The 142,638-nt window shown below is 29.2% G+C and overlaps 13 protein-coding genes across 26 annotated transcripts; 9 read left to right on the forward strand and 4 right to left on the reverse strand.

The window, feature by feature from the left end:
- Positions 1-501: 501 nt before the first annotated feature.
- Positions 502-12,364, forward strand: LOC145180541 (synapse-associated protein 1-like). 2 transcript variants are annotated; one of them, XM_090082568.1, is made up of 11 exons: positions 502-630; positions 2,338-2,526; positions 4,196-4,275; positions 4,390-4,456; positions 5,857-5,930; positions 6,233-6,372; positions 10,029-10,117; positions 10,307-10,357; positions 10,443-10,553; positions 11,143-11,264; positions 11,639-12,364. In XM_090082568.1, exons 2-11 carry the CDS (start codon positions 2,373-2,375, stop codon positions 11,735-11,737), a joined length of 987 nt encoding a protein of 328 aa, XP_089938694.1. In that variant the 5' UTR covers positions 502-630; positions 2,338-2,372; the 3' UTR covers positions 11,738-12,364. The 2 variants fall into 2 exon arrangements, with proteins under 2 accessions (XP_089938694.1, XP_089938693.1); XM_090082567.1 differs by lacking the exon at positions 502-630 and having other exon boundaries at positions 687-2,526.
- A 4,493-nt stretch (positions 12,365-16,857) lies between these two features.
- On the forward strand, positions 16,858-35,517 carry LOC145180533 (myoferlin-like). Its single transcript, XM_090082537.1, has 31 exons — positions 16,858-17,049; positions 19,324-19,379; positions 19,684-19,881; positions 20,694-20,905; positions 21,354-21,414; positions 21,497-22,364; positions 23,070-23,694; positions 24,008-24,203; positions 26,153-26,305; positions 26,386-26,711; positions 26,941-27,158; positions 27,266-27,619; positions 27,881-28,140; positions 28,234-28,383; positions 29,039-29,137; positions 29,566-29,727; positions 29,872-30,025; positions 30,497-30,567; positions 30,665-30,772; positions 30,928-31,053; positions 31,200-31,615; positions 31,749-31,882; positions 32,026-32,180; positions 32,395-32,483; positions 32,762-32,856; positions 32,984-33,126; positions 33,205-33,304; positions 33,470-33,642; positions 33,883-33,992; positions 34,705-34,852; positions 35,002-35,517. Exons 1-31 carry the CDS (start codon positions 16,950-16,952, stop codon positions 35,032-35,034), a joined length of 6,093 nt encoding a protein of 2,030 aa, XP_089938663.1. The 5' UTR covers positions 16,858-16,949; the 3' UTR covers positions 35,035-35,517.
- LOC149891320 (uncharacterized) lies at positions 17,776-19,252 on the reverse strand. The gene has a single exon (XM_090082540.1). The coding sequence runs from the start codon at positions 18,549-18,551 to the stop codon at positions 17,826-17,828; it is 726 nt and encodes a 241-aa protein (XP_089938666.1). The 5' UTR covers positions 18,552-19,252; the 3' UTR covers positions 17,776-17,825.
- Positions 35,518-35,822: 305 nt separating the features above from the next.
- On the forward strand, positions 35,823-55,185 carry LOC145180534 (uncharacterized). 2 transcript variants are annotated; one of them, XM_090082539.1, is made up of 20 exons: positions 35,824-35,982; positions 38,088-38,162; positions 39,028-39,107; positions 39,313-39,399; positions 47,647-47,734; positions 47,835-47,932; positions 48,044-48,143; positions 48,328-48,451; positions 48,688-48,737; positions 48,888-49,450; positions 49,569-49,622; positions 49,785-49,870; positions 50,126-50,218; positions 50,310-50,424; positions 50,646-50,750; positions 50,832-50,883; positions 51,256-51,377; positions 51,478-52,447; positions 53,475-53,638; positions 54,370-55,185. In XM_090082539.1, exons 2-20 carry the CDS (start codon positions 38,153-38,155, stop codon positions 54,796-54,798), a joined length of 3,390 nt encoding a protein of 1,129 aa, XP_089938665.1. In that variant the 5' UTR covers positions 35,824-35,982; positions 38,088-38,152; the 3' UTR covers positions 54,799-55,185. The 2 variants fall into 2 exon arrangements, with proteins under 2 accessions (XP_089938664.1, XP_089938665.1); XM_090082538.1 differs by lacking the exon at positions 38,088-38,162 and having other exon boundaries at positions 35,823-35,982.
- A 6,647-nt stretch (positions 55,186-61,832) lies between these two features.
- On the forward strand, positions 61,833-68,402 carry LOC145201772 (serine protease HTRA2, mitochondrial-like). Its single transcript, XM_080074788.2, has 6 exons — positions 61,833-63,106; positions 65,191-65,379; positions 65,971-66,003; positions 66,878-67,022; positions 67,197-67,320; positions 68,191-68,402. The coding sequence occupies exons 1-6, from the start codon at positions 62,594-62,596 to the stop codon at positions 68,360-68,362; spliced, it is 1,176 nt and encodes a 391-aa protein (XP_079930914.2). The 5' UTR covers positions 61,833-62,593; the 3' UTR covers positions 68,363-68,402.
- Positions 68,403-68,669: 267 nt separating this feature from the next.
- Positions 68,670-81,471, forward strand: LOC145201727 (UBX domain-containing protein 11-like). 6 transcript variants are annotated; one of them, XM_090082269.1, is made up of 16 exons: positions 68,670-68,845; positions 69,564-69,598; positions 70,041-70,088; positions 70,302-70,393; positions 75,015-75,069; positions 76,626-76,687; positions 76,771-76,876; positions 77,331-77,455; positions 78,414-78,503; positions 78,719-78,796; positions 79,415-79,562; positions 79,703-79,806; positions 79,930-79,994; positions 80,570-80,651; positions 80,828-80,895; positions 81,142-81,471. In XM_090082269.1, the coding sequence occupies exons 1-16, from the start codon at positions 68,790-68,792 to the stop codon at positions 81,284-81,286; spliced, it is 1,359 nt and encodes a 452-aa protein (XP_089938395.1). In that variant the 5' UTR covers positions 68,670-68,789; the 3' UTR covers positions 81,287-81,471. The 6 variants fall into 6 exon arrangements, with proteins under 6 accessions (XP_089938395.1, XP_089938396.1, XP_089938398.1 ...); XM_090082270.1 differs by having other exon boundaries at positions 70,044-70,088; XM_090082267.1 differs by lacking the exon at positions 68,670-68,845 and adding an exon at positions 69,043-69,235.
- Positions 81,472-85,467: 3,996 nt separating this feature from the next.
- On the reverse strand, positions 85,468-87,084 carry LOC145180298 (uncharacterized). The gene has a single exon (XM_080055166.2). It carries the CDS (start codon positions 86,548-86,550, stop codon positions 85,732-85,734), a length of 819 nt encoding a protein of 272 aa, XP_079911292.2. The 5' UTR covers positions 86,551-87,084; the 3' UTR covers positions 85,468-85,731.
- A 4,156-nt stretch (positions 87,085-91,240) lies between these two features.
- Positions 91,241-93,079, reverse strand: LOC145180539 (procathepsin L-like). The gene is made up of 5 exons (XM_080055446.2): positions 92,804-93,079; positions 92,378-92,578; positions 91,958-92,149; positions 91,565-91,845; positions 91,241-91,483 (listed from the first exon to the last, which is right to left on the reverse strand). Exons 1-5 carry the CDS (start codon positions 93,035-93,037, stop codon positions 91,384-91,386), a joined length of 1,008 nt encoding a protein of 335 aa, XP_079911572.2. The 5' UTR covers positions 93,038-93,079; the 3' UTR covers positions 91,241-91,383.
- Positions 93,080-95,615: 2,536 nt separating this feature from the next.
- On the forward strand, positions 95,616-106,053 carry LOC145180538 (nucleolysin TIAR-like). Of its 2 annotated transcripts, XM_090082649.1 has the most exons (13): positions 95,616-95,746; positions 97,206-97,240; positions 98,319-98,439; positions 98,654-98,752; positions 99,791-99,851; positions 103,253-103,340; positions 103,777-103,852; positions 103,956-104,052; positions 104,390-104,476; positions 104,627-104,714; positions 105,176-105,251; positions 105,429-105,578; positions 105,704-106,053. In XM_090082649.1, the coding sequence occupies exons 1-13, from the start codon at positions 95,741-95,743 to the stop codon at positions 105,893-105,895; spliced, it is 1,176 nt and encodes a 391-aa protein (XP_089938775.1). In that variant the 5' UTR covers positions 95,616-95,740; the 3' UTR covers positions 105,896-106,053. The 2 variants fall into 2 exon arrangements, with proteins under 2 accessions (XP_089938775.1, XP_089938776.1); XM_090082650.1 differs by lacking the exons at positions 95,616-95,746; positions 97,206-97,240; positions 98,319-98,439; positions 98,654-98,752; positions 99,791-99,851 and adding an exon at positions 103,592-103,624 and having other exon boundaries at positions 103,324-103,340.
- A 244-nt stretch (positions 106,054-106,297) lies between these two features.
- On the forward strand, positions 106,298-113,025 carry LOC145199439 (transcription elongation regulator 1-like). 6 transcript variants are annotated; one of them, XR_016451005.1, is made up of 18 exons: positions 106,298-106,465; positions 107,039-107,278; positions 107,363-107,535; positions 107,699-107,922; positions 108,232-108,348; positions 108,499-108,672; positions 109,093-109,141; positions 109,221-109,395; positions 109,583-109,791; positions 109,908-110,058; positions 110,634-110,674; positions 110,950-111,114; positions 111,413-111,676; positions 111,812-112,015; positions 112,089-112,172; positions 112,306-112,403; positions 112,609-112,666; positions 112,792-113,025. XR_016451005.1 is itself a non-coding variant. In XM_080074308.2 (17 exons), exons 1-17 carry the CDS (start codon positions 106,343-106,345, stop codon positions 112,933-112,935), a joined length of 2,625 nt encoding a protein of 874 aa, XP_079930434.2. In that variant the 5' UTR covers positions 106,298-106,342; the 3' UTR covers positions 112,936-113,025. The 6 variants fall into 6 exon arrangements, 1 of the variants encoding a protein (XP_079930434.2); XR_016451003.1 differs by having other exon boundaries at positions 111,812-111,988; XR_016451004.1 differs by having other exon boundaries at positions 110,634-111,114.
- A 1,857-nt stretch (positions 113,026-114,882) lies between these two features.
- On the reverse strand, positions 114,883-128,139 carry LOC145202291 (peptidyl-prolyl cis-trans isomerase-like 4). The gene is made up of 14 exons (XM_090081745.1): positions 127,261-128,139; positions 126,902-126,969; positions 125,800-125,864; positions 124,788-124,905; positions 123,474-123,616; positions 122,803-122,899; positions 122,606-122,716; positions 122,383-122,507; positions 121,839-121,905; positions 120,010-120,124; positions 118,240-118,315; positions 116,416-116,507; positions 115,445-116,109; positions 114,883-115,329 (listed from the first exon to the last, which is right to left on the reverse strand). Exons 1-14 carry the CDS (start codon positions 127,328-127,330, stop codon positions 115,168-115,170), a joined length of 1,974 nt encoding a protein of 657 aa, XP_089937871.1. The 5' UTR covers positions 127,331-128,139; the 3' UTR covers positions 114,883-115,167.
- Positions 128,140-131,956: 3,817 nt separating this feature from the next.
- Positions 131,957-133,677, forward strand: LOC145180682 (uncharacterized). The gene has a single exon (XM_080055615.2). It carries the CDS (start codon positions 132,201-132,203, stop codon positions 133,485-133,487), a length of 1,287 nt encoding a protein of 428 aa, XP_079911741.2. The 5' UTR covers positions 131,957-132,200; the 3' UTR covers positions 133,488-133,677.
- A 1,939-nt stretch (positions 133,678-135,616) lies between these two features.
- Positions 135,617-137,202, forward strand: LOC149891321 (lengsin-like). The gene has a single exon (XM_090083491.1). The coding sequence runs from the start codon at positions 135,653-135,655 to the stop codon at positions 136,967-136,969; it is 1,317 nt and encodes a 438-aa protein (XP_089939617.1). The 5' UTR covers positions 135,617-135,652; the 3' UTR covers positions 136,970-137,202.
- The last annotated feature ends 5,436 nt before the right edge of the window (positions 137,203-142,638 follow it).

Raw genomic sequence — 142,638 nt, forward strand, 5'->3', positions numbered from 1 at the left:
AAGGGGGGGGGGGGAGCAAATAATTTTTGAACTTACTGTATATATATATATATATATATATATATATATATATATATATATATATATATATATATATATATATATATATATATATATAATTAGTGTTATGTAAATATCCTAACTCAGGGTCGTTGAGGGGATCAACAATTTTTGACTTACTCTGGTGGGCCTCTGGAGCCTAAGGTCGTTATAAAGAGAGAGGGGGCTTCCAGTAACAACCCCTTGCCCAGAGGGAGGCCCAGTGCGAAATTCATGTCGGGTCAATCCTGAACTTTATAAAATAAAACTACAAGTTTCGGCATTTTATTTTACCGCCGAATTTTGTTCACATACCAGAGTGATTTGGAAAATAGATTATTTTGTAAGAATCGGCATTTAGTTTTTTCTATTTTTAACGATTAATAACGAAAATAACCATCTTCTATTTCAGTCTTTTAAAATAAATCCAATTTTCTGAAGTTTATTAAAATAGAACTCTTTATGCGTTTAAAGTAGCAAAGTTTTTAGTATGATAAATTTACATACCTCCATAGTAGGTTTATATTCATACATTTGTTTTAAAAATAGCAAATTTGCGAAATACTTTGAAGGCTTAAAAAAAAACAACAGGTATGCAGTTTTTTTTCTGGGATCTTATAGCATCGTATGTTTCTCTATATAAATTACTTTTAATTCGATTTATTTCAATAACTGGTATAGAAGTTTGAAGCTGCATTTTAAAATATAAGAAATTTAGGTTAAAGAAAATGTTTTATAACCAATTGAAAACTGGGAATTGACAGTGGATGAATTTTTAAGTCAGTCTAGATATTATTTCTGAAGAAATTACTTTTCATTCCCTTCCTTCAAAGCGGCCTTTTACAGATCTTGTTGCTAAAGATTCTGATGTAAAATGGCAATTGCTAGTTTTCATATCAGAAAATATTCAAAAGATAGTGATATAAAACAAGTAATTGATTTGATGAATTTTAAAATCTTTTATTTGTTGTAACTTGTAACAGAAAGCTTGTGAATATGTGTGGGCTTCAAGCACATTTAAGAACACATGCTTGCTCTTGCTCTCAGTATAGATTTTTAAGGACTATTTGTCAAAAGACACTTTCAAGATATGCAGCTGGAGTTGACATCAAAAAATTTATGAACTTTGTTCACTCTCCCATCTATGTTTTTGATGGAACCTTGATGGGAGAACTCTACTCTCTGTTGCTCACCTAACACTACATTTGACAGCAGGTACTTCATGGAGAACAGCTAGCTGGAAATAAATATAGAAAGCTACTGAAACAAGTTGATGCCCTTGAATTTTTAAAACTACTCCTTGGTTTCAGCAATTTCTTTTATTAAAACTTTAGAAAGTTTAACAACATAGTAAAAGCTTGTTTTAGTAAAGTTCTTGATATTTTCTACACTGAGAAAATTGTTCAATAGGTTGTCTTATCAAAAACTTCAAAATTCAAGTGTCATCCCAAAGTGCATGCAGTCATTTCTCATATTCAACACCTTATTCAATACTACAATAGCTCTCTTACATTTATTCTGAGCAAGTTACTGAAGCTTTGCGTCATATCTTTAAAGTCTGATAGCAGAGATACATAAGACCTAATGACCATCTAGAGTATGATAACAGTTTACAAAGATGTGTTACAGAATTCAACAGTAAAAAATAATCTCAAGTTTTATTACTGCTCACTTAAAGATAGAAATCTAACTTATTGTTTAAAATGTTCTTACAATATTTATCTTCTATGTTTTGTTAGATTTTTATCATATTTTTTTAAAGTTTAGAATTTAGATGAACTATAATAATTTATACAATAATCCTTGTTTATTTTCAAAACTTTTTATTTTGTTCAAAATTCAGAATCATATTACATCTCAAAATTTGGAAATTAGTAAAATTAGAAAACTTATTATAGTATCATATGTTCATTACTTTTATTTATTACTTTTTTTTCACCTTATGATTTTTTTTTTTTTTTTTTTGATTTATTGGTGAAAAATTAAAATTGCATTTTCTTCTGCAAATCTTGTAATCAGATTTTAGGTCTTGTACCCAAGTGACATATAGGTATAGACCTATCATCCCTCAAAAGGGTTTTCTTGGGTCACAGCATAAAGCTCATATTCAAGTTTTGACAATTTGTGGTTTGTAAGAAAAATGTTTTTGCTGCAACTTGTACAGGGCAGTCCGCACTTTAATTGTAGGAGAATAATTTATTGAACAGTTAATCATGAGGAAGTATGAGATACATGTTATAGTATACATCTGTGCAATTGTGCATTTATTCTATTTATAGCTAATTAATTTATATATAGTTATGTACAGTGTTTGTAAAGATATGTCATAATTGATGATGTGGAAGTGGTTAGGAGTTAATGATGTTAGTAAAAATGTTCAACAAGGCAACGATGAATCTGAGGAGACTAAAGAATCAGAGAAGCCTGAAAATGAAGCTGAAAAAAAGAAGGAAGGCTCCATAAAAGATGTTGCATCAAACATTGGAAGTAAAAAAAATATATATTTATTCTTAAAAATGTAATCTTTTAATAGAGGTTATCATTAAATAAGTAGGTTAGCAATTTACATTATCAGTAATTTAGATGAGGGTTTTAGAGTGGACACTTAGCAAAAGTTTTAATACAAAGTACTACATTTTGTTCAAACTCACCATGCCTATGGTGACTATAAAGACAACTTGTTTTAATGGGAATGCATAAGTTATTGGACAAAATAAAGAATTTGATATCTTATTTGTAAAGAAAAAAAATATTATGATTTTTTTTCTAAGATAAATTATTTAACTCTGATTAAAAATCAGTTATTTCTTATATGAAAAAACTCCATCATATCCAATAGGTCTCAATTTTTCTTAGACACCTTTCATAAGTGACTGTAAAAAATTCAAATCAACTATTGTACACAAAATGTTCTAACTTTTTCTGAAAAAAAAAAAATAATAATAATAAAGAATCAATGATGGCAAGATTATAGTGAGTAAATGATTAAATGCAGTTTTTTCTAGATGTTTTTGTATGTTATAACTTTAATTTATGTAATAATGTAACGAATGAAAAATGTCAATTTCAATAATCCTTATGTCTGCTTGCATGAACAACTTCAATTGTAATAAGGGGAAAGTGGGTTTCATTTTGTATTGCTAATATTCCAAAGTTTTCCAAAAGGAAAATTTTCTCTTTTTGAGTCTGGTAAGACAACTGAGAATCATATTTTCTGTTACACTTAGAGATAGCTCCAGATACCTTCTCATTAAAGCATTAAGATAGTTACAAGAAATTTTATCAAAAAAAGACTAACCAGTTTCATGTCTTTTTAAGTTATCATAGATTGTATTTCGAGACATTCTTTTTCAAAATTACTTATGGTTTTGCTATTTTTATAGTAGGGTTTTTTTATTTAAAAAAATTAAGGTATTTTTGAAAAGATTCTCATTCTGCTGCATTTAACCTCATTTTAAAAAATTGAAGACCACACTGGAAAAATGATCAAGCTACATTTTTATTGTTTTGAGTAAATTAAATTTTAAACTTCAAAAAAGCATAGCTCACTTATTTGTTAAGCTAAATATCTGTGTAATTTAATCGGTTTTCTAGTTATATAGTCAATTATTATATAGTTAAACTGCAGCCAAATATAAAAGGGGTAAAAAACCTAAAAAAAAGCAAAAATGTAGCTTGATCGTTTTTCCAGTGTGGTCTTCAAATGTATTTTAAATAACAAAATAACAAGATTTCATAGATTTTACATATGCATCAAATCACATGATTGCTTAACTAGCTAGAAAAGTTAAATTAAAATTTGTCTGATAACCTATGCATCACCTTTTAACTAAAAATATTTTCTTTTTGATGTTAATAGACATTTTAATTTTGAAAGCTTGTTAAACCATTTAGAATGGACTTTGATCTTCTCTTTGAGCAGGTTCTCTTAACTTTTAACAGTTTTTTGATTTTATTTATAAACTTACATTAAAGATTTACTGAGAGCTTATGAATTTTACATTTTAATTTTGACTTTTGTTTTCAATCAAAAACTTTTATAACTTAAAAACAATTAAAAATTCTTTGGTTGCACCTTGCTAAAAATCTCATTAAATTTTTGACCTAAAAATTATCTATGTAAAATTAAGATAATATTTTTAACTATCTTTCTCAGGTTATCTTTACACATTTGCAGATGTTGCTACAAAAACAGCTGTTAAGTTAAAGGAATCAGTAGATAACAAATTAGATGAGGTGCAAGTCTATACTGTTTTTTCTTTTCTTTCTGAAGCTATATGGTGTATTAGTTAAATGCCATATTAACTTCATTATTACAAAATTTATCATAGATATATATAATCCTTTTAGACAATAGTTGGAGATTTCAAAAGAGAAAATGAAAAGTTTATTCAGCAGAATGAAGAACGCAGAATAGGTTAATTATTTCTTCTTTCTTTTATATTTTGCTTTTTAATGTTTTTTTTTTTTTTTTTGCTTTGGTTAGGGATCTTTGTTGAGATCTTTAAAACTTTCTAAATACTTAATAAATTCTTGACTCAGGTTTTATAAATTTTCCTACATTTTTTTTTTATACAAATTTTGTAAGACTAGCTATAAAGATTTACATCCCAAAATAGAAATAATGCCTTAAAAGTATCCTTATCTTGTGCATCTTTGTGAGTTCTTTTAAAATGTTTAATTTTGGTCTATAATTTACTAAAAATTGATAAAAAAAGCAAAACATTTTGATTCAAGTATCGTATCTTTATTAACACATAAAAGGCTGCATACCAATTGGCTTGTCACTCTGCAACAACATTAATGGCCCGCGTGCTCATGGGTGGGCACAGTTAACATACATAATTAACAATAAAAAAATGCCAGTCCACATGTGAGAAATACAATTTTGCAATGCAGTCTTCAATGTATTAACTGAAATATCAACAGTTAAAAAAAAGATCTCATATAGGAATACAACTTTCAAGCTTTAAAAGATTAAATCAGGGGACTAAACATGGGATTCTATCAGCATAATCAGCTACCTAGAAGCTCATAACTCTTTTACAAGCTGTCACTTTTGTGTTTTGTGCTCAGATGATTGTGTAAAAAGTCTGTAATTAAGTATTTGAGAGTTTTATTTGTATTTGCATCAACAATTTTAGTACTATTAAACATGACTGATTAAAAAAAAAAGCTTCACTAACTGATTGACTGAAGCATCATAAGTAGTGAGAAAAACTACTGCAGCAGTTGTGTCAGTCTTGTTATTTTGTCTCATAAAGTTGTTCCAGAAACTGTATTCTAATGAGCTAAGATTGGAGACTGGCATGTGTGTCATATTTTAATACATTTGTATTCAATTTTAAAATATCAATATATATTAACTTTTCTGTCAATCATTCTCTTTTAAACAGTTCCAAAATTTATGTGTTATATCAGGAGTGAATAAATCCTAGATGCTAACTCTTTGTTCAATTACTGATTGCAATTATTGATAAATAATACCTCTTACTATTTCTCTCAAAATTATATTTCTCTGGAAGAAAAATTATTTAGAGAGAAATTATTGATTCTTAACCATAGTGAACTGCAACCAGATGGCCTGGGATTCACTGAGGCATTTTCCCAAATATCAACATGTCTGTAAAGAATGGATCGCTAAGTTTAATGGATGAATAATACTAAAAACATTACTTCTAAAATTGTTGCAACCACTTTGTAGGAAATGCAGAATCCATGTCTTTTGGAATGATTAGAAACATGTGCCTCTCATTTTCCTTAGATTCTGATCATACCTAGCTAGCCTTCTGTTATCTTATCTAGTAATGTTTTTAGGCGATGCTGTGCCACCATGGTGCGGGTATCATGAAGAAGAATTACTGAAACGTCAAATTATGGCTTTATCATCAGTATGAAAATTCACTTTTTTTGAGACTTATTGTTTAATCTTTTTTATGAGTTTATTTAAAATTAAAACTAATGTTTTAAAACAACCTAAAACTTAGTAAGTTTAACTTATAAAATCAATTTAGAGTCACAAACTCAAAAACATTTAATACAAATTTAATACTTTGTAGAAAACAAGTAGAAAAACAAGTATGAAATCCTAAAATAATTTTTTGTACAATAGCACTAACTTGTAAGTAAGTGCTCTTCTATTTAATAAATGTAAATACAGTTAGCATAATTTTATAATTTTTTTTAATCAAAGGATGAGCGTAACTTTTTGCGTGATCCCCCATCAGGTGTTGAGTATTTATTTGAGATAAACCACATGATGCCTACTGCTATGGCTACTCTAAAAGAAGATAAAGAACTTGAAGTGATGCGATTTAAGCTTGTGCCTAAAAGGTTGGTTTATTTGGTTTTTTAAATGAGTGTATTAGACATTACTTCATGTTTTAACCCTTAACTTAATTGTATTCATCTTATTGTCAATTTATTGTATCAAAAATGTCTATCAGTGCAAAACTTTTTTATACAGTGTCCAACAAAAAAAAAGCTTAGATAGACATGCAAGAGAATTCAATTAAATTTCTACAACTGATATAGAAAAAAATAAACAAAAAATTTTTATTTGGTGCATTGATTCTTAGATAGAAAAAAAACAAGAAAAAAATGACAAAAATTTGAGAATTTTTATTGAAATAACGAAATAGACCAAACTAATACTTTGTGGTGAAGCCACGACTTTTGATCACTGCCCTGCACCGACGAGGCATACTCTCAACAAGTGATTGTAAGAGTTCCCCAGAAATGTTCTTCCATTGATTTTGAAGAATTTGAAACAACTATTCATTTTTTGGAGCTCTTGTCTTGATTCCATGATCCAATATACTCCAGAGATTCTCGATAGGATTCAGATCAGGACTTTGAGCTGGCCAAGAAAGAACCACTAATTTTTTGTTCTTCAAATAATTTTTCACATTCTTTGCCATATGTTTCGGGTCATTATCTTGCTGAAAGACCCAACTTTTATCTTTAAAGAGCTCATTTGCACTAGGTATCAGTTGATGAATTAAGATTTGTTTGTACATTTTACTGTCCATAATACCAGGAATTTTATACAAACGACCAACACCCGATTAAGTAAAACATCCCCATACATTCACTTTTTTATCGTGCTTTACTGTTGGGTGTGTTACTAATGGATCGTAATGTTCATTATGTAACTGCCAAACACATGACCATCCACTGAAGCGCAAACAAAATGGTGACTCATCACTCCATAAAACATTTTTCCATTGTTCGATTGTCCAATTCTGATATTGCTTTGCCCATTGAAGTCTTTTTTCCGGTTACTTTCAGAAATAAATGGTTTTTTAACGCTCCAGTAAGATTTAAATTTCCCAATAGAATGGATCCTTTGAAGAACCGTCCGTTCGTCAACATCCAGTTTAAAATTTCTCTTTATTTCAGCCGCTGTTATCTTTCTATTCTTTCGAACCTTTCTTATAATTAATCTGTCCTCTCTGGCAGTTGTTTTACGCCTTTTTCCACTCCCTTCTTTGCATTTAAAACTTCCCGTCAAATAATACTTGAACAAAAATCTTCAAATTGTAGTGCACCATCGATTCAATTTTTTTCCAATTTCATGGTCAGTGTATCCACTTTCATGCCATGCCACAATTTGGCCCTTTTCAAACTCAGTGAGTTGTTTTCTTATCTTTTTTTGAGTTGTCTGGCGCATTGTTCGACAAGGGTGCTTTGATAGAAAAAGCGACAATTGAAGCAAGAAAAATAATTTAGGATTACGTTTTCGCTCACAATAATTTTTTTTTTTCACAACTCGCCAAAAATTTGTCCGGAATTCGACATTTCAAGCTCTAATTGACAAATAATAAAATGACGTAAACATGTGGTTGTAGTTTGCCCAAAGATATTTCTAGAATATTAAAGATACACTATTGAAATGAATTATTTCTTCCTGAAATAGTATTAAAAAAATATATGTATTGTAAAGAATATTTGATTGTCATTCTTTTTTGTTGTAATTTTTGAGAGTTTACCTAAGCTTTTTTTTTGTCGGACAGTGTAAATTCTATGTGTATATTGTGTGTGTATATTTATTATTTTTAGGAATTCTTATGAATCCATTAAGCCAATGCCTAGAATGGGATTTTTTTCAAAATCATTTACAGTAACCCTGGAATTTGTTTATTATAGCCTTAAGTCTATGTTAAAATTTTAGCACTATTTTGAATTATATTCATTTTAGCAAGTTGTTTGAATATTTGTATTTTATTTATTTTTTATGTTGTTTTTAAGGAATATTTATTTTTCAAAGGTCTAAACAGTTGAGAATTTTACTAAAAGCAGATTTAAACTTTAAGAAGTGAACCATATCCCATAATGCTATTTCAGCATGAGATTAAAGAAAAAAAAAAAAAAAAAAAATTAAATCTGATTTATTATACAAAATCATTACACTTTTTTATAATTATTTTATTTTCATTTTGATTTTTTACCAGGATGATTTTGCACCACTTTTCTCTTCCTTAAACCTGTTTAGCAGCCTTAAACCTGTTTAAGCAGCCTTAGAGGTAAATTTAACTGTTCTCTCAATAGATTGACAATTATCAGGCATATCAATAAGGCAGAATTTTTTTCTTAGATTTATGTGCCTTTTTGATCATTGTTGAAGTTATGCAAAAATTTATCAGGGGTTGGCTAAAATCTCATCAACAGAAACATGATAATTTCAAGATTTTGTATCAAAGTTGATTTTCATCAAAGATTTTGGCTTAAACTTTGCCTTGAACTCAATGTCAACATTTAACATTCTTGTTTTAAGGTTCTGGTTGTGGGCTGGTCTCTTTTAGAGCTATTTTTTTTGTCCTGCAGCGCCCAATACAGAAAGTTGTCCTGCAAACAACAGTATGAATTTACCTGGAGATTATTAAAAACAATGTTTTGAAACCTGCTATCTTGATTATTAACCAATTTAACTATATTTTGCAGGAATTTAGGCGCATCTTTATATTGTTCAGAGTGATTGGTTCCAAACCACATTAGACAATAAACTTAGTTATTACCAACAACTCAACAGATGGTCCCTGAGTTCTAACATATACCATTATTATTCTAAGGGTAAAAATTAGCTATGACATTGATCCTAGTTTCTTTGAAATAAAATTTTCAGAAACATAACCCTTAAAGATACCAAAACAGTACTCATAAAGGTATGCTGACCAGTGCAAACTATGAATACTGCACTTTAAAAGTTTGCACTGGTTTCTATTAAGATCACTTATAACGTTACTGTTTACAAAAATCTCTGATTCTATGGGTGCAAATTGAACCAATGGTTGTTCAGGAAAAGTTTATTCAAATGTAGTTTCTCCAAAAGCCCCTTTGTAACATTTAGGACCATTTGTTTTTTCATCTAATTCTGATATGTTGCAGTGGTAGGTCAACCTAATGCAGCAGACAGCCCAAAAGTTGAAATTTTTTTTTTAAAGTTTTTTTTTCCGATGTGATAACCAAACCATTATCTGCACCTGTGTTAGAGCTAGTATTATCTAGAATAACTGCTAATAAGTTTTAAGCGTGTTATATTTTGATAAAACATTTAAAGTAGCATTTCCCATGGTTATATATTATACTTATTAGTTGTATAAGGGAATGATTCTTTAAAAAGACAAACACTTGTAATACTGCAAAATGGAAATGCTATAAAATTATACTATATATATTGTAAAAAGAAAAACCTCCACTACAAAGTATTTCATACTGCAGTTCCAATATTTAAACTAACAAACATTTTGCCAAAGATCCAGTAATCAAAACAAATGGCCCCTCTCCTCAGACGTTTGATGTAGGAGCAGTCAAAAAGATGAAATCCCTAAATAATTATCTTTTTTTTTATTTTTTAATAGATTTTTGTAGCATTTGAGCATATTCCAGGGTGACTCTTATTAAATCTCACTGGCATTGGTTTGGTGCATTTGTTTATTAGTTTTATGAATTCAATTTGTATGTGTGTGCATATGCGAATTTTCTTTTAGAATAAAAGAGGATAAGTTTTGGCGGAATTATTTTTATCGTGTTTCTTTAATTAAACAGTCAACACAATTATCAACATTAGCAGACATAGGTTTGTTAAAAGAAAATTACTTGTTTAGTTTGCTTTTATTAAATTATTTTTAAAAATTTGGTATTAGCTGCAGCTAAATTGTTGTTTAAAATAACAATTAAGCTGCAACGATATGAAATTTTTGATGTAGCTGCAGCGTAATTATCAGTTGTGTTCATAAGAAAAAATTGTTGCGTTTTTATACATTAGAGTTTAAAAGGTCCCCTCATGACTCTTCTTCAGAAAGTCTAAGTAATAAAGGTATGTCATATCTTAACTTTTTTAAAATAAATGTTAAGCAGAGCATACTTGTAGTTTTAATTTGGAATTTTAAATGTTATCATAGCTCTATCTGTAAAAAGCTTAGAAGAAGATCACCATGTGGAGGATGATTCTGCAAATAGTCCAACTACTCATGAGTTTGTCAGTGATACTTATGATGAGCATGACGGACAGAGTATGATTTTTTTAAATTTTTTTTTAAAGTAAATCCTCACCATAAAAAAAATTTCAAGTAAATAGATTTTTAGTCGACAACTTTCAACAAATTATATTATGTTAACATTTTAAAATTTATATAAATTTCAAATTGAAATAAATTGAATTTTTGTTTAAAAAAAAAAAAAAAAAAAAATGAATAAGTAAAACTTAATTTGTTACAAATTGTGTTTTGATAATTTTGTTATCTCTTAAAAATTGCAAGATTTTTGAGAAGTATGAATTATTCTTTGACTACATTAACATTAATCATTGTTTTGTAAATTTAACTTTATAAAAATCATAGATCTGTATGATTTTTTGTATGATCATAGATCTGTATGATTTTTATCAAGTTAAGTTTACACTCAGTTTTTAGAAAAGTAAAATAAAAGTAAAAACAAATAAAAACTTCTTTTTTTCCTTACAAATGTCTTTTATTTATTTTTATTTTTTATCTAAATATTAATTTTTTAGAAAATTTTTAGTTTGTAATCTTTAGAATAAAATTATTTTCATTTTTTTTCTTTTTTTTTTTTTCTTTTTCTTTTTTTTTTTTTTTTGTACAGGTTTAAGTGAAGAAGAGAAAAATCAGATGTTTGGAGTAATAAAAGAAGATCAAAATTTGGTAGACCTAAAAAATGCTGACGTGGATTGGGATGTTGAGAAAGAGCTACAAGAAGAGCTAGAAGTAAAAAATTTTTTTTTGTTTTCTTCCTCCACATAAAAAAAGTTTTTCAATAAAAGTAGATGCATATTTTACTGGTACTCTTCTTCTATGCGCATTTTTCCATCTTGTATATTGAAATTTTTAAGTTTGAACTTATCTTCATTATGTGAAGCATTCAATAAAAGTTTGTTAAATCTATTTAACTGGCGCATGAACAATTAACAAGTTCGGTAATTCACCTATATATTTTTATATTTAATCGAAAAGTTTTAATTGCAACTAACATTTTTACTGCATTCAATCTTGCATCAATTGTTAAATAAATTTTGATAAGTTGCGCAACGCATTGATTAATAAATTATTAAAAAAATCAAGAATTGTTTTTGACAACTTAGAGTTTTGAACTGGTGAACGAAAAAAGCGACGTTGCTGATGAGGACAATCAACAATGGGAGAAAGAGATCGAGGATATGTTGCAGCTTGGAGGACAGTGATCAGTCGCTGATGGTTTGATTAGCAAGAAAGTGATCAAGTTAGAGCTTAGTGGACAGCATTTTTTTAGTTTGGCAAGTGAAATCTTGTTTTTTTTTATTAAGTAATGTTTTTTTTTCTTCAAAAATTAGTTTAACTCTTGTTGTTTGGTAAATGGGTTTTATTGGTAGATCGCGTGAAGTACTGTCGCGTGTAGTACTATCGCGTGAAGATGTTTGTAAAATACAATTGTTAAAAATATTCTAAGAACATAAAGAAAGGAAAATAAAAAATTACTGATACAAATCGTTGGTTTTTACGCACATTTTATATGTACTATATGTAAATGAGAAGTATGAACACATATTCGAACAAATGATAGGGCACGTAATATTTTTTTATCATTTGTTCAAATATCATGTGCTTTTAAAATTTTTCATTTGGGAATTTAATTTGTGCTGTTCTTTTTTTTTTTTTTTTTTTTTTTTATATAAAAAAGTGGTTTATTTAATTGTTAATCATAACTTATACCCGGCTTGTAAATTGTAAGGTATCTTGCAAATGTATTTAGTTTTTTTTTTTTTAAATATGTAAGTGTATTGGGGTGTTTTCATATAAAGATTTATTAAAAAAAACAATTCAGTTTTTAAGTTGTCTTTTTAGATTCCATTGCGTTGTTGTTTATCGTCTCATTTAATAATGCTTTTGAAAGTCACTTCTGGATCGATATGTGAATAATTCTATAAATTTAAGTAATTGTAGCAAAAAAGATTTAACTTGTATTTTTGCTATTTGAATAATATATCACTTTAAAAGCGATTCACTTTAAAGTGATATATCATCCAACAAACAAAAAGCCTTTCTTGCTTTTATTCTGACAAAGTCATCTGCGAAGCATTGCATATCTGCACTCATCAGCATCAAAGTTTTTAGAGGTATGGTTAAGTGTTGTGACCATAGACGCCGACTTTTGATTTTGACCGAGAAGACGAACGGAAATGCCAGGAGGCAAAAATTTCCTCCTCCCCCCAACCCCCAACCCCCTTCCCCCACTTCCCTTAATCTACTGACATCATTTATGGATTACTCCTAACTTCAATAAGAAAACAAAAGGTTATCGATTTGAAATGCAATAAAAAGTTGAAAATAAATGAGAAAGGTACTTGGTAAGATACACATAAATCTTTTCAAAAGTATAAGTGATAACAAATTGAGATTTTGAAGAACTTAAGAAAAGACGTTCCTACATGAATAATTAAATATATAGTTTTTTTTTTATTAACTTATAAACTAACAATTTTTATAGCAAAAGTATTGTTTCGAATGGTCTTTTTTACAAATTCATTACTAATTTTCGCCATATCCAGAATATACAATTCTTCGATGTGACAATTGATAATGGTCAAGTGATTTAATCTCTTCTGGTTCATTGTACTGCTTAAATATGTCTATATTTGTTTATAAATATGCTTAAATATACTTCTAAGCATAGAAAATGATCGCTCTGTAGTACATGTTGCTTTTGAAACTGTCATAATTAAGTGCACGAATTTTTTTAGCTCTGTTAGATGGATCATACTATTTTCATGACGATTCAAAACATTTAAAACGTCCGAAAGATGCTACTTTTAAATGTTTTAAATTTTTCTCTCATGTTGTAAATTGCGTCTTTCAATTTATCAATAATATCAGTGAATGTTTTGAATATAGATTTTTACTCTGGTCAAATGATCTCAAGGACAAATAGTCACTTTCTTGCTGAAATATTTTGAACTAAGCGAGCCTCTTCGGTGATTCGCGAATAAATGCAATTAACTCCCCAGTAAGCTGAAGAATATCTCTTACCTCGATAGCATTCTTCATAAAGTCTAGGGTTACGAGATTTAAGTGAACGCGTTTGACTATGTACAAATAATACTCTAGATTCGATGGCTCTTATCTTTATGCTCTAGATTCAATATTATTCTATATTCAATATTCGATATTATTCTATACTCGATATTGTTATATCTATGCTCTAGATTCGATGGCTTTTATTATTAAATTCCCGAAACATTACTCGCACCATCAAAGCATTGCCCTCTTAACTCATTTATGGGTAAATCTAATGTCATTAACATATCACAAACCACTTTGAAAAGGGTTTGTGATATGTACAATCAGCTTTGTCTGTTCCGTAAAAACCTAAAAAGTATTCTTCAAATTGAAATGTGTCACGGTCGACCGATCGAACAGACTATGAAATCTGTTCCACTACTGATATGTCTGAAGTCTCGTCAAGTATTATTGAAAAATATTTATTCTTACTTAATTTTGGCAGTTATAACTTTTTATTATTTTGGATGCTATCATTTGGATTATTTTGGATGCTATCATTTGAAGCAATTCGTTTATTATTTCATGCAAAACTCATTTATGTTTCGTTCTCTGTAACCAAGAACTCAATTGCGAAACATCTGTAGCTCTAACTTTTAAAAACTGACTCAAATTTTGAAGCTTCATCTGTATGACCTCGAATGGCGAGTCCTTGTCTTGCGAGTAAAGGCAACAGTGGAAATAATATATCGAGAACTTTTCTTAATTCCTTCATAAATTTTTGGTGCGAGGATGAAATTTGTGAAGATATATTTACACCTTTACATCTCATTTATTCTTTGGTAATATTTTATCGGTGATTTGCTGATTTTTCAGCCATCTTTCAATGGCTTTTTTCCAATTATTAAATCCTTCTGTGGTAAACTTTGAATAAACATTTGTTTCGTTTCTTTGACATATTGAACAGAACGTTTTAATTTTGACTTTGTCATAATTTAGCAATTTGTACGTGTCAAATTAGGAATTTTAAAATTCCTGGCTTGACAGGTACAAATGAACCTTGAAATTCCAGTATTCTTCTAAAATCGAGTTTTCGAAAATTTTTTTTATTAGGTTCGTCAAGAAATTACGCAATGCTTATTTTAAATAATAAACAAAACAATTCGTTCATAAATTTCTGGGGGGATGGGGGGGGGGGGGCACTGCCATTATTGCCTCCGTGGAACCGGCGTCTACGGTTATGCCGAAGGGAGAATAACTGAAAATACCAATAAGTACAAATTCTTTCGTGCGTGTTTCGTGCATTCAATCAGCTTTCGTGTGTGTAAGCATTCAATCAACTATTGACTAAAATGACTGTAGTGAACTTGTTAGATTCTTCAAGATCATTCTTGTTTTCTTGTGTTTTTCCGGGCATCGTTGATGAATTTGATTTTTGCGCTCTTTGTTCAAAAAGCGATCACATCCCTCACTTGTTTTCACTATCGTTGCAAAGAGAGTGTTGCTGTTTTGAAAAACTGATTTCACCAATTGCATAAACCCAAAACGCACGTATAAAAACGATTTTGAACCCCACCATTTCTTTTAAACAACGCCCTTTGATACATTACTTGTTAGTTGCTCTTCAGTTTCATCATCTTTAACATAACCTAATATTATAGACAATGAAACTGAAATATAAAACGAATCCACAATTAGTCTGAAGTACTTTGTTGGATGTGCCTATGCTACCGGTGACGTTTTATTCAGACGTCTATAGAGAGAAGTGTTTAAGGAGATTAGGAAAATTTTGAACAGACTTCAGGCTACGCCCCGGCGGTAATCCGTTGACTACCACGGTACCACCAAGTAAAATTGAATATCAATGAGAGTAAAGTATTGCTTAATACACTAAGCAGTGTACCTACACTTAAACTCAAACTTCAAAAAGTTGCATGACGGCAGTAGTATCAGCATTCTGTGATTATAACTTTTGTTTTGTTATTAACAAATGCCATTGTACAAAAATATCAGAAAAAAGTTTTGTTTTTAGGAGCTAATTGTAATTGTCAGTTTTCTTTAATAAATGTCGTTACGCTGAAATGCTAAAGACTTATCTGCAAAAGTCCATACAAATTTTGCTGAAGTCCGTATACCGAGAACATCAAAGCACGGTATTTTTTTCTGAAGTATCAGAATATTACCTTTTTAATAATTTCTCATGAGAATATTACATATTTAATAATTTCTTGCGCAAATATTTTTATAACATTTCTTGTAATGACGGAGTTGGAATACCGCCGGGGCCTATTTAAGGCAATGGGTTGTGCATGTGTTGATGTAGAGCAGAAGTTTATAATGTCTGGACACTAATTGAAAAAGCATTAGCAGATCTGCAACTATCAGCGTAGTTAATACCAATAAAGTTTAAAGATGGCAACACATGGAACATAGTCCATATGTTTATTTAATTGTTTTAGATTGGCTTGAAGCGAATTTAATTTGCGAATATATTGGCTGTAATATTGTAACATTGACAATATGCATTAGCAGCTTTTTTTTGAACATTTCTTGGATACCTGACCTGCGTTGATATCTTTGTGCAATCATGAAGCTCCTAATATTTAACTAACTGATTTGTACGTTGTTATAGAAAGCTAATAACTGTATCCACTTCCTGTTCACCATGAAGTTCCTGAAGCTTTTTGTGAAAGAAATCAAGTTACCATTATCAGGCTCTACAAAATTTTTGCTGTTATCTCTAAAAGCTAATACACGATAGTACATAAACTCTGAACTTATCTAAAACAGCAAATTTGTTCTAAGGATACAAGAAATAGACGGCCCTCACCGGCCCTATTACAAATTAGATCACATTTTGGCACGTTAATTCCATTCTCAGCCAAAATACTCGAGAAGATAGTTTAAAAGAGGGTGGCAATTCCTTGCCCTTGTCTTTACTGTCAGGCTGGGGTCAAACCCCATCAATATATACTTTTTAACAATCATAAAAAAAAGTTCAAAATTAATAAATTTTGTTTCTGCAGGTCTTATCTATGTAAATGACAATTATTTACCCTTTAGCTGCATTAGTTACATAATGCATTAAAGTTATAGCATACCGCCAAAAATCAGCGATGAAAAAGATAAAGCATCTCATGCAACAGAAAAAAATAGCAAAAAAATGTAAATTTTTCTATTGTTTAGTAAATGCACAGAAAAGTTTGATAAAAGATAGGTGTAAAAATATTTTTATTACTTTTTCATTCAATTTTTTAAGTTTTAGTACCGAACGCACCCATTTCTGTTTTTCCGTGAAATACACAAAATGATCCAATAAATGACACTGTTGTTGTCAAAAAGTAATACTGAAATCGAGGCATAATGGATTTGACTGAACTGTAACCTATCTAAAAAGGGCGAGAAGTCCTAACTATCAGAATGACTTCTAATTTTAAAATTGCCGATATAAAATGCACAACTCTCCTTAATTTGGAAAAAAAAGGATCAATCGATCCATATGTTTCTTTCACATATCTTGGTGAGATTAATATCGTGTAGTTTTTTTTTGTTTGCTTTTTTTATCTACCAGCATATTTACTTTATAGAACTTTTTCTTATATTTATTTTTTATTGTCTTGAAATTAATTAGAAAACTTTTATATATCAATCATTGTTTTTGTAATTTTTTTAAAATTTTTCAAAAACCCCTGAAATGGGATGGTATTTTGGGTGTTGGTGTTTTGTATGTTCATACAAAAGATAAGTATAAGTTCTGATGAGTTTATATTAGGTAGTTGCACCAAAAAAGTTAATTTAATCCAATACCAATAAAAATGTGTAATAAAATGAAAGAGGATGAAAAATGCTTTCCAACAACACCAAATTTATGATGCTGGCATTATTGGCTCAAAAGTTATTGAGATTTTTAGTTTGTCCGAAGTGCCTTGACATCCATGGACTTTATATAAAGAAATAAAAAAAAGTGAAGCAATTTTCTTTCAAATGTAAATATTTTAGAAAGTATTATGAATGCATTAACAAAAGTATATACCAAAATGACCAGTTTCAAAAGAGGAATTTATTTGTACTAGTTGCAATGAAAAATGAAATGAAATAAAGAAATTATTATCCATAAATTATGCAAATTACAAAAAAATGTTTGATGATTTTTTTAAAATAAATATGAATATTTCATAAGTTTTTAAGATTACATATAGGGAAAAACACATCAAAATGAACAGTTTCAAGAGATGAATTTGAACTTATAAGTAGCAAAGGAACATGAAAATTTTTTTTTTACATAAACAATAACAGTTAACTAAACTTCAAAAATAGATCCCCAAGTATCATGTCAGCAATAATTGACTCAATAAACATGTCAAAATCCTCTGATGAGTCCTCCTCGAAACCCCAGTAAGATGTAACATACACAGTTCTCTTGTCTTTTTGCCTTTCTGTTAGTATTCGTCCATAAAAAATTTTGTCCTGTCCATTGTCTAGTTCCCGTTTATGATTAAACAAATGATTAGTCATACTTTGATTGCTTAACATTTTTTCAAGAAAAGGTTTCTGGTTTGGGGCAACTTTTGTAAACATTTCATTACCAACAGAAGCATTATTTAGCAAGACTTTTTTAATGTCTTGTTCCAGTTTCTTCCTGGATGTATTGTTAGCCTTTTGAGATGCTTCAATCCGTCTTGTTTTAATGTTATCGTCTATCCCTTTACTTTCAAGCACTCCTGCTTTTTGGATCTGTGATCCCCTAGTGATAGAAAATTGTATTAGGTTTCTTTGAATATCTTCTGGTTTGGATTCAATCCACTGAAGAGTGTGATTCAGTTTTGCTCTAACTTTTGAATCTAGATATCCAATAGTGGCATTGGGGGCTTTTCTAAGTAGACAGTCTGTCATGCCAAGAGCACGTTCTGCATGCATATTGTTGGCAGGTGCTGATAGTGTGTCCTTCAATATTTTCTCAGTAGAGTTAGATAGAGGCCCAGATATATAATTGTGCAATTGTCTATGAATAACACACTCCATTGAACTCAGAAGAGTTGATGTTATTTTGTTGAGGAGCGTTATATCAGTTGTTTTCAGCAATGACTTGTGCACCTCGTCAAACACTCATTATCAATAATTGGTAGTCGGCCGACAATGGTAACATGTAGATTTGTGCTTAAAAATTTTATATTGTTGACTAAACTGATTGCAATACAATTTTAAACTAACATAGAAAAACGAATTTGCTAGGTGTATGGTTAAAAATGAGATATATACGGTCAATAGATAAATTTTAATTAAAAAAACAAAACTTACCCTATTTCAAAGGAAAAAAACTCCAAAATGGCTACAGATACACAAAAATAAAATTTTACTGATGCTTAGAGATCCTCTTGTTGGTAAAATGAAACAAACCATTTGACTGAAAGTGGCTGATTTATCAAACAATGCTTGAAGCACTGACGTGCCAAAAAAGCATTTTGTAAAAACGAAACAGAAAATGGACGCGGATGTCGATGGTACTTCAGGATCTAATATGGCGGACTATGCGAGTCACTAGTTTATATTAAAGAAAGCAACAAGTTTTTTTTTTTTTTTAGAAATAACAGTTTCTTAAAATAAAAGTAATAAAGTTGAATATTAAAGTACTTTGTTTGTGTTTGTAAGTTTTGTGTGTGTGGGGGTGAGTTTTGTTTCAAATGTTCAATTATGTTGCCTAATGGATATTCATTTTATTACTAAAAAAAGGAATTTTATTGTAGGTTAAATTACTCTAGATTGAATTAATTACTAGGTTAGTGTTTTCTTACAGGTGTATCGAAAAAAACAGAAAAAAAAGATCAAGAGCTTAATCCGACATATGGAGAGGTTTGAAATTTAACTTATGTGTATTCTATGAACTTTTGTTATTTCAAAAGTATGATAAAAACAAATGCATTTTAAAGTATCCTTATATTTTCATTTCAAAACAACAGTTTAATAAAAGTACACTTTGTATCTTTCTGATCACTAGCATAATATTTTTTGTTAATTATTATAAGTTTTAAGTATAAAGTTAGATGAACTAAGATTTAATTTAGCCAGATTTTTTTCTTTTTTATTGAAGTAAATATTTTAATTCTTGATCTAAAGATTTTAAAATTTGAGTTTTCTTTTTTTATTATTATTTCAGGTATTTGAATTTGATTTATCTGGCAAATCTATTGGTCCTTCTGATAGTATAGAGGTTGTTGTTAAAGATCATGAAAAAATTGGTCGTAATCGTTTAGTTGGTCAAGCAACCATATCCTTGCAACAACTTTGTAAACCTGGAACCACAAGTGTAAATTTATCTGCTGTATTAAATGACTCCAATGGCAGACCAACCACAGTAAGGAATTAAAACTAAAAATTTGCATTTTTATTTTTACTATCATTTGTGGTGAAATGTTAGTCATTTAGTATGTGATACTTAATTGGTATGAAGTAAATTTCCCCCTTTTTTATTTAAGTTATTTCCAATATAAAAAAAAGTATCATGGTTAAAGCATGCAAAAAGTATAGGCTTTTAAAAAACCTTCCTTTGATGATAAAAAAAAACATTCTTTGCTCTCAAATATTTTGTTTTTTAGTTATGCAAATTTAAAAAGTTTGTCATATGTATGGATTCTTATGCACACTTTTTCAAATTCAAACTTAAAAAAAATGTCTATTTTCAAATGTGTGCCTTCCAGATCCTTATTTTAACCAAAGCCAATGCATTTCTTATAATAAATATGCATGCTGATGTTTGTGCAACCCAATGACATTCCACATTCTTTACTTTTTTTTCTATATCAATGTTGTTTAAAGTATTTCTTCTTCTGTTCATACTTTTAAATATTCGTTATTTTGATTTGAAATTTTAATCTTAAATTTACACACACACATACACACACACACAATGTATGTTACATTACATTGTATTATATATAAGAATAAGTTAAGTGTTGACATAACAAGTAGTAAGATAATTCCACAGAGAAACACTATCTGTGTGTTCACACAGATAGTGTTTCTCTGTACAGTTATCTTACTACTGCCTCTTCCACCCACATTTATGCAACGCAGTTTAACTAGAAAAAATTTATTAAATTTTTTTTATGATATTGAATATCCAGGCTATTCAATTTTTTTAAAATACTTTTATAATTTTTTTTTAAGGGTAAAGTCTCATTTCGTGTTGATTATACTCCACCAGCTGGACCAGCTGGTGGACCTGCAGATGCAAAAGGAAGTGGAGCAGATGACCGTCAAGTTGCAGAGGGAAACCTTGATGCAGAAGAAGATGAACCTGATCCAGTCCAAACAGAAGATGGAACACCAATTCCTCCTGGACCTGAGGGTGATGCCATTAGAGCAGCTGTTAAGTCAAGGTAATAATATAGAAATCTAAAATTCCTTAAAAACTTTTGAATGACATTTTGTATGCAACTTGTTTTTTGAATGATTTTTAATGTGTAATTTCTTTTTTAAATAATGTTCTACATGCAACTTATTTTCATTTAAATCCTTTTCATTAACATATTTAAAGCATTGATATTCTTTAGTGTTTTTCTGGCTAGTGCTTACATTATGCAACTTAACAAAGTATTATGTATAAACTCACTCAGTATTTAAAATGTAGTTTTCTGATTACTATTTACTGACCTGTTCACAATATGAAAACTAGTTAAAAACTATACTGTATACAACAGCATACTATAACAGTATAGCTATAAAAAGCAGTAACAGTATAACTACAAAACATACTCTACTCTGTACGACTTAATGTGTAATATATATTTGCAAATTCTTAAGCTAATTTACGGAGATTTTGTTTAGAAGAAAAAAAACTTCTCGTCGAAAACCACATAATCTTCCAGATAAGCCCACTGACTTTCAGGCAAGAATGTGTTTTTATTTAATTTAAAGTTTTTTTTACTTTAATAAACAATAGATTTTCCATTATTTCAAATGAACTTTAGGTTCGAATAAAAATCATAGAAGCTCGCCAGTTGCCTGGAGGGAACATTAATCCTACTGTTCGCATAACCCTTGGTGATGAAACAAAACAAACAAGAGTCAAGCATTCTACTAACAAGCCATACTTTGATGAAACATTTTTCTTTAACTTTAATGAAAGACCAAATGACATGTTTGACAAAATTGTGACATTTGAAGTTTTTAATTCAAAAACCTTGATGTCTAATGCACTTTTAGGATCATTTGGATGTGATGTTGGGCTTATTTATGATGGGGATGAACATGCCATAGTTCGAAAATGGTTATTAATGACTGCCCCAGAGGATGCTGATGCAAAGGATAATGAAGAAGAACCAAAAGGATCAGTTCCAAAACCAGGCGGGCCACCTGCTGGGTATGTTAAAATTACTGCTATAGTCTTAGGACCTGGGGATGAGATTCCTACTAGTGCTCGGGGTGGTAAGGAAGGAGGTGCAGAAGATGAAGATATTGAGTCCAATTTACTAAGACCAGCAGGTGTCACGCTTAGACCAGCCACTTTTCTAGTCAAAATATATCGAGCAGAAGATATACCACAGATGGACTCTTCAGCTATTGAGAATATAAAGAAAGTGTTTTCATCTGGTCCTCCCAAAGAATTAGTTGATCCTTATGTTTTGTTTTCATTTGCAGGAAAGACTGCAAGGACTGACATCAAATACAATAATGATCATCCTGAATTCAATCAAGAGTTGCGTGTTTCATTTAAATTTCCTTCTATGTGTGAGAGGCTTAAGTTACAAATGTTTGATTGGGATCGAGTCGGTAATGATGATTGTATCGGCACAAGTTTCATATCTTTAACAGCAATATCAGGATCAGGAGATGATGGTATGCAATTATAAAAATATTTTGAAACTGTGAAAAAGTGTACTTGTACAAAATATTTTCTCTTTTTTCTTTCCTTTTTCTAATTTTAGTAAACAAATCAGCATTTGTGGGATTTAAAAAGTAATTCAAAAATTGTTTGACATTATACTACATGAATTATTATTTTATTCTATTTCAATAATTAAAAATTGCAAATCAAACATTTCAACACCTTATGCATTTGTTAGAACAATCATACATTGTCATTTTTCTAAGTTATTGCATGCATACTAAATTTTAAATTCAGAGTTCAAATCCAAGCTACTTTTAACTTTATTGTTTTTATCTATAACCTCATTTCTTACTTAACATTTCTTTTCTAAAAGATATCGGTGATGATATTAAAAATTAAACAGAAGAGTTTCTGAGAGATCTATGTATAAAATAAAATTCTAAAAGTTATCTGAAATAAAAATTTGAAAGTAGCCATAAAATCATCAACCAGTCATTAAATGTGGAATAAATCATTACTTAAGTTATTAAATATTTTTATTTGAAGAAATTTCTTTTGAGTTTAAATGCTCAGTTCAGAGTTTTTTTTTTGCTTTTTTTGTATGCTTTTACATATATATATATATATATATATATATATATATATATATATATATATATATATATATTACAAAGTGCTTTAATTTTTTTGTATATAATTTATGTGTATTGCAGGATTCTTACCTGCATTTGGTCCAGCGTTTGTCAATTTTTATGGTTCACTGCGAGAGTTTTCAAATATGCCAGATGAGTATGATGAATTAAATAAGGGTCGTGGAGAGGGTGTCGCTTATCGTGGAAGAGCCTTAGTTGAGATTGATACTCGTTTTGGTGAGCATGCTGATAAACCTGTGCAAGATATAATGGCTCAAGAACTGATACGTGTAATGCCTTACTTAAGGCGCAGAAAATACAAGTTGTTTGCAAGTTTTATGAGTGCAAACATGATATCTGAATCTGATGGCCCTATTGAATTTGAAGTTAGTATTGGTAACTATGGAAACAAGTTGGATAGTTCAGTAGCTCCTCAATCATCAAGTACACCTCCAGTAAATCCTGTCTTCGATGGTGCTGCATACTACTATCTTCCATGGAATGAAACAAAGCCTTGTTGTGTTATTGAAAGCCATTGGGAAGATATTGCATTTCGCTTAGAGCCAATAAATGTTCTTAGTAAAGTTATTAACAAACTTGAGAAGAATATGAAGGCAGTAGATGTTAGCATAAAAGCAAAAGCACAACCGGCTGAAACTGCTGCTTTACTTATTGCTCTTTTAGATCAATTGATTTCTGACTGCAAGTAAGTTTGCATATATTAAGTATAGATATGTTAAACAGAACACATATTAAGTATATCCCTTATTGAAAGCAAGTAGCGTAATGTGTGTACTGGTTGAATAAAAATGATTTGTTCAAAGTATTTTTTATTAGCTTATCCTTTTTAGATAAATAACGTCTTAAAGAATGTTCAAGTTTTTGTCTTGTAATTCTAAATTTCCTAAAAATATTTGCTTTTAAAATACTTAGACTTTTCTATAAAACTTAAGTTTTTGGTGTGAAAATTAAAAAGAAACAAGAGCAAGTTGAAAAATTTAGCTTTTTTTTTTATTCAGAACTCCTTTACCAGTGTTTGATGCTACATTGAATGGTGTTAATGAGCTGGATTTGAAGATACAAGAAATTCGTCAAGAGGAACTTTTGGGTTTAGTTAATGAAGCAAGCACTTTACGTGAACAGGCAACTGATATAAATGAAGCAATGGATACTATTAATGGTTATCTACGTAGGTTACGGGATTTATGTGATGAGGTAAGCAGGTGTCACGCTTATTTTTTCTAATCTTTTATTTTATTTTTTATTTTTTGATTATTTATACATTTGTTTTATAGTTATATTTCTTTTATCTTTACAATTACTTTTATGTTTACAGATATTTTTATTAGGTTGTTTCATTTTGTAAGATAAAAGATAAAATGTCACAATTTTGCAGACTTTGCTTATGCCCCGAGTCTCAGTGATGTAAAAGATATAAAGATTTAAAGGTTACACATTCCCATCAATTTTTTAAAAGTAGGCAAAAAAAAAATTTTTTCAATGTTAATTACTTTTATTGGGAAAACTAGAAATCACAAACTTAAAAGGTCTGAGGACAATTATAAGTGCATACAATACCTTTACCATCCACCTTGCTAGATGCAGAGCCCCTGAGATCCTGAAACTGAAGTTGTTTTTAGACCTAACTCCTATGTATAGGAGTGAGAGTTATAATAACTCTTTGTAGCCTTTTCTTGGGTGATTTCTGTCTTTTAGGAGATTCTGGATGCACTTAACTATTTTCACTTGTTGTTCTTCTAGAAAGCCTTGAATAGGTCTCTTTTATCCAGTTGTATAACATGTGTCCAACATGATGAGGCAAAAATAAAATCTCTTTTTTTTTTGTTTCCATAGAAACTTATTTTCAGGAAAAAAGAATGGAAACATTTAATCATATGAAAAGTTAAGGAAAGCTTTATTCAAAAAGTTATCTGACATTTTTAATTGGGTCTTTGGTGAGCTTTTGTACAACCTTGATGTCGATATTTTAGATATACTTATATATAATTTTATTTTTTAGCTCATCTAAATTTTTTATTTGCCAAGCATCTTTGTTCATATTGTGTTTGAGAGATGCCCTAAAATCTTCAATTGTATGTATTTCTAGCATGTTTGCAACTTTCATGGTTTTTAGTATGTACAAGATCTTGTTCTAAAGCCATGTTTGTACTAAATTTGCATAATGTGAAGAGCCCATGTCTGGCCAAAGTTCATACTGATCATTAGTATGATGTTTTTTAACAAAAAGGAGTAACTGTTTTATCAAACATTCTTCAAAGTACACCTTTTGATATGATCTCCTAAAAAATTCTTTGTCTTCTTGTAATATGCTAGTCATCTGCTCTACATTTTGCCATGATTTATCAAATAACTCAGTAAGATCACTTTTCCAAATCTGCTGTTTCAGATTTGCTTTTTCCTAGTTTCCTGACTTCTCTTTACCCAGATTTTGGTATTCTTTGTACAATTTCTGTTTAGCAGTACAGATATTCTCCTCCATCTTAACAAGGATATTTGCTTTCCTCTGTACTATATGTAGTTTAACAAATCTAGCAACATCTGAAAGTGTTCTTTTATTTCCTTGTAATGGTAAATAAAGTACTTGTGGCTTTAAAGAGAGAACTTGTTCCTTTAAAGAGAGAACTTGTGCCTTTAAAGGGAGCAGAGCTCCTAAATCACCACTAGGTGACTTTTCTAGCAGTTAAATTCCTCTTCTGGTTCCCATTCCTTCCCCAAAGGGTTTCAAGTTACAAATTGATCAGTTTTCTTTCAAATTTCACTAGTTTTCTTTCAAATTTCACTTTTATCTCAATAAAAGTAATCAATGTGTGCAACCCCTAAATATTATCCAGTTTTTTGAAATTTGTTGTATACAACTTTTGCATCACTAAGATTCAGAGTGTATACAAAGTCATATAAAAATCATAACTTTGGAAAAATGAAACACCCTAATTTTTGTATTTATAATTGTTTTTTGTTTATACTTACTTTTAGTCATTTTTTAAATATAATACTCATTTATTAATGCACTTTCATGAACTTTAGTGTTAATTATTTTAAATAGTGAAATGCTGCTATAATATGTAATATTTTTACCTATATCTAGAATTTGGTATTTTTGATATTTTTTGCATTTTATCTTTTTGATATTATGATTTCTACAGCCACAAAATTCTATGCCAGATGTCATTATATGGATGTTATCAGGAAGTAAGCGTATTGCTTATCACAGAATACCTGCATATGAAATCTTGTATTCTAAAAATCCCGCAGCAAAAGGTTCTAAATGTGCCTCCCTCCAAAACATTGTGCTTAAGGTTTGATATTTTTTAAATTTTAAAATATTATGCTTTTAAAGTGTGTTTTAATCGTGTTTTAACAGTGAACTTAAATTTAGTACCCAGGTAAAAAAAAATTTGATATTGAGAATCATCATGAAGTACCTGCATGTTTAAGTATGATTCTATGGCTTGGTTTGGAAACTGACCAATCAGCATGGACAGATACAGAACAATCAGAAGGGGAATATTCTGTTTATGCAGAGACATATGAGAATCAGATTAATCTTCCTGTAGTGAAATGGACTGCTAAAGGTTGTCCAAGACCTGGATTCTCTGATTCTCAGGGTGATGTAAGACTAAATAAAGAATTCTTCACACCTCCACTTGGTTGGAAATGGGATAGCCCACCAGATGGTGATTGGTTTGTTGACCCAGAATTGAGGTATTTCTGTTTCCTGTTTTAAAAGTAACATGATTTCTTTTATGTTCTTGATAGGCAGCAGTAATTTAGAGTTTGATTTCTGTTTCACAATATTTATTTTAATTATTAGTTAAATAAAGTAAATAGTTAAAGCATCTAAAAATAAAAACAAATATAATTTTTTTTAGACGATCAAGTGTTGAGATAATTTTGAGAATATAAATTTTAATTTGCTTTAAAATTTTTTCAGTGCAACAAATGAAGCAGATGCAGGTCATAAAACATTTTTACAGGATGCCTATGAAAATGAATCTCGTGTACCTTCTGGAAATTGGGGTACTTCTACTATTCCTTACACAAATATTCAAGGAGATGAAATTGAGCATCGTGATAAAACAGTTTTACCAGAAGGTTGGAAATGGGTAGATGACTGGCAAGTAGATGTCAATCGAGCTTGTGATGAGGAAGGTTACAAAAAACAATTTTTTGATTTATTTTGGAAATTTATTTTTTACTTTTTATTGTATTTGTATACTTTATTTTTTTATATACTTTTTTTTTTTTTTTTTTTATAGGTTGGGAGTACTGTATAGAAGCAACACTTGGCGGTTGGAGTGCTGTTGAAAAAATGTATCATTTATGTCGTCGCCGCAGATTTGTAAGAAATAGAGTATTAGAAGTCAGTCAAGATAAATTGCGAAAGAACTTGGAACACCAAGCAAAAGCTAGTGAAGGGTGGGAGTATGCACCTGTATTTGGCTTGAAATATCATACTAAAGAACGCAAATTTGACATGGTTCGAAGGAGGAGATGGCACCGGAAAATGGTAAATGTTACTCCTGGTGCACCTCCTATGTTTTTGATTCAAAATGATGACAAAAACAAGCCTCCTATTCAATATATGCCTCGAATATTTTTAGCATTTGACAGTAAGTTTTTTTGTATCATGTTAACTTTTAAAAACTTTAAATCAAAACACAAGTTTTTAACTGAGAACAATTTTCTCCTGCAAGTTTTTGTAAAAGTTTAAATTTTAAGTTGTTAATTGAATAATGGGTTATCTTGTGCAAGTTTTGATAAAAAACCTGTTACGGATTAAAAATAAAACAACTGAAGTTTTGTAAAAAAAAATCAAAATATTTCTCTTTGTTGTACTGCATATTTTTATTATTGACTTTTTTCTGTTGCAGAGCCTCATAAATGGCAATTCCGTGCCTATATATACCAAGCACGAGATATTCTCGGTCTTGACTCAGAAGGCACTTCTGATCCATATGCTAAAGTTTGCATATTAGACCAGAGCAAAATTACAAGGGTTGTTAAAGAAACCCTTTGTCCTGATTTTGATCAGACCTTAATTTTTGAAGATTTATTTGTGTATGGTTCACCTAAGATACTTGCTGAAAACCCTCCGCAAGTTGCTGTGGAGCTTTACGATGAAGACAGAGTGGTAAGGAATCCTTATAGTCTTTTGTACTTATCTTGCTGTTTTTGTTTTATCTTTTGAAAATATCTTATAAAAAACAAAACTTTTTTATCTTAGGGAAAAGATGAATATTTAGGTAGGGTCTTTACTCAGCCATTAGTACGCTTAAATGGGTCAAAACCACCAGCACCACGTTTAATGTGGTACCCAATAGTTAGAGGAGAAAAAACATGTGGAGAATTGTTGGCTGCTTTTGAGTTATTCTTGGTTAGTGTTTTTTATTTAGTTTCATTGTTTTTGTTTAGGAATATAAATTAGTTGATGTTCAAGTTTTATTTATTATACAAATCTTAAGATTTTATAGAAATCTTATTCATCTAAATTGCTTTTTTGGCTTTAATTGCTTTTAACATGTAGAAGAAGAAAAAAATCTTTTACTATTCAATTTATTATTAAATCTTTATTATTCAATTTAGTTAAATTTATCTAATAAAATTTAAATATCAAATTTAAAAGCATCTCTCATATTTTTGCAGTGTATTATTAGATTTTCTTTATTTCATGCTTTTAGGCTTTAAAGTATGAAGTTTTTTTTTTTTTAATTGTATATATAAAGTTAAAGCAATCTAATGTTAATCAACTAATTAAATAAAACACAAATATATTTTTAATAGTTATATTTTTAATTCTCTCTTCCTTTCCCCTTCTGAAAAAAACCTTCAAATTGCTTTAGTTTTTAAAACATTATAGATGTATTCTAGGTGAATTTTAAGAAACCTGTCACAGAAAATCCTATCATCCAAATTAACTCACCAACAAATCAACCAATTAAATGATTTTATTCTTTTTGTCAAGCAATTTACCTTGAGGACCAATTTAATGACAACCAAATGTGTGGTGATGTTGATTTTTTACTTTTTAGGATGAAGGTGCTGATCTTCCTTTTCCTCCTCCAATGAAAGATAATCGTTTTCTTGTTCCTAGTGGAATCCGTCCTGTCATGGTTCGCACTGGAATTGAGGTATGCAAAAGTTAAGATTGAAGTTTATTTTTGATAGTAAGCTTTTTAAAAACTGTTTAAATGTCATTAGCATATCTTCAGAATAATATTTGCAGAAGTAATGTGTAGTGTTTCGAAACAGTTATTTGGGTGTCACATTTCTTAACAGTATTTGTATAAGTAGCATACTGTTGTTGTAACTGTTATGTTTTATATAGAGTATTAAAACAAAGAATTCTTGGTTTATTTTCATTACTTAACATGGAAGTTAACAGAGAAATGGTCAAACATACAAACATAAAACTCTATTCACTATTTTGGAATTGCTGTTATGTTTATTAAAAAAAAGCATAAGCCGTGTTAGTAACAAAACAAGAGGGTTTCATAAACCAATCAGAAGTAGTATACTATTATAAATTAGTATACTTTTATTATAACTGTTATGTTAGATTTTATGCTGGGGTGTACGTAACATGAAAAAGTATCAGTTGGCAGCTGTAACATCTCCATCCGTAACCTTTGAAATTGGTGGTCAGATAATTGATTCAGATGTTATCAAGAATACCAAAAAAAACCCTAATTTCAAGAAGAATGTTTATTTTATTGATTGTGTAAGTTTTTTTTTCCCCAATGTTTTATTTGTTATTTATTTTAAATTTGATTTTTTTTTTTTTTTTAGTGTATTAGATTTTGTATAGTGTAATATTTAATAAGATGTTAGAGATAAAGTTTATTTAAAAAAATTTTTTTTTAAGTTTTTGCCAAAAGACCCTTTATATGTGCCTCCACTAAACATCAAAGTAAGAGATCACCGTACATTTGGAAGGAAACCAGTTGTTGGCCGTCATGTAATTAAGTCACTTGATATTGATCTACCACCTAAAGCTGATCTTCCTGCTGATTTCCCAGGTTTTTTACTTCATTCATTATTTTGTTTTTTATTTTTTGTTGTTCATTTTTTCTGTGTAATCTGTTGGTGTATTCTCTTGTAACAAAGAATTTTTCTGATGTTTCCTTTGATTCAGCCATAAATTCAATTATTATGTGCTAAATCTTCAGATGAAAAGTTAAGCATACCTATTTAGTGCCTTATAGTGACTTAACCATCCCTATTCAACATCTACATTTTAGGTGGTTTTGTTATCATATGCTGTATATACAGTTTATAGTTGAACAAGCCTTATTATTTTTTTATGAAAGTTTTCCCTAATGCTCTTCGCTATTTTTTAAGAGTTTTTACTTAACTAAGATGTCAAGGATTTAATTTTGAAATGTGGAAGTATAAAAAAATAGCGACTTCTTGCACACTTAGTAAACTTAAACCAAGTTTAATTTTCTTTTGTTGATGATGTTGAATGAATTTTTGTTTTATTTTTTAAGTTGACAAAGTTGAACCAGAAGAAAAGAAAGGTGACATTACAATAGACCTCGAAGAGAAGAATAAGAAGAAGGTTGTTTTTAATTCTAATTTTCGGTATTTTAATTCTCCATAAAGGTTTGTTTAAGGTGAATTTAAACTAATCTTTTTTTTAATCCTGGTTCTAACAGGATATTGAAGATGATGACAACTTAGATTGGTGGTCAAAATATTTTGCCTCTATTGGTGAACTGCATAAATGTGGGAAGTTCCTTGAAAAAGGGCACAAAACTATACAGGTCAAATTTACTTCTAAATAATTAGTTTTTTATGAATTTATTTTTCAAAGATTATGTTGTTATTTATACATTTACATACCTGAAAAAGTAGTATTAAATATATAAATATATAAATGTATGTTAAATGTATAAATAGTAGTAAATTTTGTGTGTAGGTCTATAGAAAAGAACTTGAAGAACTCAAAGAGTTTGGTGGCTTCAATGATTTCGTTAAGACATTTCCCTTGGAACGCGGAAAAGAAGATGACGATGAAGATGATAACTTTGTGGGAGAGTTTAAGGTTTTTAGATTTTCTTGCATTTTGATGTTAATTTTAAAATCTTTTATTGATTAAATTTAGTAACAGTTTTTTCAAAAATGTTTGTTTTATAAATTAATTTTAATCAGATTTTCAATTTGATTTTGATTGGGAAATTTTTTTTTCAGGGTTTGTTTAAATTGTATCCTCTACCACCCGATGTCAAAGAAGTTAAGAATAGATATTTTTCAAAAGTAAAGGATAGTGCACCAACTGATTGCATTGTTCGTGTTTACATCATCCGTGGTATTGAACTTCAACCTAAAGATCCTAATGGAAAATCTGATCCTTATATTACAATTGAGCTTGGCTCAAAGAAAATATCGGATAAAGACAATTACATCCCAAACGATATCAACCCATATTTTGGTGCCATGTTTGAGTTGAAAGCTAATATACCGTTGTGTAAGGACTTGAAGATTCGTATAATGGATTATGATTTTGTGGGTAGAGATGATTTAATTGGTGAGACTATTGTTGATTTGGAAAATCGTTACTTGTCAAAAGCACGTGCAACATGCGGTCTTCCACCAACTTATTATACGTAAGTTAAAGTAGTAATTTTGACCTTTGTTTTTATACTTACAAAAGTTTGTCCAGATCTATTTACTAAGAATATTTTAACATTTAAAACAATTTTTTTAGTATTAAAGTATTTTTGTTATTACTATCTTCAGTTCTGGTCCATATCAATGGCGGGATGCTCGAAGTCCTGTGGAAATACTGGAAAAATGTTGTCGATCAAAACCACAATGGTTGAGTGCTACACAAGTTGTGGTTCATGGAGAATTAATCAAGTTGGAAGATTTTGGTAACAAGCTAATATTCCTTGTTTATGTAGTGATATTTGTGTTTCTGGTACTTATTTAACTGTCAGTAAAAATAAATCTTAGATATATTAAATTAACTCTTGTATATCTCTTTTTTAAATTCTGCATTATTCTTGATTTACAGAAATTACTCCTGTCTCTGATCCACATGTTGGTCCTCCTAATCAACGCCTTGCTCTTTACATATTAAACAACAAAGATCTAAATGGTTTTAAACTTGTGCCAGAACACATTGAAACACGTTCACTTAAGAATCCACTTCAACCATCAATGGACCAAGTATGTGCTATTTATATTTAATGAAAAATTTCTTGTTGGCATTAGAAAGTGATAAAGTTTTATTTCTCTGTCACAATGTAAAGTATATTTATGCCAAAGTATAGAAAAATTGATGTTGAGCTTTGAAATATTATAATAGCTAATAATTTAGAATAAATTTTATAGTAAATTGTTTTGATGTTATTAGAAGGAATTATATAGAAATATTTTTCAGGGTCAATTAGAGATGTTTGTTGACATCTTTCCAATGAATGATGGACCACCAGGGCCACCAATCAACATTGCTACAAGAAAACCCAAGGGGTAAAATTAACTATCAGCTATATTTAAAAGGACTTCTTCAGTCAAATTGATTAAATAAATCAATTTTTGCAATAAATTCAGATATATTTATTACAAAAAATGTGATTTAAAAATCTTGGATAAATTTAACGTGTTTTTTTAATTTAATCCAAGTTTATTTATTTTGAGATTCTCTTGCTTATTGAAAATAAGATAAAAAATTGAATATTTTTTTTGTTATGTGTCATTTGGGATATTAAAATTGTAGTCATTTTACAAATTTGATAATAATTCTTAAGATTCGAATTACGTATCATTGTTTGGAATACAGCAGATGTGCCTCCTAATGAAACATCAATCACTGGTGAAGAAATGAGCGACCTTTATGTTAAAGGTAATAAACTCCTTTTAAAATATTTAGTAATCTTCAGAGAAAATCATAACTGAGAAATAAATATAAATTACTAATGGTTTTAAGTATTAAGTAATGTCTATCTACTGTTATTTTATATTTTTTAAAGGATGGATGGAAGGTAGAGATGATAAGAAATATAAGACAGATGTGCATCATCGCTCTTTGAATGGTGAAGGAATGTTTAATTGGAGAATGTGCTTTCCTTTTAAGTATATGGTGGAAGAGAAAGTCATGGTTGTTGAAAAAAAGGTGTGTTTTTTTTTTTTAATGTTCATCAATTTTATTATGATGGAGAAATTAGTTTCTGTAACTATTTAGTCATTTTAGGAACATTTTTGGAGCTTAGACATTACCAAGCAGTTTTTACCACCAAAGCTTAATCTTCAAGTTTGGGACAGTGACATGTTCTCACCCAATGACTTTATAGGTACCTTGATTATTTCATTTAATAGCTCAAAGTTTATCTTGTATTCAAATGCAATTTTGTGTTCAGATGTAAATTACTTTAAAAAGTTTCTAAAATTAAAAAAGTTAAGCTGATCAGTATTTCACTTTTATGATGTGTTAACTAAATATTTAGTTGTAATTTAAGGTAGTCTTGAGTTAGAGCTCAGCAAACTTCCAAGACCAATGAAAAAAGCAAAAGATTGTAAAGTTGATCAACTTAAACCTGGAGCTGATTTCATTGATCTGTTCGAAGCAAAACAGCAAAAAGGGTGGTGGATCATGATAGAAAATCAAGATGATGGTACTGTGGTTGAAAAGGTAAAATTATATCATATTTTGATATATCTTCTCATAAATGTATATAAACTATTTTATATCTTCTTTTTTTAATATAGAATTAGGTTATTATTTGATTACATCTCCTTGATAGAATAAAATTATTTAATTATTTCATGTCTGGTTTTCATTATTGTTGTAGTAATAGTATTTTTACTATAAGTTGTTGATTTGTTACTTTTATCTAGCTTATTGAATCTTATGCGCTTTCGTTTTTGCTAGGGTAAAATTGAAATGACTTTGGAAATTATTACTGAGGAAGAGGTAGAGTTAAAGCCAGCCGGTCAAGGTAGAGATGAACCCAATCTCAATCCGAAACTTGATCCGCCAAAGTATGTACTTATTAAAATCAACTTTAGATATTTTTTTTTTAAATGGAATTCATAATTAAAAAAGTCAAGGAGTAATATTTATGAAAACATATGGATCAAAATGTCCCGGGCCTAAAGTCGTAAAACAATTTTTCTCGGCAAAAGTTTCTTCCTTTTTCATTAACATAGTTTTTTTTGGCAAACACTCTAACGCTTTTCTAACTTTTTGATGCCACTCTTGTAGAACTATTTATATTTGGTTTCACCGATGACCTCGTCTGAGCCAAATCTATTGGTTTTACTTAGACGAGGAGGTTATCGCCGTCATTGCCACACACAGCATCTTTTTGAATTTGGAGTAGAGGTAATAATCACTGGGGGCCAGATCTGGGCTATACGGTGGGTGTGGAAGCAATTCAAAGCTTCTGAATCATTAATTCGTTGTTTTTGTTCTGGTATGAGCAAAGTGTCAATTAATCCATTGTAACTACTAAATAAATAGACGGAGTGTTATGAAGTCTTGACATATCTTTTGAAGGTTTGCACTATTGAAATATCGGATATTTCGTTAGAGGTGCCGTCTGGAGGCCAGGCCTTGGTTATTTTAACTGTGTTAAAAAATATTTGAAGTTTTAAATATTTTGATTGTAAAAAATTAAAGAATTTTCTAAGGAAATAATTTTATGGAATAAAATCTTTTTAAAATACTGATAATACTGATAATCTTTTTCAGCCGCCCTGAGACATCATTTCTGTGGATTACATCTCCCTGGAAAACACTTAAGTATATTCTTTGGAAAAATTACAAATGGCTTATTATTGGTATCCTTGTTTTCCTAATCCTCGCATTGTTCATTGGAATATTCTTATATAGCATGCCCGTGAGTTTACGTTCAGAGTTTTAGCTTTTTTAACTAATTTTAATTGTAATTATTTTTTTTAAAAACCACTGGTTGTTAAAGTGTTGCAAATAGTCCTACAAAACACGACCAACATTAAGTGGTTGATATTTTTTTTTTTTAACATTTAGGGTTACACAGTGAAGAAGATGTTTGGTGTTTAACATAAAGTTTCGTAAAAGTTTATAGTTTTTTATAACGTCTATGCATAGAAGTTCAGTTCGATTTGGAAATATTTTTTCACCCATTTGTACACGTAGATAGTTTTTTTAATGATTATTTTTACATGGAATTTTGTGGTGTATTTTTATATTGATATTTAGCGTTCATTTGTTGTTTTTTTTTATTAAAAATTGGGGTTTTTTTTGTCGGCTGTAGTAAATGTGACCTCGTTTTGTGTAGGAAAAGAAAACGTTTTAAATTATTATTTTTTGTATCGTTTTCTCATTTTGTAAAAAAAATTGTTTCAAAAATTTTTTTAAAAGCTTGTCTACCCAAAATAAACAAAGGTTTTTTGTAATTTCGCTTGTTGCAGGACTTTAGTACGTTTGTATAATGTGATGAGTTCTATATATATATATATATTTCTATTTGGTAACCTGGTGCGTTAATAAAATTATAGCGTTTGCAAACGTTTATTATCACAATTTATAGCAAAGTTTTTCTTAAAATAATTTTAAGTATTTATATCTATAAAAATCTAGAATTCGAACATCGTATTTCGGAGTCGTGTTATAAAAAATATACAAATGCAAAAACTTGTAGAACCGCTTAAGTATTCGTTTCCATAGTGATGTTGTGCAAAAGATGATGTACGATATTAGAATAATGCCGCACATTTTGAACAAATTGCTAATAGGAAATTTACTGACTAATATCACAATTTAAATTATTTATCATAGCATTAATTATGCAAATTCTTACCGTGAATGAGTTGAAATAAAAAAGTTTCTAACAAATTGAAACGTTTCAACTTCTTGATAAGTTGCTGATTTTGATACCGATTCCTAGGGAGATGCTTTATAAGACTTTTCTCGATAAACTTCATTGATACTCAATAGCCAAATCTTAAAGTCTGAAAATGGAAATGACAGACCTACACTTAAAAAAAGGTTAGAGCGTTTTTACTTTTGTTTTGAAAGAATCATTTTTCAAGAGGTCGAAAAAAGATAACGCATTATAATTGGCCTACTTACCGACTGTTGTTTGACTACTCAGTGCTAAGTATTTTGCTAAGCGTCATTGGCTGGTCTTAACTCGTTTGGAACTTTAAACAGTTAAGATTATGAGCGTAAACTATACAAAGTTTTTTGAGTCAAAATGCTTTGAAACTTATATACCTGATATCATATTGAATCTTAATTCGTCTAAAAATGATTTTTCTTTTTCTCCACTTTTGTTTATTTGAAATCTTTTTTTTTTTTTTTCTGACTGTCGAAATTGACGTCTGTAAAATTATCAATTCCGCTTACAAAAGTAATATAGAAATTTATGCAAGTAGAAAAATTTGACAAAAATCATTTTAAAATAGTTTACAACAAGGCTAACTCTAAAACTTACATAGAGTAGACGTTGAATCTTAAAATGATAGCGAAAAAAATATATTTTTTTGTGTTAATTTTATTTCTAAAAAATTTTAATGATAGCTTTCATTGTTTTATTTATATAAAAAAAAAAATAGAATCGAAAATTTCTAACATCGGTACTATTCAAAACTTTTAAATAACTTTTTTATTAATTTCAAGTTTTAAATTAGTATTGCAAATTACAAAATGTTATAAAACGTCAGGGTGAGGCAATTCTATTACACTCTCAGGTCCAGTAATCGAGGTCTGAGCTTAAATTTTTTTCAGTTTTGTTAAATAATGTGGTTGTATTACAGTGGAGGTACCTAATAATGAAGATTCCATGCAATCTAAGGAAACATCTATGTACCAGATAAATAGTATTATTACCGATAGTGTAGTGACCAAAACTAAAAATTGCAACTAATTTAACTAAAAAAACCGTTACTAAAATTAGTCGACTAACTTTTTAGTCTAACTAAATTTAGTCGACTAACTTTTTAATTTGCGAAAAATATATTGTTTTACCCAAAAAATATTTTTTTAAAATCTTGTTATGTGTAAGTTTTGAAGTGGTTTGAGCGCCATTTTATTAACAAATTGCTGTAAGTTACAATTTACATCTCCAGGGTATCTTTTTCAAGGTCGATTTTCAGAGTTTTTCAAGTTTTCGGAGAAAGGTTTGCGACATATACACCTGGAATTTTGTAATAAAACTTATCTAATTAGTCCCCCGTTATTATTAAGTACTTGTTTTAAATTTCAATGAGAAGCGGTTCATATGGATTTTTCAATTTATAATTAAAGTGAATTATAAATTATAAAACACGTGTGAAATCAATTTATATAAAAAAAATGGCATCATGTTTTTGAAAGATGTGTTATGTGCAGAAGCATTTTCGGGTTTCCTTTATATATAACCTGCAATGATTTTTTGAAGTAATAATACCTAATTTATTTCGTTCTATACTTATAAAAACGCAGATATTTACAATGACAACAATAAGATTGAAACAGTTAGGCAATTAATGTTTTTTATTATTTTTATATTGTGTAATTGAACATATATCTTGTTCAACTCTCAATTTTGTTTTTCTTTTAAAAATTATTATTAAAATGCTAATAACTAATTATGTATTCGGTATAAAATATCAGCTGTTTTTGACGGAGTTGTTCTGCTAACAAACCAATTTTTATTTAAATCAATAAAAGAAAATTTGGGGCAATGCTAGGTACAAACAAAACAATTTTATTACGTAAATGTCATAAATTATATTACGTACTAAACAATAAATTTTGATGAACATCACTAAATTGATTTATTTGTCATAATTCATATTATGTTCGTATAATTTCATGGTGTTGATTATTCAGCTTTTTTTTTAGCACTAAATCTTGTTTTAGTCGACTAAATTTAGTTAGACTAAAAACTTAGTCGACTAATTTTAGTTAGACTAAAAAGTTAGTCGACTAAATTTAGTTAGACTAAAACTAACCTTAACTCCCACCACTAATTACCGAGATTAGAACATTAGGATGAAATTTTAGTAGATGGAAAAAAATATCAAGGGTTGCACAGAAAATGTTTTTTTTTTTAATGTTTCTTTTTTTTTTCATTGTTTCACACTTTGATTCCAGTTCTTTTAATTTAGTTGTCTTCATTTAATAACCAAACAACCTTTCAAAAAGAAAATTGGAAATATTTTTTCTGCACACGATGATAATAGGTAATGTAGAAAAGTAAATGAACAAGTCGTAGTAGAAGAAGAGAAAAGAAGGGTGGTGTTGGTGTGATTGGCGTTGATGATAATTGATGTTGCAATAATGATGATAATAATGATGGTTTCGTGCATCATCATCCACCATCAGCAGATAATCTTTTTCATCACATCATCCAATTTCTTTCAAACTTTCTTCGTATTTTTTTATATCTAGTTATTTTCACAGCTCAAAATTTTTATGAAACAAAAAAAATCCCTGGAAGTGGTATGTTACGTTTGCATCAAATGTTCCTTTTTTAATTTAAATTTGACTACATTAGAATGGGGACTGATAGAGAATTGAGGTCAGCCTACCGGATAGGGTAGAGGGATTGTCGCGCTCACACACGAGCTTCTCGTCAGCGTCACGCGCGGAATAACGCTCGCGATCGGAGCAATTTTCTATAAGTCATCGCCATCACCATCCACCATCATTTCACCATCCACCATCATTCTTATTACAATATAATCACAACACTCATCACAAAAACACCACCCTTCTATCTCTTCTTCTACTTCGATTATATTGGCACTGATTATTCTTATCATCATTCAGTGTTGATAATATTTGCGAGATATTAATTCTTTATCACAAACATTTTTAGTTTTGTTGCGATTAACTATTTTCATGCTGACTGATATAATAACAATATGTTTTTATGCAGCTCTTAAAGTTAAACACTTATCCCATAAATCTTGAATATTCATTTTCAGATTTGCTAAGATTTTATTAGTACGCTAAATATACGAACGTGTAAAACCATATACTACAATATGCAAATGGTTTGGCAATATGGCTGCAAATGTAAAGTATTTAAAAATTTATCTTTAGAATCTCACATTAAAGTGTATATTCGTTTAAAACCCTCAACTTGGAATGAGCACAAAATATACAGCGTTACAGATCGCAAGGTTTTATTCACATTTTTTTTATCAAATTTGTTAAATGAAAGTTTCATCATAGAAGATATTTCTTTAAAATTGATTTTTTATAATATTTAAAAAGCGATAATCACTAAAAAATCATGTCAATAATTTCAAAAGTGAAATATTTCAAAATTGAAAAATATTAAAAATGAATTTTTCGGATAAATATTTCTCTTTAACATATTTTCAGCTTCATATAAATAAATCAGTTGCAAACACTAAAGCTAAAGGCTATGAATTCGACAAGATTTTACCTGTAGGTTCTTCAAACAAGGAGGTAACTTTTTTTTTGAAATACTTTTGTTTTTTATATCTATGTTAATCTTTATGACCCACACCTACATCCCCTAATATATTATGCTTTTGTTAACTTTTTTGACCAACGCCCACGTTTTCCCTAACATATTGTCTTTTAAAACTCTTCATTATGCGGATGCAAAGCGCAGGTTTTAGAATGTTTTCCATTAAAAGCTTCTAAAAATCTTTGTTTTCGAAAAAGGGAAGGGAGATTGTAAATTATTATTGCTTACTGTTTACTCTTTTTTTTATTTCCACAGTTACATATTTTGTTAAAAATAATTCATGATTTTTTTGAAGAATATTTATATGGGAAGCATCTGTTTCTTTCTGTGAATTGATCTGACATATAGCATGGCTTTATTGAAGTGGGGTTTAAGCCTTTAACGTTTCTTTTTTTGTTTTTTTTTTTCTTTTTAAAGAAACGCATATTATGATTAAGTGTTGAGAACTGTCGACAATTAATCATATTAAGCTTTACTTTATTTCTATTTTTTACTTTGTCACAAAATGTTTATCCTTAACAGGGCCGTCGAGAGGGGGGGGGGGGCCAAAGGGACAGTTTGTCCCGGGCGGCAGATGTCGATGGGGCGCCAGATGCCAAAGTAAAATAAAAATAGTTTTTTTAATCTTAAAATGCCATATTTAAATGTATATATTACTCGCGTTATATCATTATTTTTAATTCCTCGAAAAAATAACAAACTGTGAATACATTTTAGAAATAATTCTATTCAGAATTTAGAAAGTAATAGTAAATATTTTTCAACTCTTTACGATCAACTTATTTATGGTAATTCATGTTTAAGATTTATATTTAACTATTGAAATATTGATTCATGACATTAGCTTTTTGACATTGAGTTTATAATTTTTTTTGATGAGTTTGCGTAGTTGACAATGCTATTATTTTATTGATACGTACGGTTATTTACAGTAACTGTTTATAATGAATCGTAAAAAACTTTCTGGTGCCCAAAATAGGGCATTGGCTTCCAAAAGGGTAAAAGAATGTGAAAAAAATAAACAAATGCTCCGAGAATTACGTTGGTTTTACAAAGCTACTAATCAAAATACTGATTTGAAGGTGATTTAGTAGAAATATATATATATATATATATATATATATATATATATATATATATATATATATATATATATATATATATATATATATATATATATATATATATATATATTAGGGATATGACTTTTTTGCAACCTACTAGGCCTGTATCGTAATTCAATGAACTTTTATGTAAAAAGAACGAATAGATGTTTCATTTTGACATATTTTGAAAAAAGGTCACCCCAAAACCAAAAAACCGAATTTTCAATAGGTACACTTTTGTACAGTAAATGAATATTAAAGGCTGAAGATGTTGTAAGAGTCATACTCCTGTTGTTATTTTATTTATTTATGCAACATGTACAGTGATATAACAAAAAACATTATGTGATATATAATTATACATGTATTACAAAATTAACAGTATCAAAGCGTCTAGTACAACAATATACATAACTGTCTGTGTCTATAGGCCTACTGTGTTTAGTACAGGGGTCACATGATGCTCACGTCTCATAAAGAGTCTAGCGCTTATTACTTAGAATGAATCGAAGTTGCAGTTTGTCTTTCTTTCTGCAGGAAGCATACAGGTCTTGCATCACCTTGATTGCACGTTCAGCTATCTGATTACTTCGTGGTATGTCGATGACGGATGGCTCTTTCTTCCAGTGATTTTTGAATGACTGCAATGCCTTTTTGTAAGGCTTCAATACATCAGATAAATTCTTGAAGTCATTGTCATTGTACTTTTGACTACTAAACCAATGTTCTGCCCACTCATATGAAATGAACCTGCAAACCTTCTCCAAATTCTTTCTCGCTTCAGGCATAAGAATGAACGCCAGAATGGCGAGAATGGCTCTTGAGTTCCATCTGGCATTGCTCATATTAGGAATGTTCTGAAAGTGAATCAGAGGGAAGTTTCTTTGTTCTTCATAGAACCTAAACACTCTTGTTAAATGGTACAAAAACTTCATATCGTCTCTCCACCCTGATTTATCAAGAATTTCTACAGTTCCATTCACAAACTTATCCTTCAGTTCATCATACTTATTCAACAGTTCAGACACAAATGGGTATTCAATGTTTGGAGATTTGGAATCACCCCCAAGTTCTTCGTCCATCACCAGACGGAGAATCCTGTCTAGTACGTGATGCTGACAACCGATAAATTGTGGTATTGTGACACCCTTTAATTTAAACATACGTTGCAACTTCACAACAACTCCATTTCTCTTCCCAGTATTGACGTTTGTTGTATCAGTAATGATCATCTTAATTGAATTCCACAAATTGTATTCATCAATAAGTTTGGCAATTTTTTCAGCAACAGTTTCAGCTTTGCCATCTTTTAAACGCAGTGCATCAAGTTTCACGTCAGTTCTTTCATTCTGAAGTACAACTACCTGATATTCCTTATCATCTATTCGTTTGCCGTCAAAGTGTAAGGACCACTGTTCCATTTTAAGTTGTTGTATCATTTCTTTTTTTAATTTACCTGCCTCTTTGAATGTGGACTTGTAAATTGCTGATTGACTTGGAGTTGGAATATCAATACCTTGTTGTGATAATACATTGCATATTTTAGCAGCTTTCTTTGTGGAAACTCCACTTGATGTAACCATACTTACAGCAAATTTACTTTTGTAGTGCTTTCTAGTTTTTTTCTGAGTGTCCTCATCATCGTCTTTATCACCGTCGTCGTCTTCATCATCTTCACTCTTACTTTTGCAGTTTTCAGATTCAGTACCACTGTCTGTGGTAGACAGGACTTGTGATGTGGAAGGTATTGCTGTTCCAGACTGGACTTTCCTTCTCTTGGAAGGGTGAATGGTTTCTTTACTTGCCACTTGTCCTGTTGAGTACCCCACCTGTCCTTTACTTTCTTTTTGTAGGTGGTATAGACGTTTATCTTCCGAGGATAACCACTGGCCATTCACTTTCGTGATGTCAAATAATGCATTGAGAACATCATATTTTCCACGCTTGACACATTCATCATAGACCTTCAGCACCTTCATAAGCTTTGCTCTTATCACTTGATCAGACACATGTGGAAAATTCAGTTTATTGTCCCACAATTTTGTAATTTCCTTAGAAATTTGGTCTATTCGTTCTTTTCTTCCTTTAACATATGCTCCGAGAAACTGGTATCTTCCTACGATCTGCAATTGAAGTGGTATTCTGGATTTTTCATCGAGTGAATGTTCTTCTACAGCCACGCTTCCTCTTCTTCTGTGTGACTCTTGAAATCTCACCAAATTTTTAGTCCAAGTCTTCTTGTTCTTTGTTACTGTGGTATGACTTTTCTTGTGAGACATCATATAATATTGTTACGACTTTACGGATAGCTGAGCGTAAATATCCGTTTAATAAAGTCGTTTAATTAATAAAATACTTTAACTGTATAGTAATCCAATTATAGTTCGATAATCCAGTCAATGTTGATAACAGTTCGATAATCCAGTCCGTATCCTAACGATAATGCTACAACTACTTATACTTCGTACACTTACAGCGTCTTTAGTTCGCTACAGTAGTTCCTTATTAGCTCAGTTACACGCAGAGTACTTCATAGAACTATTCACATTATCAACACTGAGCTCACATTAGCAACACTGAGAATTAAGCTGAGAATTAAGCTTAAGATTAAAACATCGGTCAAAAATGAATGTATAAAAATGGTAAATCAAATTTTTATTTTGGGGGTGACTTTTTTTTGTTGCAGAAAGCTATTTGGGCCTTTTTTCATGATTTTAGGTAAAAGTTCATCGATTTATGATACAGGAAACATTTTATTTGAAAAAAAATTAAAAAGTCATATCCCTAATATATATATATATATATATATATATATATATATATATATATATATATATATATATATATATATATATATATATATATAATTTTCGAAGCAATTTACGAATATTTTCGAAATTAATCATTTTTCACACAATGCCAATATCTGTAGCAGAGGGTGAAAGATCTTTTAGTAAACTTAAGATTATAAAAAACCATTTCAGAGCCACCATGGGACAAGAGCGACTTTCAAATCTTATGATGTTGTCTATTGAAAATGATCTCGCGAAATCATTGTCATATGATGAAGTAATTTATAATTTTGCCTCGAAAAAAGCTCAAAAATTTTATTTAGGTTAGGAATTTTTTATGCTGCGGTTAGTTAGCAAAAAATGAAATAAAGTTAAAGTAGCTATAAAGGCATAATGTACTTTTTTGCTTCTATGCTAAGTATATATATGAAGCGAAATCTATAAGGGCGCCAAAAAAGGTTTTGTCCCGGGCGGCTTGAAGGCTCTCGGCGGCCCTGTCCTTACACAATACTTAACAGCAAAAAAAGAGCAATAACATCTAAATAACTAACATAAGCAACAAAATATAACAATAAGTTTAAACATTTATCACATGTAAACCAGACTAATCACTGCTCAAATATCTCTGAAGGATGGAGAGGAGGAAGGAGGGGGAGCACTTTTTTTTGATAAATCCCGGTCACAGAGAATATTAACAACATTTATCATTCGCTTTTTGTTTTGTTGCAAGTTTTGCTGAGTTAACTTCGTTGTGTGAGTTTTATTGTGTTTAATGTATTATGGTGTTAAATACTATTTATGGTGTTAATTACTATTTATGGTATTAATTACTACTTATGGTATTAATTACTATTTATGGTGTTAATTATTATTTATGTCGTTAATTACTATTTATGGTGTTAATTACTATTTATGGTGTTAATTACTATTTATGGTGTTAATTATTATTAACACAGCAAAATTTACAAAAATTATAGGAATTGTTTTATTTCTGTCAACAATGTGGGTATAAGTTTGGTTTGCATAATATAAAAAATGGACAATTTTCTACTACGAAGGCCAATCGCTTAAGGAGACTAACGAAGAGGCATCCATGCTTAAATGACAATAATCGTACCAACATTCCTAAAGAAAAAACGGAGTAGCACTTATTCTTCGTACATCCAACAACATTTTTTTTGCATTGCTGCATCGTTCTGTTAGAACCAACGACAGAAACTACACATCTTAAAAACATTAACAACCCTGACTATAAGCAGTTTTCTGACTAAAGTTTTTTAGCGGCAGTTAAAAGAAATAAAATTGTTGAGTTTTATTTAAATACTTAAAAAAATTTTGACATAATATTGAAAAAGATGGTTAAAACTGTTTATTACATAAATATAATTACATTAAAACTCTTATACATATGTATCAGCCTCGTCTATACATATATATCAGCCTTGTTTTTATGAGAGTTGAGAATTTATTTGTTTACAAATCCTCATAAATTTCTTTTTTGCGAAAGTTTAAGCGCAGCTCGGACGCAATCACTACTTTTACGCAAACGCTGCGAAAAGTTGGTGAATATCAAATAATCAAAAAAAAGGAACGATCAGTTTCCGCCATCTTAGCTGAGCTACGCAAGAGTTATGAAGAAAAAAAACCCACCTACGCAAGAGTTACGAAAAAAAAAAAAAAAATTAACCTACGTAAGAGTTACGAAAAACCAACTGGATGAGCTGGAAAAAAACCAGCTAGGAGCTTGAAAAGAAAAAACCAACCCATTGACGGTTGCCTGCTTCCTTGTTCATAAATGTTAACGGGTCTGTTTCATAAAAACTATTAATCTAATATTTATCAATGATAATTATTTGTGTGGGAAAATCACTTTGATAAAATGAATTTATATATAATTTTTATTATTAATTCAACTAGTAGTAATTTAACATATATTAGTCAGAATTAGTTAAATGCGATTTTTATAACTGATATAAAATAGCTGATAGTTATCAGTGATTACTTTTATGAAACATTACCCTCGTATTAAGTAATCGGAATACATTATTAAGTAATCGGAATACATCATCAAGTAATAAGAATACATTAAATTATTAATTTTGAAATTACTAATGCATAAAAAAAATAATTTCTTTTTAGTTAAAAAGATAAATTAAATAATGTCTATGGGCTTCACGACGAGCATTATTAATTAAGGGGTGTTGCATGAAAAAATGGCGCGTTTTTATTTTTTACGTAATCGCCGGTCGATTTTTTTAAAAAAACGATTCACGTTTTTTTTTCTCTCCAAAGGCTTTTCTTCAATTTAAACAAAACCTTGTTTTGTTTGGTTTTAGATAATGAAAAGTATCGGCTTACAAAATGTTGTACTTTCTAAGTACCAAAAAAAAGGTGACCCACCATCAAAAAATTATCAATGATTTAAATGCTTTAGTTGGTTTTGTACAGTCCGACGATTAGTGCAATTTTCAATTATCACATTTAAAAATGAACACTCGCAAAGTAAAAACCCGTTAAAATCGGATTTAATAGATATCCATCTGAAGTCAGAGAGATTTCAACTTTAAAAGATTTGATTCAATGAATGCTTATAAGTGATCTATATTGTTTGCAATACAAGAAAAGGACGGAACCGCTACTTACTGATAGTCAAAAGGACAGAGGAGTTTAGTTTGCAACTTGGTTTCCGAAAGTAAGAAACGTAACAAATTCTTTTTTTCCTGATAAGAAGACATTAAGGGCTTGTACAATGCAAACAATCTGGGTAGTAAATTGTGGAGAAGCCGATGAAAAAGGTGATGCAAAGAAAGAACAAAAATTTCTGCAAAAAGTTATAGTGTACTTAGAGGTGTTTTCGGAAGAATAAATGCCACTGGCTATTTTAGAGAAAAGAACCTTCAACCATAAAAGTTTATATCAAAAAGATTTTGCTAGTAGTTCGAAAATCCAACAACCGTGTGTTCGGCAACAATCAGATGATTCAGCAAGATGACGCAACGGCTCACACTTTGATTATCTTTGTCATAAATAGTGTACAGGAAACTTTCTAGCTATAATTGACAAAAACTATTGACCTCCAAACTTTTCAAACTTTAAATCGTTGTACCACATTGTTTGGGACGAATTACCAAAATAAAATGGGAAAAAGTACAATCAAACAAAAGGTTTATTGAGAAATCGAAGCGGTGAAATAAATTTGATAAGAAAAAGTGTTAGAAAGTTGTGTGTGTTGAATGAATAGATTTTTTTTTACGTCTAAGAATAACGAAAACTATTTGCATAAATAAAAGTGAAGTTTCTTGTAGAAAAAAAAAAAAGCAACAACTTAGATTTTATATCATTAAAGTTGAGGAAGACAGTGGAAAATTTTCTTTTTGCTACACCCATAGCAGCCGAGAGAAATTTCGGGCCCCGGGGAAGTTTTCTTAAGGGGCCCTCATTATGATCAATTATATACCCAGGGCCAAAAGAAGCGTGCTCTGGGCATTGAAAATTAAAAATAAAAGTTAGTTAAAACTTTTAAAAGTCAAAACTGATTAAATCTTTTGAAAATTATTTTTAAAAATTTGTTTGTACACACACGGGGCCCCGGGAATCTTCCCCGTCCACCAACCCCCCTCTCTCGGCGGCCATGGCTACACAGTAAATGTAATTAAGTAAATTCATAATTTGTACCTATGAAAATAACTCTTTTCAAAAGAAAATTGATTTCCGCTCAATGTTTAGAAAAAACCATTGAAGCATTTTCCATGTGTAAAAAAAAGTTTCTATATCTGCAAATGAAATTATCATTCTTACCAAACAACACTTTTCTCCCTTCATAAAAATTGTTTTGCTAATAATACAGATATGAAGTTAAACTTTGATCTGAAATTAAATATTGATGTCCTTATTTTCTTCACACTTTCACTGTAACAAAACTCTGATGAGTTTGTCTTTCCGTTTCTTTCTAAAGACACGTGCATTCGAATTTTTATGATATTTCATTCATTTTTTTATAGTTTGTTCCTCTAGGTAAGATTTAGTAACGTCATCTAGAACAAAAAAAAAAAAAAAGAAATAATAATTAAAGTGATAAATTATACTTTAATGTACACACTTGCCTTATTTATAACATATATTTAAAGCATATATATATATATATATATATATATATATATATATATATATATATATATATATATATATATATATATATATTACAGTACACACTTACGTCAGATATTATTACATTACTTGTCACTCAATATCAATAGTAGTAACTGCTGCAGTAAAAACTATATATATTTGTATAATTATATATATTTGTATAATAATTTCATAGGTTTATAAGTCAATCGGCCACCCTTTAGTGGAATGCGCTTTAAAAGGCTACAATTGTGCATTGTTTGCGTATGGTCAGACTGGGAGTGGTTAGAATTTTAATTGCATATTTAAAGAAAAAATAGTTTACAAATATTTGACGCATAAAAACAGTGATACATAACATTATTTATCCATTTTAAAATGTAGGTAAGACCTACACTTTGATGTCAAAAGATGGCTTTACTGCTCACTTGGTCTGTAGTTTATTTAACAAAATCAAAAATGATCTTTACAATGAATACAAAGCAAGTAACATTTTTTGTTGATTTAAATTTTTTTTATATCAATTGTTTTGATAGTCCATGTTTGTCAATAATAAAAATGGTGGCATTTTGTTATTTTTGTTGCTTTTTTAGGTGACATTCTCATATTTACAACTTTATCAAGAGCATCTGTACGATTTACTTAATCCGAATAAGAAGCTTACTCATTCAATCAGAGAAAGTCCTCGAGATGGTTTGTGTTTTCTTTTTTTTTTAGAATTCTATCACAGAAAGTCCTGGAGATGGTTATTTATTTTTCGTTTGAGTTACTAGGTTTATGTCATGTTTATAAGCAATCACAATTTGTATGAGATCTTATTGCTTTAAGAAAAGAAAACTTTTTTTATGAAATGTTTTTTTTTTCTAATTATGTAAAGGAACTTATGTCGAAAACGTTTCAAGATTTAAATGCGAAACCCCTTCAGATGTTTATGAGTTGTTGAATTCAGGTCATAAACAGTTAATTTTCGCTGCAACAAAGAAAAATAGACAATCAAGCAGGTGGTTATTTTCTTATCTGACAAACCGGTTAAGACAAAAAAAGATGTTGTGATTGCAGTTTGATAACATTGTTTAGAATCCATAGTGATTTATTATCTCTAAAAATTTCTTCTAAAATTGTCAATTTTCGTAATTGTTCTTTTTTTACCTTTAAAATACGAGATGTTTCTGTTCTTACAGTTTTACCACATTTCCCATTTTAAGAACAGCTGTGTTTTTTAATTGAACTTTTTTAGGTCTCACGTTTTGTGCCAATTTTTCATTGAGAGAACAAAAAGAGCATGTGGTACGGCCATCACTTCATTTTTATATTGTATTTCAAAACCAATTTTCCTGAGGTTTTTAATAATTTATGTATCACATTTATTTATGGTGATGTAATAGAATAATGGCAGCCAAATTTTAGAAGTAAATATTAGTTTTAAATTTATCTTAGTTGATCAAAAGAAGGAAAACTACCCTATTGAAAGCAGCTCTCCCCGGTTCACATCAACTTTTGAAGAAGAGGAATTGAACGATTTAGATATAGATGTTATTCCTTTCAAAAGCTCTTACTTGAAAAAACGTCATAGTATTGCTGTTTCAAAGCCGACGAAACCGTTTTCCGGTTTAACTTGTGCCAAATCATCGCGTCCAAAAAGTCAACAACTTTTTCTACAAAGCGAAACATCTTTCGATACTTTTCATGCTCCAAATAAAGTCAAATCTTCTTGCTCCTTAACCAGTGGAGCTTTTGAATCATCTAGTAAAAAGATGGATCCATCTTTTCCATCAATTCAAAATTTATCAAACCACGATTCGTTCAAAATTAAAGATTGCGATACAATGAATGGAAATGTTTTAAATATTAGACGATCCTCTCGAGCGAAGTCAGCAGACCTGACCGAGTTTGAAGATCTTATGCTGTCACGTGAATCATTTTCTTCATTACACAGTGAAGACAGCGTTATAGATGATCTGGAATGGCAATCTAAAACTAGTATCTCAGATCTATCTAAAGTAATAACCTTGATGAATAAAATTACTTCATTTTCAACGACCCTTTTTATTTTTTTAGTTATTATTATCTTATGATTTTAAGAAATAGTTGAAGAATTAAAAAAAAAATAATTTTCAGGCTTCCTTTCAATACGGCAGCTATGAAAATATTGAACAACACGAGGAGGAAGACGTAAGAAGATATTTCTAAATAATTTTAGTTTAAAAGCTTGAAAAAAAAGTTTATCAACAATTTGAATAATCTAGAAAAATTTGATTGGTCAACGTTAATGTAAAGAGACATCTATCATTTAACTTAATTTTTGTACATTCGCAATGCTATTTATGTTTTTAGCGCTGCAATCAATCGCAAAATAGCTTTTGGGAAGTCGATGGACAAGTTAACGAAGATGAAACTCTATTCAAGTCTAAATTGAGCATGTGAGCGAAGTGAAGCACTAAATACTTTTTTTTTAAAAAAAATACACATGATTATGGCGGATAAAATATTTATATTTTTAAAACTATATTTTCAAAAAATACATTTTGAATATATTCTTTTCTATTCCCCGCATTTTCATCAAACTTAAGCTTGATTTGAGGAAATGTTACGCATTCGATTCGAAACTTTAGGTATCTATTCATTAACAGTTTTATTTGATTTTAAACCAGAATAACATGTTTTGACTTTTTCAGAGTGGACTTAGCTGGTAGCGAACGTGTGAAAGAATCAGATGGTGAAAGATTAGCCGAAACTCAAAATATAAATTTATCGCTTCTTCAATTAGGGTAAATTTTTATCTTGGCTTCTATGAGGATGAAATTTCTTACATATGTATCAAACTGTTTATAATAAATTACTTTTATTTTTCATATTTAGCAACGTCATAGCAGCTCTTGCAAAAAACAACAGAACTCATGTTCCATACCGGAACTCTGTATTGACCAGGTTACTGCAGGACAGTTTGGGTGGTAATTGCAAAACCAGTTTTGTGGTGAGTGTTCCCAGCAAACATCGAGTCTAAAAAAGACATCTTTTAGATGTATAAAAACGTCTAATACGTCTAAAAAACATATTTAAGACGTCTTTTTTAGACTAAATGTTTGCTGGGTTATGACCTATTGAGCCACAACTTTACCCAAATATTTGCTATTTAGAGGTATATCAACCTTTAGACTATTTTTAGTTATTTTTTGAAACTTTTTTTTGTTTCAGTTATGTATATCTACTGCATTTGTAGACATGGTTGAATCAAAGCGCACATTGGAGTTTGGAAAAAGGCTACTCCAAGTTAAACTTCATCCCAAAATAAATGTGGAGGTGTGTTTTTTAAACTTGAAGCGCTGAATATAATTATTTAAACGATTTTCTTCTCACGACTTTGATTATTTATCATTTCAGCTTGATTATAAAAAACTTTGTCATGAATTACAAAGAGAAAAGATTAAAACGGGTAGGTTAATTGATACAAAATTACAAAATCCTACGCTTATATCTATGTCATGTAATTACACGCGATCTTCACATATTTTAAAAATGCAATACAGAAGTATCGAATTAAAAGAGGAAGAATTTCATAGCGCATGCCTAAAAGTAATATTAAGACAAGTAAAGGAAATTAAATTTCAACATTTTTCTTAAAACTACATTAAGCATAACAAGTATTGGCAATTACGCTCAATTCAGAAAAAATCTCTTTCGGAAGTTTTTCCATGTTTACTTTTACTTAAAGAGAAATGTTCTTGGTGTAATTATAGCCATAAATACTTAAATAGCTTCCTTAAGTGTTTAACATTAAAACATCATTAAAAAGTTTGTTTTACAGAAGAAGCTTTCAACGTAGAGAAGGAGAAAATGAACCTCCAAATTGAAGCGTTGCGTAATGAAAAATCTGCATTTGATGACCAGAAAGCTGATTTTCAGCGAACAAATATTCCGGAGATAAAAGTAAGGCAAAATCAATTACTTTGTACTTTTAAGGTAAACAAGGCTTAGTATATTATAACGTTTGGAATTACTCTAAATATCTTGTTCTTATTACTGTTAGGTTGAAGAAGTAAAAAACGAAAATTCACAAAATTATGAAAAAGTTAGAGAAAAATTGAAGAAGATAAAACTGGAAAATTCTGAACTTAAAATGAAACTTGATCAATCAGAAAAAAAACGCAAAGATTTATTTTGTTTAAACAACATTTCGAAGGATACCGGCGAGTCTCGTTTTACCAAACTCATACCAAACAATGAAGTTGGAACTTCAACCGATCCGGTTGAAATATGTCATGCATCAACCGATGCCACAAAAACTTGCGATGTGTCCTGTAACACTGATCCAGTCATTGTTCAACCTCTATACAGTACTGCAGAAATAGGTACAATTCCGTTGATTCCTTTTGAAAAAGTTGTGAACACATCTCATGCTGTCTTGCAAAAAGTTTTGAGCCATAAAACCTCTGTAACTCCAATTACTTCAGAAGATGGCACAAACATGTATATTAATCGCTTAAAAGATTTCCTACTGGCAGAGATAATGTCGTTACAACTACTCCATAGTATGTTTGACTTATCTTTACACAATGAACACACGCAAACTTGGTCTACCCGACACGAGGGAGATTATAAAGTGTGCGAGAGCGTAAACTCCATTACGCCTTCAGGGTACGAAACCAGCTCATTAGGAAATAACGAAGTTGCATCCTTGAATGATATACCTGGAATTGATTCTTCTGGTTCGAAGCATTTGAAGAAAGAGGAGAATTTAACTCGTGTTGTCAAAACTGAGGCTTTAATTGATCAAGATCCTCAGCCAGTGCTCGAAAAGCGAACTAGCCTGGTTAATTCTTTTTTTGAAGAGATGTTAGAATCCAAATGGCTACATAAATTAGATAATTGCCAAAAGAATGAGTGCGATAGGGTGGAAGAAATTAACGAAGAGATTATTTTGCAGAAAAAAAATGTTGACTCTGAGATCTTGAATCTTGTAACTGAAATGTTGCACGGCTGCAATCTTCAGAAGGAAGGTAAGGATGGTGTTTCAAATCTGTAATTAGCAATCTGATGAATTTTACTGCTTTATAACTGCAACAAAATTGTGAGCAAAATTTGAGAAAAAACTATTCTCAAATTGTTGAAATATTATTATTGAAAGAAAAAGTAATTATCGAAAAAAAAAATTAATACATATAAAGAAATTATTGAGAGAAGTGTTAAGCTGCATATGAAAATCATGAAAATCGTGAAAATTCATGAAAATCATGAAAATCGTGACAGACTAAAGAACGTTTTTCTTTTCAAGGATCAAAGTTAATGATCCATGACCTTTTCTAAATAAATTTGCTTTTAGATTTCAAAGTTTCAAAGTTTAAAAATTCGACCTTTTAATAAGTTGAGGTTTTTTTCACGTGACAACTTTGATGTTATTTTTTTTGAAATGCTGCAGTGAACAAATATTTACAGCAAGGCTAAAAATCAACAATAAACATTCACAGCAGGATTTTGATGCCTCGTTTAGTAGGAAAAACCTTAAGCTTCTTCTTTCTTATTTTGTTCCGTTTTCTTTTGTTTGATCCGCTGAAATTTTAAACGTTTAAAAAAAATCTAACACAGGATCAATTTTTTAAAGTGTTAGAATTAAAATTTAGTGTCGCCCCCCGTGCAAGTGCAAGCCTATGAAAATGCTTTAAATTTAAAAAAAATCTTTCACCATTTTTTCTCTTTCGGTTTGATTTGTGATAGAATAATAAAACAACGATGAAAAAAAGCGGATTAAGAATATTTTTAAAATGCTGAGAGAAAAAATATAATTCAAATATTCTAAAACTTCAATCGTAAGTATGTTTGTTCTGGATTTAAGAAAAATGTTTGTATTTTCGTGTAACTTTCTTAGCTAACAAACTTGGACGTGTCGAACAACGTAGCAGAGGTAGGGAGAAAAAAACCCAGAAATGTTTTATTGAAAGATGTATCTCTTATACAAAGTTTATTAAACTTTATATAATTTAGTTTTTTTTGTTGATAACTAAATAAGCCACAAAATTTTCTCTCAAGGTGTGGTTAGTAAACGCGAAGTTTACTCAGAGCTCGTTAAGATATTAACTCAAGGCTCATCGAACTCTTGCTGCAGCATAGAACAACTAGAACTCATTTTAAATCTTATACTGGTCGATCATTCCCTCACTGGTTGTTTACTTGCATTAGCTCAACATAAGGAGGTAGATTTTTATTTTTATATTATTTATTTATTTATTTTTTTTTTTGTGTATTTCTAATTTTGTTTCTATGTTTTTACATTCCCGGAATTAAAATTTTGACTCACAATAAAAGATGACTCTTTTTATTTTCAATTTTCAAACATTTTTCCGGGACTAAAAGGAAAACCTGATCGTCCAGCTGCTGCGTTAGTAATTTTTAAGTGGTTTCTGTTGCTTACAGAGCGTTGTTATTTTTACTCGTGTTTGTAAACAATTTCACTAAAAGCGAAAAAAGTCACGCTTTCCACTGGTTTCAATAAAATATTTCGCAACTTTAAAACAACTTTATGTGTTTTCACTATTTCAAAAGATGTGTCGTCACACGCTCTTTATCTCTCATATTGCGTCATTATTGTGAAACCAAAGTTGAAGAACCGGCTTTGCAGGGAAGTTGGTATAAAATGGGAATTAAAATAACTTCAGACTTATTTTTAAGATTTTTTGCGAAAACCTTTTGTTTGTTTTCAAGTGACCAATCAAACTCGTTGTCATACATTTTCAATTTTTGTTAAGACTCGCTTTGAAAAAAATTGTACAAGGTGTGAAAATATGAAGCACAGGAATCACGTCCTTTCTTTCAATTTTAAACTTTTTCTTGGAAAGTGATGAACTCGTCATCTATACGAAACTAAATCACTGTAATATACTCTCCTCTGCAATATTTGTTACCATTTTTTGCTATTTTTATTTAGAATAGAAAAATGCGACGATTATCAAGTACTAAAGCTAATCCGAAATCACTTTTAAATTCGATTAATGTAGAAAATGAATTTTGTGGTTATGAAAACGAGGCTGTCTTCTTTCCTAACGACGTCAATGGTGATTATAATGCGGATATTCTTAACGACGTAGTTGTTTGCGGAAGAACATCGACTCCGAGTTCACCAGACTCCTCACCATGTGTGGTAGAAAAAGTGCAAAAGAGAAATTCTGTATTTGAAAATGGGGTCAAAGATGAAAAAAGTGACGACTCAGGCGCTGAAAGTCCATCGCCGAAGAAAAAGGGCATTCGACGGTTTTTTTGCATGACTTCAAAATCGTCCCGATGGTCAACGCAGCATAAAAAGTCTCTAAAAAAAAATAAAGTTGAGAAGAACTTCCTTCTCGACGGTGACGAATAAAAAATAACCAGAAACCTTTGTCTTAACACTTGGCTGAAATGTCTAAAAACTTCATTCATCTTGGAATGTTTTTTTCCCTGATCATCTTTATTTTAAAAGATTTGCGCGCGCGCGTGAGTTACTAAAAGAGAGACGTTAAGTTTAGACTCCCTTCATTTTGCAGTAAAAACTTAATCCTTATGAGAAGTTTTTCATTCTAACGGCATCTTCCGTTCTAACGAATCATTTTCTGAGAAGTTAAAACTCTTGTTTCTATTTATACCTTTAGAAATTTTTTATCCAAATAATGTCAATAAATAAAGTGTAATAAGAATTTGAAAAAAACGTATTTTTTTGAGCGGATCTTATAGAAAAAGTGCATTCATTTGAAAACTGATGTTTGGTAAATTGACAAATACTTTGTTTATAATTCTACCGTTTATAACCGTTCATGGATTCTTTGTTTCTCCCAAATACTTCTCTGATACAAGATCACTTGTCCGCTTTCAGGCTCCGGCTACACGTGTATTGTTTATTTGATTGCTTTTAAAAAGTAATTAACATTTCGATGGTAGTATAGCCAAATTATCATTAGTGTTTGAATTGCTTTAAATTACTGAACCAGCCATAAATAAAAAAAACCAAGGACTCCTTGCTACGATGTGTTAAAAGATGTCAAATGACTAAAAAGTGAAATAGAATTGAGAAAGTTTTTTTCCAAAAAAAGATTTGGTACATTTGGTAAAAGCAAAAGGTACCGATTCTATTACACCTTTCTATTTCACACAACCCATAATCAAAAATTACCAATTTTTTAAGAAATAAAAGAAATGTTTGACATATTTTTGCTGTGAAAAGGAACAAAGTTTTTCAATGTGAGGTGAAGTTTCTTTTGCTTCATTCTACATCAAGTTGCACGTGGACTTGCACGCGGAAGTAAGTTCCTGGAAATGCAAACTGTTATCTCAAATTTTTTTTTCTTTTTATGCTTGGTATCTTTATGAAAACAGGTCTCTCAATCATAAGAATCAAACAAAAATTATATTCTAACAAAAGAAAACATTTTGATGGAAAACACAAAACTATTCAAGTAGTAGGAAAAAAAACAATTTTCATAAAAAATTTTTTTTTTTTATGAAATGAGACGATTCTTCATTGTTTTTTGTGATAACCTATCACCAAAAACAATGAAGAATCACAAAAGCGGCGAAACGTCTCAACTTACGTAACAACTTTTTTGATTGACGTTGGTTTTTTTAAATACCTTGTTTGCTTGTTTTGCCTCATCTAAAAGTGAATGCATTTATTTATATGGAAATGTATATATTCATACATTTATTCGGTTGGCAATTTCTCTAGAGCATTAAAGTAATTAAATCCGATAGGTCTGGAAAATTCTGAAATCTTTTAATTTTTTATACAAAAAAGTGACCACATTACAATTCATTAGAGCTCTTCAGATTAAAAATTTGTTCAATAACAGACACTGTATCCCTGCACCTTGATCGAACTTTAACAAAGTGAATCGTAACTCTCACCATGACTCTTTGAGATTATGATCTAGTAGTTGTGATTTTGATCTTGTATTTGTGATCAAGAAAAAAACAAGAAAACAACAGAAGCGAGATAATTGGTTTAACATCTTTAAATACCAAAATTTAAAAATAGGATTGTACCTTTGCTTGAAAAGTTTTGCTTGAAAAGTTTTGCTTGAAAAAGTTTTGCTTGAAAAAGTTTTGCTTGAAAAAGTTTTGCTTGAAAAAGTTTTGCTTGAAAAAGTTTTGCTTGAAAAAGTTTTGCTTGAAAAGTTTTGCTTGAAAAGTTTTGCTTGAAAAAGTTTTGCTTGAAAAAGTTTTGCTTGAAAAAGTTTTGCTTGAAAAAGTTTTGCTTGAAAAAGTTTTGCTTGAAAAAGTTTTGCTTGAAAAAGTTTTGCTTGAAAAAGTTTTGCTTGAAAAAGTTTTGCTTGAAAAAGTTTTGCTTGAAAAGTTTTGCTTGAAAAAGTTTTGCTTGAAAAAGTTTTGCTTGAAAAAGTTTTGCTTGAAAAAGTTTTGCTTGAAAAAGTTTTGCTTGAAAAAGTTTTGCTTGAAAAAGTTTTGCTTGAAAAGTTTTGCTTGAAAAAGTTTTGCTTGAAAAGTTTTGCTTGAAAAGTTTTGCTTGAAAAGTTTTGCTTGAAAAAGTTTTGCTTGAAAAAGTTTTGCTTGAAAAAGTTTTGCTTGAAAAAGTTTTGCTTGAAAAAGTTTTGCTTGAAAAAGTTTTGCTTGAAAAAGTTTTGCTTGAAAAAGTTTTGCTTGAAAAGTTTTGCTTGAAAAGTTTTGCTTGAAAAGTTTTGCTTGAAAAAGTTTTGCTTGAAAAGTTTTGCTTGAAAAAGTTTTGCTTGAAAAAGTTTTGCTTGAAAAAGTTTTGCTTGAAAAAGTTATAATTTAAAAAAACTTATAATTTAAATCAACAAAACTTTAAAAAATATAAAACTTAAAATTTAAAGAAAGAAAGTTCGAGTTTTATATTTAACTTTACATATTTATTCTTCACACGATCGTACACCACGTAATCGTACACCACGGGATGATCACAACATATAACTGATTGTATACCATGTGGCGTTTGTTCAATTACATATTATGAGGATTCAAGTGGTAAAAATTGGGTCAACGTACCTTAGATTGTAGAAATTTGTATCAAAAAGCCTGTCAGGCTTTAAAAGAGGACTCGAATGATATATTTTTGTATATTTCGTGTGAAAATGAGTAACGGTTCATTTATGGATATTTGTTGATTTTATAACATAAAATGATTGTTTTTCTTCTATAGTTTTTAAAAACTGGGATATTGCAGACATTTGTTATTACTAATTTATGTTTTAGTAAAATTGCTTTTGATTAAAGTAATTTAAAAATAAAATCAGTTCTAGCGTTTTATGGGATTTGAATAAAAAGTAAGTGTTAGCTGGTGTTAGCATTATTTGTTGATTTATATTCTTCATCTTCTTCTTATTCTTCTTTATCTTTCTCTCTTTTCTGTTTAAAATTTTTTTAAAATATTTCAAGGAAATTGCAGAATCCATAATGATGCGGCCATTACATTTTTATGACATTTTAAAATCATCTTACGAAACTTTTTCATTTTTTGTTTTTTCAAAAAAAAAACGAAAAACGAAAAAGTTACTTTTAAAAAAACGGGAACGAGTAATTTAGGCTATAAAAAATCCGGAAACCACCAACCTTTGTTCCTCTTACCTGTTTTAAAAGAATCAATTGTTCTCCTACGTCTATAAATAAATATTTTAATACAAAAGAATTCATATTTGGTTGTTAACAAAGAAAAAGAATTAATAAATAAACAATTTTAATAATTCCAAAAACACAAAATACAAAAAAATATACAGAAGATGATGTTGCAAATACATTGAAAGCTATTTCGGAAGGCAGTCTTTCTTGTCACTAAGAAAGACAGCATTTACATTTTCGATATCATAAGCAAAATTGGATGACAGGCAATCAAATGTTACTAATGGTTTTCATGGTAAAGGATGTACCTCAGTTTGTTTACTGAGTATGGTACTCAGTAAACAAACTGAGTTTTTAATCGTAGAATCGTTAAAAAATTAAGTGATTGGGGTATGAGTAAAACTGACGTATTGGAATTGGTGATAGAGTATTTTATCCAAACAAATCAATAGCAATTATTTTAGAATGGAATTCCAACTAAATACTGGTGGTATGGCTTCACAAAACAATGGAAAAATAGATAAGTTTACGTAAGGCTGATAACATATCATCATTTAGAGCTATGTCTTGCACTGTTTAAATAATTGATCAATATTTTAACAGTAGTAAAAAACAGTTTGATGAACTTAGTATCGATGCTTCAAAATCTACACATTTGTGGAATTGTGATTAAACTGGTTGTTGTGGTGATCAAGCAGATATTGTAATCGTTTGTAAAAAAAGCCCTAAAAGACCATTACGTGTCACAGGAAACAACGACAACATAAATTATACTGTTAATAATTGCTGCTTGTAATTTTTTATCGCCGTTTATCGTGTATAAATCGCAAAATAGATTGTATGATCGTTGGGGCAAAGATGGTCCAGTTTGAGCTCTTATACGACATAACCATCTGGTTGGATGGAAAAAGAACAATTTTTTTCAATGACTGGAGAAAGTTTTCTTGAAATCAAATAAATTGGTGGTGAACAATTTTATTGGATGGTCACACGTCACATGTCACATTTCTAGTTGTTGAATTGTGTAAAGAAAATAACATGACATTGATTTGTCCACCAGCTCATTCATCGCACATATTGCAACCATTAGATGTTGGTGTTTACTGTCACGTAAGGAAAGCATGGAAAACAGTCATAATGGATCATTATCAGGTAAAGAGAACTTTGCGCCACAACTTAAAAAATTGCATGAAAATGATAATTGTTTTACAAGATTGCATGCAATAACTGGGTTTGAAAAAAATGATTTCTTTCCATTAAATTTATTAAATTCATTCTGTATAAATTTAGTAAACTTTATCTATAAGGTTCATTCTTAAATATGTACTTCCTCACATAGTTTTCTTCTAATACGAAAATCCCAACTTTTACCACTTTTAATGATTTATGTTTAGATTTTTTTAAAGATTCAATATAGAAGCAATTTTCTATAAGCGTGATTGTATCTAGTGGATTGGTTACTTTTATTATCTTATATTTCTCTTTATTTTTTCTTATTGCACATTTAATTCTTTTCTACAAAAAAGTTTTTTTTGTGCTTTAAAAAACTATCTACAGTAATAAAAGTATTTAAAGAAATTCATTTTTCTTACATAAAGATTTTTGTTTTTTAATAAAGTTTAATAATTTGTAGCGTTCGTACTATATGAGTTAGTTCTGTGTTTGTACTGTATGGGTAAATGAGGACTGTATGGGTTAATAAGGGCTGCATTCAAAATAACATTTGGTCTTTATGTAAATACATACAGCATAAGTAGCATGGTAAGTTAGGATTTGTTTTCAATCTATCTTGATCTTATTCTGATCTTTACACATTGATTCAAAAAGCTAAAAGTGATTTTTAATCACGCCATGGCCTCATGACATGAAAATTATGTTTAGTAAAAAGGCTGCTAAACTCACAATTTGTCTTGTCTCAACTTGTCACAACTTATCAAAAGCTGCTGAGTCAACAAAAAAAGTAATAAAACGTGCAGTTACAAGAACATAAAAAACTTGAGCAACGTTTAAGATTTCAGTTTGAAACTTTTAAAACATAAAGGTAAATGGTTCATCGAGAATCGGGAATGGTTAATCAAGAACTTCATAGTAAAATTTTTCAAAAATACTTTGCCAAAGTAAGATGGCAGCTATTGACGTGTAGCCGTCATTAAAAATTGCTCCCAGAGGTAAGCAGCATGTTGTAATCTGACCAAAGTAAAAGATATTTTTGTTTATTTTACTAACAGCCCTTTCTACAATACAAATAAAAAAACTTTAACAACTTTACATAAAAAGATTAAAGAATTTCTAAGATGTTCACGTTTTAGTTTTAAACAATATAAACAAATCTCTCATTAAAAAATTGGCCAGAAAAATACGACTAACGACCTCAATCTCTTACATTTTGTTAAAAAAAAAAAACTACCTCAATCTCTTACACTTTGTTTTAAAAAGAACTACCTCAATCTCTTACACTTTTTAAAAAAAATAAAACCTTTCTTAAAATAGAGCTATAAATAAACAGACACGGTTGCTAAGGGCGTAGCTAGGCTTTGTAAAATTTTGTAATTCCCTTGTAGAAAACAAATTTAGAAACTTTCTACTAAATTTTTAAGGAAAAGTAAAATGGTATTCATAATCTAGTATGTTAAAACTGTTAGAATTTAAAAGTATATATTTTTATTGTTTTTATTTTTTTTAATCTTTTTTTAGTAGGGTACTATTTTGAACTATGCACAACGTTGTGAACATCGCCTAAAATTTACCCTTAAAAATTGCTTTTTTTTTCATTCCGCAACCCCATAACTCATTGACTTATGAGGTTGCTGAATGAAAAAAAGTCATTGAGATGTAATTGAAAATGAAAGTCATTGAATGATGGGGTTGCTGAAGAAAAAAAAGTTTGTTTTTCTCAAAAACTTGTTCTTTTCCTTATTTTTATGCCATTTATTTTGTTCACTTAAAACTTTTTTACTTAAAAGTTTTTGTGGTTGTCTCGGGTGACTATTAAAACGAGACGCACGCTATAGAAAAGATCCAAGTAAGTACGGTCTTAATTACAAAGTAATTTGTAAATTTAATGTAAATTTGTCATTCTGTTTAACTGTGGTGCAAAGTATCTTTGGAATTTCATTCAAATTTATAACTACAAAAAAAAATTACTTTAGTTTCTTCATTTAAAAAACATTTTTAAAAAACCAGAAGTAAATTAGCTTTTATATTTTCTAGCTTCGAAAGTTCGGCATTCCCTTTTCTTTTTCCACCCCTAAACGCAAAGTTTAGGCTTGCGAAATTGTGTTAAAATTGTGTTAAGCATCGGCGTATGGTTACTCCGTTAACAACGCATAAAGTAAAAAGTTTCACATCAGTGTAGTTTTAGAGAAGATTTTTTCAGAAAGCAAATCTTTTTTAAAAAGCTCCGATTGAATAATTAAAAATAAGTTCAAATACCAATTCCGTACAATCTCTCGAAAGGTTTGAAACAAAATAATGTAACGTACGTGAAGAATCGCAGATTTTTTTACTGGAATCTTAAAACTTTTTTTTGTCTAGTTAATTCAAATTCGATTTATTACAAACGACTCGTAAAAAAGTTTGTTGTTGGTTTTTTTGTTGTTGTTGTTGTTTTGTTATTATTCCGATAATAATGGATAGATTTATAACGCCGATGATGTTGCATCAAAAAAGATCTTATGAAGGAAGTAATCACTTCCAAGCGGGTGTAATGTGATACACTCTACAACCCTCTTTAATTGAGAGCTAACAATTTCTAACAACTTGTTGTAACCTTTTCATGAACTAACCCTAACCTTTTCATGCATCTAGTGCATGAAAAGATTAAAATACCCCGTTCATGAAAAGGCTACAGCAAGTTGTTAGAAATTGTTAGCTCTCAATTAAAGAGGGTTGTGGAGTTTGTGAAAAGGTTACAGCAAGTTGTTAAAATCGAAGAGACTTTCGAAAGAGATCAATCGAGGTTGCGTAAAAGAGATCGATCGAGGTTGCGTAAAATTCAGCGCGAACATCAGAGGTTTAATTTTTCGAAAACATATAAATTCTTCTTAATTGAATGTAGACAATTTATAAAAGGGGTTAAATTTAAATTTTTATTCAATTTTCGTCATGATTGAGTCATCAAAATAAAAGCATTCCTATGGAAATAGTAATATTAATAAGTGTGAAATATTTTTTCAGTTAAATCATATTTTAAGTACTCTTTCTGATGAACTAATATCGTTCTACAATTTGCATAACAAAAAGTTAAAAAGTTGATTTAAAATTTTCTCCAAATGATCAAATGGGCCTAAGTTTTAAAATTTCTAAAGTTAACGAGTTACTATAAAATTTAACGTTAAATTGTAAATGAAAATATTGCTGAAAATTATTTGCTTCACTTTACGATCTCTAAATGGCACTTGTGAGGTACTTTATCTCCTTTTAGTACTGAGCGATTGTAAAGTTACATTTTAATTGGCTTTAATTGATTTAAACTAAAAATGAAAAAAAAAAAAAAAAAAAAAAAAAAGAAGATGAAAAAAATTAATGGTCTTCACTTAATAGAAATGAAAATTTACAAAAATTGATTTATTTTTACGTTTGTCTTATTAGTCATGAAATGGTACAAGGTTGTTCAAAATCTGAATTTATTTACTGTTACTGGTAGATTTCTCTGTAATCATAAAAGCTCCTTGCCTGTGTTTGTTCCAAGCTTCTTAGGGGGTTTTTTTTTGGGAGCAAGTACAAATCTCAAGATGCCACAAATTTTTATGAAGTTTAAAGACAATTTAACTCCAGTTGCAGTTGCAATGGAAAAAGATAAAAATCCAAAGAAACATAGTTTCAATTTTATTGCAGATGCTGTTGATATTGCAGCTCCAAGTGTCGTTCGCATTGAAGCTGTGAGTAAACAATGGAATGGACAATTCAGTAGTGTTGGTTCTGGATTTATAGTTACAGAAGATGGGATTGTGTTATCAAATGCTCATGTTGTTAAAAATGCATCAACAAAAGTATCTTCAACAGTCAAAGTACAGCTTTCTACAGGTGAAACATTTAAAGGTGTGATCATTGATGTTGATCCAGTGTCTGATTTGGCTGCTATTAAATTAGTTAATGAAAAACAGGTTAGTCAACTGGTTTTAGTTTTTTTAATCGGAAATTTTACACCATTATTATTATTATTATTATTATTATTATTATTATTATTATTATTATTATTATTATTATTATTATTATTATTATTATTATTATTGTTATTATTATTGTTATTGCTGTTATTATTATTGTTATTATTATTGTTATTGCTGTTATTATTATTGTTATTGTTGTTATTATTATTATTGTTATTATCATTATTATTATTGTTATTATTGTTATTATTATTATTGTTGTTGTTATTGTTATTGTTATTATTATTATTATTGTTATTATTATTATTGTTATTATTATTATTTTTATTATTATTATTATTATTATTATTATTATTATTATTATTATTATTATTATTATTATTATTGTTATTGTTGTTATTATTATTGTTATTGTTGTTATTATTATTGTTATTGTTGTTATTATTATTGTTATTGTTGTTATTATTATTATTATTATTATTATTGTTATTATCATTATTATTATTATTTTTATTATTATTATTATTATTATTATCATTATTATTATTATTATTATTGTTATTGTTGTTATTATTATTGTTATTGTTGTTATTATTATTATTATTGTTGTTATTATCATTATTATTATTGTTATTATTATTATTTTTATTATTACTATTATTATTATTATTATTATTATTATTATTATTATTATTATTATTATTATTATTATTATTATTATTATTATTATTATTATTATTATTATTATTATTTTTATCGTAATGATTTACAGGTATGGCTGATTGATTAATTAGTATAGTTATTTGTTAATTTTTTACATTTTTTCATGACTACTTAATACCCTCTCCATTTAAAGTTTTTTTTATTTAAAAACAAATCCATAAATATTTTTATCATTAAATCACTGGCTGATGATTTTAAGTCCTGCAACTCTAAGATATCATTCTTTTTTTTCTCATTTTTATTCTCATATTCTCTTATTTTTTTAAAAAAACTTCAGTTTCAGTGGATTTTTAAAATCTGGGTTTGTAAATGCTGTTGTTGTTGTTGTTTTTTTTTTTTTTTTTTTTTTTTCGCTAAATCTGATTCCAGGTCAAATTCTTTAACAATATAATAATCATTCATATTGTTTTATTCTAAAGCATTCATATTCTTATATTATTTTATTCCTCATCTATGCTTTCATTATCCTCTTTTTGATTACATAAGAATCATTCTTCATATCACCTTACTGTAATCATTTATCATATTACTAATCTAACTATTAAACAGTCAGTTTTGAGTTTATTTAATTTTTCTTGACTAATTTAATAACTTCAGATGATGTTAATCTAATTATTCCAAGTATTTTGTTTGCTCAACAATTTTATTTCCACTTTGATATTTTTTTAGAAACGCAAAAGCTTTATCTGATCTTTAGTTTTTCGAATTATTAAATCTTGAGCTTTTATTAATGTCAATAATCTTTTCTATTTAAATATTGGAATCAAACCCTGAGCAAATAAACTAATTTTTTTTGAACTAATTAATTAATTTGAACTAATTTTTTTTTTCAAGCTGGACAAAATCAATATTTGAAAATAAATTATTCAACTAATTTAAGTTTGCTTGTTTTTTCCCTTTTCCATTTATACCTGGTGTATGAGAAAATTAACCACATATAATATTTATAACATAAATAACTTTTCACTTTTAGCTTTGGTTTTAAAAGAATTTTTAAAAATAATAAAACTTAAATCATTTAGTAACTGCTCTTGGTAGATTAATGTCTTTTTTTTAATACCTTTTAAACAGCTTAAAGTTTAAATTTATACACTAAATATATACAGTATAACTTCTGACAAAAATATTGGTTTTGTCAGAAATTATGACAAAACCAATATTTTTGTCAGAAATTATACTGTATATATATTAGTGTATAAACTATAGTTTCTCATCATATTTAACATCCTTACTCATTATCAGAAAATTTTCAACAAAATGTTCAATAAAAACTGTTTGATTTGTTTGGAAGTTTTTTTAAAAAAAGTTTATGTTGCCTTAAAAAGTTTCTCTCTATATAAGTCTCTTTTGTTCAGATAAAATTTCCTTACCTCAAATTTGGAGATTTTGTGAGGGCAGGAGAATGGGTAGCAGCTCTGGGAAGTCCTCTTCAGCTTAGTAACACTGTAACTGCTGGTATTGTTAGTTCATTGCATCGACAAAGTGGTGAACTGGGACTTTTTAATCAAGATATAGGCTACATACAGACTGATGCAGCTATTAATGTAACTAATTTTGATTTAAGTCCACAATTTTTATGCATAAATCTGTTTCATACCTGTTTTAATAAGAGGCTCTCTTATTTAGCAGTAAAGTTTTTATTGAGTTTTTTGGTATTTTGTACAAACAATATACAACAAGTTGAAAATATGTATTATGAGCCAAAATAAAATGTTTTAAAATAAAATTGAATTAAAGTTATTAGATTTTTAAAAGGGTTGTATTTTGTAGCAAAGGTAAACTGTGCTGCTGCCTAAGTAAGCATAATTTTGTTTTTTGTTGTTTTTTTTATAAATCTTCCTGCCAGGTGCTAAAACTCTTTGCACAGAATGTGACAAAATGTTTGATTAAAGTCATGATTTTCCTGCTGGTTGTGCTTTTAAATACTGCTTAAAAACAACTTTTTTTGTGGAGTTTGTTGTCTTTTAGAAATTTCAAATAAGTATCTTTTTTTTTTCCTGTTAAAATGATTGCATTAAAGTTAGTTGGTGTATAATTCACAGAAAAAGATTTCATTATAACTGAGGATACCTTTTTATACTACTTTTCTATCATTTTTTAATATATATCTTTTTCTATTATATTATTATTTTTAGGTTGGGAACTCTGGTGGACCACTTATTAATTTGGTGAGTTGTTTGTAGCACTAAAAGTTACTTTAAATATTTAATAATTTACAATCAGAATGTGAAATGTATTTTCATTTTTTAAATTAAGCTTTGAAATGAAGTTACTTGTAATATTTTCAGTGTAAAATAATTAAAAATACAAATTAAAAAAAAAAAAAAAGGTTGATGAAAAAAATTATTGATGATTCTCAAGTTTTACAGAAAGACCTTTTTTTTTTCAAAAAATAAGTTTGATGCAGTTTTTTAGAAAGACTATTTAAACAGATAAAGTAAAAAATTGTTGTATAAACAAAAAAAATATTTTAAAACACAAAATTTAAATGAGTTTTTTTCTTCTTTTGTGTTAATTATTCATTTCATTATGATTCCCATTCTCATCGGGAAAAAACCTTGAAGGTTTTTTTAGTGTCTATAATTTTATAATTTCTCTTGTTTTCTTAACATTTGATTTATTTGCTGGTTTAAAAATCAAGTGATTTATTTCAAAGTATAAATATGACAACAAACTACCCTAGTATTGAAAATTAATGTCTCAGTTTATATATATATTTTTAAAAATTTATAAACCAGAAAAAAAAAGTCATCTTTTTTTAAAAAGACAATCAGGGCTGATATCGAATAAAATCTTTTTATGTTGCAAGAAAAATAATTTTTTTTTCAGAATGTTTAATAGAGCAAATAAACAAACGTTTCCTTTCTTGCCAAAAACAAATTTTAAATTTCCAGCAGAGCATCACCAATAACAAATATCAAGTAATTCATAAAAGAAAAGTAGAATGATGAACGAAGAGTAAAATGATGCTCAAAGTATGATGATGGTTTTTAGTTTTAGAATGTCTTGATATTTTTTTATATTTTAAATAAATATTTTTAGGAAGGAGAGGTTATTGGTATTAATTGTTTTACAGTACAACAAGCAGCCGGTATCTCATTTGCAATACCAGCAAACATTGCAAAAGAGTTTCTTGAAGAAGCATTAAATAAAGATACATCAAACAACTCTAAGAAGTTTTATATTGGTATTCTGATTTTAAATAAGGATTTTTAGTTTTTTATGTTTTTACTGTATTTTTTACTTCGCTTTGAATTTTTTCATTGCAATGGTGAAAATTTCTCTCTTTTTTTTTTACTCTCTTTTATTTCTGGCAAATAAAAATATAAACTGTAAAACTCAAACTTTTATTAACTTTAAGGGATTGCCATGTTGAGTCTTTCTCCTGGTATACTATTAACATTGCAACAAAGAAATCCAGAGTTTAACTCTATCAAAGGAGGAGTCCTTGTTGCTCGAGTCAATTCTGGATCTCCTTCAGAAAGGTTAGCATTATTTAATTAATTTTAATAAAAAATGATCCCTTTAATTTACTTACTCTATCACTGGATTAAAAGCTAAAAATAGTTTATTATCTCCATTATTATCTACATGCAATCATAAAAATTATCTACATGCAATCATTATTATCTACATAGAAAACAAATGATAGAAAATCAATCAATAAAAATAATCAATAGATGATAAAAAGGTTCAGATTTAAACAGTTTTAATTAAGTACCTGATTTTGATACTTTGTTTAACTTAAAATCAAATAAATTTTACATTTTTCATCCCAAACTCCAAAAATTCTGCTGTTTTAGATGGATAACTCATTATTAAATACTTGTCACTAATGTTTTTATATTAAATACTTGTCACTTAAAAGTTTTAAAAAGGGCTTAAGTGCACTAAAAGTCATAAGATAACATTTAAAAATATGATTTTAAATGATAAATGAACAATATTTTTAAGTTTTAGGATAACTCCTAATAAACTCAGATTTTTCCATTCAAGCTCTAATAAAACTCCAGATAAATTCAGATAAAAAAACTTTTAAAAATTGTATATCAGAAATTACAGAAAGTGGGCCTAATTTTTCGAACAAAGTCATACAACTCTTTTGGATAAAATTTAAAATAACATCACAATTATATGAGAATTTTGAATAAATTTGAGGACAAAGTTTTGTGTGAAAATTTAGATAAAACTTTTTTCAAATAATTCTGATAAATCCAACACAAACACAGATTCTAAGTTTTAAAAGTAAAATTTCAGCCATAAGCACAAAAAAAAATCTAAATTTTATTTAAACATGTCTTTCAGTAAAAGTCTCTTTGAAATTGTTTAGCAATTTTGTACTATTTTTGTTTTAGGAGTGGGTTATTGGTAGGTGATGTAATTTTATCAATTAATGGAAAATCTGTAAAATCTTCAAGAGATGTTTACAATGAAGTGTGCAAAGGGGAGAAACTTAGTGTAAAAGTTCAGAGAAAGTTGCAGAATTTAACCATTGAAATTTCCCCAGAAATATCAAGTAGTCTATAGAATATTTTTGAAAAAAAAAGCCTTCTTTTGAAATAGAAAACCTTTTTTTGTTAATTTCTTTTTAAAGATTTTTTTAAAAACATTTTCTAAGAATGAGCAAGGATATGTTTATTTTTTAAATATTCATAAAACATGATTTTTGTGTTTAATTTATGATATTTTTATTTCTTTTTTAACATAAAGGTTTCATTTTCTTATTTTTAAAGTTTGCTAAAACACTTTACTACAAATGGTACTAATTTTTGTTATTTGTTTTCTTGTTTTGGCTTCTTGTTTTTGGTTCTTATAGATTTGAAAAAATGTTCTTTGTCCGACAAACAAGTTGCTCTTTAAAATTGTTTTAGATATTAAGTAGAAATGATATAAATTGGTTGATAAAGTCTTAAAGACTTACAATTTCTAATGGTCTAAAGAAATTTAATTGGTTATGAGTTCTCCACTGAGCAGTCTCAAAAAAGGAAAGAGGATTCCTCTAAGATCTGGGCAAGTAAATATTTTGTTGTGTTAGTAAATATTTTGTTGAGTTTAGTAGTTCATGGCTTATATTAAAAAAATTTATTGCATATTAAGTTAAATGGTATAAATAAATGAAACATATAAAGTTATTCACTTTTAGTTTTGATTTTAAAAGTTTAATTAAAAAAAACAAAAAAACAACAACCAACAAAACAAGCAAAACAAGAAACCAGGTGTGTAAGTTGTGTAAGTTGAGATCATTTTAAACCCTGTTTAATCTCAAAACTTAAAGTCTCACTTATACACTGGTATATGCTGTACTATTTTAATGATTTCAAAGTTTGTTGTATTTTTTCTGATTTATGGTTTAAGTAGTTTTCCACCATGTAGTGAAACTCAACATCATGTGATAAAAAGGTAGGTAAATCAACATCGTATGATAAGAAGGTAAAGAAGTCAAAGTGTCTGACTTTGAGTTCCCTCCTAATCACATTATGTTGACATTCAAACGAGATCTGTAGACTTTTCAATTTTATTTGCTTTTTGTACAACATGTTTTTTTTTTCAATTTTGTTTTAAACTTTCCAGATGTTAGTTAGGACTAAAAATTATAAAGTTTCAAATAATTTTAATTATTCTTTACTCTTTATTATGTTTCCATGTTAATTTTAAATACTCTTCGCTGTTAATCATGTTTATAACTTTGTATGTTTAAGTTAACAGTTATTTCTACTTTTGGATGTAGATTTGGCAACACTCCATTTCAATTTGATGCAAAAGGTTAAGAAAATCTCTGTCTTTGTTATACAAGTTTGTTTTAAAATTTAAGCAGAAACATTTAAAGAAGCAGAACTATCTTTAAGATGCTGAGATTTTCATTATCCTATTAAAGGGATACTGTACCATTGTCAACCTGTTTTATAAATCAACTTTATACTTTTAACTGAAAAGAATATTTTAATGTTTTATAGGTTAAGTCAAGGTATTTTTTAGGCATATGAGTATGTATAAATCAAGATATACTTTCCGCAAGTTGATACTTTTATCTTCTTAAATTCTTAAGAAACGTTTTAAATTTATTCTAAACAGCTTAAAGTTTTGATTTATATATCAGTAAATTCAGTAGTAAAAAAAAAAAAAAACATTTAAAAATATTTTCTTTACTTATATAGAGAAAATCGTTACTTTAATTTATTTTTTGACTTTGTTTTCTCTTTTTCAGCAGTTGATTTAGAAACTGAATTAAATAGCACATCTCTTAAACCAAAAGGTATTAAATAAGTTCTAGTGACTTAGTAAGGAAACATTTCTATATAGAAGTATATACATGTATATACAAGTATATACAAGTGTGTACATGTATATACTTGTATATACATGTACAAACTTGTATAAAATACTTCTGAAAAAGTATTAAAAAAAAACAAAACAATATTTTTCCCAATTTTATGCAATTTATTGTTTTTACATTTTATGTGTTTAGTGTCAGAAAATGAACTGATGGTGCTGATGATATCAAGGTTAACAACTGTTGAAAAAAAACTTGTTGAAGCAGAGAAGATTATTAAGGAAAAAGTACTTATCTTCCAATTTTATTTGTTTTTGAATTTATTGTGTTAACTGTTAAGTTTTACAGAAATTTCTATAAATTTTGTTTCACAGCTTTTCCTTTATTTTTTCCTATAAATTTACCACAAAGCATCAATCTCAACTAAAAAGCTGAATAGCCAGAATTGTTCAAAGCAGCTCATAGTATAATAATAAATTAGTATAATATGTACCAGTTGAAAATTGGCTCATTCAGTAACACCTCATCAGTAAATCAAGAAATGCTAAGATTTGGACATGAGATTATCAATTTGTATCATCTCATCTAAATTATTTATCTAATTGTATTATGGTATATTCTTATATCAGTATCCCCCCCCCTGACTCCTGTCCTCCTCCTCTTAAGAGATGTTTCCCTTTTCTATGAAAACCAAAAAAAAAATTTTGTTTTATTGACATTTTTAAAAAGACATTAAAAGTTGGTGTCTTTTTAAAAATGTTGTCAAAACAAAAACATCTTGTTTTTGGTTGATTTTTTTTTTTTTTTTTTTCACAACAGGAAAAGTTTTTGTACAACAAAAAAGTAAAAGTTTATTTTTTTAATTAATTCAGTTTTATCAAGAAAATGTTGCAGAAAAAATTGCATCAAAAACACTATCAAAATATTTAAAATGATAGCAGCATCCAACATTATCCAAGATCTGAAAGGCCAAGAAAAAATATCTGACCACAAGAACAGTCCTATATTTCATTCAGTACATGCAAAATATATTTCATTATATTTCATTCAGTAACATGCAAAAATTTATAAAATAAACAGCTAAATTTTTCAAGTTTTTTTGTCATAACTTTTTGCCTTTTCACTAAGAATGAATGAGATTTGTTCCTCCAATGAGACTACATAGTACAATTAATTCAAAAAAAGTAAAAACTTGTAATGGAAGGAAGAAAATTAACTTTTATTAAAAACATAAAAAAATGTAAAAGTTTATAAACAGTTCCATGCCCCATAAAAAAATCAAAATTTTATAAAGAAAAACATTTAACTTAAATTGAATTTAAAAAATAATACTTTTATGAGTCTAAAGGAATTAAGTCTAAGGAATTGTTGTGAGAAAATAAAAATTTAATATGTGCTGCAGAGAAGAAGATTTCTTATAAGCAAATTTCTAAGCTTTATGGTGTGGCTAAAACAACAATTAGCATACTATTTAAGAGATATAGAGACAGAAGTCACTTAAAAACAAACATCATACAGGCAGGCAAAATGTAACCACAGAACATCAAGACAGAATTTTATACTGCTATACCTTGAACTAATGTAGGCAGCTTTTTATAATACTTAAAGTTTGTAGTTTTTGTAGTGTTTACATGAAGATTTAGAAAGAGGCATAAAGTTTTAAAAATATAGTCTGACCTTAGATCGTCATGCTTAAAAAATAGCCCTTTTTTTAAAAACCTTTTGTTTTGTCATATAAAATTTAATTCAATAGATATTTTAGCTTGCAAATTAATTTGCATAATTTTGAAAAATCTTATACTGTGAGGATAGGCTTATAAGATTAAGGTGAAGTAAATTAAGAATTGCTTAGTCTATGAAAAATTTGAAGCAAATAATTTTTAGTAATCAAAGTAATTTTGATTTAACAAACAGGAAAAGCAAAGCTCTCTTTAAAAGATTGAAATCTGAAAAGTATTTTTTTAAATTTTATGTTAAATGTTTTTCTTTTTTATGGGGCATGGAACTGTTTATAAACTTTTACATGATTATGTTTTCACCAATTTTTTTTGCAATTTTTTTTCACCAAGTTTTGTACCAAGGTTGTAAGGTAGTGGTGGGAGTGTTGGCATTAGTGGGTTTTTTTTAATTGAGTAGGTTTGTGTAATATCTATAGAGGTTGAATCAGCTGAAACACCTACAGTTCTATAGAAATGCTAGAGAACTTTATGGTTCCATCAGCAGACACAAGACACAAAGATTTGTGCTTATGGATCAAAAAGAGTGGTGGAAGTTTTTACAAGATACTCACACAACCCACACAGCTCACACAGTCAAAGTTTGGGTGAAAGAAATTAAAATATATTAAATATTCTGGGCAGCTCAATCACCAGATTTGAATCCAATTGAATTGATTTGGGTTTGAATAGACAAAGGATTAGTCAAGGTCAAAAAAACTTACTTAAATAGCCAAAAACAAGAACTAGATACCATTTAGAGAAGAGTTCAAACCAAACTTTATAACAATCAAAAACAAAGTTTAATAAATGAAAAAAAGATGCATATCTTGCAATAAAACATGTATTTCAAATACCCCCTGTACTTAAAATACATAATTTTGATGTTTATCATTGTTGTGCTAATTTTGATCTATTGAAGTTAATTTATTACTTTTTTTTCTTACTATGCTTGATTAATTTTTAAATAAAATTATGTTTTAGAATGACATTCTGATGAATGGCTTTTTTCAGAAGAATTTATATTTAATATTTGGTTTACTTTTTGTTTTATGCTAATATAACAAAAATCTAAAAAATTAATTCTTTTTGAAACAAATCAAATTTTGAGACTTTGAAAATAAAAATCAAGAAACAAAAACATTGTTGCTACCTCCTTAAGTTCTAAAAGAAAGTAAAATATTTTTTGACTATATGCCTAACATTTATGCTGGCTAACTCCCTTTGAAGACACCCATCCCTGCCCCTCTTCATATAAAGAGGAATTTTATTCCCTACATAAGACATTAAGTCTGAAGGCATTCCCACATCCTTCACAGTTAATAGAAGGAGGAAGAGGAACCATATATATGATGTAGAATATTGATTCAGTTTTTTAACTCAGACAAAACTATCAAACAAAACATGATAAAACAACAAACTGCTGAAAAGGCTTAAAAAAGAGGCAATAAAGCAGTAATAAAACTGGGATTATATTCTGTAATTTTACATTCATCATATAAAATGCTAAATCATACACTATGTTTGGTAAGCTTGCTAATGCCACCATATAAAATGCTTGCTAAATAAAATAGTATGGGATAACTGTTTAATGAGAAATTAATAAAAACCAATGTAAAATAATGTTGCATTTAAAAGGTGGCTAGCTGATATCAATTACTATAAGCAAAACTAACCAATACTTACCTTCAACAAGTTAATCTATACATTCAACAGCACAATTTATAGCTACATCTTATAACTGTTATAGCCATAATATCCTTCTGCAAGTTTAATATATTACATTTTGACATTTTATGACTGCATTCATTTTAGTTATAAATTTGCTCATAATTCTTCTTTATTCTCTTTTAAATTTTTTTTTTGATAACAAAGTTATGTAAATATGAAGACTGACCATTACCCTTGCCTTTTTGTTTTTCAAAATGGTTGTTGTAAAGTACAACACTCTTCTACCACTCCTGACATTTTAGTCCTCACTGTCATTATAAAGTTCAAACCACGCAACTGACAAAAAAAAGAACAAGAAAGCTACAAACAATAACAATTGTTGCCAACAGCAACAATTGCACAGTTATGAAGAAAACAGTGCAGTTATTTTTGCATTGGTAAAAAAAAAAATATTTTTGAAATTGATCTTTTATGAAGTCTTTTTTTGCACATAACTCAGATAAAAAAAATTTATTGGATAACCTTTACTTTTGCAGATTTCTCCTGAAAGTTTGACATTTCAAAATCATGCTCTTAAAAATAGATTGGACTGTTAATCCTGCTTTTAGGTCCCTAGTTTTTAATGTTTTTTTTTTTCTTTGTTTTTTTTTTTTTTTTAGCATTTTATTTTTATTTTTTTGCTTTTTTTTGTTTTTTCTATATGAATGTTTTATTTTTTGTATATGCTTTGTTTTTGTATATGTTTTGTTTTTGTTTTTTGAATCTTCTAACTTTGAGGGAGGAAAGTTGCATAATGAGGAAAAAAAATATAAAAGTTTTCTCTCAAAATATAAAAATATAAAAGTTTTTTACTCAAAATTTTTATGTTTTAATTTTCTAAAAGTTTAAGGTAAATTTTTAATGTGATGCTGTATGATAAGATATGAGGGTGTATGACAATCTATGATGATATATATCTTCAATGATGTATGACAATCTTTGATGATATATATCTTCGATGATGTACAACAATCTTTGATGATATATATCTTCGATGATGTATGACAGTCTTTGATAATATATAACAATTCATGATAGTTTATGATGATAAAGTTGATTTGTTATTGTAATTTATTTAAATGTAAATTGTGGAGCTAAACTTTAGTATAATATGCTAAAACATTATCTTAGTGCACATTACATATATTTTATATTATATTATATAAAATGTGAACTAATATAAGAAATAGTTGTATGAGGAGATATCACGTTTCTTGTGGATAATTTTATTGCTTCACTGAAGTTTAGTGAATGCAATTTTTCCTGCCACATACACTAACAAACATCTACATGCTTTAGTTGGATAATTTTGTTGTTCTACTAAACTTTTTTATGGATAGATGAACTATTTGATTAATTAGATAGTAGATTCTATCTTAAAAAGATTAAACAAGTTTAAATATGCTGTAAAATCATTTATCATCCTTTGTCATGCATCATCTTGTGTCATCGTCTTATGTTTTATATTTTTTCATTATAATAGAACAAGCAAATCTTTGAACTTGAACAAAAGTGTAAACTTTTTGAAAAAAGTGAAGGTAATTATTTATTATTTATCATTTATTTCTTTTTCAACACAAAAACTTGGGATAAGTTTTAGGATCAAATAAAGGTGTAAACAAAATTTTTATCTGTGCTACAAATTTTCAAAAGAAAATGTGACCCTAAAGAAAGACATTTCACTGAAAATGCCATCATAGTTATCAAAATTTTTTCAATGAAATTACAACTTTTCTACTTTTGGGTGTAACATTTTTTTCATATTACTGGAACTAGCTGAATAGAATTTATTTGATAAAATATTACGTATAGAGACATACAATTAAGTACAATCAATGCAAAAATATTTTTGTAACCTGATAAAATCTGAATATTTAATGCCAGATCTTAAAACAAGATATTTCCAAAGTTATGAGAAGATCTTTAGTGAATGTCATGTTTATAACCTGTCTTTCAAGAGCTTGCAATTTGCTTGGAACAGCATGAATATTGAGAGGGGAGGAGATTCCTAGATTCCTTTCAAAGGAAGAAATTCCTTGAGTCTAGCTCTTTCAAAGTAAGGTATTTTACTTTTGGTAGATTGGTCAAGAAATTCATCAAAGGATGCTTTTCTGAAGAGTGTATTTAGTTTTGATCCAATTTTTAGCATGTCAATGTTTTTTAAGAGATGTCTAGATTGGTTGCTAATGAAGTCTCACTCATGGATTGGTGCCTTCTGGGGGCAAAGTCTCTTTAACCAATCAATAACTTTTAGAGAAGCAGATGTTTGACTCAGGATATATTGACCAAATGGATACATTGCAGTTGTCAAATATCATCTTGACTTTGAAATTAGGCAAGACTACTGGTTTTGTGAAGTAACAGGACAAGAGAAGATTAAAATCAACTAGGTTCCTCTACAGAGGTAATAGTTCTCCTTACATCTGTGAAAATGTTTGGTGAGAATCAGATCCTTATTTGATAACTCATCTGCCATCACTGTTAGATTTTTCCTTGCATCTTAAGTGGTTGATGTTTGAATATAAAATTCCGGTGCTAATTGACAGCTAACAATGCTGGGGCATTTTGAATGGTTTACATAGTGTTAAGTATCTTTGTCAATAACTTGAGAAGTTAAAAATATGAAAAGATCTACCATATAAGGTCCATAATCTTTTCTAATATAATTTTTTTAAACAAGCAACTTACATGTTACACATGAATTTGTAGCATACAACTTTGAAAAGTCAAGAAAATGTCAAAACAACTTTGGAAAATTCAAGACTTAAATCTTCTTGTGCACTTTTAACTTTAATCACTGATTTTCTAGATTTTAGAATAATATAGCTTTGCCAGAGTTGTGTTTTTTAATTATTTTGTAAATGGCTAATAATGTTTTTTAAGTGATTACTAAATGTAATTTTTATACAAATTCATACATACATTACGCATAGAGACATACATACATGCATACACTACATCGCATTACATTTAATTACATTATATTACATTACATTACATCACATACATACATGTCAAGATTATAGTTGCATGTATATGCGACTCACATTAGTATATATATATTTGGATATAACTGTATATTTACAAATTATAGCATCAGACAAAGAACTTGAAACAAAATGTTATAAACTACAGAAACAAGTTCAAGATATGGAGGTTGTTTAAGTACTTATATTAGTACATTTTTGAAACTTTTCTGCTGATGGGTAATAGAATCTTATGTATATGTTACTATATAGGAATTTTTGGAGGACTATGGGATGATTTGGTGTGGAGATAGTGGCAGCAATAATAAAATTCAAAATCAGATTGGTAATGCGAATGATCAAGCAAATTGGAAGCCAGGTAAATTTTTTTTAGTTAATAAAATTCCTCATAAAAATATACAACAAACTTAAAAGTCCTTAAAAAAAAAATTAATTTTTAGTAAAATTTAAAGTTATTTGAAAATGTACTAAACAATTTTTAAATTTTAAATAAGCTACAAATATCTTTATTTACTGATATTGTATATATATATGTTGTATACAACATATTACTTATTACATATGTATATACTACCTGATGTATGTATGTAATGTAATGTAATGTTATGTAATGTAATGTAATGTAATGTATGTAATGTAATGTAATGTAATGTAATGTAATGTATGTAATGTAATGTATGTAATGTAATGTAATGTAATGTAATGTAATGTAATGTAATGTAATGTAATGTATGTTAAATATATCAAAATCAAATTCTTAGTTCAAGCATGTTGTTTTTTTTTTTTTTATGGTTTTCTAAAAAATCACTTAGACCAGTCCATTGGTGAATTCAAAATGGATTTTGATCTTGTGATAGAAAACATACTGAAATTAAACTACTTTGCTGGTGAAGGAGAACATTATATCAAGCAAACCAAAGATGGAGCGAGATTTCAGGTTTGCTTGTTCACATTTTGTCTCTTTTTGATTTAGGAGTTCTTTACAAGTGTAACAAGAAGCTCTGAGTGGCTAATGGTGTCAAAATTAAATACCATATACTTAATGTTGACTCGATGAGAAAATATAACCAAAAAGGTGTTTGTCCAATTACTTTTGGACGCTACTGTAGTATGTCCCTGTGAATCAAAAAATTCTATATAGAATTAAATCTTGAATTGAGTTGTGTACAGGTTTGAAAATCAAATTTTGTATTGGTATTTAACATTAGGAAAACTTCTTCTCTCCCTTAACTATGAGTTTTCCAATGGGTACCATTTATGACCTATTAATAAGCTTTCTAATGTCATTATCATTTTCAACATATCACACAGCTTTTTTCATTTCATTTTAGAAAGTGTTATTTAAGGTCTTAATTTTTTAAAGATGGTTATTGGAGACTTAATTATAGTTACTACGGTTGCTGTTGTTTATTAAACTAATTTTTAAACAGTTGCTCTTACATTGAAATGTTGCTCTTACAGTGATATGATTACATTTTTTTTTTCTTAAAGTTATGGGTACAAACATGATTATTGTTTATATTATTTCAGTCTTCTGCAAATGTTAAACAATTTTGTTACTTTTTTACTTCAGTAACTTAGTAGCAAAGTAAATAATGAGTAATATATACACATAGAATCCTTCTAAAATCTGTAATTTAGCTAACAAAATAGGCTCAGGGTCAAATCAAATCTAAAAACACATTTTAAATCAGTTCCAATTTCAAAGCTTTGCAGAGGTCTACTACATACATAATACAATTCCAGTAACAAGTAACATTTGCTGAGCTTAAATTTATTGTTTTAAAAAACATTACTTAAGTATTTAGTAAAATGTTGACTCAAAATGTAAAATGTTAATATTTCTTATATAAAAATATTTATCAAATATTTCTTTGTATAAATTTTTTTTTTAGATGAAGGAACCAGTTCCCTTAACACTGTATAGTAATGGGATTTTCATGTTTGCTGGGCCGTTCCGACCATATTCTGACTCAACAACACAGGTTTGTAACTTTAATACATGCCAAGCATATTTATAAACTAAAATATTTATGAACATAGAATATTTCTAAACTAGAGTAAACTTTAACAAATAAATAAACTTTAACAAATAAATAAACTTTTACATATAAATAAACTTTAAGAAATGTAAATTAATTTTACCGTTTATTCCTCTTAATCTTCAAAATAAAAATTTTTTGAACTTTGATTGTTTTAGATGTGCATGAATGACATTATGGGTGGATATTTCCCCAATGAGTTGAAATCCTTGTATCCCATTGGTGTACCATTTAAGGTTATTTGTACAGGAATATATACAAATATATATTGATGAGTTTTCTTTTTTAAAAAACTCTGGTTATTCAACTATTTTTTTAGGTAAGAGTCAGACAAACTTTAATATTGGATCCACATTTCAGTATTTATTCCTAATTAAATATAAAAAAAGAGTTATTCACTAAATCATGACATATCTTTGAGATTTTTTTGTAGTTTTTTGAAGGTCATATAAAATATTCCTGAATAAAAGAAAAAAAAAGGAAAGAATATAAACTGCTTATTGTCATCACAGAGCACTCTGGGTCTCGTTTGATGGTTTTTGGGCATTAAAAAATATATCCATCAGTAACCTAAAATCTCAAATTTTTTAAATAAAATTTTCACCAACTGATTTATTGAAGTTTTTTGTTGATGTTGTTGATTTAAAATCTGATAAAAAAATATCTTTTGTGAACAACTTATTTTATAAATTACCAGCCAATCAAAAGTATGCATTTATAAAATACCAGCCAATCAAAAGCATGCATTTTGTTTTATTGATGAACATCTTTTTTTTTTTTTTAATTAAGTTTATATATTTGAATTTTCATATTATATTATAAGCAATTTGCACAAATTACAAATGTTTTCTCAGGTTGTTGATAAGCGTGATACCTTTTACAAAAATAAAACCCTTGAAAAAGCCTTTCCAGGAACTGGACAGACCTTATCTCCTGATAAATCTATCAAAAGCGCTAAAGAGATTGAAAGAGGCTTAAAAGTAGGAGCTGATCACAAGAGTGGTGAGTGATTAAGGATCATAAAGTAATGTTTTAACATAATTTAGAAACTAAAACATTTTCTAAATTTTGTTGAAAACCGAATAAAAATTAATATCATTGCTAATGTTGGCGGTTCTGATGATTTTTTATTATTAATTTAGGTGACCCAGAAAGTGTTGAGAGGTTTCTTTCTAAACTACCTTTATGCACAGTGAAAAACGGGAAAATAGTTGATGTGAGGGAGGGATTAAAAACACATTTGAAGGTAAAAAAAATTAAAAATTGGTAGAAAATTAAGTAGATTCTCTTAAAAAACACAAAAAGAGAGTTTTTATAGTTTATTAATACAGAAGAATAATTTTTTGTTGTTGTTTGTCTTTTTTTTTAGCCACTTCTCTCAAAAAATGAAGTTATAATTGTGGAGACAGATGTCTCGAAAGAAATTAAATCCAGGTAAATGAAGACATCAGGGGAAGAGCTACAGTTGTCCACTTTTCCAACTTTTGAGAAAAATGGAGTTTTGTATTTAAAGAATTCATTAATTTTTAATGCTAAACATTTTTAAGCACCTCGATAGTGCTTGATAACGGCTGTTTTTTGCTTTCATATTGCCAGAAGTAAGAGGCAAGTAGCAGCACATGATGAAAAAAATGCAAATGCGAAAATTTCCAAATTGAGCATCTGTGGTTTTTCTCGTGTAGTCTTCATTTGTATTTTTACTGTAGAGAACTCGTTTTACTTCGCATCAGATTTAAAAACACTAATATTATTTCTTTTAAATAATTTTAAAAGGGGAAATTCAATATAAATAATTGTTAGGCTAATTTCTAACAATATTTTATTTAACCGTCTTTTTTTTTGAATTCGTGTTTTTGTGGTTTTAATAAAAGTATTTACCTCGTTTGTCCTTGTCGTTTGTTTTTTTTATTTTTTTTCAAATTTTTACCCTTAAAGTAAAACAAGAAGTTAAATAGAAAACTGTCTAAGAAAAGTTTCATTAATAAATGGTTTGATACCATTTTTTTCAGGTGTGGTTCTGGCGGAAAACGTCGTCCGAAAACTCCATGTAATGTTACTACATTGAGAATTAAATCTGAAACTGGTGACAAGGTAGATTAAATTAATATTTTGCAAGAAACTCAGAAGCTTAACTGGAACTTTTGAGTTTTCGAGAGTTCATTAAGTTTATGACGATAAAACAATAAGTTGAAAATTGTTTTTGATTGTTTTATTGTGCACCATTCTTAAGTTTTGACATACTTTAGTCAAGTGAAAACCATTTCTAGACATTCTTACTGAAAATGCGTTACTCTCAAACTGTCGGAGAAGTGTATTGTTATCTAAATTTAATTAGGTATGAATGACCATTATTATTGTTATTATCATTACTATTGTTGATGTTGTTATTATTATTACTATCATTATTATTATTATTATTATTATTATTATTATTATTATTATTATTATTATTATTATTATTATTATTATTATTATTATTATTATTATTATTATTATTATTATTATTATTATTATTATTATTATTATTATTATTGTTATTATTATTATTATTAATTATTTATCAAATTTATTTCTTATGAAGGGAACAGCAAGGTGCGTATGAGCTGAAATCCTCTTTCCCGAATCAAACTTTTACAGAGTTCGAGCGTACTTTAAAAGATTGCGGACTGATTCCGAACGCAACATTACATATTAGTTCAATAACAAAGTCGATTTCTCAAACTTAAAATTGTTTTTTTAAAAACTGTTTTATTTTTGATATTCGTTGGCTTTTAATGTAAAAATCCACGAAAAATTAAAGTTCACAGAAATTTTTTGTTAAATTTCTCAATATGCTTTCATGAGTTTAAATTATTTATTTCTGATTTTTAATCACGTTTTTCATGTGGGAAATGGTTTTCTTAAAAGTGAACATCGTTATTTTCTTTTATAAATATAACACCAAAGTATAAATTAGTCTCTATTTTTAAAAAGTTCGGTACAAATAAAACGGGAATTCGAATAAAGATGATAAAGTAAATAAAGAGGGCATCGTTTTTACCAATAAAATTTTTTATTGTTGTTTTTTCCTTTCAAAATCGTTTTAGATCAAGTTTGTTTATATCAATGAAGTTCTTTATCAACGCTATGTTACAGATTTTGCTATTTCAAAATTTTGAAATAAATTTTATTATCAAAGTTTCAAATTGAATCGATTAAAATCACCAGTTAATGTAAATAGAAGGTCGGAAAATTTAGAAAATACTATCAACTCTACAATCCGATTTTTTTGCGTTGTTTCGTTGGCATTAATTTGGAGTAGATTTCAACTAATTTTATTTAGATAGATGCTAATACAAAGATGCTGAAAAATACTAACATGATTTTAAAATAGTAGGTAATACAAATCTAAAAGTGGTAAAAATAAAAATATTTAAATAAACTTATATAATATTATTTAACAATAACAATAGTAATTATGCAAGGAATATAATGATAATAATAATATAAACAATATTTAATGAAAATTCACTTTCAAAAATCCGATTTCTGAGGAATTTGTATCAGACCAATGATATGATTTAAATAAATGATGTATAATTGTTGAGGGAAAATTACAATTGCTAAAGTACGTAAGACTAAAGTAAACAAACAACTAAGAGTATGTGGACTTTAAATGAAGCTTAAAATATGTTACAAAATTTAATTTCGATTTTTATAACATATTCTAGGCTTCAAACGTCTGCTTCTAAGTTTGTCACCGTGTCAGGTTTTTAAGAGAGATACGGAATTTATTAATTTAAACTGACATTAGAAATTAGCATTAAATTTTGCTTAACAATTAAAATTAGCAATTAAGTTTCCAATAAATAATGAAAATGTCAATTTTTATTATTTACTTGAGTTTAAGTTTTTATTTGCTCTGCTTTCCCAAACGATCAGCAAGTAGAAGTTGTTTTTTTTTTATATATTAAACTTGCAATTGACACACAAATTGTTGGAAGTGCAATGTTTTGAATATTACATACCAAACTTCATATTATTAGCAGCACCTGTGACAGCAATCTTCTAGCAATAATCAGAGAGGTAGAACTGCATTTTTAAAGCCTTGTGTCAACAAGGGACCAATCCATTTTCCAATAGCGTATTGGCAGCTCAGAACCTGTAAAGCTTCTTGTTTATGTAGTTTAGAGTTAAGTGAATGTATGGGTTGCACACCTGAAAAAAAATCATTAAAAGTGAAAAAAAAATATTTAAAAGTGTTAAATGGGAACAAATATTTTATTAATAAAACTCATTTGTTTTGATAGGGACTATAAGTGTTTATAATTTAAAATTTATTTTATGAAGTTTAAATCGTTTAGAAAATATCAGTAAAATTCATTTGAGTGTCTCGATTGCCCGCACTTACCCTAAGTAAATAAATGTTAATAGGCTTTATATAATTATATAGAGAAATAAGCTTGCTTAAAAAAAGCTAAAGCGACCTTCTCTCGCTAATTGTTAAATTGAAAACTTCTTAAACAATCTTTAAATTTGTGAAAGAAAAAAACTACTTCTCCACGTTTTTGTGATAAGAACATAAAAACGTGAGAATTCAGCTTCAAGAACTTTTTTAAAGGCAGCATATCAACTAAATTGAATGGCAGACTCCCTCGAACGTTTTTCGATTCCCTCGAAGAGTTTTCTAATCTCAAAGTCTTGTTGAAGTTACCTCTGGTCTTGGATTCCCCATTTGTGACGACTACTTGGCTTTTCTTTGCCAGTTTAAACCTGTATATAACCAGTAAATACCAGTTATACCAATATCTTCTTTTAAGGTAATGCTGTTGAAACAAGTTCTGATTTACTCACTGGGCACTGAGACGAAAAAAAAGGTTTAAAATATGACTGCTTACTACAATAGTGAGGTTACCTGGTATCAGCAGAATTTGTAGCTCTTTGCTTTCCAAAACATTTCTAAGGCAAACCTAACGATACTGCAAGTGCTTTGAAATTTGATAGATTTGATCTTGGCTAGTGTAGTACTGGCCATGTGTTTCGAAATGACTGCCGGAAAGTTACAGAGGAACATAGAATTCAGTTTTTAGAGCAAACCAAAGATGTAATGAGGGACAAGCTTCTGCATTTTCAATAGTTATGACGGTATTCGTTATAAAACACTTAAAATGAAATACCTTTTGGATGGTTTGGAAATACAGCTGTTGTAACTAATTCATCTAAACAAAAAACGTCTGGTTGCAACATCGAATATTTTGTCTGACTGATATTTTTAACTTGAGATCAGTCTAACGTCTAATTACTAAACGAACAGAATTCATAAGTGGTTATTTAACATAAGTGGTTACATAAACTTTAAGTAAACTCCTTGAATATTAATTTAAGTTAAAAAAGTTAAGAAGCCATAGTGGGTTTTTAATCTCATGATTTTGGAAAATTCTAAATTCCCTGTCATTTTAACTGATTTTGGTATTTTTAAAAATGTTAAGAAAACTCTAAATTAAACTCTAATTAAAAACTTATAAGTTCATAAAATTCATCAGCAAAATGGACCTCTAATAAATCTTGAAATTTGGGCCTCGAGAGTTCTCTGATTGCCCCTGGCTAGGCTAATCATAGAACTAGCGTTAGATAGTAGAGTTTTAAGCTTTGCTTTAAAGATAGTACAAGAAGCACTCTTTCCTGAACCTTCCTCTGGTGTGGTAAAAAGACTGCATCAGCTGATATTGTGAAATTCAACAACGTTTATGGGCTCCTGAAACCCCGAGAGACTAAAGATTAGTTTAAATACTCCCATTAAATTTGCCGCTCTATTTTAACAACCATTCCTAAAACATTTAGTAAGTACTAAATTCTTTGAAACAGCTGTAAATGATTTACAGCTGTTTCAAAGAATTTAGTATTTGCACACCTCGTAAAACCATTTTAATCGTTATTTTTCCGTAAAATTCAAAACTTCGCAAGTTATGCTTTTTTTGATGATTATTTGAACTTAACGAATTTATCATAGTACGATAAAAAAGATGAATCGAATAATAAAGGTTATTATTCTATATGATTAATCAATTCGTTAAGTTCAAATTTCAAAAGTTTCAAAAGGTGATTAAACAAACTTTAAGATTAATCATTCATATAAAAACGCTAATATTGTTCATATCGAAACACTAACTTCTGAAATTGCAAAACAAGACTGTTTTGCACCAAATTTTCGTATTATCTTTCAAGAATTCTACTAACTAATAAAAGGTTGTGTTCTTCGGCCTATTCTTCAACTTTGTTGTCATTTACAGTAATAAATTTTTGTACATGCTTTATTTTCACAAAATTGTTCTTCGTTCGACTGTCCATTTAGTTAGATAGGATAAATACTTTTAAAGTTGATTATGGAAGTCTATGGTTGCTAGAAAGAGTAGTAATAGCTAAGTGACAAAAATCTAAGGTCACGCTTTTGTACTAAAGAAGCAAATATTTTGAATATGGATAGGATTTTTGTCCATGAGAACAAACCCTTCTTCTCAAGAAAGATATATTTTTGTCCCTTGAATCTTGTCAAAAAAACCCTGACATCCAGAAGGGATGGGATTTTCTTTTGGAGGGGGTTGTCTCAAGATAAAATAAATGCTATGATTTCTTCTCTAACAGCATATAAGCTATGATTGTGCTATCAGCATGCTTTAATTTCTACTCTAGCAATATGTAAGCTATTGTGTCAGTTTCTGATAAATCAAAACTTAAACAGTTTTTAAGAATTTACAGTAAACTAGTGCATCGTTATTTCCTCAAATTTTCAAAAAGTTTAGATTTTGGACCTCATGCTCAATATTATCCAAGTGTTATATTTTATTTAGAAGTTTTTTCAACTATATGGAACATATTGATAGTGACAGTTTTAACAAGGTGAAAGTTTTTTAAAATAAAAGAAATACTGTTTTCGTGCATTTTCAATTTTTATTTGCTTTAAAAACTTTTGTAAATTAAAAAATAAATAAAACCTATGTATAAAAATCTTTCTATATAAACAATAAAATGATCTCATAAGGAAAAAAATGCCTAAAACTGAAGTACTATAAGAGAAAGAATAAAATGTGCAATAAATAAAAGGAAGGACACTATACACAAAATCACAAACTAAAATCATTGTGTATATATAAAATCATACTTATATATATAAATGTTCCCTATGACATTGTAATTAAATATTAGTTTCTGTCTCTTTTTGTGGAAAAGTCTTATTAATTGGATAATTTTCATCTTTCTTTGGTTCACCTTTGCAAAAAAATTGTAAAGTACAATACAAGCATCCACTTTTTTTGCTGTATAAAATGCAATCCATTAGTAAAATCAATAAACAAAATATGCAAATCACAATCACAACGACAATCCATTTAGTTGGCAAAGTATCACAAGCATCTTTACGAGCATAAGATTTCGGCAAATAACAGCGACAATCGCTTTCTCGTAAGAGCTTTTCTTGGCGGTTACACCTTTCATAATACTTTTTTTCACAATTACAAGTGCAATTCAATTCATTTAATACTTTTCTATTTTCACAAAAAGGATTGCATTCACATTGGCACAAGTTTGGGTTCCAAATATAATTTTCTGAACATCTTTTTTGCTCAGGGGAAGGATTGCAAACACACTTGCAATTGTCAGCATCCCATACTTGGTATTTTGAACAGACAGAGCTATCATATGCACATTTACATTGACAAGAAGTATGATTTTTTAAAGTCAAAGTTTCGTTATGCCCTAAAAGTTCATTGAATACAAGAAGTTCAATGTCTGTAGATTCTGCTTCCAAACATTTTCGGAAAGATGGTTTGTCCCTGTTACAAATACCATCACAACGGTTAAGTGATACTGCTAGGGGATAAAATCTATATTCTGGAGAATCAATATTGATAAGTGTTGGTCTTAACCTACATTCTTCGTTTGGAAGAGAAATAACATTTTCAGCAGAGGAGTTTGACGAAATTATGATAAAAAGTAGAAGTATTACAGCGTTCATCGTTTCTTGAATTGACGAGAACTATATCTTGATATATCTAGAAGCCATTCTTTACATATTTTTAACGATATACAAAAAGTAACTTCAGCCAAACTTCAAGTTTCGTCTTATCGCAGATACGAACGACGCAAAATATTCCCGGATTTGCGCGATAAAATTTGCACCTTGTATATTATTTAAGTTCTTCGATTACATCACTGAATTTATAGTCGACGTTTTTAAATATGGCGTATGATGTCAGAATCTGAAAATATGAATTTGAAACTTCGTTCTTGACTGCCTTGACATTCTTTAAACTAGATGTAAATAAAAGTTACTAAATTAAATGAACCTTGAAATTCTTTTTCATCAAATAATAGTTATACAAAAAATGAGCTTGTTAAAGAGTTCAAAGATTCTTTAACAGCACAACCCACAAGGTTATATTTTGCACGCGAAAGACACTTAAACTTTTGTTCACAGCATTTTAATGATCATATCATGTGACAGCAAAAAATGCTTGCTATTGATACCAACGCTAAAATTATTTGTTTGTTTTTAAAAAGGAATATTCTAGAATTAAATTTCAAAACAAGTTGAATTTTTTTTCTTCGAATGTAAAAACTTCTGCGTCATAGCTCTGCTTTTGACAACTATGAGAAATTTTTACATTTTTTGAAATGGTGAATTTTTTATAAATTTTCTTAACATATCAGTTCACTTTATCAGTACATATGCATAGATATATACCATTTGTAATAAAGTTATTAACTCAAATTCAAATAAATTCTATTACATCACAAAAATTAGTCTATTTATATTATAATTGATTTAAAACTAACAATTAAAAAAAACAATTTTGCCTCAAATATTCAACTTTTGTCTTGTTTTAGGGAGTTTCTTTGGGAGAAAAAATCTCTGGAAATGATTAAGTTTTTTAATGTTCTTTTGTATTTCAGCTAATAATATGTTAACTTAGGTACCCTAGTAGACTTGCTAATTTAAGTAGTATGGTTCAAAAAAGATTTGCATCGAAATACTAACTTTTAGTTTTACTGGGTAGATTTTGCCCACTAAGTAAAACTAAAAGTTAGAATAGCAATGCAAAAAAAAAATCAAAAATATACGTTTTGGATTGACTACCTTAAAATCTAAGAAAAGATGAAAATACAGTTTAAAAGACATGCAACCGAAGCATAAAACCAAGTTGAACTATCAAAGATAAAATTAAATTGTTATTAATGTTAAAAATATTAAAACATTTTTACAACAATTTCTAGGATAAATAATTTTGAATCAACGTGGTTATTTTTAAATTACTTTTTTAAATAAATAAAAACCTGCTGCGAGATTTATATGATATTTAAATGTTAAATAGAGGCGGAATATTATAAATGATTAAAGATAATTCTTCAATACACGGTGTGGAGAGGTGAATTTCTATTCAAAAGTTGCTGCAACTCCGATCATATTGTACAAGTATTTTTAACATATGAGTGGCATTGATATATATCAGAGTTCTAGATTCCTCTCTTTACATCTACGCTTATCTTCTATTTGTGGTCATACATTAGGTCATTTCCTAATGTAGGACCACCGACCATTTTGTTCTTACTTAATTACAGCCGACCACTGTCGGATGGAATAAAATGAGAACAAAATTGTCGGTGAGAAAAAAGATAACTTTAGTTGCCAGTACCATTCTGTTATCATTAGTAGTTTACAGTATCAATATCGCGTCTATACACAGACTGCTGTGTAAGAGAACCACCAAACACCGTATTTACAACATCCAAGTCGAGTTCGATGGAAGAGAAGTAATTTATTCAATTCCTCACTAAAGTATTTATACTAGCAATTAACATAATTCCAGGTAATTAGTAAGTTCAAATTCTTAAATTGAGTAGTTTAGTCTCATTTAATCAACTTATATTGTGAGGAGGGAGAATCAAATTAAAAACAACGATCGGAAAAGACGTACACAAGATGACTTCGTCATATAAACATGACAAATAAATAAAATAAAAATGATAAAGCGGAAAGAAGAAAAGTCAAAAGTAACTGGGAAAAGACGTAAACACAGAGAGTCATAAACGATAAAACGGAAAGAAGAAAAAGTTGAAAAAAACTGAGAAAAGACGTACTTACGGAGACTTATTCAACCTGCCATCAATAAATGATCAATAGGTATCGCAAGCAGAAAACAAAGAAAAAACTTTAAAAGCTCAACATATATATATATATATATATATATATATATATATATATATATATATATATATATATATATATATATATATATATATATATATATATATATATATATATATATATATATATATATATATAAACGGGGAGTAGGAATAGGATTAGGAGAAGGACAGAACGAGGAGGAAAACGGAGTTTTAAAGAGAAGTAAAAGAGAATTTGGGATAAACAGTTTATAAGTGATCATAAGAGAAAAAAAAGATCAAGTTTTCGATAATTAAAAGAAGTTAGAAAATATATTAGTCGAAGAAGAATAAGAAGACGTTTCAAATAAAGAAGAAGAAGAGATATTCGTATAAAAAAGACAAATAAAAAAAGAGGAGTAATATAATAAGAGTGCCAACTATTACACATTAATAGAACGTTTATTAAGTTATATTAAATAACAACATATGCTGAGGACGGCAATACAACCTTAGCCTTTTAACGATTAAACCTTGCCCTTTCGTAACCAAACTATCCCCACACCATCAACCTCAATCCTAAACTTTCACAAGACCCCTTCCGCATAACCCTTGACCCATACCTCCCTAAATTCTAGCCTTACTACAAACTAAAACAACTAACAAACAAACAAATCATTTAATCATTAAAAACGCCGCCCAAATTACACTTCGCCCACTTCATATACGCCCTTTTCATTACAGGTATTCATACTTTTGTCTTTGACGGACGCATCACATGTTACTTACGATGTTGCACTTATTTTCATTTAAAATAACATCAGGAAGTTTTATCAACAACAAAAGTAAATTCCATTGAACCTCAACTGTGTTCGTGTAAATACGGAGCAAAAATCTTTAGCTTCGTTGACGCATTTTCACGAACACAAACATTCGCTAGATGTCAAATTACTGGTTGGTTTCCATTTGAAATTAGCAAAAAATTGATCAATCAAAATTAAAAGTAGCTTAAAAATTTCAAGTACCATCCCAGCCTGTTTCCTCATCTTTATTCGAGTCTCCTTCATTATCTAAGATCAGTCAACATCAAACTCTGACAATTCGCTAACTTCAAAATTTAACAACAACCCCATTGACTTCTGTTCAAACGTATCAAATGTAGAAATACTTTACAAAAAATTTTGAAGAAAACTTGAAAAATGTTTTGAAAAACCATGTGGTACCAATGCGAAGCTTCTATTTTCAAGTCTTGGGTTTGTCAGGTGTGTTTTGTACCCAAATAGTAAAAAATTGTAGGAGTATTTTTTTTTGCATGAAAAAAAGTCGCTTTTTGACCATGAAACAACAAAAATTTAGTTTATCAGTGAATACGTTTTTTGTATATTTAATTTCTTATAAGATTAGCCTTCATTTTGTTTTTAATTCATTTCACTTGATTTTCTTAATATCGTCATTCATTATTATCAAGATTTAACTTGTATAATTTTCACCAGTTTTTGGGGAAAAGAAATTCATTTCAGCATCAAACTTGTGCAGACTAACATATAAGAAAACTTGTGTAGGCTAGCATATCAGAAAACTTGTGTAGACTAACATATCAGAAAACTTGTGTAGACTAACATATCAGAAAACTTGTGTAGGCTAACATATAAGAAAATAAAAGAAACTCATCAGTAAGTTATATCTAAAAATACAAGTAAAATTTATTATGCATTACTTAGTTTACTTGGGTACGAACGCTCTTTAAAATACCTTTTAAAATGCTTGATAGCAGTAAGTAATCATTCAAATTTACCGGGGCCTGGCAAAAGTAGTTCCTAGTGTCCACCTTAATCAAGCCCTGCTTCCTAAATCTCATTTTAGCCTTGGAATTGCTGCTGTTTAATGTAAAGAGTCACTCAAGCACTCAATTGTATGTGCCAAGATTTTTGGAAGAGATTTTAAAAAATTAATAAGTGTGACTAAGTGTGTAAGTGGGAGGATATCTTATCAGTCTTTGATAAATGGACTTCCGTTTTGGGTAAATAAACTTCTATTTTTGGTAAATGGACTTCCATTTTTGGTAAATGGACTTCCATTTCGAAAGTACTTACCTCAGCAGCTTCAACGTTTTTAAATTGAGTTAAATTGACCAAAGTTTAAGTATTTTCATATTTAAAGAGATTTTTGATGGAAACTCACACAATGTACACGGATGTGCCTGAAGACTAAAAAGTTATTTCTTTCTTAAAATCACAGAAAACTGGTAACTAAAATGTTTGGGATTATTTTACTTTTCTTGAAGATTTTCTGAACTAGAAACTCAAGCTTCACTCTATTTTCTTAAACAACTAATAATTTAATGTTTGATCTTCATAACTCCTATTTTCAGTTAACAAAAGATTTAAGTTATATTAAATTCTTGAGGAACATTTCAAGTTTTTTTATCACCTTTAAAATAAATCTCTCTAAAAAAACCTCTAAAAAAAAAAATAATATTTTTTACCGCACTCTCTAAATATATTTCATGTTAAACGGACAATAAAAGCATTTTAAAAAGGTCTCGGAATAATATTATATTAATAATTGTATAAGCATTTTTTAAAATTTACATGTCTATTCAAAAATTTAAAGTGTAAAAAAAAAAAACAAAAAAAAAAAACGCTTCATTAAAAATTAGAAACGTTTTTTATGGCGAGATTACTTAAACCAATGGATAACTTGGTTTAGTTGCAATGCCACATTGGTTTGACTTGTTTCTTGACATCTTGATATAACCACCGTCTCCCCAGGTTGTGTCCCAACTAACAAAAAACAAAAATAAAACTCAATAAAAGTTCTCATAAATAGCAAAGGTTTGGAAGGATTATTTGAAGATTTCACACCTGTTTTTTACAAGCCAGTATTCTCGGCCATTTTCACTACCGTAGCCAACTACTAAAACGGCATGATCCAGGTTGGCTAACCCGTTACCACATGTTGGTTCATCGTATATACCTGATCTATAGCTCATGAAAGAAGGCCTCGTAGCATCTATGGCGACGGAAACTGGCCCAACGGTAGCAACAGCTACTTTCAGCGCATTTTCATCTCCAGAGGGTAAATCAACAAACCCAGTGTCAGATGCTGCATTATATTGCGGATTGTAATAACAGTAACCCAGTTCCTGGAAAGTTTTTTAGTTATTTAGATTTCTTTTCTAAACAGTTTATAAGTGTTATAAATGTTATAAATGTTTATAAATGTTTATGAGTGAAACTTGGATTAAGAAATTTTACCTTTCCATAATAAGGATATCCAACCTCATTATCGATGCCTCTGTTATCCCTGACATAACTAAATGCATTATCCATCCAGCCACCATTACAACCTTCATTACCGTAATTTTTAGAGCAGTCAACTAGGTTTTGCTCACTTAACTCTGGAAGAACTCCTGTTTTTCGAAATACTTGACCCTCTAGAGATCCAGTCTGAACAAATACAAAAGAATTGATTAAAAAGACCGTTAGTTTTTATTAATTTCACTCTTGTTGCTGCTCAGTTAAAATGTATATGTATCTAAGTCTATTTAATCTGATCTTATATAATTTAATCTAGATATATGCAATCTAGGTATATGTAATGCAAAAGCAAAAGTAATGACTTAATATTAAATAGAGCTTAAAGAAAAAAAGAAAGGAAGAAAAAAAGTTATTTACTGAGCTAAATGCCCAGCATGATCCACATTGCCCTTGATTCTTTACGGGAGTAACGTAACCCCTCTCTCTCCAATCTATAGCAGCTGGTATGTCAACATGACTTGGAGGTAGAAATGTAGAACCTTTAGTGACATTCCACTCTGAATTTAGTTTTGGAAGTTTGAAACATCCTCCATGAATGTTTTTGAATTCTTCGTGAGACTAAATAGATAATGATAAAATTAATTCAAGAAAGTAAAACGTTAGGAACGAAAGAACTGATTTTGATGGGGGGTGGGGTGGGGTGTGTGGGTGGGGGTGGTGGATTTTTTATATCTTAAAATGTAAAAGCTCATTCACATTAAAATTACACAATAAAAAAAATTACTATTTAAAGAGAAAAAAAAAGCCGAGAAATAAAAAAAAAAGCCGAGAAATAAAGCTGACCATATCAGAAAATTGATTCATTCCCAACTGGTAGAGCTTGTTTTTGGAGTTATGTCTTACCACCTCCTTCAAGTTATTTTTCCAATTCAGATACTTTGCGGTTTCCTCAATATCGTTTTGATAGAATTTGCCAAATTTCACTTTGAATTCCCTCCAGTTTGGATCTTCCATGGGTTTCTGATACCCGAACGCAAAGGTTCCAACAACGAAACCAAGCAAAATAGTAAGCTTCATTTCTTCCTAAAATAAAATTTTTTATTTATCAAAAAATACTATCGTCAAAATTTTATCATCTACTTTAGTAAGAATTTAGCATATTAATAACATGTATAATAACATATAATAATGATAATAATAATAACAATAACATCATAATAATATAATAATAATAACATATATAGTAAGAACATGTAATAAGTATTAATGATCTGTTTCTGATGAAAAAACCATTTTGTGAAATGATTTTGTTACAAGTTTTCTACTTTTACATATTCTCTACTTGTTTCGATATACGACAATAAGAGTTGATAAAAATCGACAATAACTTATAAAATATTTTTTTAAATACCCATCACATGATTTGCATAATGTTTATTTACGTTTCTTTGCTTTTCTGTAACTCCTATCATACGGAGATTAAACACGCTTCCGCATTTTACAATAATCTCGCTGAAAGCATGAAAATTAAACGTGACTTTGAACAAACACAAAAAAGTTTACAAAACAAAAATTGTTATACAACTTAATAAAGACATTTCTTGCAGAACCCCAAAACAAATAACGAGTCAATAAAACAAAAAAAAACAACCAGCTTTTGAGCTCTGTAGATTTCTGGGTGAACTTTTTTGAAGATATCAAACTGCAGTTCAAATGAACATGAATTTGACAAGTATGTTCAAGTGTCAAACATAAAAAAAAAGGGCCTCCAAAACAATTAAAAAAATATGTCCCAAAAAGGGCCTCCAAAACAAATTAAAAAATACGTGTCAACTTACTCAAGCCCACGGTAAGTTGCCTATACGCTCAGGGTAAGTTGACTCACCATATGAAAAGAGACAAGTTTAGTAACGTTAAGCATCTATTTCAAGTGCATCTTTTTTTTTTATGAAAACTCTTAATAATTTTTATCCAATAACTTTTTTTTTTACCTTTTTTTTTGTTGTCCTTAAGTCGATCGAATCGATTTTCCTTCTATAAAAATATCAACAGAGTTTTTTGTAATATTTTTAGAATTGGCAGGCCTGTCTACTTATCTTTTATAATTTCACATGTCTATAGATCTGCAGTGTTATATAACTTTAGTGAATTTACGACCAATGCAAAAAATTGTAAGTTGGCCCATATTGTCAACTAGCCACGTGATCATTGTGCCAACTAACCCTAAAAGCTTTTTGCTCACAAAATGGCTTTTAAATCCCCAAAAACACAAAATATTGAGATAAAGAAAATGTGGCTGGTAGATTAAATCATACAACACTAATATCTATTTGAGTTTACTTATAGCTAATGCTAATGCTTTTTAAAATTGAAAAAGTATTATTACTACTAAAGTTACAAAATTAGTAAAAAAAAAAAACACCACATTCGCTATAACTTCTATGTGTATGCGCTCATAGCCCTGATACTATACAGAAAGATGAGTTAGTTAAGTAGGAAAGTTCCGTGTGAGTTTAGGAAATTTCTAGTCGAAAATTCCAAAGTTAAACGTAGTGTGTCAACTTACCCTTGCAGCCAACTAGCCCCGGTCTCCCCGGTCTCCCCTGCATACAGTAATGTTGATCAAAAATCCAATTCTTTCGTTTAATGGGATTTCATTAAAGCAAACCTTTAAATGTTAATTGTTTCAAGCATTTATACCGCCCCGTTCACACGCCCCGTTCATATAGAATATAAATAGATCCGTTTATAGGCAGGAATCCCTGTAGATGCAACTGTTCATAATCTACTTTGAAGTAGTGACGAGCTCTTTGTTTTTAAATCAAAATATAGTTAAAGGTACTTTATTAAGATTCATGTTTGAAATAAAACTTTGATAAAATGATTATAGATAAAAACTGCTTTTACAAAGTGTAAAACGTTTACTTTCAAAAATCTTATATAAAAATAAACAATAAACAGATATCGTATTACTTCGTGTAAAAATATCCTGGGAACGAGCACGGTAACGTTTGAGAAGCTTTAATTTTCATAAGAAATTAAATTATAAGGAAACTAAGAAAATATATGTCTCAGACCGCATTTTTTTATAATTTATTTTACAAATTTCTTAAAATCATATAAAAAAAAGTTATAAGTAGTTCTTAGCATCTTTTTTTCTACTCCAGTCTCACTTTCGTTATCAAACGTTATCAAACATTTTTCTTCCGATTTGCATACCCCTATCTAATATTGATTTTGCATGCCTCTATTTGAAATTGTGTAACTTTTTTTTAGTTTTGAAAAAACAAAAAGTATGTGTACGCAAGGGGGGTGGGCGTGGGGGTTTCTGTTCACCATTTTATTAAAGCTAGGTCAATTAACTATTCTCTAGAACGTTTGCGGTGCTATTTCATGAACATATTTCATGAACATATTTACTAGTTGGCGCCATGGCATAGACCATCGATTTCATAGATTAAACTTAGTTTCATCACAAAAAAAAAGTAAATTATGGATTAAAAAATGAGGGAGAAGTAAAGCGTAATCATGTTAACTTAATATTTAATATTTTCTCATTTTTCGCTGTCTTGTCGTTTTTATCTTAAAACTCAGCGACCAAGACTTAGCGATTTATAAATGACGTCACTAACAAAAAAAAAAAAAAAAACGGCCTGAAGACCGCACTAACACTATGCGTCAAAATAAGTAAACCACCATTACAACCTGCAGAATACTCTAATATTCAAAATTATACTTTAGTTGTAGCAATATATAAAAAACAGAAAGTCTTTCAATCAAATGGAGGTATGAATGTTTAACATCTCAAACACAATTAATTGTATTGTATTTCTTCTATGATAAACTAAATTCAGCTAAGTTTACTAAAATTAAATGAAATGCAGTGTCACCTAAACGATGTGAAAAATTATTCGGGAAAGTTTAAGCAGGCTAATCGAGGGCAAATTTATTTCATAATTCTTTTCATGAATTTGATTTTTTTTTATAAACCAATACAGATCTTGCTCAACAAACAACAAAATGTTGTTCTCATCAATCTTCTGTCATTTTATTTTTTGTGCAAAAAGAATTTTGAAAAACAGAATAATTTCATTACAATTAAATTCAAAACATGACTTTTATAAAATTTATCCACAAGATGATTACCACATTTTAGTTTCAGCATACCACAGATCAAATTAACTGGTCATTACATATGGACTTATTTTACCAGTAAGCAGACTACTTGTCCAATCAATGCACTAGAGGTTAAATGTTGTTTTTTGAACTGACAATATAATTCAAGATGTAAAACATCAAAATTGAGCAGAAGCAATTGACTATTAAAGTTGCTTTTATAGATGTGACCTTTTCAAAACTATAATTTGAACAGATAAAGTTAACACTGATGGTCACTAATTTTATCAAATGACTAGTCGTACCTTGCATGAAGTAATATTATTCTATAAACATAGGTCAGAAATATGGCATAATATTTAAGTTTCAATACAATATAATCATAGTTTAGTATCATCTTACCTGTTAGTAGCAGGATTAAGGTTAGTAGTTCTCCTATTTACTATTTCCAGTAGATTGAAACACCAATTAACATGTAACTCCTATATGTCAGTCATATTTAGACATTTCATGGTCATAAACTGCACTGAGTTTACCTGGTCTATGTTTATTTCAATATTCTTAATTCAAAATTAAAAAATATTTTGGTGGCCAAGCATTATAAAAATACTTCCTATAACTGTAAAAAAAATTTTTTTTCCATTCAACAAAATGATATTGGTTTTTTTCCAATAGATAGTTTTAGTCATTAGTGTCATAGCTGTGAAGAGTCCAGAAGCATAGGTTGTAATGTGAACTGATAAATTACTTACCTGATTGATTTTAAATCTGTTGGTGCTGAAAAAACTAAGAGCAATAAAAACAATCTTAAGATACCTTACACTTCAGGCTTATAATATTTATATGTATTAAGAATTTTGGCTCATTTCTGTTTTACACAGATAGGCAAAATATTATTCTACTGTTTAAATAATATTGTAAGCTGTTTTAAAATATTTTATAGAAAATTAACTATTTAAACAGCATACAAAATTATAATAATAGTATTGTATGACGTTTAAAAATATTTTATAGAGCATTAAATATTTTCAATAAAATTATTATTGGTTTAAACTTTTATTTGTTTAAAACTTAAGCACCTAAAAGCTGCTATAAAACACCATTTTCATTAGTTGTTTTTCTATTTTAGCCTTCAGATGTACCTGACACTTCTGCAACAATACTGTAAGTATTTTTAAATTATTTGAATTCCATCAATATCATTCAATGTAATATAATCCTTAGGTTTGTCCCTGAACAGAACACAAATTTGGAATATTCCTCTTAATAAAATGAGTTTCTTATCAAAAAGTAACTTAGTACTATTAGTTTTTAAGATTTTAGGGCTTCTAGTACTAGTTAATTATAAATGTATTTCTTATTTTAAAAAAAAAAAATGCATACATATGTATTCATGTAAACTTAAGAACTAATTAGTATTAGATGAAAAAATTTAAATTGGTTAATTAACATCTTTAAAATTACAAAAAGATTTTCTGCACACATTAATTAAAGGTTGCCTTGACCTTTAACAAAAACAAGTCAGTAGCACACCTCTGTTTTTTTTTTTTGTTTTTGCTAGAAGAAGGGTAGAATATAAAGTTACTCTGTTGCTAGATCAGATATAGTTTTTGTAGAAACTCATTTTTACACATGTATTCAATTGTAAAATAAAAGGCCTCTCTAAAGCTTTAATTGTATTTTGGTAATTTTTTATATATTTAACTTAATTTACTAGTTCACAGCAACTGGGGCTGGGTTGTAAAGGCTAGTTATGAACCTGTAAATAGGAAATAGCCATTCTTATCTTTGTGCTTCAGAAATGATAAACTCAATGCTGTTTCTTTTACATGTGCACACATACTTGCATTTCTAAATAGTATGTGTGCTTGTTTGTTATGATTCAAGTTCAAGTTTCAGTTATAAGTAAACTTGTGCTGTAGTATTGGGGAAATTCAATAACATTCATAAAAAGTTGAAAATGTTGCAGATTCAATTTATAAAAATGATTGAGATTTGAAGTTTATAATATACAGGGTTTTTGAGCCTCCAGCTAAAATGTAAGTCTCTGTAATCAGCCTCTGACTTTGACCTTCCAAACTCTGAATGTGCTTATTTCTTTTATCTTATTATGTTGGAAAATAAGTATTTTTAAGAAGTAGAAGCATATTTATTCATACTTTTTAAGTTATCCATACTATTTAAAATTATTCATATTTTTTTAAAAAATAATTTAAAGATTTATCTAATTGTGTTTTCATAGATATGTTGGAAACTTAGACAAAAGAGTAACTGATGTAATGATGTTAAACATATTAAGAGCAGGATTGCCCCATGTGAAAGACAAAATCTTATCTGCAAAGATGTTTAGTACTGCTGATATTGTGAGTGACAAACGCCAAATACTTTCTTGCTAATGCTTGTAAGAAAATGTAAACAGTTTAAGCATCTTCATCTTGAGAATCCTTTTTATTAGTAGTTAATATTTTTGTCAAGTTTTATAATCAGAATTTACAATCAGAATTGTATTTTAAGTTTGTATTTTCAGCATAAAAAAGTTTTTGTTCAAAATCAGTGGTAGTATTTTTATATTGTTAGACACAAGGTCTGGAAGGCTATTGCTTTATTCAGTTTCAAGACAATAACACAGCTTGTCAAGCTATGACCTTTCTTAATGGAAGAGATTTTTGTGGAAAAGTAAGTTTTTTTCTTTAAATATTTTGTCTTTTATAATCTTCAAAATAAGTTTTTTTTACAGAGTTGTATAAAAATATTTAAATTAGAAGTCATGCATAAAGCTGTAGTCTAGAAAAGATTTAAAATAGAACTCGCCTATCCTACCTAGTACAAATAAAAGTTTTGCCATTGGTTCGGTTTCAGTCGGTTTATAATAAAGGTTTTTGTTTATTGGTAGTTTGGTTTTAATACCTTAATTCAGATTTATCTGTATTAATATAGTAAAAATTTATTCAACATTTTGACCTTTTAAAAAGTTAAGTTAATGCTCTTTGATGTAATATGTTCCAGAATTTATTTTTGAGGAATTCATTTTGAAATTTTTTCCATTAAAGGTTACAATTTGAAAATAAAATTTTTTAACATTTCCACTTTCATTCACTATGTTAAAAAAATAAATTAATAAAACTTCATTTTCATTTACTTTTTTTGGTTATATCAACAGATGATGATGTTAACGTATAGAGATACCATTATTGTGTATGTTGTGGGAAAAGGTTGAAAATTGTCCTGAATATTGCCTACTTTTTCCAAAAGGGATTACAAGTTTTAATAACTATATTTCTTAAACTTGTCTTGCACTCTTTTGGATCTACTTTTGCAAACACAAATTGTCCAACAAACGAATGGTTGATTGGAAAAAAAATTGTTAAATTGCAGTGAAAATTCTATTAGGTTTTTTTTTTTTTTGTTTTTTTTTTTGTTTTTTTTGTTTTTGAAATAAGTAAAGGTTTATATAAAGGTAAAACCAATAAACAAGAAAATTTGCAAAAATTGTATTTATAAGTGCTCTTTTTTTTTATTAACCTGCGTATGTACTTTTTTTATGGCAAATAATGCAATCACAACCTCTTTTGGTGCAACTGTTATCTAAGATTTCTGCTAAAAACTTTAAGCTTGAGCAAGTCTAAAATAGTTATTGCTAAAATTTTTTTTTTTTTTGTCTAGAAAAACTTTAATTTACAAATGGATTCTAACATAAAGTTTATTTACATTTAGAAGGTAAAAGTAAATTGGGCAACAAATTCAACTAATGGCGGCTTACCCAAAGTAATTGGTTGTAAGTTCTTTTAATCTTTTAAAATAAATACTGTTTTTCTTGTTGTTAATGTCATTAATCTAGAGGCTAGTTAAAAATGTAAAACCCAATTCTTGTTTCTAAAAAGGATTTTAAGTTTTGATAACTAGGAACTTGCACTCTTTTGCAACTCTTTTTAATTATAAGGTTTACACAATAAACAGCTTGTTAATTGATCTTTTTGATTATAGGATTTACATAGATTGTTTAGTTAACCTTTGGCACTATTAAATCTCAGTAAAATTCTTGAACTTCAAATTAAAAAGAAGGTTATTTAATGCTAGCACAAAATGTACTCGCAGAAAATCAACTCATTCAGTACCACCATATTAGTTGGTTAAGAAACATTACAGGGCAATATACATTAATAACCTCCTATTCAAACTTTATTTGTACCACTTTCATGTGTGGTCGTTTCATGTCAATACAGCCTCTTTCTAAAAATAACCTTTTCCACCAGCTCTAGAAATTAAAGAAAGTATCTCCCTTATAATCAACCCAACTACTTTGATTTCAATCCTAAAGTTTGAATAGGAAAAAGAATATTGAAATCAACTTCGAAATAAAGTTAATCTATTTCTTTAAAAATAGACTTTAGGGACTTATTTTTGTATAATTGAAAACCCGCATGAAATGAAAAAATAAAGAAAATTTTCCACAACCTAAGCTAAGCTTTGACTACCAGGTCCTAAAGTTAAGCTGGTAAATCTTTCAAGACACACACTTCCCACTCACCTTCATTAATTTAACAGAAAAAATTTGTGTCAGTGTTATCTTGCCATCCACAATTTAGTTAAGGAGGGAGAGAATACCATGAAGAACTTACAACTCATCATAATGTAATGGCACTCATTTAAAAACTAACCAACAAACAAATTTTATAAGTCAATGAAAGTGAAAAGTCTATAAAATCTTCTCAATTTATTCAAAACACTATGTAGCACTATGAGCAAACCAATAATTTGATTTCAAACTCAGTAACGTGTAAGTGGAAAAAAAAAAAAGATCATGATAATTAATGACTGTAAATTAAAAAAAAAAAAAAAGGAAGAAAAATAAAAGAAAACCAAAACAATAAAAGTCTACATTCAAATTCAATTCAATCAATAAAATTGAACTCAAAGTGACTTTATTGACTTCCTTGTACATGAAAAACATAAAGAAAGTTATAATCTATAATTCAGCAAATCATTAAAAAAAAAAAAAAAAAAAATCTGCTATCACAAAAGATCAAAACTAATACTTAGACATCTAAATACAAATACAATCCAAATACTCTTTTTAAAAAAGTTTTTAAACAGGAACAAAATAAACATTTAATGCTACTAATTTATGCCTGAGCATCACCAAAATGTCATCTGCAAAAAAACTCTGATTATCTTCTCTTTAAAGCTCATCTTATTTACTAAAGATTACTAAACATAATAACATCTCATCACCATTTAACAATAATCTTACATAACACTAATGTATAGGGAAAAGGGTGGCATTGAAAAGATGGTCAGCTCAAAATCAAATAAATCAGATTAATCACCAAAAGATCAGCTGCAATAAAACTCTTATTATCTTAAATACTTTGGCAGTCGAAAAACTGTGGCTGGAGATTTTAGCTTTGATTTCCATATTGGTTACCAGCTTTTTTGTGCAGTTTTATCAGACTTTCCCTAAAAGAAAAAAAAAGAAAGCGGAAAGAAAAGGTCAATTGTTTTAGCAATTCTTTCAGTGGGTAAAAAAAAAATGCCAAGAAACAAGTCTTAGTGAAATTTTTTGTAATGGAATAAGTTTCAAGGATTTAGCTTCAGCATTTGTTATAGGAATAAAAACCTACCATTTTTAACCTTCAAGCTTTTGAAGCTTAGAAATGGTAGGCACAGTTCAATTTCTTGTTAAAAAGTTGTGTTATAAATTGAAAAAGAGTAGCAATAAGATGATTTAACATTAGTTAAACATAGAATCTCTTATTTCTTGACGCTCCTGATAAATGTAATATTTTCTGAACCTCATACTTTCACTTCTTCTAGTAATCTTTTTACATCTGTTTTCATATTAGCACATTGATAACTATAAGATCCCATTAAACTTTCTTCAAGGAACAGCTTTCTATAAATATTTATAAAATGTGACAAGTGTAAATGTTATTAATCAAATAACTATTTAGTATGATATAAAAACTGGCAAAATTGAAGCTGTTCTATTAGGACATTTATACATGACCAGATTTAAGTGCTTTCATCTCAATCTTACAGTCTCATTTTGTTTCATTTTGATCTGAGCCTAAGCAATATATATGTGTGTGTGTGTGTGTGTGTGTGTGTGTGTGTGTGTGTGTGTGTGTGTGTGTGTGTGTGTGTGTGTGTGTGTGTGTGTGTGTGTGTGTGTGTGTGTGTGTGTGTGTGTGTGTGTGTGTGTGTGTGTGTGTGTGTGTGTGTGTGTGTGTGTGTGTGTGTGTGTGTGTGTGTGTGTGTGTGTGTGTGTGTGTGTGTGTGTGTGTGTGTGTGTGTGTGTGTGTGTGTGTGTGTGTGTGTGTGTGTGTGTGTGTGTGTGTGTGTGTGTGTGTGTGTGTGTGTGTGTGTGTGTGTGTGTGTGTGTGTGTGTGTGTGTGTGTGTGTGTGTGTGTGTGTGTGTGTGTGTGTGTGTGTGTGTGTGTGTGTGTGTGTGTGTGTGTGTGTGTGTGTGTGTGTGTGTGTGTGTGTGTGTGTGTGTGTGTGTGTGTGTGTGTGTGTGTGTGTGTGTGTGTGTGTGTGTGTGTGTGTGTGTGTGTGTGTGTGTGTGTGTGTGTGTGTGTGTGTGTGTGTGTGTGTGTGTGTGTGTGTGTGTGTGTGTGTGTGTGTGTGTGTGTGTGTGTGTGTGTGTGTGTGTGTGTGTGTGTGTGTGTGTGTGTGTGTGTGTGTGTGTGTGTGTGTGTGTGTGTGTGTGTGTGTGTGTGTGTGTGTGTGTGTGTGTGTGTGTGTGTGTGTGTGTGTGTGTGTGTGTGTGTGTGTGTGTGTGTGTGTGTGTGTGTGTGTGTGTGTGTGTGTGTGTGTGTGTGTGTGTGTGTGTGTGTGTGTGTGTGTGTGTGTGTGTGTGTGTGTGTGTGTGTGTGTGTGTGTGTGTGTGTGTGTGTGTGTGTGTGTGTGTGTGTGTGTGTGTGTGTGTGTGTGTGTGTGTGTGTGTGTGTGTGTGTGTGTGTGTGTGTGTGTGTGTGTGTGTGTGTGTGTGTGTGTGTGTGTGTGTGTGTGTGTGTGTGTGTGTGTGTGTGTGTGTGTGTGTGTGTGTGTGTGTGTGTGTGTGTGTGTGTGTGTGTGTGTGTGTGTGTGTGTGTGTGTGTGTGTGTGTGTGTGTGTGTGTGTGTGTATTTTTTATGATTTAAACCTATGTCACTATCATGCTATATTCTATTTTAGCTAGTATAACAATTTTTGTTGGCGATCTTGATGATGATCTAACAGACAGTGAACTTCGACAAGCCTTTGAGCCATTTGGTGAAATACTGTAAGTTTTTTATTGTTCCATTTACTGAAATTTTCATTTAAACCATCCCTTTTCTCTATTTGTCATTCCCAATTTTCTTTTCCCGGAATCCCGAAAAATATGCACAGCAGCCGTGAATTAAAGTTTTACATGAAGGCACTTTCATTAAGTTATTTATGTTTGATGGTTGAGTGCCAGGGTAGAAATGGTGGCTGGTTTATCACCAAGCACACCTTAATGTGTTGACTAATATAATGATATATATATTGTAGATCAAACATCCAAGACACCTGAGAACCCGTTGAGTAAAGAGTTTTTACTTACTTTACTATTTTCCTTTTTTTTACCTTTTTTCCACCCATTTTCATTTTTCAGCTTTTTTTTTTTCCCTCGTGTTTGTGTAGGTATTGCAAAAAAAAAAAATTTTTTAAATAATAATTCTATACATTCATTACAGAAATGCAAAAGTGGTGAGAGATGCAGCCACTGAAAAAAGCAAAAACTATGGATTTATTTCATTTACCAATAAACCAGTAAGTTGATATTTTGGTATTTTTTTTAAAAGCATACACTTAGTAACAGTAAAAGCTTTCAATTTCCTGGTTGCTTAAAAGTGTGAGTAATGCTTTGTTATAGGATGCAGAAAGAGCAATAAGAGACATGCATGGAGCTATGTTAAAACGTCGTCCAATTAAAACTAACTGGGCAACTAGGAACCAAAGTACAAAGCCAAGTAAGTTAAAATTCTGTAATACTTTTAAGATTTTTAGTCAAATATTCTAAAGATTTATTCATAGTTCAACTGCAGTTAAAAAACAGAAATAAGAGCATTCATCATGGTTTTATATTCAGCAAAAAATTATAACTTCTATTATGTGAATTGCCTATTAGTTTTTAAAAATAGAAAAAAAAAAAAAAAAAAAAATACAAATATAATAATAAAATAAAAATTATTATTATATTTGCCAGGGTACTTAAAAATAAAAATTTCACTCTGATTTTATTAAAGTTTTATTAGATAATATTTTTGGTGATTTTATTTACCCAGTTTTTTAAAATTAACCATTTAGATCAACTTGATTATGATCAAGTCTTCAAGGAGGTAAGCGAAACAAACTGCACTGTGTATGTCACCAATCTGCCTGATAGAATATCAGGTAATGTTTTATGGTTGTAATTGATTTGTTTCTTTTTAATTGTTTTACATATGATAAAATTAAGCCAACTTTGTGTTTATTGATGAGTTAAAAATATTGTGGTTTCAACTTGACTATGATAAAATACATAGAAGTATGTAAATCATTTAGAGGAAGTGTTGGTGAAACATTTTGAAGATTGTGGAAAAATTGTTGGTAGTCCTAGAGTATTTGATGGCAAAAACTTTGCTTTCATCAGGTAGGCCTTAATGCAAAGGTATTTTGACTATCAAAATTGTTAAAACAAAAAAACAAAAATTTATAAAGGAAATTATTTTGTAATTTTTTTAAATGAGATTTTTTTTTGTAACCTTTTTAATAAGATCACATAGGGTTACTATGAAGTTTACTTACAAACATAACAAACAAACTTTATTAGCATTTTAAAGCTTATTAGCAAGAATTCTCTTCACCAAACTCTTTCAATTAAGTCTGTGGTTTAAATCCACACCGCTCAAGAAGACCATGACCATTAAATGATATATGGCAGGTGTTATGCTACTTTTAACAAGTTCTTTTTTTTTTTTTTTTTTTTTTTTTTTTTGTTCAATCAAAGATTTCAATAATGTTCATTTCTTAAACTTTTAAATAGATCTCAAATAAATGTTTATCAAGTTTTTTTTGTTTTTTTTTTCTTAATTTCATTACTTGTTCATCCAGATTTGAAAGCCATTCTGCTGCCACTACTGCTATTGTTAAAGGAAACGGCTCAGAATTAAATGGCGCTATTTTAAAGGTAATTTCATATTTTTACATTGAATTTTACTTCTTATGATATTAAATAAAATTTTGCTTTTTTTTTTTTTTTTTTTTTTGTAAGATTAAATAAATTTCCTGCTGTTAATTTTTATATAGCTATATAAAAAAAACAAAATGTCAACCCTTTCTAAAGTGTTTATTTTTTATCTTTTAGTGCTGGTGGGGTAAAGATTCAGAAACTCACCAAGCTGGTGACAGCTATCATCAAAGGTTTCAGCATCACCAACAAAGTCTACAACCCCAACCTATCACTGATCAACAAACATATGATACCTTACAACAGCAACAAATGCAGCAATATATGGTTAGTTAAAAATATGTTTAACAGCTTAAGTGATAAGTTTACTTATTTAGTAAGAAAGTCAAAATTTCTTTAAGTTAACTTTTACTGATTTTATTAAATTAAAATGTCTCTTTAAATTTCATTAGTATAATGCCTACTATCAACAACAATACTATCAATACTGGATGCAGCAATATCAATTGATGCAACAACAGGGTGCTCAAGGAAACTATTATTACAATCAGCAGCAGCAGCAACCCAGTTATACACAGCCACAAGCTGCATACCCACAACAGCCAGTGGGGAGTGCAACTTTCCAGCAGCCAAATCAGCAGTAGTTAATTTTTATGTTCCTAATGGAAATAAGGATGGGAAAAACTGTACAAAATATTAAGAAGCTAATGTCTCTTATTATAATGTAAATGATGTCAATAAAACTTTTGGTTGTAATTTTACTATCATATGAAATAAAGTGTAAATAGGAAATGTTAGCAAAGATTGTTGTTTTTACTCCTTTTTTGTTGTTTTTCATCAAAAAATTTGATTTTAAAAACACCGCATATCTGTTACACTTTTTCGACATTTTACAAAATGTTTATGTTTTGAAGAGTTAGTTCTTGCACATTATGAAGTTAACTACAGAAAAACTCTCATGGAAATATTTTTTTTTAAAATAGTTGTAATTAATATACATATTTATAATGAGAATAATTATTAAAAGCTATTGGTAGTTTTAAGACAAAGGATTGTTATATAATTGTTTACATTTTAGATAATATTAAAATATGTCAGAAGAAGAAGAACCAGTTGTAGATAGTTATAATGGTTTGATAACTCCTGCAATCACACCCGCAATTGGACAGTCTTCACTTCCAATAATGCATCCTGTTTCTTCAGCATTTCCTAATGTAAATATATATTTTTATTTTTAATTTGTAACCAGATGTGTTAAGATTGTTTCAGGTTCATCACTCATACGGACCTAAAAATATTTGATCATAAAACATCAGTTACTATAATATTATACTTTACTTCTTAAATTATGGTATTAAACTTTGTTGTAATGTAATATTATAATTTTGTATTTAGCTTGGTAAATATTATTTAACTTCTCTTTTACTGTCCATTTTTGTTGTGGTTCTTGTTGTTATCTTACCAACACTGTATTGAAGATTTTTTTCAATATACAAAAGCTTACCATCTTTTTGTTACATACAAATGTCTTGTTTGATATTTTTGGAAATCTATAAAATTATCACTTATAATGCTTAATCTATCTGAATAAAAACACTCCTAATGAAAATTTAAGAATTCATTACTAAACTTATTAAAATCTGATACTAAAGGTTTGTAAACATCTACTTGTTTTTAATGATAAAACATAATTTAATCATAATTATCATAATTAAATTATTTTAGCTTTAAATGATTAAATCATGTTTTAGGTAATTTTTTTAAGTTTTTTTTTTTTAATGTTTTAGTTTGCTCAAGGTTTTCAACCTACAATCCATCCACCGTTTGTTACACTACCATCTCAAAATAACACTACTCTACCAAAACCTCCTATCTTTGACAAAGAGGGTCAAATCTGGCTGGAAGCCTGCTCTGCAGAAGGAAAGGTTTACTATTTTAATGCTAAAACAAGAGAAACAAGATGGACAAAACCAGAGGATTTTGCAGTAAAATTGAATGAGGAAGAAAAAACTGATGACCCACCTGAAGTAAGTTTTTTATTTGCTGTTTGGAATTTCACTTTTTGTTCTTTGTAAAAGTTTTATAACTTTTGCAAAATTCTACTATTACAGAAAATGGAGATGGAAGACAGAAATGTTGCTGAAAATCCAACCCCTGATCCTATGGATCCAAAAATTACACAGCAAAGTCAACCACAGCCTACTGGAATTCAGTTTACACCACAAATTTTGCCAGGGATGCCTCCACCGTTTGTACTGCCTCCAATGATGCGTCCACCACCTGGGTAACTGTTTAAGGGTTTCATTTGTGTCTCCATATATTTAAATATTTTACCTTCTTTTTTATTTTATTTTATTTTTCACTTTCTTTAGTAAAAAAATAATTCATATTGATGAATTGTATTTAGTAGTGTCAAGTTTTTTGTATAATAATTTTAAAATCTTAAGAATGATGTTACCTGGATTTCCTGGTGGGTTTCAGTCTCGCCTTCCACTTAGCATGCCACCACGTTTTCCTCCTCCTCCTGCTGGATTCCGCTTACAACTTGAATTTGTACCAAAAACTATTGGTGATTGGACAGAGCATAGATTACCTGATGGTCGATTATATTACTTTAACAATAAGAGTAGAGAGTCCAAATGGGAAAAACCGCTTGAGTTTTCAGAAAAGTGTCAGTATATTTTTAATTTTATTAAGCTTCAGAAATCCTAAAATTAGTTTTTATTTATTGCATAATATTGTGAAAGTTACCAAAGTTATAAATAAAATAAGTGTAATATAAAAATTATATATAAAACTCTTTATTGAAGTTCTACAAAAAATTCATATAAACTTATATTTGGGCCTTTTGTTATGCCAAAGCAAAACTTTTAATACTATTAAGTTTTGTTTAGTGGGTGAGTAGCTTTACACATAGCAAGAGTCCATTCATTTGTAAAATTGTTTAGAAATTATATATAAAGATTGCATTTCATTATAGTTACTGAGAACAAAGACAGCTTAGCAAAAACTGAAAGTGTCAACAAAGAAGAAAGCCCTAAGACTGATGAAAATAGCAAGAAAAAACCAGTGGCTTCACGACCTATTCCAGGGACAGGTTGTTGAATTATTTCAATAACATTAATAGTGAGGTTTCATAATTATAAGTTCAAATGATTATTTTTCTTAAACAAAATGTAAACCTTTATAAGTTTAATTTTGCATAAATATTATAGATGGGTTTGTAACTTTGAATCCATTTTTAAAGGTTGGCACCTGGTGTGGACAGGTGACGGAAAAGTTTTCTTTTTTAACCCAGTATCTAAATCATCCATTTGGGAGCGACCTAAAGAACTAGAAAATAATTTACAAATTGATGAAATGCTTCGTGAAGGACCTGAGCAGAAGGAGGAAGAGAAAGTAGAGCCTGTAGCAGATAACAGTATGATAGTTATTTATGATAAAAGTCAGAATAACTGATTTTAAAATATTGTTTAACATGATTTTTTAATGTCCCAATTCAAAGGACTTTTATCTGCTAACAAACTTTAGTTCTTTATCATTGAGAAAATTCTGTTGAATAACATTTATAACAATGATAAGATGATTTTCTTTTCAGTAATTTTTATAAAGAAAAAACTTCTTGTTTTTGTACCATTTAAATTTTTATCTACAGAATTAGACAAATCTTACTAGCAGATGATGGTTACCTATGTAACTACACATGCAATTTTTTTTTTTCTTGTAATGATACTATGCCTATGACCAATCCTTTAAATAAGTTATTCTTGTGAATAAAAGGATGTCAAAGGTATTTTAAACCCTGCACTGTTAAAATTTTTATTTTCTTTTTTCTTTAAAGAAGAACCATTGGAAAATGAAAATGAAGAACCTTCAGTCAAGAAAACAAAGTATGATAATAAATTCTTTATTTTTATTCTAAAAGTATATGAAATTGCTCAGTTAAATATAGTTTTGTTGTTGTTGTAGACTGGATGTTGAAGATGAGAGTGTAAAGCTTCAACAGTCTGCAGAAGAGGAACAAAATGGCAAAGAAGAAGATGAAGAACAGGCTAAACTAAAACTTGAGGCTGAAGTTAAAAAAGCCATCATTCCTCTTGATGAAAGAATGATTATGTTTAACAATTTACTCAGAGAAAAAGAGGTTCAGAGTTAATTACAAGTTATTTTCTGTGTGACATGTAACTAAGATCAAAAATTTTTAAAAACAAAAAAAACTTATCAACAAACTTCTTTCAAATTCAGATTTATTAATGTTTAATATTTAATCTGGTTATTTTGATATTTTTTTATTTTTTGAATAGAGAATATATGAAAAAAGGTTTCTTTAGGTTTCAGCTTTCTCCACTTGGAATAAAGAACTACATAAGATCTTGTTTGACCCAAGATACTTATTGCTAAACATGCGTGAAAGAAAGATTTGTTTTGATAAATACGTCAAAGTTCGAGCTGTTGAAGAACGAAAAGAGAGAACGCAAAAACTAAAAGAAAAAAAAGAGGATTTTAAACATTTATTAGATGAAGCTGTTGCCAGTGCTAAGTATGTTTGTTTTATATAAAGAAAAATTGAGTTAATTATTTTAAAAACATACTTAACAATTTTATTTAATTATTAAAAGAAGCACTGAGTTTTTAGAGTTAAAACTTTTTCCTTAGACTGACCTTCAGTGATTTTGCATCAAAGCATTCTAAAGACGAAAGATACAAAGGAATAGAGAAGATGCGAGATAGAGAGTTGTTGTTTAATGAATTTATGATCGATTTCCGCAAATATGAAAAAGAGCGATTGAAAATCCGCGAGGAGAAGGTAATAAATATATACATAGCTTGAGTGTCATGAGTGTCCCGTCTAAAACAATTTGTCTTGAAGAACTGATCAAGTTTTTTGTTTTATCAGGCTGTCATTCAAAAGTTAAAACGTTTTTTCAATGCATGACATGTAATTACTCCACAATCATTTCTTCAGGACATGCATTAAAACCAGCACATGCAAAAGAACTTTTTATATTTTATTGCAATTGATTGGCTTTTATTTGTCAACAAAATGATAGAGTCAAATGTTCTGCTGTTTCTGTTTGGCTTTAATGTTGTTGATGGCGGTTGTGAGGCGTGTGAGAGAACGAAAGTGAGAGAAACCACAGTATAAAAAAAAATTCTAACAAGCATTCTCCTTTTTTTTCAATTTTTTTTTTTGTGTTCCACACTCTTTGCTAGCAACTCTAAATTATACTTAAATTCAAGATTGATAGCATTTTTTTTATTCTATGGTTTTAATAGATTGTCCTTATTTTGACATGCATATGCATCAGAAAATTTCGTTAATCTTCTAGATATTATATCTGTGTTATAGATGATCTTTTAACTGATTTGTTTGTCACATAGCGCAAAGAGGTTTGCAGGATACTTTGTGAATTGAGTTGAAGGTAATATTTTTATGTTTACAACAAGCGCTGCTAAAAATTTCTCCTCCTGATTTTATACTTAATTTTGCAAGGCGTTTTACTTTAACCGGGCTAATGAGCTACGATTCTGCACAGCTGGCTGCATGAAAAAACTTAATGGTGATGCAGGTTTGAAAAACAATTTTTTTCACACAGGTTTTTATCAGGTTGTTGCTTCCAAGATTTCGAACTCATTTAAAGGTAGGTCTTTGTAAAATTCCGATTGGTCAATATATATTTATTGGATTGTTCCTTAGGTTCGTGTTGGCTTTTTGGAGTTACTTGGAGAACTGAATAATTTAGAAGAGACTTCTCAGTGGAAGAAAGTAAAATCCTCGATTGAGCATGATAGAAGATACCAGCTTGTAGGAAGTTCAACAAAAAGGGAGCAGTGGTTCTACGATTACTTGAAAGATATTAGTGTAAGATGTGTTTTTACAGAAGATCATTTTAATGGGCTTAATTGCAAACATAATTCTTAAATTGTTGTTCATTTAAATTGATTTCCTTTAGTTAAATAAAAGATTTAATTTCTTCAGTTTTTTTTGGTTAATTTATGGTTCTAACTAACAAAGTTCAAAATTAAATGAAGTTATACTGAGCAATTAGTTGCCCATATCCTTGCTACCCTTTTGAAAAACGTTATTTGCAAAGCTCCTTATAATAAATATCAGAAATATGTTTTTTTTTAAATCTCTTCTAATATATTTTAATTTCCAGACAAAGCGAACACGTCCAGACACAGAAAAGGTGACAACAGCTTATGAATCTCAACATCCTCCGGTTAAAAAATCTCCATCGCCTGCTCCGCCTGTTCCTGATGCAGTCACAGAAAGAAATGATCGCATTGAAGCCAGCATACGGAAACGAGAAGCTGAAGTAAGAGCCCATAAAGAAATAATTGACAAAGATAATGAAAAAGAAAGGGGGTTCCATCTACATGAAAAGGCCACACAGCATTTCAAAGCTCTGCTTGCTGATATGGTAATTTTTACTAGTTATCCCCCCTCTGGAACCATTTTAAGTATTCTTTTAGAAGCTTTTAGCTGTCAATCTTTTTTATTATAACGAATTTATAATTTTTTGAACCCATTCTATTTACGTATATACTTAATTCAGGTGCGTGACACTCACTACTCGTGGAAAGAAACGCGTCGCTCACTTCGCAGAGATCCTCGCTGGGCAGCTTTAGATATATTAGATAAAAGTGAAAAAGAAGGTTTGTTTAATGAACACGTGTTTGGGATAAAAGAAAAGAGGAAGAAAGCTTTTCGGAAAATGTTGGACGAAGCTGACGTAATTAGTTCATACTAAATTCTTCAAGTAACTAAGTTTTATGTTGTTCCCGTTGGTTGATAAAAATGTTTCCAATTTTTTTAAACGCATTTTTTTTTAGATACCGTTAGATGCTCACTGGAGAGACGTGCGAAAGAAAGTGAAAGATGACCCCAGATATGCAAAATTTGGGACCAGTGAGCTTGTAAGTTTTAAAACGTTTTATTTCTTTTCATTTCTCAAAATCACTGCTTGAATAAGGTTTTTGAAATCACTTCTCAATTAAATTACATTTTTTGCATCGCTACTCCTAGCATGAATTCCTCTTACTGTTTTAGAGAGAGGAGGAGTTTGAAGCGTATCTTCGTGAACGAGTTACAGCAGCTCGCACTGACTTCAGAGAACTCCTTCGCGAAACTAAACTTATTACATACAAGTAGAATTCATTAAAAAAATTTTCCCTTATTCTTATTTTCCTTATACTTATTTTCCTTACATTTTGTTCACAAAATGTAAAATTTTAGGATAAAATGTCAATTACTTGAATTTCAGACTGAAAAAAAAAATCTTTTTTTTTTTCCTTTTAGTTTATTCGCTAGAGTTAATCGCAATTTATTTTTAATAGAATGTCTGAATTTTAGATCGAAAAATTTATGCGAGGAAACGAATCACATGAGAGATATTCACGAAATATTGAAAGTAAGTTTGATACTTTCGTCGAGAACTTTTTCATTTTATAGATAAGTAGTCCTGAAAATGGATGTTTTGTTGTAGATTTTGATTTATATGCACGCGTTTTTTATAGAATTCATTTATTCTTTTAGAAAGACAAGCGTTATGATAACATGGCTACTTTAGAAAAAGAACGCGAACGTTTGATTATCAGCCATATTGACGATCTTCACAAAAGAGGGCCTCCGCCACCACCTACTGCAACTAATCCGTCTGCAAGATACAAGAAAGATTGAGTTGCTCATATAAGATATTGATGAAAGACTTTTTTTTTATTTTCTGTACTATCTTAGTTAAGTAAGAAGAGAAATTCATGTCTTCTCAAATGGGTGGATAACTCATTTTTTAATAGTTAATGTATTTAAGTATTGCATGTTTGTAAAAATACGTGGATGGTTTTTTTCACCATTTGCGTTGCAGAAATAAAAAAACCTTAAATTTGTGTTTTTGGTTTTTCCAGTACCTCCACCCCTCCCACCTCCCTACCCTAATGATTAAGCGCGGGAGGTACTGAGAATATTAGAACTTCGGTTTAAGAAGTTATGCTTAACTGAGACCTTATTTCACAATATTGATTTTCAATATTAACATAAAAACTGTATATTCTGTTATTTAAAAACAACATTTTACTCCGTAAGTCTATTATTCTAGTGTCTTGTTCAATCCTGTCAAAAAGTTCTAAAAACTTATTTTAAATTTAATGACATCTAGCCAGAGCCTGAATCTGATATTCAGTTTCAAGATATCTCTAAACTGAAAGTTACGTCTTTGTAATTTTCGGTTTAGGGATATCTTGAAACTGAATAACAGATTCAGGCTCCATTGATGACTGCTTCCCTTGATAAGGCTTTGAATTCTTTTATGGTGACCAACTCCTCCTTGGTATTACATAAGGACTCATTGGTCTGACCCACACAAATAAGTCCATAGGATTTAAGTCCGGTGAGTTTGGACCAACATCGTGACAAATTCTCACTCTACAATTTATCCTAGGAACTCTTAGTAAGAAACGATTGTTCTAATTGTTATTTTTTGGTTCTGATAAAAATATTTTTCATCACAGAAGAACCATATTAAGCCCAGCTGCAAAAGTTAACTTCAATTTGTTGAGAAGTTAACAGAGCTCGCTTTTTTTTTCTTTTAGCTTTTTCGGAAAGCAGCCCTACGATCTTAGGAGGTCTGATACAATCAGATCGTTGCTTGTGACTTGATCTTCATATTCACCTTCAGACTCTTTAAGCTCTTTTCTCACCTTCCAAATCCAACTTTTGCCTACTTTAAGTTTGTAATTCTGGAATTATCAAGTTCAGCATGAATTGCAACTGGCACACTTTCTTTTCACGATTGTGATTTTAAAAATTCATTTTTTGAAGAAAAAAAATAGGAGATCATTGTTAAAAAAGAGACAACAAAAACCTCCATTCGGCTGTAGCATGCTTAAAACTAAGTTAGCACCAGATTGGTCACCAATATTAGTAACGCTTTACAATGCTACAATTGATTTTAGCGATTAGACCAAAAAGGGTATTTAAATTGGTCTTAATGATTGCAAGTTCAGTTATCATATTGAAAATATCTGACGCATACCTTGATTTTGTAAAGCGTCGTAGAAATGACCCGATATCTAAAGTAACTTCATTTTGCTGGCTCGAAGGCGCAGCACTAATAACTTCGTTGAAAAGATCTATATGGCTTACTTTAAACCAAAATAAAATATTAACTCCTCACAATACGTAAAACTTGTGTTGAAACTTTGCGATCTCAACGAAGACTAAACACCTACAATACTCTAATATTCCGTCTATCAAAAAAACGATCGCACACTGTAAATTAATACATGGATTTTCTAAACTGCGGGCTTCGACATTAATCACTCACAACTCGGAAATTACAAACAATTAGGTATTTCTGCTACTGTGCAATCGAAACTCGGATGTAGACACGTTTTTTAGATAGCAGCTACTGGGTTTTCAAATTTATGAAACTTTACTGAAAAAACGCAACTGAAAAAACGCAACTGGAAAGCACTAGTCAAATTTTAGACAGCAAAATGAGAAACGACAAAGCGCGCACCCCAGCGCACACAGTACAGACCCGCACAAATTGACCTGAAAATGTTTGTTTTCAATTCCACTATGACTACTCATATCTTTTTACTATTTCTTCAAGAATTCTACGTCAACTTGAAACTTAAAATATTTTGAAAGTTTTTTACATTTTTTATATCTTATTGTACAATTTTTGCATTATGAACCAAACTTTTGCTCGAAAGTAGTTCAAGATGAAATTCCAGATTGAACATCGATATCTTTTAGCTACACGTGCTTCATTCGTCGCTTTTAATGCAAATAAAAAGTTTATTGATGACGAAAGTATTGAAACATCAGATAACTAATAATCAGTATATACATCATGCTCATTGAATTTTAAAGGAATCAAATCGTAAAATATTTAGAAAGTTTTTCAATTCAGTCAGAGCTGTCACTAGAATAGCGGCGTTTCTTGCGTTTCTTAGTGTCTTCAGAATGCCGCCTCGTGTATTTCTGTGATTTATTTTTGTAATCATCTTCGGAACTGTCATCTGAATCTGTGACTTCGCGGAAATTTTTCTTTTTTGTGGATGTTTTTTCCTGAGAACAAAAAAACACAAAATCTTCACGAAATACTTACCAAATAATTCTGGATGCAACGCTATCAATACACAATAAAATATAAATATAATTATATTGATAAATTAATTCAAACCTCAGAATATTCTTCTGTATCACAATCTTCTAAAGATATTTTTTTCAACTTCTTTTTGCTTCTTTCATCTTCTATCAACTCATCACTATCATACTTTTTTGCTTCTTTTGTATCAAACTTTTTTGTTTCTTTTTGTGATGGAGACCGAATATCGCGTTTTTCTTTAACAAGAGAAGATCTACGGTCATCCTTCCTCTTGAAGAACTCATTTTTTTTCTTTTTTTCGTCTTCGCTGGTAGAATCCTTGTTCTTCCTTAAATTGTCGCGATTTAATTTTGAAGATCCGTTCTTTTTCTTTTTTAGTTCCTCTTGAAGTTTTTTAGGTCTTTTATTTTCAGAATCGCTGTCCGAATATTTGGATGATTCTTTTGACTTTTTAGATTTTCGTACAAAATCGCTATCATCGGATTCTGAGCTTTTCCTCAAAACCTTCTTTGTTTCTTTCTTTTTCTTTTTTGCAGACGCTTTTAAACTTTCGTCGTCGTCATCATCCGAAGAAGAATAACTGCGCTTTAATGCTTTTCGAGAATCGACTCGCTTTTTATGGCTTTTTGATGATTTCTTGACTGCTGAACGTTTGTCATCAGCACTCTTGGAGGAGTCATCTGAAACACTTTCGGAAGATTCGCTTCTATGTCTTTGGGATTTTTTCTTTGATTTGCTGTCTGCAAATAAAAAAAAAAAAACTGCTTGAGTCTGTAAAGAAACCGTGTATTTTGTAAGAGTCTGCAAAGAAACTGTATTTTGTAAGAGTCTGCAAAGAAACTGTGTATTTTGTAAGAGTCTGCAAAGAAACTGTGTATTTTGCAAGAGTCTGCAAAGAAACTGTGTATTTTGCAAGAGTCTGCAAAGAAACTATGTATTATATAAGAGTCCGCAAAGAAACTGTTTATTTTACAAGGTAGAAAACCATTTTCCAGCTTCATTATTGCATAACAAAGACAAAAAGAAGTATTTAGAAATATGGAAACCTCTTTTCTGGTGTCTTTCTTGAACCTCGTTTTCAGTTTTAATATTTTTCTCTTTTTTCTTTTCTTCATCTTCATCGAAGATCATTGAATATCTAAAGACCGACATGTTATCAAAAATTAAAAAAATAACAAATAACAAGATCCTTAACAACGAATGAAACACCGAATTTGATCTCTAATATAACTTATACTGAGGGTACAATGGCGGACAGATAATTGGAAAAGATATCATATTAGAAATATTGTTTCGAACTTATTTATTTGGATTATGATCTGCACGGTGATTTATTATTACTCAAAAAGAATCTTTCAAATGGATTTTGTTTAGTTGAAAAACACCCATTGTTTTACTTTATTGAAATATTTTAAAAGTTGAGGTAGGAATGTTATGTTGGAATGCTATAGGATATAACCAACACCATTCTTGTTCTCAATACCATCAGAGTTTGAATGCCATCTTAGGGAACTACATACTATTTCATCTCACTATGACAAGATAGAGATGACAAGCTTACTGATCTTTTATTGTTAATCAAAGATAATTTGTAGCTTGAAAAATCGATGAAAAAATCCTCAAACGAAACAAAGTTAATTGAAACTAAAAGCACATCTTATGGATCATTTGATCTTGCATAACATTCCTCTAGTTTAATACTTTAAATCATCATTGGTTGAATACTTAAGGGTAAACTATTAGATTATTAACTTTAACACATGAATATTAATGGGATCAGGACCACACGTTACATGAAGTTACTTTCTGCCAACTAAAAGGAAAATTGATTTAACACCTAAAGCACTCTTTAACGAAAATAACTTCATACTATCCAGGAGCAAAATGTAAGATGTTGTTTAATTTTTTTCAACCCCAATTAAAAAAAAAGAAAATTTTTAATTTTTTACAAAGAAAAAGTTTATGAAGATTTAATTCTTAGTTTTTATTAGCAGTCAACCTTTAATGATCAAAAATCACAAATGAAATATGTAAAGAGAGACAATAGTTTACAAAACAACTAAATCCCATATAAAATAAGTCATGGATCAATATATGTATAAAGGCACTATAAAAAATTTAAAGTATCTTTGAAGCTTTAAAAATATCCCCAATTTCTATGCAGTACAGCAGGATAACAAGCCTGCACACTTCTTGACTGGTAAAAAGTTGGTTTATAGAAGAAAAAACCAACATTTTGGGCTGGCTGATACAAAGCTTTTATCCAAATCCTACGAAGAATTTATGGTCTGATTGAGAGATGTTTGAGGTAAAAAAATAAATTCAAGTTTGACTGATCTTTTCCAAATTTTTTTCCAGATTCCTTTGTGGAAGTTTGGAAAAATATTATTGTAATGCTATAACTTAGTGACTAGTTTTCAAAAAGATTTTTGCAGTGTTAAAAGTAAAGATTAAACAACATTTATTTGATAAAGTTATTTTTGTTTTATATCACTCAGTCTTTCAGTGGTCACCCCTGTATTATTGACCAATCCTGCATAAGTGGCCACCCTTCTACAAACAAATTTATTTAATCTGATTAACTGATGGTTTATAATTCTCTGCCTGCTAAAAAAAACATCTGTATACACAAAAGTTATTCAGTTGAACATTTTTAAGGGAAAAATTGATGCTCAATTGCTGTGCATGATGTACATTATTTATATTGCTGCACATGTTAAGGCAAAGAATTACTTTCAAGATTTTGAAATGTCTTAAAAACAACTCTTATACACTACCATGGTGCTAAATTAAACTCAATACAGTCAAATTACTTAAAATAATATGTTAACATGAATAATATTAAGAAATAAAAAGCATCAAATTTTTACTTGTCTTTCGGGTTCTTTTTATCTTTCATTTCATACCCAAAAGCATCTTTTGAACTATTCGCTTTGTTAAATGCAGCTGTAGAATAAAATTAAACACATGGTTACTCAATAAGTTTAGACAACTTCACAATTTACACTTATTGCAAAATTAACGCACCACTTTTAAATTCCGACTTATTTTGAAATACATTATGTATTTACCAGATTTATCAATTACAAACATTATAATGTTTATTGTTACGCCTTTTGGAGGTTTTATTCCATTTCCCTTATTTCATTTCCAAAGCAGCTAAACATAAGTAGGATGTTTTGCTGTAACTAAACCTGACTTCTAAAAGAAAAGCATGTGTTGCTTTTAAATTGTTTTAACAGTAGAAAAGATAACTGTCATTTGAGCAACACATCTGTTCGCAATGCAGCATTCTAGGCAAAATTTATGTAGAGATGTGTTGTAATTGTTACTTTTTCCAATGAAAGATTAACAAATCAAGAACTTAGTAGAAGATTTGGAGTGTTTCATACAACAATTGGTAGGGTTCTACAAAGAGACCAATGATCACGTTAGATGACTTGGCCAATGCAGACTATAAGCTACCAATGCTGGGGAGGACTGATTTTTAATGCTTTGAACACTGAGAGAACGGTTCACTACTGCATGAAGTCTCCAAGTACAACTTGCTGATGTTCATGGAACTGCTGCTAGTCAAGATACCATAAGAAGACCTTGGGAAGCAGCTACTGGTCCCAGATTGTCTGTAGACCACCGAAGAAACAGACTGGCTTTTGCAAGGAGGCATATGAATTGGGAAATACATGATTGGGGACAGGTCTTATTTACAGATGAGTCAAGGTTTTGCCTTGCAAGTTCTGATCTGCCCAAGAGTGTACAGAATACCAAATGAAAAATACTTCGCTTGTAACATTCGAGAAACTACTTTATATCGAGGCGGCTCATTGATGGTATGAGTCGGAATATCTTTAACAACTCGCACAGGGCTTTTTACTGTTGCTTGTGGACGTCTGACTTCTCAACGATACATAGAAGACATTTTAGAACCTTTTGTCGTACCTTTTGCACTGTAAATTGGAGATGGATTCCTTCTTATGCTAGACACCACATACAGCACATATTTTTACTGAATACTTAAATAATGTTAATATTCAAGTTTTGGAGTGGCCAGCTTGCAGTCCAGATATGAACCCAATAGAGCATCTTTGGGACGTAATGGGATGCTGTGTTGGAAGCCAACATCCACCACCTAACAGCCTAGACAAGCTGTGATAAAGTCTTATCTGCGTATGGGAAGATATTACTCAAGAAACAATTAGATCTCTAATTGAAAATATGCCATGGCGCTGTCAGGCTGTAATAACATCTCAAGAGGTAGTAACACTAGTTATTGATAAGTCAAAAATGTTTCAATTTAAGCTGTATTAGTGTGCGTAACAATGATAATCATTATACTTTATTTTGTTAAATCAACCATATTTTTGGCTCTAGTTTTTTTTTTTACCATCCTTGAAGTCAATTTTATTATTATCATCAAAATAATTGTGTTTATGTGTTCTATTTTTAATATGTTTGTCAAAATATATGATAATATTGACGACAATTAAAATAAGTCGAAATGTATAAGCAATGCATGAATTTTGCAGTTAAGTGCATTTTGTTGATTTTTATTATGAATTTATTTGGATGCAAAAAAAGGGGAGAAAAAATACAACAATAAAAAAAAAACCATAAAAAACTAATTATAAGAAATATTTTACCAGATTTTCGCCACTTATTTATTTTAGAGACAGACTGGCAAAAATCAACATGTATTCTACGATCATCAATGAGAACGTTATCCATTTTGAAATATGCTTTTTCACATGCTTCAACCTTAAATTATGTAATCAACATTACGTAAGTTTGCATACATAAAAGAAAGGTACTTAATACTTTTAGCTGTAACATTTTTTTTACGAAAATAAAGTTTTGTAATACTTTTTTAAATTCTGCTCAGCCATTAAATTTTTCTAGTCAATGAATGATTGTCAAAAACTTTTCATTTAGAGCTCTGAATTTCATATAGATAATATTTTAAATAGATGATATTTTATATAGATAATACTTTTGCATTTGATATCCAGTTTTAGGGGATTTTTTTTATAGAAAAAACATTTAACATTTTGTTTATGCAGCAAGTTAAAAAGAGAAATAAAAATGGAGAAGTATTAAATGAAAATGTGGATACGAGGTGAATAAAAAACTTGGCATTACTGAAGTATTGTCAGGAATAGGAAAACACAAGCAAGTGCTATCTTTCAACTGATGACACTGTTAAAATGTGCTTTGATACAATGGCCAGTAATACAGGTGCATAAAAACAGCACATGTGTTCTACTTAAACACCAGATGTGTAAAAAGTTACTATAACTTGCTTGCAGATACCATATTCACAAACTAATAATTTCTTTCTTGTTTTCAACATTGTTTGTACCTAGCAAAGCCCCAATCATTCCTATATTTGAATGTTTTCAGGCATTTTTGTCTAATACTGACCAGCATAGCTTCAAGCTAATAGATAATACACATCTTTTATTACCTTGTTTGACATAGTAGAGGCAAGAAGCTACCTCTTTCTAGTAAAATACTTGTTATCAGACAGATTGCCTCCTGATTTTATGCAAAAAAGTCAGATGGAGTACCATTTTTGACTCCTATGAGCAGTCTACCATGCCAGATGGATGGTTTAATCATTGAGCGTATGTAACAATGCAACTAAGAACCCAATGTTCATGGCATTTGACTCAAGAATTATCAAAATCTTTTAAAAAAAGTTGCATAAGCTGATAACTTTAGAATCCTCATGCACTTTAAAATAACTACATCTGGACACAAGTTTCTTCACAAGTGATGAAGAATTATGGAATGACTCACCAGTATATATCTAGAACAAGCATATAAATGATATTGCTGAATATTCAATAAACAACTGATGTCTTATTTTAACTTATCTTTAACCAAAAACAAAATGGAAATGCAGAAACTAATTAAAGTGGTTAAAGATCATTGAAGATGAGCTCCTAACATTGGCAAATAGTTTTATTTATCTATTACTGGTTGTATACACAGTACAGGAATAAAAATTGATAAATAACTGATAACATTTTTTACTACAGCATTCACTTAGATCAATTCTTTGTTGTGTTTTTAACACTTGTTGATATGAATAACTTTCAACACTTGTTGATACAAGTAACACGGTAACAGATAGAGGACAAATTCAGATAAACTAACTTGGTCTGTGTCATTGGTGTATTAAGCACTTTAATTAACAACACCATAAACAAAATTAGAGTGCTTTGAGCAACCATATACACACACACACACACACACACACACACACACACACACACACACACACACACATATATATAGAGAGAGAGAGAGAGAGATAGAGATAGAGAGATAGAGAGAGCTATTTCAAGTTGTATTATTTTCAAATACAAAATCTCATGCTTGTATGTATAAATAGAACAATATAAATAAATGTAAAATGAAGAAACAACAACTATGTATGGTATATATATATATATATATATAAATATACCTCTTTGAATTCAACAAACCCATAACATAAGGAATCGCCAGTTTTTTGATCCTTGATAATTTCACAGCTAAAAATACAAATGACCATGTTAAATAATTACTTAAAAATGTGACAGGTAAATGACAATACAGGCAACTTTTGAAAAATGATTTGATGTTTGATGAATATTGAAAAAAGAATTTGTCATAAATCTTATAAACATGTACGCAAACATACATATATGTGTTGGAAATTAGCGTCAATGTCCAACTGAAACAGAGGTTTATCTGACTAAAGTGTATTTCTTTTTTAAATATATAAATCTTTAATAAAGCATAAAACAACTACAAACTGTTTGAACTTAATTATCTGACTAACATATTGAATTTTGTTTGTTATTAAGTACATACATACATACATACATACATACATACATACATACATACATACATACATACATACATACATACATACATACATACATACATACATACATACATACATACATACAATGCATGCATGCATGCATGTAAAGATTTTAAACTTGAATTGTACCATGACTTACCTTAAAATTTTACCAAATCTTGAAAATATAATTTTTAAATCATCAGCATTTGTAACAGGATTTAACTTGCACACAAACAAAACATTTTCTGGTGGTTTTAGATCTGCATCATCAATATCTCCAACCTAAATTTCAATAAAATCACAAACTTTAAATCAAAATGTTACAAAGCAACAATAAAAGATACAAAGAAAAGTAAAAATTAATTCTAAAACATTCTAACTGTTTCAAGTATTTTTGTTCCAATCGCCAATTCTTTGTCTTCTATTTTCTTTACTAACTCTTCTTTAGATAAATCCTCATTTACATTCTCACCAGCAGCAATCCTTCCACTCTGGAAAAAAGTAGAAAAAGACAAAATTTAAAAGCAGCTTCTATTTGTATAAATTAGTTGATATTTTTTAATTTGATGAAAAATACTTCAAGAATTTCTTTTGTAGGCTCAGGGGATCTTTCTGGAATAGGTAAACCTTTTGGATCATCAAAAGGATCCTCTAAGATGATAGTGTGCGTTATTCTAAAATTAATTAAAAGTCTTTATATTTTGTTGTGCTTGTAAAATCAAAGTTATTTATCGTAGACCTTTTTTTTTTTTTGTCATAAAATATTCATCATAGAATTGTTTTTGACAAAAAATATTTATAATTATTTTTATCATTATTTTAAGTGTTATTTAAAATGTGATTCATAATAAATATATATACAACATGAGTTAATTTATTACAAAAATTTTTTCACAAAAAACATTTATTTCAGCATAATTATTGTTAACATGTGAAAATGTTTTACATGCTTTTTATTGTTAAGAAATAATTTTTATTATCATTAAATTCAAAAGTTGATGTTAATAATTCTGTTTCCTTAAGATGTCAATGGTTTAATACCATACCTCAAAAAAAGAATGAAACTAAACCATTGCCAAATAAAAGTTGTTGTGACATGAATAAGAAAGAAATTAAATCTTGTAATACACTTTTTGACATTAGCGGATTATTGATTCAGTTATAAAATTCTTTATTATACTTTTCATTTATGTTTTTATGTTTTGTTAAAAACACTAGTTGCATGATAATAGACAATCTTAATATTACCTGACATCTTGAAATGGCTTATGGCTATCATCACATATGACTTCATTCAGTTTTTCTAAGATGTCAAATCCTTCAGCTAGCTGACCAAACACTGTATGCTTCCCATCTAGGAAATCCAAACCATCTCCAAGAGTTATGAAAAACTAAAACCAGAAAAAAAATTTTTTTCTTTGATTAATTACAAAAACATTCTTGAAATAAATCAAAGGTAAGAATGAAAAGAGTGCTTTTACTTTAACAAATTTTAAAAGAAAGAAAGAAGAACCAGGGATTTTAAAAGAAAGAACAACCAGGGATTTTATGTGAATAAAATCTTTTCTTGATTATTAAACTTTTTTTTTTTTAAAAAAAAAAAAATCTATTACTAGATAAAACTTCATTAAAAAGTAAAATAAAATTAATTTTATGTATTTTATTCTAGACACTGAAAGTTTCAAACTCAATTTAAATGTCTGCATAACTTGTTCTATTTGGAGCCACCTACATTAGAAATAACTGTTGTACATACTTGTGGCACTCTGCATATTCAATTTTAAAAAGTCTATTTAATGTCTATATTAATGTCTTTTTTTTACAATTAACTTAAAAATTTAATCTAATAGAAAATATTTCTGCTGTAAAGCTCTTGTTTCTCTAAATACTATTTGTAAAAAAACAAACATTACTTTTAAAAGCTATAGTTGATGTTAATAATCCTGTTACCTTCAGATAATGATGTTAATAATTCTGTTTCCTTAAGATGTCAATGGTTTAATACCATACCTCAAAAAAAGAATGAAACTAAACCATTGCCAAATAAAAGTTGTTGTGACATGAATAAGAAAGAAATTCAAACAATCTTATTACAGGCCTTAAACCATGTAGATTATAGGATGATCATTTTGCTTTGCTATTTTCTTTTTGATAGCCTAGCGTTACACAGACGAATCATAGACATGGATACTGGGTAAACTATTAATTCTATGACTTAAAGTAAATGGGAAAATGTTTATAAAAAGTTTTCTACCGAATCAATGTTAAACTTTAATTAAAACAATTCCATTTTGTTAAACCAGATAATCAAGATATTTTGACAAAACATTTGAGCTTATTTGACAAATTACACTCAAGATGTTTGTTACAAGCTAATTGATATAATTTTTTAAAATAGTATTTAATTTTAAAAGAACGTATGTACTGTGGCAAACTTTTAATTTTAAAGCAATTTCCACACATTTAAAGTAAATATATTTTAAATGTATTTATGATATTTATTTTGGAAACAAAATCAGGTTACTTGCACCATTTAAAAAATAAAACCAAAATGACTTTTACCTGAGAACCATGCATGTCATTACCATTGTTCACGAATGAGATTGTGCCTTTGGTGCGGTGTTTGATTCGAGGCTTCAACTCTAACTCAAAATATTTTGCTTGGTCTCCATAAACAAATCTGAGATTAAGACTTTTTATAGTATGAATTTTAATTTTATTAAATTTAGATATTCTAAAATTTTAAACTGATATTAGACCTTTTTTTTTTTCTAAATAATGATTTAAATATACTAAATTGTTTTATATTTATAACTCAATCTTTATCTTATTCAGCTTTAATTTTTTTTTCTACAGTTCCAACTTTGTAAAACATTTAACATACATTTTTTTTTTTAAATTTACTTTTTTAGCCTCATTTTTTTTTTTTTTGCTTTTCTTGTGTAATTCAATATCAGTAAGATGGTTTGGTAAATCATCAATACAAACACAAAAAAGAATCAATTCTTCAAAAGTAAAAGTAACTTTTAAAAATATGAACATGAACCAGGAACTTTGTCATATGATAAAAGACCAAAATTTTTCCAAAAGTCATGTTTTTTGGTGGAATTCGTTAAAGCTTTGGTAAAAATGATTACATATCTTGGGAAAGATGATTGCACATCTAAAATTTGATGGTAGAAGTGTAAAATTTAAAAGGAAATGCAAATTATCGGAATATGTTAACACTTTATCATCCTTGTTTAATTTTAAAAAAATAAAAGTTTTTTTTTTTGGCTTTTGAGAAAATTAAACAATCGAAATTTTAACTCTGCAAGTAACTGTGAACTTATCAAATCTTAACTCTGTTGGTCTATTGAAGCTATTGCTAAAAGTCTATTTTTTAAAGCTATTGCTTCATAGTTAACAAAGTTAACTATGAAGCAATAGCTTTAAGAAATGTCAGTTAGTATCACTAGCATTAAATTGTTGGACCAAAAGTTTTACAGAATTAATTTTGTTCAACATAAAAAAAACCTGAACTTGTAATGAAATGAAATAAGACATAAATCAGTAAAAATTCAAATTCACTTACGAGTAAACAGAAACACCACCTCTGCCAGTTTCTGTTGGGTCACCACTTTGAGCAATAAAATTCCTCTAAAAAGTTTTGTTTTTAAAATGCAAATCCATGTTTTTTAAATGAGAAATTAAAATAAACTGAAATAAAACCAATTTTTTAGTTTTAAATTTTTCTCCTTTTCTTTTTAACACAACATAATAACTTTGTTGCCTTTAATTTCAATAAAAAATAAAAATTTTGAACTAGCTGTTGGTGTAATAAATCATTATATTTAGTGATATGTATAGGCAGGTTTTTGCAGTATAAAATTTTTTAATAATTTTTTTTCTTTCTTTCACTTCTTACCTCTTGAACAGAAAATATATAAGCTTTTATTTGAGAGGATTTTCAAAAAATTGACATTTGTGTGCAATATTAGTGATAATCTAAACTATTGCAACAAATTTAGTAACAATTCCCTTGTTTTGCTTTTTTAAATGCAATTTAACACTTGACCTGGAAGTAAAGTTGCTAAAATTTTGCTTTAAAATTTTTTTGAAAATTTAGCAGCTTTTGCTATTGGAAAATATTTTGAGTTTTGAACATCAATCTAAAAATCTTCTTAGAAATTTTCTTAGAACACTTTTCCTCTACAGTTTCTTACTTTTAGTGTCTTTTTTCTTATTTTATCATTAAATATCATAAAGGATCTGCAATTTGATTGAACTGCAATATGATGATACAGATTAAGACTCTTAATCCAACATCATTCATTATAGCATCTCTTCTCAATTAACCTACCATTATTAACCTACAAATATACGCAGGCATTCAACAACTAAATAGAAGAATATTTCAAGTGATTCTCTAAATATTTAACATATTTTATGGTACATTTTCCTGATTTTCATTATTATTATTATATTTTTTTTAAACCACAAAATGCATATTTTTAAGAATTTACCACCACAAACACCTCTATCTATAACATTGAATGCTAATAAATGAGTGGTAGGAGTGAAAACAAATTTGAGCTGAAATCTTAATATATGCGGCTGCAATTAGTTATACATTTATTTACAAAAACTAAAATACAAGTTAAAAAAGCTTCTTTTAAAAAATACAAATAACTTACCCTAACTGAATGAAAACAACAGAAATTGTAATACTTCATTTTGCATAACTTTAAGAAATTCATGCATGCTAAACAAAATGATTAAAATATCATTAAGTAAAGAAAATAGAATATTTCTACTGATAAATTTTATGGAGGGGCAAAATATGCAGATTTACAAAAAGCAAACACACATACAAAAACAAATTCATGTTTATTCTACATTATAACAGTTCATTCAAATTAGCTCTTTTTGCAGATTATTATTATTCTTTTTTTTGGCAATTCCTATTCTTCTACTAACAGAATCTTTATGGCTTTGAATTATGATTAAAGTGTTGTAACCTCAGAAGGCTAAAAATAATATTTAAAAGACTTACAGCGAGGTCTTTCTTCAGTGTATAGATCAAAGACCAAATCTCCTAAGGTTGTTTCTATAAGGACAGACATTCTAACCACTTTTAATGTAACAGGAATTGTATTAAATATGATTGGTACTCTAAACTGTCATTTTTTAGTACATTTAGCTAATTAATTTTTAAAATTATATTTGTAACCTGAAGAAAGCATCACTCCACATATAATTAATTTAAAAATAAAAATAGCATGTTGTCAGTAATATTAGCATAACAATTTGCATACTGATTTTCATAAAATTAGTATGCATACAATGAAACATTTTAAATTGAATATTTAAGTTGTTAACACATTCTATTACAGCATATTTTAAATAGAAACTATAAAGGTAAAGCTAATTGAATGTGATAAAAATCACGTTAAACGCTGCATAAAATTAATAATTAATTCAAATTATGGATTCTCACTTAAGTCATAAAGATGCACAATTTCTCTTTAATACCAATAGTAAATGCCGGTGGAGCTGCTTAGTTACTACCTGTATAACCTGTCCTATGCCTCCTTAAATTATCTAATACTGAAATTAAATACAACTACTAGCTAATACTATTTATTTTGTGTAAAAATTGGTGGGTGAATCCTGTCAGAATAACATCATTTGGACCTTTACTTATGTGGCGAATCTACTGACTGTGATTCTAAGATGCCAAATATTTTCTATGTTAAGTTTTCATTTATTTGAGTTGTTTAGCGATAAAAAAAAAAAAAAATTTCTAAAAACACTGTTTTTATTTTATTTATTAACAGTTAAAAAGATCTGTCGAATCATGAGTCGAAATTTTTAACTCATGGTCACATAGGTTGCAAAGCAGCGGACATCATGAATGGAATCTCGCTGTGTCAAATTCACGTTGACCGACTTCCGCAGTTAAAGTTATTATATTTTTCAGTTTGCAACGAAAATCTCACTTTTTATGATGAGGCTTTATCATTCATTTGAAATGCATTTTAACTGAAAGTAACAAAAGAAGATAAAAATATAAATAGTAAACAGTTAGTCATCAAAACTAAATAGCACAGAGCTTTGTTTTTATGTAGCGGGATTTGGTTTCTATATTCATGAATTTAACTTTAAATAGCTAAACATATTTTTTATTTCATTTATTTGCTATTTTGTTAAGGTTAACATGTACGATAACACTTTTTGTTCATTTTTTAAGATGAAATTTTTATGATGAAACGTCTCTCAATTAATTAAAGTCACCATTTAAACTGAGCTTCAATTATAACACAAGCTTCTTCCTTTTCGACAGGGAGTGTTCATTTTTGTGTTGGTCGAAGTTTAGAAGTGCGAAGATCTTTCATCCATTAATAATTACTCAATTCAATCTTCAGTAGGAGGAAAGATTTTACTTCGTTCTTACCTGCGATATTTGAAGCACCTGTAGCTATGCAGTTGAATTTTACACCTGGAATAAATTTTATCATTTACAAAAACCGTTTACATCTATACTGCATCGCTTAACATTCTAAAATAATCACTGATAAAGATCTTGTCTTCTCCCTAAAAAAATTTCCTTAAACACCTCTACAAGTAAGTGAAAATCTAAAATATTTATAAAACATTGATAGACAATGTTTCAAATGTAAAAACCACACAAATTAATGACGTAATTTTTGAAAAAAAAAAGGTTGTTTGCTTAAACAGATTTTTCTCATTCGTCGGTGAAAACCATCAAAATACTACCGAGCACAATATAAAACTATAAGAGTGGATTGCACATCTCAGCTGATTTAACTCCCGGTCAATTTGTGGAGATTATCAGAGGGTTTCTCTTTGTTTAATTCAAATGACTTGTTTTTAAATATTAAATATAAATACAAACAAAAATATAAATACAAATAAAAATGTAAATACAAACAAAAATATAAATACAAACAGAAATATTAATACAAACAAAATTAATTACGATTGGCAGTAAAAAAGTAATGGCTACAAAAATAAAAATGTGATTTAGAAACTTCCTTCCTTTTATGATATTCTAAATATTTACTTTTTATTGTTCCTTACTCTAAAAACGTTTGTCAATTAAGAATCAATCAATTTTAAAAAAAAATTTATTTCACCAACTTTGTTGTTTTTCATTTACGAAAAGAACTGCTCGCAGCAGTATGTACTACCCTATAGGTATTGCAAAATTGGTAATTTGATTTAATAAACTAAAGTTGAGACCGCAGTTTGTGAAAATCTTTGAGTAATACCTAATCAATGCAAAATGTATCCACGCATGCGTATATTAGTTTTCCTGAAATTACGAACATACAACGTACCCACAAAGTTATGGTGCAGTTTAAAAGTGATAAAGGTTAAAAATAGCTTTTGTTTTTATTTTCAATATATGATTTTTGGAAAAATTATTTACTTAAAACTTTGTTATCTAATTAGCTCCGTTATGTTCCTGGCGCTCATCTTATTTTGAGTGAAGATTTCTCAGTACACGTTGGAACAAAGCCTGAGATACATTTGTACCGCGATACCTAATTGAGTTAAGTTTCGCGGCTTATTTTTATACACCTTCTCTTTAAAAAATTCCCATAAGAAATAGTTCATAGGGCTCGGATCTGGACTGCATGGTGGCCAGTTAACATCACCTCTTCGCAAAATCAACCGATTGTGGAATAAATCCTAGCCCAGCTAGAATCACCATAAATATCAAATACAATTTTTCATCTACCAAATAAATCAACGGTTTTTTTTTTTTTTTTTTTTTTGTTTCGGAAAAACAAGACAAGATAAAAATAATAAAAGTTTTTGTGAGCAGAAAAAAAAGACTGCAAAATCCCTGTTTCAAACAATAATCTTTTTTCAAACATTTTTCTAAATAATTAAAAATTTTATTTATCATTTAATTTACTTATTTTATTTATTATTTTTAAATTGAATTACACATCCTGGGAAAATAAGCAATTTAGTAAAAAAATATTTTTCATTTCAATTTGGAATAATGAAATCGGTTAAAGAGTAGTAGAGGCAAAAAGAGCGTCAAAAGAATTTTTTTTTTAAAAAAAAAGTCTGAGAAATCACAATTTTACAGTATGTAGGTATGCTAGGTATGTAAGGTATGGTACTATGCATATGGTACGTTAAGTATGACTGAAAAAAATTGCTTATTTGTCACATAAAAAAACACTAAGATCACTTGTCTGCTCCATTAAGCGCCTGCCCCTCCTTCATCCTCTCGAGTTTGCTGCGGAACAAATCCAGAAGTCAAAAATGTTGTTCTCACACATTTTAAATCTACCCTTGTTCACTAAAATTTGCTTATTGCATAAATAAAAAACAGGAAGACGTGAATACAAAATTTGGACGGTCAGATACTAGGAGTTGTAATAACTTCAGAGTGTAAATCGAAGTCCATCACAAATATTAGTCCAGTTTGATTTTTATTTGTCCGATTCTATCGGAATGCTTTTATCGGTGCGTGACAAATAAGGGAACGGGCACCTTCACATTAGAACATAGGGGGATCATTTGCCTAAGAAAAAAATTACTGAACTGAAACAAATACTTCCTGTGCAATCAGATTTGAAGACGATAGTTACGAAGCTATAAACATGATGAGTGATCCTAGAATGGAGGTAATAGAGGAGGCGGTCACAAAGGAGGTGGTCACAGAGGAGGTGGTCACAGAGGAGGCGGTCAAAGAGGAGGCGGTCACAGAGAAGGCGGTCACAGAGAAGGCGGTCACAGAGGAGGCGGTCACAGAAGAGGCGGTCACAGAGGAGGCGGTCACAGAGGAGGCGGTCACAGAGGAGGCGGTCACAGAGGAGGCGGTCACAGAGATGGTGGACATAGAGAAGGTCATCGAGTTGGAGTTTTTATCAGATTTTCATGGAAAAAAAAAGACTTTCGAGAAAGAAAAAGCCCCTCTATGCCCTTTTTTTAGCTTTTATATTTTTCTAAAGATGTAAATTTTCTAATGCATAATTATTAGTGTACAAAAATCTGGAATAATGCAACACAGTGTAAACAATTATCTGAAATAATGCAACACAGTGTATTGCATTATTTCAGATAAATCTTTACATTAATGACATTGACATTTTTTTTACAATTTTAGTAAAAGTATTAGCTGGCATATCAGTTGCATTAGAAGATGTTTGCTATCTTAAAGCTGTCCATATTTGTTTAATATAATTAATAATCACTTGTTTTTCTGATGATTTCTTCTTTCTGCCTTCAATTTTAACACAAATTCTTTTTTACTTTCATACCAAATATTTTTAAAACTCAACTTTCAATTTACGACGTTTGCAAATCGTAGCTCCCCATTTCGTCAGGTTAGAATTATTTTGTTCCATCTCCCATTTTAAACGATGAAAGAAAGTTTTTGAATTTTTCTGTTAGTAAAAATTACTTAAAATTTTACTATTACTTTTTTAAGAAATTATAACTTATTTTTCAAGTAATTTATATCTAAAGAAACTATTTAGAAAAAAAATTTTTAAAATAAAATGTATTTTAAAAGTAATCATTACTTAGTAAAATCAACAATTCATTTTCTCCCAACGTTTAAAATTGGAGATAGAACAAAATAATTCTAACCTGACGATTTAACCAATCGTTTAACAGGCGGCCCCCCTTGAGTTAGAAGAGGTGAACCGTGAAACAAACAAAAATTAGTGCACAAAGTGTTATTTTTTTAAAATTATGCTGAATAAAAAAAAAAAAAAAAATTATTCTTTTTATATTTTTTTTTGTTTCTTTATTTTAATTTATTTAACTTGGACCCTATTGCTTCTTCTAATCTAGTTCTCGGTTTTTTGTTTAGATCGGGTAGTTGATATTAAGGGACATTTTTATTAAATATCCTTTGAACCGTGAGAGAAATATTTTTCTTATTACGTTATTTGTCGCTACGTTGATGAGGATTTTATCACCCGAACTGCAGTTATTCGTGTTATGACCGTCGGTAGTTTTTTTCTACTTTTTTTGGCTATCTTGATTATTGTAACAAACTATTTTTTTGTAAACCGCAACAGATCAGAAATTTTAGCTATACCACGTCCTTTACGAAAGAAAATGTTCTCGTCATATTTGCAGCCCGACTACCAAATGTGTTGCAATCCGTTATTTTGTCCAATGCAAGGAGATTGGGTACTTCGAAACGACATGTCTTATGTCAATTTTAATGATGTTTTGAATACAAATACAGAGCTTCGACTAAGAAAAGGATGGCCGAAGACTTTATTTCGCAATGACCTAAGGTGCGGCCGAAAATATCCACTTGCACGTACTCTAATATACAATAAAACTCAAGGATACTATCCTGATATTGCTTCCCAATGCTATGGATTTGGACAAACACCTTGTTGTAATGAGGATGTTGGTTGGTGCGGTCACGGGCAGCTTTATTGTAAATGCGAAAAGTGTATAGATTATTCAACAATTGTGTACGCAGAACTTTATACGTGGATTCATGTGAATAGGTGCCAGTATTTTAATTTCGACACAAACCAAAGCTGTTCCTACCTCAAAAATCAATTTTCCTCAACCACGTTTATTGGCGACTCTTTAGTGAGACATGTGTTCTCTTCGTTACTGTTGCGCTTAACAGGAGATCTTTTATACGGAGCTTTGAAAGTAGACTCTTCCGAGAAAGATTTAAAATTTTGCTCCGGAGAAAATCAATTTATTGACAGTTCTTGTCATGTGAAACTTGCTACAAAATGGAACGAAATAAAACAAAATAAAATGTATTGTCCGTTGCTAAGAAACAAACCTGAACTGTCGTTTGTACAAGCCTATAGTACATTACAATCTAAAATGGCGTTAGATGCAATTGAAGCTAAACTTCTTGAACCGCGCCCTCTTCTAATTGTTGGAATAGGCATACACGATAACTTTAATGCCGACAGAGTTACAAAACTTTATCTCGATCCTATCGTGCAAACAATACGCCAGTCTTATACTTCTAAACCTTTACTCGTGTGGTTGAATACGCATTCAGCGGGATTGCTTAAACCACTCAGTTTTCAATCGACTCAAGGAAACACACAAATACAAAAGTTTAATAATGAACTTCTTCAATATTGTTTCGAGAACTCTATTATTGTGTTTGATACTTTTAACATAACAAAAGGTGTACATAGCTTTGATGGCACCCATTATGGTAGCGCTCTTAACCAACTCAAAGTAAACCTTCTTATCAATGGATTGTTGGCTGTGACAAATCATGTACTACCATAGCTGTAAAACTAGAAGGACTTTTTTTTTTTTTACTTTTAAGACAAACAATAAACACACAAAATGCATGCATACATAAACATAATACATAGTTACACATTATCATACATAGCTATCTTGTATATTACCAGATATATTTTGAGTTAAAGCCATTAGGGCGTCATTTTAAAGATTTTCATAAAAACAAAAGAAATGAAAAGTTTTTTTCTTAGTTTTTTGTTGTTCCAAACTTTCCGAGATTTTTGCAAGAAAGCTTTTTTTGTACAACATCTTAAGGTGGTACCAGGGTAAAGGCAACTTTTTAACAAAAAATTGAAAACTATTAATAGACTTTAGCTTTTTTCTATTAATAATCAAAAAAAAATTTAAACAGTACCAAAAAAAAATTTTTTTGTGATGACGTCATTAATTTGCGCATAATTAGTGTTATTTTACCCCCAAAACTGCCTATTCTTTCATCTAATTTAACAATCTCAGAAACAATTTGCAAGAAAGCTTTTTTTGTACAACATCTTAAGGGAAAATTTATAGCAAAATATTTCTTTAAACTTTTTAAAAACCAGAAAAGTTCAACGAAGTAAAGAACTTTGAATCTTTTTTCATCAATCAGGCAAAGTCAAACTTTTTCTAAGTAAAAATTTTCCGAGAAAAAGTTTTCCTTTTAAAAAGCAGAAATTTTTTGAGCCATTTTTATTGAACTCGGTCCAGCTCCCCATCACCAGTTCCTTTCAACGTCAATCGAACTTATTTCGAAATTTAGTAATAGATACTTAAGATACTTTAAGCGTGGAAATTTTTTTTATTTGAAACTCACTCTTAAACATCTAATTATTAATGCAACTTAGTTGTTTCTGGATAAATTTATTTATTCATCCAAACAAATTGTTATTATCATAATCATTATATTACTATTATTGCTATTATTATTATTTTTACTATTATTACTATCATTATTATTATCATTAATATCATTATCATTATTATTATTATTATTATCATCATTATTATTATTATCATCATCATTATTATTATTATTATCATCATCATTATTATTATTATTATTATTATTATTATTATTATTATTATTATTATTATTATTATTATTATTATTATTATTATTATTATTGTTATTATTTTTATTATCTTTATTTTTATTATCTTTATTATTATTGTTGTTGTTGTTGTTGTTGTTACTATTATTATTAATATCATTATTATTAAAAATATAATTTTAGTGGATGAAATAATTTAAATTGAAGTTTTGAAACAAATTTATAAAAAATCATATTTTTTCATGTTTTTACTTATTGTAACCATTCCAAAAAAAATAAAAATTAAAAAGTTAAATCTGAAATAATTATTTGACAGCATATATTAGTTGTTTTGCAAACTTTCTAACTTAATTTATGTGATCAGTGGCTCCTTTTTTTTTATCACACTCAAAATTTTCACTTAAATAAACCGAAAAATTCCAAATCTACAAAGCAGATCAAACTCAATGTCACAAAAGCATAAATTCCAATCATCTGCAAATATGTAAAATAATTTTTGAGTTTTGTGAAAGTTTCTTCTTAACTTCAATAAATTTTCTAATATAGTTGTGATTTTCTTCTTCAAAAATTCACAAACTACTGAAAACATTATGTTAATCTGCCAACTTTATTCAAACTCGTAGCTTGAGATTACCTTTTGTCGTTTTTTATAGAAAGTCGTGGGATAGAATAAACCCTAAAAACCAATATCTAAAAACATCCAAAATTGCAGATACAGCTCTCTTCCTTACTAAAGGCGGTGCATCTCACGTTTGGTAAATATTTAAAAAGATCAAGTTTCCGTCAATCTCCTCCTTTGAGTGTACAAAAGTTTCCGTCAATCTCCTCCTTTGAGTGTAAAAAAGTTACAAAAATGCTCAAGCAAATAAAACTCAAGAATCAAACTTAAACTTTCATAGTTTACTTCAAATTTGAAATTCAGCGTGGAGACTGAATTTTCAAAGTTCAAGATCAATTATTTCAATCGGGCTTAAAAGTTTGTTATGAGGTTTTTTGCCAAAATACTAAACCTGAGTTTTCGCTTCAAAGGAGGAGAGCGGCTGTAAAATAAGTTGCTTTTTTTGTCATTTCGCAATCATTTCACAGCATGTTGTAAAATTTATTAATTTCATTTAAATGGAAGAAATTAAATTTGTACGTTTGGAATGCATTGATATCAATGGAATTTCACGAGGAGTGTTAATAGATTATAATCATTATCTGGAAAAAGCGGATAATGGAGTTGCGTTGTACAGCGAAATATTAGCCAATTTTTCTTTTAATGGTCATCCGGTATCATCTCCAGTATCCAGTGTCGAAGAAGATGATTTTGGAGACAGCTTCATGTATCCTGAATCTGCCACTTTTCTGCAACTACCATGGAAACCCAGTGTGGCAAGTGTTTTAGCAGATTTTCATTCTAGTTCAAATAATCGAAAAAGTTCTCCTTGTCCATTTAATCCTCGTCACATTTGTAAAACACAAATTAAAAAATTAAAGGCCATGGGCTTTCAGATTTATGGAGCGTTTGAATACGAATTTTACACAATAAGTGATGATTTTTTACCTGTTACTGAGGCCTTTAATTACTCATCAACACAAGCTTCTCTGTGGGCTGAAAACCTCGCAATGAATATTATGGAAAATTTGAAAAAAATGCGTATACCCACAGAAATTTATCATTGTGAGGACGCCCCTTCCCAGCAAGAGATAACAATGGTTCCTGCATTTGGTATAAAATGTGCAGATAACGCAACACGGTACAAACAAACTGTACTCGAAACGTCGAGATTGCACGGGTACGGCGCCACTTTTATGTCAAAACCGTTTCTTGATAAGAGTGGATCTTCAGGGCATTTTAATCATTCATTGTGGAGCTTTAACGGTGAAAACCTATTCTATGATGCACAAAAACCAAATAAGTTATCTGAGATTGCAGAACATTGGTTAGCGGGATTACGTCATCATTCAAATACTCTAATGGTTCTCTTCTGCCCTACCACTAACTGTTACGAACGTTTTAAAGCTGGAATATTTGTCCCATCTGATAACGCATGGGGTATTGATGACAGGAAAGTTGCTTACAGAGTAAAAAATTGGAATCATTCTCAAACTTATGTGGAGAATCGAATATCAGGTGCTGCTGCTAATCAGTACCTTGTAATGGCTGGATGCATTATTGCTGGTCTTGATGGAATTAAAAAAAAGATGCTATTAGAAACAAGCAGGGAGAAAGATAAATTAAACGGTTGCAACAATGCAAAGTTGCCGACGCGGCTTCAGGACGCACTTGATCTTTTGATGAAAAGCGAGCTTTTTAAAAACGAATTGGGAGAGAAGTTCTTGAAAGCGTTCGAGACTTTAAAAAGATACGAGATGGAAGAAATGCAAAACGCAAAAAAAGAGGGGATGTTAGTGCAATGGTATCGTGAGTTTTATCGTTTTTGTACTTAAATCCAAATAAAATTATAAAACGTGAAAAAAATTTAGTGTGCTCATATTTTTAGAAAATAATAAAGATCCATAGAAAATCACTTATTTTTTAATCATTTATTTTTAAAAAATCTTTTAATGTATGTATAATGAAAGACGCAGGGATTTCACCGAAAAACATTGAAATCCCAATATCTTTAATATCTTTAACAATAACTCAGCTAACACAACAATAGAATTACAAAAAAAGAAAATTAAACAGTGTTTATTTTTATATATTTTTTAGATAAAATAATGTGTACTATACATTGATAAATTAACCTGTTGACCCGGATCATCTTACTTCAAAGCGCTTAAATAAAATTTTCTTAGACCATCGAAGTGGTTAGTTTGGCTGGAAGTGTTGATAAACATCAATTGACTTGAAGTTCTTTCATAACTAACTGGTCCCTTTCCGTAACAACAATTTAATTTTTACTTCGGACGAAATGCTTTATAAATAAACAAGACTTTTAAAAATTCAATATACAAAATGAATTGATTGCATTAAATTTACATTTGAATTGAATTCCTACTCCATGTAATAACCTGCATTAATTGATAGAAATTTTTTAAAAGACTAACATTTTCTTTAAAATAATTGATCTTTAAAATAATTTATTGGGAAATGTTAAGAATATTATGATATATAGAAATATTGTGAAGCACAAACTTTTTCTGTTTAAAATGCTTTAATTATGTTGCTAATCGAAGAACTTCACATAAATAAACCATAATTTGAAAATGAGTAATGATTTATTATTACCCGTTTTCAAATTAATAGAGTTTACTATGAAAAGCAACTTCAACTGTAAAAGATAAGATTATACGATTATTTGGTAATATTTCTTTTAGCAAAAAATTCTTTTAGCAAAGGAGATATTTATTGGATCAAAGCCAGGCGCTACTCAACTTCCCTCGCCCCCCCCCCCCCGCCCCCCATTTTATAATTGATTCTGATAGAGAATTTTATGCTGATTAAGAATCTTATAAAAACATGGGACTCAAAATAAATGGAAAGTGCTCTAAACTGAAGTTGAAAGTACAAAATTGTACGTCAAATCCCTAATATTCACCATCTTGACCAGTGATTTTTTTTAGTCTACAAGTTATCTTTTCAAAGTATTCACAACCTGGTTTTTATTTTATCATAAAGAAGACTTCGAATAATAGAACGTGAGAATTCATTCACGTTTAAATTATCACACCAATTTGCTTTAACTGGGATTCTTACTTTGTTGTCTAGAATATATTTTAAAGTTTTTAATAGAATAAGTTGAAAATATCTTTTATTGATAATATACTAAAATGAATTAAAAAAAAATAAAAATCGTTTTTTAGCAAAGTATATATATTTAAAACTACAGACTTTTTTTTAATACTTCAAGTTAAATCCCCGTAAAAATTTATTTTCATAATGTCTGTTATACAAAAAGGAATGTTTCAAAATAATTTTTCTGTTTCTTTATCAAATGTCATAGCTCTTCAAAAACCAACAAACAAACGCAATAGCCCTATTGCCTATGCTCATTTCATAGCCACACAATTTCTTAAAGAAGATTTTTTGCAAAAAAGATTAAAGAATTCCATTTTTATTATTCAATGAAAGTTCATCTTTTCTATTACTTTTTTCTTTAACAATAATGCAAATTTTTATTAAAAAAAACAGTCTTAAATTCTTTTCTAAAAACAAAATTCTCAAAAAAGAATCACGTTTCACAAGAGTAAGATGTTTTATAGCTCGTTTGTATATCTGATTACTAGACACTAGATAATCGGTCTCGAGTCTCGATTTCTCGTCTGGTGCGATACTATACAGTATCGGTATCGAAATCACGCGATACTGGTATCGAAAGTATCGTTAATGTTGGTGCTGTTTGGTATCGCTTGGTCTCGATGCGATACTTTACAGTATCGACTTCGAGATCACGCGATACTGGTATCGAAAGTGTCGGTTATGTTGGTATCGTTTGGTATCGCTGCGATCCATTCAGTATCGATATCGAGATCACGCGATACTGGTATCGAAAGTATCGTTTATGTTAGTATCGTTTGGTCTCGGTGCGATACCTTACGGTATCGATATCGATTCTAGTATCAAAAGTTGGTATTGTTTGGTACCGATAGTATCATTTACTATTGCAACTCGGGTCATCATGAGAACTTCCATGTTATTTTTATAAACGATTTGTAATTTGAAATAGTAAATTCGTATAATTAATGAGATATATATATGGCTCATTTATTATAAAAAAAAAAGTTCTCTAAGCTGGTTGTATGACATCATGTTTATCATTTAATTTCTCATCTGGTATCTTTGTTTTAATTTAAATAATTGTGTGGTATCACTTCTGTATTTTAATTTCTCATCTGTTATCCTTATTACAATTTTTTCTACCGTGATTTTTTCAACATTTATTTCTATATTTAATTTTTACAAATTATTAAATTATGTTAAACAGTGTGTAAGGGCGGACAAAAAGATAAAGGAGGGGGGGTGGTAATCGGGGTAACTACCCCCTTCCCCTACCTAAGAAACGTCAAACTTCAAAATATTATTGATAAAATTAAAAAAATAAGAAAAAATAAAGAAAGTTTATATAACCATTCAATATATTTAATATTACTAACTATCTTATAACCTTTCTAAAATCATTCTAAATATCAAATGAAACAATTTGTTTTATTTTGAAAAAACGCAAACCTTATTTTTTATATATTTTTTGGTCCGACAACCCCCCTAAAAGAATGACCTGGATCAGCCCCTACAATGTGTAATTTTCCATGTCGTTATTCCATTCAAGCGAAAATTTTCTGTGCGGATATAATCTCCAAGGGAATAGTTTTGCAATCATTAAAGAGTGTTTTTCATATAACTCTCCAAAGAAAACTGCTTGTGATGCAATGGTTAATGATTATTCTAAACGAGGATTAGAAATGGTTGTTTAAAGGGAATTGATTTCGTAACAGTCACTACGGTTATTTTAATTTAGTTAATTGTGTGATATCGCATTCATATTTTAATTTCTCTTCTGGTATCGTTACTTTAACTAAATCTCTCGTGGTATCGTAATTCTCGCTTTGTTCTGTGTTCAACATTCAACAACTAAACTTTAGTTTTAAACAATTAAACATAAGTATACTTTAGTTGTTAAAGAAAACTAATCTTCACTCGTTATGCCTTTTACAGCATCTTTAATCTGGGATTATTTCAAGAAAAATATAGGTAAGCACTACTTACTAAGTATTTTTTATACTTTATTCTCAAAAGGTAATTACCGGCAATGTCGGGAAATAATTCTAAAATTTATTACCGGCAGAATTATTGTTACATTTAGTAACTTAACTTTTGCGTGGCCAAGCGGATAAATTTATGGCGTATAAGCACGGAGTTCTAGGTCCAAGTCTTTCATGAGAGTTTAACTTGTTTAAATTTTTTTTTAACTAAAAATGCAGGGTTTTTTTTACATCTTTACGTTATAACTATTATTGTTTATGAACTATTAAGATCTATCTAAAAAAAAATTAATTTAATTGGTGGAGCAATAGTTCATAAATTGCCAAGCACATTGTGCTAAATTGATGGCCAGGTTGTATGCCAGCCCACTCTGAATTTGTTTTTGTTTCATACTAATTGTAAAAAAAAAAAATTAAGTTCACGCCTATCACAGCGTCTGTTTTTGGTAATAATATTTTTGAAATTATTTAACTCTTATGACATTTTATAGAGGTAAAATTTACAGTAAATGCCCCAAAAACTTAATTTTGCCTCAGGCCCAAGTGAGTTCGAAGCGTCCCGGCTCTGTTGTTTTTAATAAAGATAAAATAAAATGATAATAAAAAAGTAAAACTATTCTATTTGTTATTAAACTGTATTTTACATTTTCAGGAGAATCTGCTCTGTGTAAAACTTGTGGAAATAAGCTTGCAACAAAGCAAGCCAATACTACTGGCTTGCGAAAGCATATTCAAACACAACATAGGAAGTTATTCATCGAACTTCAAAAAAAAGAAGACGAGCGGAGATCACAAGTAGATGAAGAATTAAACGTAATCGAGGCAGGTGCTTCTGGATCCTCAAAAAATGTAGCCTTCAAAACTCTCACTCTCCCGAAGAAGGCGGTTACTAAAAAGTGCCTACTTCAAGATCGGCGTCAATTAGCAGTTGATCATGACATCATTACTTTGATTGCTACTGAGTGCTTGCCGTTCAGTTTTGCTGATTCTGAAAATTTTAAGAGGTTTATGAACAAAATATTACCAAATGCCACAATATATAGGGAAAAGGCGGTTCTGGCGCATTGACCCTTCCCATACTTAAGGATGCATAAAAAATGGTGAACACTTCATATCATGTTCTTGGACAAAACCAATACTTAAGAGTCGTCTTTAAAAATCAAGAAGAAGTATAAAAATAATCATGTTATTTCTATACCAGTTCTTCAAGATGCCTGTTCTTCTTTATTGCCTTGTTTTGTAATGTCCGATAGCCAAGGTGTGAATTCCGTCTTCTAAGATGAATCTTTTGTCGTCGTTAGCGCTGAGTGCGACTTCGTTAATTTCTTCGGTGTAGACATCGTGATGACGTGATCGGAAGACGTTCATGGTGGTGAGTTTTTCTTGTTTATCCTTCAAGCAGTCACCACAAGGTATTGATAACTTCTTGAAAATCAAACCCTTCATCCAATTTTTTTAAAACGTAAAGACACAAATGGCCACAATAAGACGTATCACCAAACTGAACTCTCTCGCTGTTATAATAAACCGAACTTTTCAAATAATGAACGAGCTCAACAAGAGGAGGCTGAGCGTAAGAGTCAAAACTATACTTTTTGTCACCGTCTTTATACCAACAGACCCAATGAAATCCATCTGTACTCGAATCTCCCGTATTCCCGATTCCACATTCTTTTTTAATTGTCTTTTTTGGCAATTCATCTCCCACAAACACGCCTTGAAAGTTTTTTAATTTTAACTGTTTAGCAGACTTTATCAATTGAAAGTTAGTCAAAGCTTTATTAGGTAAAACAATTCCTTCTACGTCAATCCATTGAAAGTCGATCATTTTTTTAATTTCTTAAAAAGTTTATCCGAATTTTTGAACAAGAGCTTTTCATAGAATGGCGCCTAAAAAATGAATGCTTGAGAAGGGTGAATTAGGTCCGAGCAATAAGCCGGCTCCAGCATATTTATAACCTTTCCCAGTTTTAATGAAGAGTCCATCACCGTGAACATTTTTAGTCCATGGGGTAACAAACAATCCTTCTCCACCTAAAGTTTTTATCTTCATTCCTTTTCCATTTTTGCTCAAGTAAACAACACCTCTTCCTGCAATTTTATCAACCATAGCAGAGCCAGCAGAAGAACCTACACCTGCTAGCAATCCGGTGGCTAGAGCTGAAACTACTTTTGTTGCAAGTGTACTTCCTATCATGCCTAATAACGGTAAAAGAGCTCCGATAAATCCACCTTCAATGGTTGAGTTGTGCGATAATTGTCTTTTACTCAATTTAAGAGTGACTCCTTTACCAGTTTCATACGCTTTTTTAATTTTGTTCAATTGCACATTAGTGATAGCGAGAACATGTTTACCGTTCAAGTCTTGATGAGAAAGCTTAATGCTAGTATCGGTTTTGTCTTGAATGGCTTTT

This window comes from Hydra viridissima, unplaced genomic scaffold, assembly GCF_058129835.1.
Source record: "Hydra viridissima isolate aposymbiotic clone 2 unplaced genomic scaffold, HvirCarnegie_v1 scaffold_3, whole genome shotgun sequence".
NCBI lineage: Eukaryota > Metazoa > Cnidaria > Hydrozoa > Anthoathecata > Hydridae > Hydra > Hydra viridissima.

Coding starts and splice junctions, on each gene's coding strand:
- LOC149891321 (XM_090083491.1), top strand. CDS start 135,653: ATGGAAGAAATTAAATTTGTACGTTTGGAATGCATTGATATCAATGGA.
- LOC145199439 (XM_080074308.2), top strand. CDS start 106,343: ATGTCAGAAGAAGAAGAACCAGTTGTAGATAGTTATAATGGTTTGATA. Junction 106,466..107,038: donor TTTCTTCAGCATTTCCTAAT/GTAAATATATAT, acceptor TTAATGTTTTAG/TTTGCTCAAGGTTTTCAACC. Junction 109,142..109,220: donor CCTTCAGTCAAGAAAACAAA/GTATGATAATAA, acceptor TTGTTGTTGTAG/ACTGGATGTTGAAGATGAGA.
- LOC149891320 (XM_090082540.1), bottom strand. CDS start 18,551: ATGGAGTGTGTTATTCATAGACAATTGCACAATTATATATCTGGGCCT.
- LOC145201772 (XM_080074788.2), top strand. CDS start 62,594: ATGAAATGGTACAAGGTTGTTCAAAATCTGAATTTATTTACTGTTACT. Junction 67,023..67,196: donor CTCTAAGAAGTTTTATATTG/GTATTCTGATTT, acceptor ATTAACTTTAAG/GGATTGCCATGTTGAGTCTT. Junction 67,321..68,190: donor TCTGGATCTCCTTCAGAAAG/GTTAGCATTATT, acceptor TTTTTGTTTTAG/GAGTGGGTTATTGGTAGGTG.
- LOC145202291 (XM_090081745.1), bottom strand. CDS start 127,330: ATGTCTGTCCTTATAGAAACAACCTTAGGAGATTTGGTCTTTGATCTA. Junction 122,508..122,605: donor GAACAAAAATACTTGAAACA/GTTAGAATGTTT, acceptor ATTGAAATTTAG/GTTGGAGATATTGATGATGC. Junction 118,316..120,009: donor AAATAAGTGGCGAAAATCTG/GTAAAATATTTC, acceptor TTTATTCTACAG/CTGCATTTAACAAAGCGAAT.
- LOC145180682 (XM_080055615.2), top strand. CDS start 132,201: ATGACCGTCGGTAGTTTTTTTCTACTTTTTTTGGCTATCTTGATTATT.
- LOC145180541 (XM_090082568.1), top strand. CDS start 2,373: ATGATGTGGAAGTGGTTAGGAGTTAATGATGTTAGTAAAAATGTTCAA. Junction 4,276..4,389: donor TAGATAACAAATTAGATGAG/GTGCAAGTCTAT, acceptor TAATCCTTTTAG/ACAATAGTTGGAGATTTCAA. Junction 10,554..11,142: donor TGATGAGCATGACGGACAGA/GTATGATTTTTT, acceptor TTTTTTGTACAG/GTTTAAGTGAAGAAGAGAAA.
- LOC145180298 (XM_080055166.2), bottom strand. CDS start 86,550: ATGAACGCTGTAATACTTCTACTTTTTATCATAATTTCGTCAAACTCC.
- LOC145180533 (XM_090082537.1), top strand. CDS start 16,950: ATGACTTCTAATTTTAAAATTGCCGATATAAAATGCACAACTCTCCTT. Junction 26,712..26,940: donor TTTGTTGACCCAGAATTGAG/GTATTTCTGTTT, acceptor AAATTTTTTCAG/TGCAACAAATGAAGCAGATG. Junction 33,993..34,704: donor CCGAAACTTGATCCGCCAAA/GTATGTACTTAT, acceptor AATCTTTTTCAG/CCGCCCTGAGACATCATTTC.
- LOC145180538 (XM_090082649.1), top strand. Junction 99,852..103,252: donor CTTACCCAAAGTAATTGGTT/GTAAGTTCTTTT, acceptor ATTCTATTTTAG/CTAGTATAACAATTTTTGTT. Junction 104,053..104,389: donor GAACCAAAGTACAAAGCCAA/GTAAGTTAAAAT, acceptor TTAACCATTTAG/ATCAACTTGATTATGATCAA.
- LOC145180534 (XM_090082538.1), top strand. CDS start 35,952: ATGGAAATGACAGACCTACACTTAAAAAAAG. Junction 39,108..39,312: donor ACAGCGTTACAGATCGCAAG/GTTTTATTCACA, acceptor ACATATTTTCAG/CTTCATATAAATAAATCAGT. Junction 48,738..48,887: donor GAGAACAAAAAGAGCATGTG/GTACGGCCATCA, acceptor AATTTATCTTAG/TTGATCAAAAGAAGGAAAAC.
- LOC145201727 (XM_090082267.1), top strand. CDS start 69,147: ATGATTTCAAAGTTTGTTGTATTTTTTCTGATTTATGGTTTAAGTAGT. Junction 69,236..69,563: donor CAACATCATGTGATAAAAAG/GTAGGTAAATCA, acceptor TTTTGGATGTAG/ATTTGGCAACACTCCATTTC. Junction 79,995..80,569: donor TCGAAAGAAATTAAATCCAG/GTAAATGAAGAC, acceptor CATTTTTTTCAG/GTGTGGTTCTGGCGGAAAAC.
- LOC145180539 (XM_080055446.2), bottom strand. CDS start 93,037: ATGAAGCTTACTATTTTGCTTGGTTTCGTTGTTGGAACCTTTGCGTTC. Junction 92,150..92,377: donor CATGCTGGGCATTTAGCTCA/GTAAATAACTTT, acceptor GTATTTGTTCAG/ACTGGATCTCTAGAGGGTCA. Junction 91,484..91,564: donor TACTGGCTTGTAAAAAACAG/GTGTGAAATCTT, acceptor GTTTTTTGTTAG/TTGGGACACAACCTGGGGAG.